This window comes from Lithobates pipiens, unplaced genomic scaffold (assembly GCF_037356315.1).
Source record: "Lithobates pipiens isolate NorthernLeopardFrog02 unplaced genomic scaffold, aLitPip1_a1.2 Scaffold_10, whole genome shotgun sequence".
NCBI classification, from domain to species: Eukaryota; Metazoa; Chordata; class Amphibia; order Anura; family Ranidae; genus Lithobates; species Lithobates pipiens.
In genome coordinates this window covers 200240193-200384371 of record NW_027507686.1, presented here as the reverse complement: position 1 = coordinate 200384371, position 144179 = coordinate 200240193, and the positions used below count along the sequence as shown (strand labels likewise).

At 44.3% G+C, this 144179-nt stretch overlaps 1 long non-coding RNA gene across 1 annotated transcript; it reads right to left on the bottom strand.

Annotated features, from left to right (window-relative positions):
• Positions 1-52860: 52860 nt before the first annotated feature.
• LOC143942328 (uncharacterized) lies at positions 52861-142313 on the bottom strand. Its single transcript, XR_013264757.1, has 3 exons — positions 142221-142313; positions 66906-67261; positions 52861-53258 (listed from the first exon to the last, which is right to left on the bottom strand). It is a non-coding gene; the product is annotated as an uncharacterized LOC143942328 (long non-coding RNA).
• Positions 142314-144179: the final 1866 nt, after the last annotated feature.

Genomic DNA, 144179 nt, shown 5'->3' with positions numbered 1-144179 from the left:
CCAAACTTGTCTTGCATACACACGGTCGGACAAAGTTGTCGGAAAATCCGATTGTTCTTAACGAGGTGACATACAACACGTATGTCGGGACTATAAATGGGCCAGTAGCCAATAGCTGTGGTCTCTTAATTTATTCTGAGCATGCGTGGCATTTTGTCCGTCGGAATTGTCTACACACAATCGGAATTTAACTAATCAGATTTTGTTGTCAGAAAATTTTAGATCCTGCTCTCAAACTTCTGATGGAAAAAGGCTGAGCCCACACACGATCAGATTTTCACATTTTCTGTCGGAAAGTCAGACCGTGTGTACAGGGCATAAGATTAATAAAACGATTAATAGTTAAAATAACAAATTCTTCTAAATTAAGGAAAACCTTGGTTTGTTTTAGATTAAATAAAATAGTCTCTGCAACAGAAAAAAGGCTTCTGGATAAATTAAATTTTGTATGTGGCAAGCCTGTAAATGAATGACCAGTGCACTGGAATTTTAAACCATCAGTTGGCCTTCAGCTGACTCACAGCACTCACCTGTGGAGAACACTCCTTTAGCCTTCTTTACAGTGACCTGATTTTTGAAAACGCAAACCAGACACACAAATACAGGAACATTTTTCGATTTGGAAATCTGCTGGCAATCTTATCTTTCTGGGCCTCATCAGTACATGGCGGATAGTTCTGGACAGCATGTGAAGTGCCATGGAAGTTATTTCACTTTACATTTACTTTGCTCCTTGTGGAGGGTATTTTTGCATACCTAGGGGAGAAAAGGGAGAAATGTTTAAGATCGTTTCCTACTTTTACTAGTACTTCTTAGAAGTAATTGATAGGTTAACGTCCAACTGAAGTTTCAGTTTGAATTAGCTAAATACATTCCAGGTGCCTCAAAACAAAAACGCGTACAGCTTTGGTTTATAGAATGCAGATACAAAGCCTATCTTCTGCCAACAAGCTGAAAAGACAATCCCTACTCTTTAAAGAAGCAGTGATCTCTCTGCAGAGGTTCAGCATTCCTCCCTGGGATTCAGAGCTAAAGATATCCAGTTAGAAGGAAGCATGTGTAGTGGTACCCTCATAGGGGCTGCTGAATGTAGTAGTCCGTCTGTCACCCTGCTCAGCCAGGCACACACTTTTCAAGCATCCAGAGATATGAAAGCAGTCCTTGCACTTGTTTTTTTTAGTATTTTAGTGAGGGGAAATTGCTACTATGATACTCCAGACTGGCTCTGCACCCATCCCAGACTGCTGCATCTCAGTCCTCTCAGGCGTGTAACCTCACCAGCCCTCTTGGCTGCCTCTCTTTAACTCCTGGAGACTTGCCCGGCAGTGTTTTCCCACTGTACTCTCTTGCTCCTCCTGTGCCTCCTGGTCAGGACACCTCTGTGGGTTGTAAGAGAGTCCCGTTCGCACCTGAGCCGGGCCCAAAGTCAACCCCCCCCCCCTCCCAGACAGGGGAGCTCCCTCAAAGGCCCCGACAGTCTAACACTTCATCTCCATCTTCCACATGATCAGCTCCTCCCCAGCTGGGCTGACCCTGGGTATTTAAGGAGGCCTGCCCTCTAACAATACAGATTGGGGATTGGTCAGGGTGCCTCAGAACACCCCAGGCAGCTCCACCTCCCCTCTCCACCTCTCTTTCCACAAAACACCAGAACAATCTGGAATTGTACCTACTCTAAAAAAAATAAAACACTAACACTCCTTGCACACTAGAGGGTGCTACACATGTCTTATGCTGATTGAGAAACTATAGGTCTAACTCTGCAAGGGTCATATTGGTAGTGCTGTACTGCCCATAAGGCCAATGAAGGTTGATGGCTAAGGTTGTACTCATGGAGCCCTTCCACCCTTAGCACATGTTCAGCTTCCAGATTTCATAGCATCAATGGTTTTTATGGTTCAGATGGCCATCAGCATTCTAGCAATCAAAGGCGCTGTGTGGCCCTGCCATCAACATCCAAGCTGTGCTGTGTGGCACGACTACCAGAATCCTGCCAACCGATGATGCTGTGTGGTGGCCTGGCTTCCTAAAAATTCACAGGGGTGGAAAAAAAAGGTCTTCCTCGGGCTGCATCCACCCCCAACATTTATTCACCTTGTATGTCGGACCACGGCTTCCACACAGACAGTCCTTCTCTACAGCATCTGGTAATATGTCACTGTCTAAACTGACCCTAGCATGTGTACAGTGCCTTGAAAAAGTATTCATACCCCTTGAAATTCTCCAAATTTTGTCGTGTTACATACAAAAACGTAAATGTATTTTATTGGAAATTTATATGAAAGACCAATACAAAGTGGCACAAAATTGCGAAGTGTAAAAAAAATGATAAATGGTTTTCAATTTTTTTTTTCACAAATAAATATCTAAAGTGTGGTGTGCATTTGTATTCAAGTCCCCTTTACTCCAATACCCTAACTAAAATCGAATCAAACCAGCTGCCTTCAGAAGTCACCTAATTAGTAAATAGATTCCACCTGTGTGTAATTTAATCTCAGTATAGTTACAGCTGTTCTGTGAAGTCCTCAGAGTTTTTAGAGAACTTTAGTAAACAAACAGCATTAAGAACGGCAAGGAACACACCAGACAGGTCAGAAAAAAAGTTGTGGAGAAGTTTAAAGCATGGTTAGGTTATAAAAAAAATATCACAAACGTTAAACATCTCATGGAGCACTGTTAAATCCCTCATCAAAAAATGGACAGAGTATGGCACAATGGTAAACCCACCAAGACATGGCCGTTCACCTAAACTGACAGGCCTGGCAAGGAGAGAATTAATCAGAAACGGCAGTCAAGAGGCCCATGGTAACTCTAGAGAAGCTGCAGAGATCCACAACTCAGGTAGGAGAATCTGTCCAGAGGACAACTATTGGTCATGCACTCCACAAATCTGGCCTTTATGCAAGAGTGGCAAGAAAAAAGCCATTGTTGAAAGAAAGCCATAAGAAGTCCCATTTGCAGTTTGCCAGAAGCCATGTGGGGGACACACCAAACAACAAGTATAACTTTTTGGCCTAAAAGCAAAACGCTATGTGTGGTGAAAAACTAACACTGCACATCACCCTGAACACACCATCACCACCATGAAATATGGTTGTGGGGATGCCTCTGTTCAGCGGGGAAAGGGAAGCTGGGCAGAGTTGATGGGAAGATGGATGGAGCCAAATAAAGGGCAATCTTAGAAGAAAACCTGTTAGAGTCTGTCAAAAACTTTGAGACTGTGTCATGGTTATGCTTACCTCCCCTCATGTGTTCAGACTAAGAGGTCAGCCACTTCCACCTGGTGGTTTTTATAACCTCTCCTCTAAGCATGGCTCCACCCCAGGCCCTATCAGGGAGCCCTATATTAACCTGTGCACTGCAGGCCATCTGTGCTGATCAACCATTGTGTATTCCTTTGTGTGTTTAGCTTCCTGTTACCTGCCCTGTGCTCTTCTACTGTTTTCCATTACCGACTTTGGCTTGTCCTGACTTTCCCTGTTTGCCTGTGATCCTGACCTTTTGGCGTGTTCCCGACTATTCTCGTCTGCTTGTGGCCTCGACCTTGGCTTTGTCCCTCACCATCCCTATCCTCCTGTTGCCTACTGTGGGTGTGAGCTGGGGGACCCTGGGGGTCGTGACCTGGAGCCCGTTGCAGCCAAGTCCATCCTCACCACTCGAGGCGCTGGTGAAAACCTGCTGGCTCTTAGACTCCGCGCCCCAGGGAATCTTACGCTCTAACCCCAGTGGGATCTGTCTCCCATTTGCAGCAGTCAGCCATAGGGTCCACAACCTTGCGGTGCACTCCTGATCCCTACGGGGTGCATCTGTCACCTCGCCTCAAGGTGACCTTGCAGGGCTTAGTTCGCAGACTTGAGACCCAAGAATCGCATCAGACTCAGATGATGCGATTCCTTCAGGATTTGGCATCGCGTGTTGAACAGGTTCAGGCTTCATTAGGACCCCCAGTTCAACAACCTCAACCGCTATCTGCTGCTGCACCTATCGCATCAGTCGCAGCCACACATTCATTACAACTACCAGCTCCGGTCCGTTTCTCTGGGGACTCCAAGGCTTGCAGGGGGTTCCTTAGCCAGTGCACAATTCATTTTGAACTTCAGCCCCAAAACTTCCTGTCCGATCGGGCGAAAGTTGCATATATTATATCCCTCCTGTCCGGCGAGGCGACAGCTTGGGCTGCCCCTCTGTGGGAACTGAATGATCCAGTGGTTTCTAGCCTGTCTGATTTCTTGAAACTTTTTCGGAATATCTTCGAGGAACCGAGTCGTGTCTCCTCAGCGGCTAGCGCTCTTTTACGTCTTTGTCAAGAGTCCACGTCTGTGGGACAGTATGCTCTTCAGTTCCGTATCCTCACAGCTGAATTGAGCTGGAATAATGAGGCCCTAGTTGCAACCTTTTTACATGGCCTCTCTGATAGAGTGAAGGATGAATTAGCAGGAAGATCCCTTCCTGCTGATCTGGACAGAGTCATCTCCTTGTGTAACCAGATCGATATTCGCTTTCAGGAGAGGGCCCTGGAAAAAAGACGCCAGCACTCCCCGTTCTTTAGGCAACCTGAGCCCCCAGTCCCTTCTCTTCGATCCGAGGAGCACCCCTTGCCTATCGAGGAACCTATACAGTTGGGCTGGACTAAGTTATCTCCCGAAGAACGTGCTAGGCGCAGAACTCTGGAAGCAGAACTAAGTCGGCTGGAGGAACAAGGTGTCATCTCAAAGGTAGAGCACAGTGAGTGGGCATCACCTGTTGTACCAGTGAAGAAAGCGAATGGGGATTTGCGCATTTGTGGCGATTTCCGCATGGCACTGAACTCCCAACTGGAAATAGACCAGTATCCTCTACCCAGAGTAGATGACATTTTTGCCTCTCTTGCAGGGGGTCAAAAGTTCACCAAGCTTGATCTCAAACAAGCATATTTACAGTTTGAGGTCCATCCTTCTTCCCGCAAGTTTCTGACCATCAACACCCACAAGGGACTGTATGAGTACAATCGGATGGTGTTTGGTGTAGCCTCTGCCCCAGCCATTTGGCAACGGAAGATGGATGAGATTTTGGCGGACATTCCTTTCACTCAGTGCCTGTTAGATGACATGCTCATCACGGGACGGACGGAGCAGGAACACAAGCAAAACGTGGAGCTTGTGTTGGAAAGACTCCAAGAGCAGGGTCTGAAAGTGAACTTAGCAAAATGCCAATTCACGGTGCCTAAATTGGAGTTTTGTGGCCACCTTGTGGATGCAGACGGTATACACACCACAGAAGCCAAGGTTGATGCCTTAGTCAAAGCTCCTGCCCCAACCAATGTCCAGCAGCTGCGATCATACCTTGGCTTGCTGAACTATTACCACAAATTTCTGCCAGATCTGGCACATACCTTGTTTCCGTTGAACAAGCTTTTGGAGAAACACTCCAGATGGGACTGGTCGGCTGCATGCCAACGCGCTTTTGAAGTCTCTAAGCGGAAGCTGTTGGCGTCACGCATGCTTGTTCACTATGACCTCCAGAAGCCTCTGACCTTGGCTTGTGATGCCTCACCCTATGGTCTGGGGGCTGTACTGTCTCACATCTTACCTGATGGGTCAGAAAAACCAGTGGCATTTGCCTCCAGGTCTTTGACAAAAGCAGAAAGCAATTACTCTCACATTGACAAAGAGGCTCTTGCGCTGATATGGGCAATTAAGAAGTTTCATCTTTACCTGTATGGTAGGGAATTCACCATACTGACAGACCATAAACCACTCCTTCAGATCTTTAGCCCTGACAAAGGCATCTCTCAGACTACTGCGGCCCACCTCCAACGCTATGCCCTGTTCTTGGGAGCGTACAGTTATAAAATCCAGTATCGCGGTCCTGATGCCAATGCTAATGCGGACGCAATGTCCCGACTGACAGGGAGGTCAATGGACTCCTCTCCACCGGTCAAGAGTTGTTGTTACACCAGCCTGTCCTTGTCTTCTGGGGAGATAGCAGCCCATACAGCCAAGGATACCTTTCTGAAAACAATACTCTCCTGGGTACGGTCTGGTTGGCCTGCAACCGTCACACAGGATTATGAACCTTATTTCCGTAGGCGTATGGAATTAACTGTGGCTGGTAACTGTGTTTTATGGGGAGATCGAGTGATCATTCCACAGACCCTCCGAAAACACATTCTGGACTTGCTACATACTGGTCATCCCGGGGGCACACGTATGAAACAAAAGGCCCGAGGCTATGTGTGGTGGCCAAACTTAGACTCAGATATCACAACATATGTGAATGCTTGTGCTGGATGTGCACAAACTGCAAGAGACCCTCCTCGAGGGTGCGTCCAGCCCTGGACTTGGCCCACGGTTCCTTGGTTTCGACTACACTTGGACTTTGCAGGTCCGATCAGAGGACACACCTTCTTGATCATAGTGGACGCCCATTCAAAGTGGCCTGAGGTAATTCCTGTTACTCAGCCAACAACTAAGGCAACAGTTTCCATACTGTTACATCTCGCTGCTACATTTGGATACCCCAGAGAAATTGTCACAGACAATGGTGCACAATTCACCAGTCAAGAGTTTCAGCATTTGACTGCCCACAACATCAAGCACAAGTTGACCGCACCTTACCACCCAGCTACAAATGGTCAAGCAGAGCGGTTTGTGCAGACTTTTAAATGCTATTTCAAAGCTACAGTGGCTACAAGTAAACAGCAGTCCCTGTCACCCCAGCAGCTGGACTCCTTCCTTTCTGCTTACAGAAACACACCACATGCAACCACCGGGAAGACTCCAGCAGAACTCCTTCTGGGTCGGCAGCCATGGACTGTTTTAGACATGCTCCGCCCACAAACAGTCCAGGAACATGTACTGCAGTCCCAAGACAAGATGGTCAAACACCATGAGATCCCCCGATTCACAGCCCAACAAAAGGTATGGGCCCGATCTTATGGGGCTTCCAACACCCGTTGGCTTCCTGCTGTCATTGCAGAGACTTTGGGACCCAAGATGTATAGGGTCTGCCTGGAAGATGGTTCCATTTGCAGAAGGCATACGGACCAACTGCGTCCTCATTTTCAACTGCATGAATCCCTGATGCCGGCTGAACCACCAGTGTTGCAAGGAACTGCTCCCAGCGGATCAGGATGCATGGGAACTGATGATTGGGGGGACTCTGATCTTTTGAACTCAGCTCCAACAGAGCCCTCCAGCCCTGGTCCGGAGGTTGGTTCACCCACTGAGCTGGGGGATCCCTTCTTGGCACCGCCAGTGCCCATTCCGGTCGACCCTGTTTCCTCCGATCCCGAGTCGATGGGTGCCCGCCCTCAACGACACTGTCGCCCTCCTGACCGGTTTCAGCTTCAAGACCGGTTACGAGACTTTCGACGGGGCCGCCGAAAGTGATCCAATGACATTGTATCGCCGCAACTGTCCCTGGAATCTTGCTCTCACATTTGGATGCAGGAAAAGTCCTGTGCATCTCCTGTGTTTGGAGAACTGTTATTGGACAGTTATTAGTTAATGTTTTGTGCCTTTTCTCGTTTTTTTTGTTTGTTTTGTTTTTTTAGGGATGGATGGAAGGTGTTATACCTGAAGGGTTCCACATGTACTGCCACTTTAAGGCTGGCTCCACCCAGGAGTGATGCCAAGGGTCAAGGGGTATAGTAGCCATCTTGGACACATGTAAGCAGCCTAAAAAGATGTACTGTCCTGAGATGCATGTTGCAGTGTACACTGAGTACTGAAATAAACTTCCATTGTTCCAGACCAGAGTCTTGTGTCTCTCACAACACAGAGGATATAACAGTATGACTACTTTTTCAAGGCACCACATTTTGCTAGGGACTTTAGGTTTTAAAGTTATTAAAAGCAAGGACTTCTGTGAATGTGCTCTATATATGAAAATTAGTAGTACAATATAAATGCCTATAATAAAGCTCAAACTGGAAAACCTTTCAATGCATATTTTTAACAGCCTGCATTTCTCTGTTAGTACTCTAGTAAAGAAATGTTATTTGTAACGCACACTTGGGAAAGACACTCTGTACATGTTTTATTAGAATGTGTTCATTTTAACATTTCCAGACAGTGTTTTCAGCTACGACTGCCCTGCCAAAAGATCCTATACCTGTAAACATTAATAGAAAAAAAGTATTAGTTTTTTTTTTGTTTTTTTGTTGTTTTTTATTTTATTTTAGCTGTCCTAAATAGAAAGGCAAAACCAGACCACCCTGAAAATTGGTAACCCATTTTATTTGAAGGGAACTGAAAAGAAATATTTGCTCAACTAATTAGCAGCAGCTGTTTTCCATTCATAGCTTGTGATTTAGATTATTAGTTTAAATTTGTGAACTTTTATATGGTAGGTTGTATCTACTAGGACAAAGAACAAAAATAAACAAAATCATCATAAGATAAACATGGTAGCCACTGTCACTAGAGTTCAGAGACTCGCATTCAGATCACAAGCTGAATGCTTAAAGTGTTAGTTCACCTTTCCATTTGTTCTGAAAAGATGAACTAACATCCTATACCCTCCCTACCTCTCCAGTTGCCACTCTACTTACCTCAATGGCCAATGAGCTGTCATTGCTCACATAGCTGGTGTAATGGTCTGGAGATTTGAAATCCCGATCTTCTCCCACCTCTTTCTGCAGGGCTTCCAGGATGAATCGGAATTATTTTTTGTGCTGGCACCGACCATCAGAATCACTCTGATCTGTGCCAGAAGCCCTGCAGAAAGAATGGGGAAAGGAATCAAATCCCAGGACCACTACACCAGCTCCATGAGCACTGGCAGCTCATCACCCACGGAGGTAAGTGCAGTGGGGACCGGGGGCTGTGAGGAGTAAGCATTGTTCATTTTGGAAGCAAATTTGTATTTAGTTTAAGTCTTATGCCGCGCACACACGACCAGACTTTCCGGTAGACTAGGTCCGAAGGGATTAGTCCGTCGGAAAATCCGATCACATGTGGGCTAATCCGATCCTTTTTCGGTGAAAAAATACAGCGGACCTAGAAATAGAACATGTTTCAAATCTATCCGACAGACTCAATTCTGCCGGACTAAAAATCTTGAAAACCGTTCGTTTGTGTGCTGGTCCGATGGACCAAATACGATGCAAGGGCAGCTATTGGCTACTGGCTATTGAACTTCCTTTTCTTGTCCCATCTTACCTCATCACGTTCAAAACTAACAGACTTTCGAATGCACTAAGTCCGTTCGTGTGTGGCCAAGTCTGTTCATTTTGAAAGTCCGTCGGAACTCCGCCGAAAGTCCGCCAGGAAGACCGTCGGACCTAGTTTGCCGGAAACTCCGGTCATGTGTTTGCGGCATAAGTCTTTGGACTAAAATGGCATTTTAGTTTTAGTACCATTTTAGTCTTCTGCAATCGTTTTAGTTTGAGTCTTATTTAGTCGACTAAATCTCCAGGGCATTTTATTTAACTAAAATCTACTGTACATTTTAGTAGACTAAAATCATTTTAGTCATCTAAACACTAATTGGTGTTGTTAAATTGCAATGCATAATTTAAGCATTTCTCTACAATTTCCAAACTCATTATATACTACTGGCGTGAAAAATCGAATATATTATTAGTTATGTTACTGAGGTATGAACATGCACTACAGACCAGTGTTAATTCTGACGTCAAATTGCAATTTAGTATTAGTCTTGCTCTTTGGACCAAAATGGCATTTTAGTCTTATGCCCCGTACACACGAGCGGACTTTTCAACATCCAAAGTCCGACGGACTGATTCCGTCAGACTATTCGATCGTGTGTGGGCTGCAACGGACTTTTGATTCACCAAAGTCTGACGGACTTTAGAATATGGAACATGCTTCAAATTTTTCCGACGGAACTCCGCCGGACCCGGTCCCTTCGAAAAATTTGCTCGTGTGTATGCTATTCCGACGGACTAAAACCGACGCTAGGGCAGCTATTGGCTACTGGCTATGAACTTCCTTATTCGAATCCAGTCGTACGTCATCACGTTCGAATCCGTCGGAGTTTAGTGTGATTGTGTGTGGCCAAGTCCGCTCAGCCGAAAAGTCCGTCAGAACTCTGTCGGAACTCCAGCAGAACTCCTTCGGAAGTCTGTCGGACATAAGTCCTCTCGTGTGTACGGGGCTTTAGTCCTATTTTAGTCATTTGACTAAAATGTCATTTTAGTTTTAGGCCTCTTTCCCACGAGGTGGATCCGCTTCCACAGAGTTTGCCTCTGTCCGCCAGCTCAGCGAGAGATCTCTCTGTTGATCTCCGCTGAGTAGGCAGATGACAGGTCCCTCTCTATTCACTGAGCTGGGAGGGGCTTGTTGAGCCCCACTGGTTTCTATGGAGAGATCGGATGAAAACGGACAGCATGTCTGTTTTCATCAGATCTCACCCGATCCGATCCGCCAGTGATCCGTCTGCTTTTGGTGGATCGGACCGGGTCGGATGTCAGCGCACATGTCACCACTGACATCCATCACTCCATAGACTAGCATGGAGCTCCCGTTCAGGTCCGCCGTCAAAACTGACAGGCGGGCCTGAACGGTCCGACAGTGTGAAAGGTGCCTTAGTCCTTTTTTAGTCATCTCAGTTGTTTTAGTTTTTGTCGTATTTTAGTCAACTAAAATGATATTAAGTTAATCGACTAAAATGTTTTAGTCGGTTTTAGTAGACAAAATTAATTCTAGGTGTAAGTTCACCTTTTAATTTTTTTGGTGGCTTCATGTGTAAAATAATCTTTGCTGGTTGTGGAGATTTTTTACACATCTAAAGCAAATCCAAAGACAATTCCCAGTTCAACTCACCAACCAGTCTGCAACCAACCAAATTCCCGGAAGTGCAAGTGCTGTTTATCTGGCCAGGGAGGATTTGTTATTAGGCACTTTTTAATGGTCAGAATGTAAGTATAATTTTAATTGCTAATAAAGCTGTTCATAAGGTTTTACACCATTGGAGCATCTTTTTCATTTCTATACTCTAATGGACTGTGTATTGGGAGCGATGCCCAACTGAGGACCAAGTATAACCACTCAGTTATGGGGGGAAACGGATGAGTTGCTATTATGTTATCGAGTGCTAGGTGCCCTATTGTAAGCACATATGACTACTTTTAATTAGGGGGTCACACTACAGCTGGTAAGCATGTACTCTGTCCATTTAGTGGTGGCTTCATGTGTCAAATAATCTTTGCTGGTTGTGGAGATTTTTTACACATCTAAAGCAAATCCAAAGACAATTCCCAGTTCAACTCACCAACCAGTCTGCAACCAACCAAATTCTCCTGTCTAACAATTTGCGTTAAAACAGGGGTTTAGTTAGCACACATTTGCAAATACATGCATAAGCTACAGAGCTGCAGTCCTAACTCTTGTAAATTTATGAAAGCCTCCATAGGAGAAGTAGAAGTAGATTTTTTACACATCTACAAATACACTATATTACCAAAAGTTTTGGGATACCTGCCTTTACACGCACATGAACTTTAATGGCATCCCAGTCTTAGTCCGTAGGATCCAATATTGAGTTAGCCCACCCTTTGCAGCTATAACAGCTTCAACTCTTCTGGAAAGGCTGTCCACAAGGTTTAGGAGTGTGTCTATGGGAATGTTTGATTATTCTTCCAGAAGCATTTGTGAGGTCAGGCACTGATATAGTCGAGAAGGCCTAACTCGGAGTCTCTGCTCTAATTAATCCCAAAGGTGTTCTATTGGGTTGAGGTCAGGGCAGTCAAGTTCCTCCACTCCAAATTCACTCATCCATGTCTTTATGGACCTTGTGCACCGGTCCAAAGCATTTGGTGGAGGGGAGATTATGGTGTTGGATTGTTTTTCAGGGGTTGGGCTTGGCCTCTTAGTTCCACTGAAGGAAACTTAAGGCATCAGCATGCCAATACATTTTGGACAATTTTATGATCCCAACTTTGTGGTAACAGTTTGGGGATGGCCCCTTCCTGTTTCAATATGCACACAAACAAGGTCCATAAAGACATGGATGAGCCAGTTTGGGGACAGTGGGATGCAGGTACTGACTACACACTGGATGGATTAGCAGTTGTTTTCTGGTGGTTGTTAAGCAGTGAAGAGGATTGTAGGATCCTATGGTGATATACATATACGTGCCCCAGGCAATGCGGTGGCAGTGATGACCATTGTAAGGGGACTTCTTTGGTCTGGTCCTAATCTGGAATAAGAACTCTGGGATAGGCTACAGAATTGCTTTTTGTGGTATAAAGTAGTTTCTCCTAACAAGTCCCATATTCAAGTCTGTATGCCATTTATCTACTATGTATGCCATTTTTCTCCTCCACTGGAGTCCTTTATTTGCTACATCACCAGTATCATGCAATAACAATCTAAATAGAGTATATGGCACTACCACCCTCAAGCAATACTTTTAAAGTGATGCACCATTTCTTTGCAACCAAGATAAGGAGGTGTTGAGGTGAAACACTTCGACCTCTTGGATCATTTGCATGATGGTTATTATAGTATGGCCTATACCATATCTATAACTGTACTTTGATGGTTTTAATAATCCTAAATATCCTCTTTAAATACTTTATAATAAAATATTGTTATATTTTTATAATTTTGTGTGGTCGTCCCTCTCTGGTACCAGTAAAGTCCAATACATTCAAAATGTTTTTGTAGCTAATGATTTAGATGGATGAGGTACCCCAAGAATACATGATAAATAATAGTAAAGCACTCAAATGATCAAATGTATATAGTTAAAGCTCTACTGGTTCATTAGGTGAAAAAAACAATGATGATCAAAGTCCAGATAAAACATAAAAAGATAAAAAAAGGTTCTTTGATCCCACAACCATGATGATAATAGAAATCATCAGAAAAGCCAGATGACACCGTTCACTCTCATTCATCCCTTACCAGATGGAGTGTGACCCCCCCCCCCCCCCCCCTAATAAGAGTGGTCAGCATGTGCTCTTTTTACAAAGCCAGTTCAACTAGTCAGGCAGGTAGAAGAGTTACCTTTAAGAATGGCAGCCAGACAGCTCCAGCAACCCATCGGCGGTAGCAGGCTTACAGACCCATTCCTGAGAAGTACCAAGCCAGTCATAAAATAAGTACTCCAGTAGCATGACACCATCAAAACCAATGTTACTTCAATACATAAAATTGCACTCACATGCTTATAGAAAGAATCATACATATATCTGATATGACAAACGCCAGTAGATCGGACTTCCAGCAGACTATGCGACTGCACACACACGGTGCTATGTATACGTGGCACACATTGACTCCATTGTTGTGTCATGTGATTTACTGATGACTGTCATGTACCCACTGCACCATCTTGCTGAGGTGTTCCATGTGGTGTTGGTGCACACACCACTCCCCTGTAGTCTATTCCCATGTGTTTGGCTGATGTTTGAGGGATGTTTGAGTAGTGTGCTTGTGAGTGTGGCATCACACGTTCTTTGGTTTTTAGACAACATTGTGTTTTTTATTGGTGATGGAGGGTGGTTCCTGTCTTTATACTTTATACTTACCATTAATAATATTATTTTGTGTATAATAAAATTTGTTAAATTTTTATAGATTGAGTTTGGTAATTTATTACCTAATTTCTACCACACCCCGGAGGCTTACATACATGGTCCTTAACCACAGTGCGGACGCCAATTGCCAGAAGGCCGTCCCTGGATGTCCTCCTGTTTACTTCCGCATTGCGCGCACCTGTGAGCGTGCATCGGGGAAGTTCTATGCTGGCCATGTCCCCTGGACACAGCCAGTCACAGATCCCTGTAAACGGTCAATCACAGCAGCCGTTTACAGCGCGATCGGCGTGCCCAATGAGAGATGATCTCATATGTAAACATATGAGATCATCTCTCATCGCTGGCTTTCCCTCCTCAGACAGACAGCGTGTGGAGGGAGAGATGAATGGCTGCAGCGGCTGTGAGTAGGTAAAAAAAAAATATATATATAAATAAAGGTCCCACAATTTCACTGCCACCTGTCCCCACTGCAATCTGTCCCCAGTGCCACCTGTCCCCAGTGCCACCTGTCAGTGCCACCTGTCCCCAGTGGCACCAGGCTGTCAGTGTCATCTGTCCCCAGTGGCACCTGTCAGTGCCATCTGTCCCCAGTGCCACCTGTCCCCAGTGCCAGCTGTCAGTGACATTTGTCCCAGTGTGTCCCCAGTGCCACATATAAGTGCCATCTGTCATCAGTGCTATGTATAAGTGCCATCTGTCATCAGTGTCACGTGTCATCAGTGCCACATATTAGTGCCATCTGTCATCAGTGCCATGTATCGGTGCCATTTGTCATCAGTGCCACCTGTCAGTGTCACGTGCTATCTGTTATCAGTGTCACGTGTCATCAATGCCACATATCATTGCCATCTGTCATCAGTGTCATGTGTCAGTGCCACGTATTAGTGCCATCTGTCATCAGTGCCATGTATTAGTGCCATCTGTCATCAGTGCCACGTATTAGTGCCACGTGTCATCAGTGCCACATATTAGTGCCATCTTTCATCAGTGTCATGTGTCATCAGTGCCACGTATCAGTGCCATGTCAGTGTCACTGTCCTGGTGCTCCAGGGCCTTCAAAAGTGTAATAGGTAGTCAACAAGTTAGATGTGTAATTTATGCTCCTAGAACACGTGATGGCGCTCCCTGCATGTTGGTCCTCTCTGAGTTGCTAGGCTGTGGAAAAGTCCCACACATATGGTATTGTAATACTCAGGAGGAGTAGCAGAATTTATTTTGGGGCGTCATCTGTGGTATACATGCCAAGTGAGAGAAATAACCTAATACAATGACAATTCTGCAAAGAATTGTGGGAAAAAATGACAACATCAAAAACCTCACCATGCCTCTTACTAAATACCTTGGAATGTCTACTTTCAAAAAAGGGGTCATTTGAGGGGTATTTGTACTTTCCTGGCTTGTTCGGGTCGCAAGATATGAGATAGGCCACCATTACATCAGATGCGATCAATTTTGTAGGATTTGAACCACAGCTTGTGGACTCTTGTGGTGGAGATTTTGAAATATAATATTTATAGCAAGGAGCTCCAAGGGAGCCATTGTGAGGACTTTCTAATTAACTTACTATGCCCCGTTTTGGGCATATATATATATATATATATATATATATATATATATATATATATATATATATATATGTGTAACATGTATACTAGAATATTTACTATGCTTGGTATCTCAAACACACTAACATGTTGGTCTGCTGTCTGCATAGTAACTAAGTTACCCTATTGTTCATAGAGATGGCCATTTCAGATATAGTGCCTCTTCCTGTGCCACAAGTCCTTGAAATGCTAATTTATGTTGTATCAAAGAGGGCTGACAGTTGTAAATCAAGAGATAATTAAACAGGTCTTATGTCGGAACTGGCAGGGTCGGGGATCAAAGGAAGTTGCTCACCATATATAGACAGAAAGGCACCGGAAGTTTGATGCTTAACTGGGCTTGAAATTATAACCAATCAGAATTGGAGGCAACTTTGAACCAATGAGGTGACCCTGAGTTCTGATTGGTAGGCATGAGGTTTTCTAACCACGTAAAACCAGTCCCTAGAGATGCTAAATCTCTCTCTCTCTCTTAAGCTCTCATGGACTGGACACGTAAGATTCCTGTGTAATGTATTTTCCTTATCTCTCTTCATCCCGCTGGGCCCCCCTTTTGCAAAAATGGTAACGTAGGGAAAAACTAGATACTGTGTCTGTATTATTATTATGTCTCTTTTCTTTCCTGTAACCCCGTCTACCATAGGACTTTGCCTTAATATAATATTAATCTCGTGAAAGGATGTATATGACCATTATAGCAATATTTGGTAACATCGTTGTTTTTAAGGTTGTATCCTCCACATTATATGGGGTACTAATATATATATAGTATGTTTAAATAAATTAGATTGTTATCCTTTTCGTACAGGTATCAGGTATCAGGTATAACAGGTATCATTTGTTCTTAATTTCATGGTTTGATTCATAGAGATAAAAGGTTTTTAATCACTTATTTTATGTATAGGTAAGTATATAAGTGAGCTAGGCAAATTAGCCTTAACACTCTCTAACTTTCACAAAGACCAAATAATATCCACTAATTTGGGTTATTTTTACCAAAGATATGTAGCAGTATAAATGGTGGCCAAAATTTATGAAGACAAATTAATAATTTGCAAAATTGTATCACAGAAACAAAGAAAAATGTGTTTTTTTTCAAAATTTTCGGTCTTTTTTCATTTATAGCGCAAAAAATTTAAAACCCAGAGGTCATCAAATACCACCAAAAGAAAGCTCTATTTGTGGGAAAAAAAGGACAAAAAATTAATTTGGGTACAGTGTTACATGACTGAGTAATTGTCATTCAAAGTGTGAGAGCACTGAAAGCTGAAAATTGGTCTGGTCACGAGGGGGGTTTAAGTACCCAGTTGTCAAGTGGTTAAGGCAGTTCTGTCTAGCTGTCATTTTTCCATATGCATTACATTTTTGGCCATAGAGCCCCACTTTATTTAAGTGAGTGGGAGGGTAATTAGAGGTCTCTTCTCCTTTGACACCTATTTATTTGTAGCTTTCCCTTTTTGTTTTGATTTGTCAGTTATAAGCCCATAGAGCAGTGATGGCGAACCTTGGCACCCCAGATGTTTTGGAACTACATTTCCCATGATGCTCATGCACACCACAGTGTAGTGGAGCATCATGGGAAATGTAGTTCCAAAACATCTGGAGTGCCAAGGTTCGCCATCACTGCCATAGAGTATTGGTGACTCTTTCTTGGGAATTTGTTTTCATTAAGGAACTTTCTGACAATCTCCCACTTTTGTATGTTAAGTTTGGTGGTAGTGCTTGCGCTCTAAGGAGGTCTCTATGTGGCTGATAGACACATTTGGATATTCACTGGTAGTTATTTTTTTTCCTGTTTTTTTTTCTTGATTTGCCCTTATGGCATATGTTTTGGGGGAAGAAGTAGATGTTGAAATAAAAGCAGCCCTAAGAGGGGACTCAGCCAATTTGTTGTGAAGAGGAAATAAATGTTTTTTTTTTTTTTTTCACAATTAAAATTTTTATTGAATTCAAAAGTTGTAGACATTGATACAGTGTTTATGTAACATGAAAATGAGAAAAAAAAACTGGTACAGTTTGGGGCAATACAGTATAAGTTGCTAATAAGAATTCTATGGAGAGCAGTTATACAAACAATGAGTACAGTAGGAAGAAGGAAGTGGAATGGGGTGGAGAAGAAAAATTAAAAATACAATTAGTGATGATAAAGATATAAAATTAATAAAAACAATGGGGGGGGGGAGAAAGAAGAGAGAAGAGAAATAAGGGCAGGGAGACGTTTGGGTAAGGGTATGTGTTGTTTGAGAACACAAAACCTGTGAGGCCAGAGGGGGAGCAGAGTAAGCTTGAGTAGTAAGACAAATGAGTAGTAAGTTGTGTGGCAGGTATTGGTATATCGTTCAAACTTAGAGAAGGGGGAAACAATATAAAGGGAAAGCGGTGTATACAGGGTAAGTAGTACTAGGAGTATTCATTTATCACAAAAAGCCATTACACATCAAGTAAGAATGCGTTGATATTCAGTTGAGAGGGTGAAAAGTAGCCAAGGTTGCCAGGTTTCATGGAATGTGTTACTACTTTCTCGCTTCATTGCTAAGATTTCTTCCATCTTATATATATAATGTGTTCTTTCGACCCATTCTTTAATGGTCGGGACTTTGGTCGTCTTCCAGTGTAGGGGGATTAAGCTTTTAGCTGCCGTGAGTAAATGTCTGCTTAAGGACTTTTTGTATTTACTAGTCGTGTGTTTAGTAATGTGTAATAGACATGCCGCTGCATCTAGAGTCATTGTAGTGTTGGTGATTTGTCTGATCCAATTAGCGATTTCAGACCAGTAGGTGCGAATTGCGGTACACTCCCACCAGATATGTATAAAGGAGCCTATCGCATTCCCGCAGCGCCAACATGTGTCTGAAGCCGTAGGTGACCATTTCTTGGTGTTTAGGGGAGTATGGTACCACTGCGTGAGGATTTTGTATGAGATTTCTTGATATTTAGTGCTAAGTGAGCATTTATGTGCAAAAATGCAGGCTTTCTCCCATTGTGTGTCTTGTAGGTGAATGTTTAGAACAAGTTCCCATTTTTCTTTGTGTTTATTTCTTTCGTTGTGTGATGGTTGGGACAACCAGCTATATGCAGCAGATGTTGTTTTAGAAGTCTGGGCGCCCCTGTAACAAATGTCCTCAAGTGGCGTCAGTCGTTGGGTAAAGGAGGATTTATATGGGCTGTTGAGCAAGAAGTCTTTTATTTGGATGTAAAACCAAGGATTTATGAAAGAGTCGCTATATTCAGAGTTAAGGATGTTTAATGACTTAAGTTTGTTTTTGTGGAAACAATGTGTGGCTAGTAGCTTCTTGTCATGACCTGGGGTGGAGCCGATTTTATGGTATAGTCCAGGGAGGAAGTCCGGGTTGTTGGTCAGGGGAGTCAGCGGGCCTAGTATGGTTGCCAAGTTGTATTGCTGGGCGATCTTGTGCCAGATGGTTAATGTGTTGGCTACAAAGGGGTTCAACGTATGTCTTGTGGATTTAGAGTGCATTGTCCATGGGTAGAATAGGGCCTGTCTAGTGTTGTCGGCTAATTCGAGTCGTACCCAGTCCTTAACTTCGGTGTGGCAATGCCAGTCAATAAGTCTGGTGATGTGGGTAGCGTAACAGTATTTTTTTAAATCTGGTAAGCCTAGTCCTCCTAGGCAGGGTAAGGGTCCGAAAATTAATTCTAGGTCTTTTATTAGCCCAGAGAAATTTTCTTTGCAACGACTGTAATTTGGAAAAGAAGGAGTTGGGTATCGCAATAGGCAGTGCATTGAAGACGTATAGTAGTTTGGGGAGAATAGTCATTTTTAGGATGGCGGCTCTACCAAACCAAGAGAATGATTTGGGAGTCCAACGGGCGAGGTCCTTGGCTATAGAGTTTAGTAAGGGGACATAATTTGCTGTAAAGAGAGACTCTATTGTGCGGGTAAGTTTGATTCCAAGGTATTTAAGTGTGTTCTGCTCCCATCTAAATTTATAATTCCATTTAAGGCTATCGTAATCTGCTGTTGGTAGATTGAGATTAAGAGCTTCCGATTTTGTGTAGTTAATCTTAAAATTTGAAATAAAGCCAAATGTCTCAAAAATCTGGAAAAGGTTCGGAAGGGAAACATGTGGCTGTGTAATGAAAAATAAGTGGTCATCTGCGTATGCTGCAAGTTTATATTCTCGTCCATGGACAGTAAGACCTTTGATATCTGGGGAAAGGTTGATTGTTCTGATCAGTGGTTCCAGGGTCAAAATAAATAGGATAGGGGATAGTGGGCATCCTTGGCGGGTGCCATTGTTAATCTGGATCGAGTGAGATAAGATGTCATTAATTTTGATTTTAGCCTGTGGGGTCTGGTAAAGGGCTCTGATCCAGTTCAACATGCCTCCACCTAGGCCTATATGAGCGCAGGTAGAGAACATATAGTCCCAAGAGACCCTATCGAAGGCCTTCTCGGCGTCTGTTGATACCAAGAGGCCCCCGATTTTAGAGCTCCCTCCGTAATGGAGCAAGTTTAGGGCTTTGACAATGTTGTCTCTTGCCTCTCTTCCAGGCATGAAACCTGCCTGTTCTGGGCCAATGATTTTTGAAAGTAGTGGCTTTAACCTATTTGCAATGATTTTTTCTAGTAGTTTCACATCAATATTCAAGAGTGATATCGGCCTATAGTTGGCACAATGGGAAGGATCTTTATCTGGCTTTGGAATGACCGCAATATGCGCCATAAGGAAGGAATGGAAGTTATTTTCCTGGTTTGCCAAGTGATTAAAAGCCTTCAGGAGGGGTTTAGAAAGTAATTGTGAATATGTTTTGTAATATTGGGACGTGAACCCGTCTGGCCCTGGGCTTTTACCAGATTTCAGGTCTTGTATTGCGTTTTGTATTTCAGTTATGTTAATTGGGTCATTTAGTTGTTTTGCGTCAGAGGGGGGTAAAGAAGGGATTCCGCTATCTAAAAGGAACTGTCGTATCATCTCCCCTCGTGTGTGTGGTATGTGGGCAGGTCTGTGTTGTGGGGGAATCCTGTATAGTTTAGAATAGAACTCTTGAAAAAGGTCAGCTATTTTCTCAGGCGTGTGTTCTAGAAAGCCCTTGTCGTTTCGTATCGCATGTATATGGTTAGACATCTTTGCATCCCTTAGGGCTCTAGCGAGTTGTTTTCCGCTCTTATCGCTGTGTTCATAAAATATGTTTTTACGAAAGAGCTTTCTGAGTTTGAATTTGTAGCAGTTGTAACAAAGAGTGCCTGCAACAGGCAAGTTCTTCCGCTGCTGAAGCCGTAAGGGATTGCTTATGCTGTGCCTCTAGTTTGGTGATTTTATTGGCTAGTTCCGTTATGGCAGCTGTTCGTTCCTTTTTCCTTTTGGCTCCCCATTTTATAAATTCTCCCCTGATAACGCTTTTGTGAGCTTCCCAATTAGTAAGTGGGTTGGTGTCGGAATCTGTGTTGTTAAGAAAGTATGTGTTAATAGAATCATGAATATCATCACTTATGATCTGATCAGTCAGTAAGGCGGCATTCAGTTTCCAATTGTAGAATTTTTGTTTGTGCGGGGTTAGTTTAAGAGTGATAGCAGTGGGGGCATGGTCCGAGATAGTAATAATACCAATATTCGCCCTTTCTAAGTTAATGAGGTCTCTCTGGGAGACGAAAATTAAATCAATCCTGGAATATTTTTTGTGTGGTGCTGAGTAGAAAGTATAGTCTTTCCCTGTTGGGTGCACAGATCTCCATGAGTCCACCAGGGAAATAGAGCTCAGTAGGACCTTGATTCTTTTAAGAATTTTATAGGCAATGTGAGTATGTCCCGTGGAAGAGTCTTGAAGTGGGGATAAAGGTATATTGAAATCCCCTCCTAAAATAGTGCAACCCTCTGCGAACCATTTCAATTCATTTACAATTACATTGCAAAAGGTAATATGAGCCTTATTCGGAAAATAAACATTCGCTAATGTAACTGGAGAGCCTTCCCAAGTGCCTTTCAGGAAGATATAGCGGCCCTCTGGATCAATTAGTTGGTTGGTCAGTTCAAATGGTGCGTGTTTGTGTAGGAGAATGGAAACACCTTTAGTCTTTGCATGTGGGTTCGTGGCATGAAAAGACTTGGAATATAGATTATCAGTGAGTTTGGGGATATTTTGACCCTTGAAGTGTGTTTCTTGTACAAATACTATGGACGGTTTCGTTTTCTTGATTTCTTTTAGAAATTTGGTTCTCTTCTCGAGAATATTTAGCCCGTTAATGTTGTGTGAGATTAGAGTTGGGGACTTGCCTAGAAAAGAGTAGGCCATAATAGAGGGGGGAGTAAGGAACACACACAAAAAAAAAAAAAAAAAAAAAAAAAAAAGGGGGGGGGGAGATTGGAGGTAAGGGTTAAGATAGGGGTAGTGTGGGGTGTAGGTTAAATAGATAGTAGAGACCAGTTGAGGGTTGTAGTGAAGTGGATTGAGAGTGTCTCTCAGGAGTCAAGATGCTGATCCACGTCAACAGCTGACGTGGTGTCAGTGAAAGGTGTGGCCCGCCAAACACCTGTGGCGACTCTTGGGGGGTGAGTGGGAGGCGGACCGGTGGACGGAATGGGGGAGCTTCACTAACGAAACTACCGGGGTATGGAGTGGATGACCCGCGGGGATTCGGGAAGTGATTATTTGAAAGAAATTGCTAAGTCTCTTGGACCCTCTTTTGGAGACCAGTGTAGTTTTTGCCAAGAAAGTACATATGTTCACTGTGTGGATAGGGTAGAGTTAATCTAACAAGTTTTATGTTCAAAGTCGTCCAACAGCGTGATAGCGATGTGCTGAGCTGTTGGAAGGACGTGAACATTAAGATACAAAAGGCAGTGCATAAAATAAGCAGGTAAACAGTTCCTAGAAACAGTTTTAAAAATAACAAAACCTTTAGGTAAACTGGAAACTTCTGGCAGTGTAGCCCTCAGGGTAATAACGTAACAACATTATGTGAACTGGGCTTATAGAGAGTGTATGACACACTTAGTCGGTCGTCGTTGGCCTCCGAGGCGTGAAGTCTCATGAGATCTATGCGCTTGGGATGTGGAACGTTCTCTTCGTTGTCACGAACGACGACATAGTGCTTAAGTGGCAGAACGCACCTTACCCTCGGAGAATGTGAACGGCTTCACGAACGAGCAAATATAGTTCCGACCGGTTGAGGCAAGGTCGTGCGAAGACGAACTGAGATCCGGGCGGATTATTAGGTACTGTCAAACGTAACAAGATGCACAGCTTATCTTTAAGGAGAGAAGCGTACCTTACAAAGCGAAGCTCATCCAATCGTGATGAGAGAAGTCGGTTGTAGTAGGTATAGCCCAGGGATCTGTCATCGTTAAACGGCAGGTGGAGTCCTGCGTAGCGTAGATTTATTACTCTCCGGGAGTGAAGAAACTGTTCCTTACAAACGTAGTTAGTAGAAAAAATTTGAAAAGAAAAAATGAAAGGGAAAAAGGGTAAAAACGTAAACGACCAAAGGCTTAGGAGTGAGCCATGAACTTGTAAGACAAAATAAGGAAAATGAAACCTTATTTTTCACAGTGAGTGATCTTCATTCGGGGGATAACCGCGGGGTCGTTCATTACATTCTGGAGTTGCTGGCGTAGGGAGGATTGTGGTTGCTTCTGTTCCCATTACCTCTGTGTCTCCCAAGATGGTAGGGGGATTTCGCTGGTGAAGGGCCCGTTGTAGGTGGCAGGTTGTTGACTGAGGGAAGTAGGTTATATTCAGTATACCAATCAGGGAGGTCAATGGGCGCAATCTGTAGGTGTTCACAAAAAGCGAGCAGGTCTTCAGGGACTCTGAGCACATGTTGTTTGCCGTTGAAGGTAGCCTGTAGTGCAAATGGAAACTTCCACCTGTACGTGATCCCTTTCTCCTTAAGCACTTCCAGCAGCGGCCTCAGAGCCCTTCTGTTCCGCAGAGTTATAGGGGAGAGATCTTGGAATAGTTGCACAGTAACGCCGTTGAACGTTATTTGGTCGTTTGCTCTGGCCTTCAATAGTATTTCCTCCTTCAGAGGGAAATTAGGTAGGCAGCATATGATGTCCCTCGGTGGGTTGTTATCAGGCGCTTTGGGTCTCAAAGCTCTGTGCGCTCTGTCAAACTCTATCGGGGAATCATCAGGCCTTTCTATAAGTCTGTTGAAGATGGCAGATAAAGCTGGTTTAATTTGTTCTGGGGCGACAGATTCAGGGACTCCCCTCACTCTGATATTATGTCTCCTTCCTCTGTTATCGAGGTCTTCGATCTGCCTATTCATTTCAACCATCTGTTGGGAGTGAGTTGTTGTAATATCATCCAGTCTCACTAAAGCTCTGTCTCTCCTCTTGCCCGCCCTGTCACTAACCGCCATTTGTTCAGATAACCTGAGCAGTTCAGACTTGATGTCAGTGATGGCTGCTGAAAAATAATTTTTGATATCCGCAGCTATTTCTGTCATGGTTGCATAAGTTAGAGGGGGGTCACAGGTGTCAGTACTTCTGGAGGAGTCCTCCGAAGCTGGAATGGAAATTTCATCATCCTCCCTGTCCTCTCTGTCCTCTCTCCCTGCAGACCTGTGAGCCGGCGCCATCTTGGGACTGCAGCTCCCGTCGTTATATCGGAATTTATTGAGGTTTGCCGGTGATTGTTTGCTTTTCGGCGTGCCCGATGAGCGTAGGGGCCGTATGTGTGCCCCCTTTTTCAAGTGGTTCGGCATAATCGCCCTTTAAAGTGGTCCGTTTTCGGTCCGAATCCCCTGAGTCCTCGGAGCTCCTTTACTCAGCGTCCATCCACGCTGCTCGCCAAGCCACGCCCCCATAAATGTTTTATCTATAGATAGGAAGTGAAAGTAAATCTCCCTTATGGGACACAAAATGGAAAAAAATCTGGCTGGGGTTATAACCCTTGTGTAAAAATATACTGAGCTATGAAAAAAAATAATAAGACCCACTATCAGCCAGCACAGCTGTAGACAAGGAAGCAAACGTGTAAATGTATATATAAATGCAGCACTAATGGGTAAACAAGAAATATGTAATATGACACCAACCATAAACATAAAAATAATAGTAACTCAATAATCCAAAATACATGTATATAACACATAAAACATGAAAAAGTCAATATTTGAGAACGTTGACCATATGTATAACTCAATAGTCCCAAATATGTGAAAAATATATATCTCAACGATAAAGGAGGTGAATCCAACTATAAGTGAAATCTTGAAGGGAGATATAACCCCACTACCATGATAAGAGGAGGCTTACCAGATTTTATTGACCTGAAAAAGTTACCCCAGATGACAACTAGTTAGTTGAAACGTGTCGGGTGGACTCCTCTACACACATGGCTACAGACTTGTTTTTGACGTGCCTATTTATGATCTTCTAAAATGTGAGTTTTCACTTTTAACTTTATATAATAAATACTAAAACGGTATCATGCTGTGCAAGCTTTTCTGTATTGTATGACGCATGCTACGTGGTTCCGAGCCTTTGCCCTCCATATGAAGTTTTGAATGCAACTTTCCATACCCTATATCCCATTGAAGCTTCAAATATTGATGTGGATCCACCATCTTGAGTCCAGGACCAGTTATATCCATTTGGTTTATTAAACCTACAAGCCTATATGACCTGTGTGTGGTGTGTTCCAGGTCAATAAAATCTGGTAAGCCTCCTCTTATCAGGGTGGTGGTGGTTATATCTTCCTTCAAGATTTCACTTATAGATGGATTCACCTCCTTTATCGTTGAGCTATACATTTTTTCACATATTTGGGACTATTGAGCTACACATATGGTCAATGTTCTCAGAGATTGACTTTTTCATACTTTTTCATGATGTATGTGTTATATGCACATATTTTGGACTATTGAGTTATTATTATTTTTATGTTTATGGTTGGTGTCATATTACATATTTCTTGTTTACCCATTAGCACTGCATTTATATATACATTTACGGGGTTATAACCCTCCCTTTCTCTATTCAAAATTAAAAAATAAAAGTTTTGCATATAATTCTACTTTAATGATGTTTTAATAAATACTTAATAAATTCACAGTTTTTTAATGTTCATGGAGTTCACCTTTAAAAATTCTGACAACTACCGCCGTAAGTGTAGCACAGTATAAAATAGGATAAGGTAGTGTCATGGGAAATATTTTACAATGAAACACAAGTTTCATAAGTACTTCTGTTTCTATTGCCAATATGATAAATAAGAATTTTGTAACAAGTGTGCCAGAATTTAGTGGTTTCTTCTTTTTGACTAAGTACATTATGTCTCTTTGTGCACATTTTCACAAACCTTGAAACAGATTTGTAATGGACTTGGTAATACCTAATTAAACAATATAAATCATATTGCTCTTTTTGAATGTTTTCCGTCCTGTGGTTTTGAGATGAAATCCAAGGAAGCAATGGGGAAAACACTATTAAACCCAATAAAGTATTAATTTATTTATTTTTTAATACAACTAGAATTTGTAACTAAATCTAGATAACATCTTTTATATAATCCCCCTAGAATGCTCTCAGCCAATCAGGGCTTTATCGTTTTGCAAAGTACTGCCACTCAACACTGTGATCCTAGGAATGACCTTATGAATGGACTGTCCAATCACAATGAAGAGATGTGAGGAGAGGTGTCAAAGGACATGGGGCAAATTTCTTTCCTGCAACCACTGGCTGCAGGACAGAAATCTTTTGATTGATGAATGGACTGCGCTGGACTGAAAATCACCCGTTGCTGGATCAGATCAGCCATCGCTGGACCTCAGAGAGATGATCATCCATCGCTGGATAGCAAGAGTGGATTAGCACCGCTGGAATCTTTTTTTAATTTTTTTTATTTTTAATAAAGGAATTTTTCAAAAGTATGTTTGTCTTATTTAACCATCACCTTTCTTTGTGAAATGGTAGGGGTACTTTTGTACCCCCTTACCATTTCAAACAGGGGGGGCTGAGATCTGGGGGTCCCCTTGTAAAGATTCAGACCCCCACAACCACCGGCCAGGGTTGTGGGGATGAGGCCCTTGTCCTCATCAACATGGGGACATGGTGCTTTGAGGGGTCACAGACCCCCAAAGCATCCTCCCAATGTTGAGGGCATGTGGCCTGGTACGGTTCAGGAGGGGGAGGCCCGCTCTCTCGTCCCCCCTCTTTTCCTGCGGCCTGCCAGGTTGCGTGCTCGGATAAAGGGTCTGGTATGGATATTTAGGGGGACCCCCATGTCAATTTTTTTTTTTATTTGACGCAAGGTTCCCCTCAATATCCATACCAGACCTGAAGGGCCTGGTAATTGAATTTAGGGGAACCCCACTTTTTTTTTTTAATCAATGAATGAATTGTCGGCTCTGTAATACAGAGAACACTCATTGAGTGTTCTCTGTATTACGGGAGCCGACAATTCAAAGTGATTTTAAATGACTTTTTTTCCTTGCGAAATGACACTTTGTGCAGTGACAGTTCTAAGCACGGGAAACATGCGCCCCTTCACAGGCATACTATAGACCCCCCACCCCCCCCAGGTATGAAATTTAAAGGAATATTACACTTTTATTGTTTCACTTTAATCATTATTAAAATCACTGCTCCTGAAAAAAACTTTTTTTTGCATTGATCCATGTCCCCTGGGGCAGGACCCAGGTCCCCAAACACTTTTTAGGACAGTAACTTGCATATTAGCCTTTAAAATTAGCACTTTATATTTTGAACGTTCAAGTCCGATAGACTTTAATAGGGTTCTAAAGTTCACACAAAGTTTAGGTCTGTTCGCAGGTTCTGGTGCGAGCCGAACAGGGGGGTGTTCGGCTCATCCTTAGTCCCTACCAGGGTGCATGCAACAGTGTGACAATGCTGGAGCACAATTAGAAGACAGATGTCACCCTGTAATGGAAAGTACAGAGACAGGTACTACCCTGTTTCCCCTAAAATAAGACCTAGCGTGATTGTCGGTGATGGCTACAATATAAGCCCTACCCCCCAAACAAGCCCTAGTTAAAGTCCCTGTAGGTCTTATTTTCAGGGTAGGGCTTATTTTTGAGGAAACAGGGTAGGGCTTATTTGGGGGGTAGGGCTTATATTGCAGGCATCACCGACAATCACACTAGGTCTTATTTTTGGGGAAACAGGGTATGAAAGGTTTACTAGGTAGTATTGTTAGTATTAAAGTTCAAATTTAAAACAATTGAAAAGAACCTTTAAAATTACATTCACATGTTAAAGAGACACTGTCATTTTGACCATTCAGGGCAAAGTAATAGTATCTTGTGATAGTACACCCTCTCCCGCGGGGTATACCTCCCAGCTCTGTCAAACCCCTTGCATTGTTGCTGTAATTGAGCAGAGCTGTCAGTTAAGTCCCCATACAATAAAGCTCAGGCATGCCCAGCCATTCATCGGGCTTCAACATGTGGAGGGGCAGTGACATCCTCCACACTGTGACACCAGAGCTTATTCAGGGTGATAGTCTGTAGCATGAACATGAAGGGTGTGGATAGGTTAATATACCTTGCTAGGGGTGCTTTTAGGAAACATTGCCATTTTGCCCTAAATGTGAAAAGTGACAGATCTCTTTAAAATGTATATGAGATTTTGGTGACCTACTTTTATCCTTGAGTAACCCTCATGTATGTCTCTTCACCAGAGTAATTGGTTAATAAGGATATCTGACAATGGACACGTGTTTAATGGAGAATAGACCTTTCTTCTCAATTTGGGAAGAACCACCATTTGTAAAGAACCCAGAACACTCTATGACAACTTTTTAAAACATTTTTTGTAAGGCCGCGTACACACGCGCGGACTGTTCGCCCAACTTTGTCCGTCCAACAGTTTCGGCAAACAGTCCGCTCAAACTTAGCATGGACGGACATGGCCACACACGACGGACGAACAGTTTGCTGAAACCGTGCGCGATGACGTGAACGGCACGTACGACGGGACGAAAAAAATACGACGTCCTATACACTGCATTATAGCTTTCGGTGTGAAAATCCTTTCTGAGCATGCGCGCAACTTTGTTTGACGAACAAGCCTACACACGAGCGGACTGTTCGCTGAAACAAGGTTTCAGCGGACAGTTTTACGGAATTTCCGAAAAACCTTGTCCGTCCAACTGTCCGCTGAAACTGTCCGCTGAAAGCCCACACACGAGCGGACTGTCCGCCCAAACACTGTTCAGCGGACAAAGTTGGGCGAACAGTCCGCCCGTGTGTACGCGGCCTAACATGAAGGAACCCTTCAAATACATTAGTGGTCCCAGGGAACACATGATAATTACTACATCTACAAATCACAGTGCATAGGTGTATTGGTCAGTGGGAAGATTGCTCCGTACGTTGATGGTCATTGGGAAGAATCCCTTGCCTAGCTTACTTATCTGAGAGACAGAAATTGTCCATTGCTCAAGAAACTCCAAACAACCTCTGGAGGAACCCTAGTTGAGAAAATTTGCTTTATGACCAACATTAAAATATACACCTGAAATATACACCTTCATGATGCAGAAACGTCTAGTTAATTAGTGCTGCATATAAATATATATCAGTTCAGCACAACAAAGTATGGTAACTATGACTGTGTCACTTGGAAAGCGCATAAGAAATAATCACATAAACAGAAGTAGACCTGTGGTTGTAGGAAAGACCTGGTATTTAATTCTGATCACCCCCATGAGTTAGGATTTACACATGTTATGTAGATTTCTTTTTCTTGGCTCATTGTTCACAAGAACTCCATTAAGTTTTGGCACTGAATGGAACAATGAGAGAAATTCATTGTAGGATTGTCTTTTGTGGTTTTCAGTTCCAATTCTTTTTGCCAGCAAATATTCTCCTTTTTTTTTGCAGAACATGTTTTAAGCTTCAAAGCCAAATGCAAATCTCAGTGTGTCAACAACACCCTCTTAATGACTAGCTATAGAGATGGCAATTTTTTTGTTAAGGAACATTTGATAGTATGTTCCGATCCCTGTAGAATCAACACAATAATGTTATTATTTGATGTCCGTGTACATAAGATGATTATAAATCAAATCTTCTAAATAAAAAACGGGGACACTCTACTGGCCATGTCCACTTTAACCACGGCCACAAAATCACGCCCCAATTGTTTGCTGATAAGTAACATTTGATAGCATGTTCCAAATCCTGTAGAATGAACCACACTCAAAGTTATCAATATTTAAACAGTATAAACAATTTATAAACATTGAAGGCAGGGGTGTCAAACTCAATTTCACTGCAGACCGCATCAGCATTATGGCTGCCCTCTAAGGGCCAGTTGTATCTGGGGTGAGCTATGTACAGAGTGCAGGGTTCAGGGTTGCACTGTGTTCAGAGTTTAGAGTACAGATTGCAGGGTTTAGGGGTGTGCTGTGTTCAGAGTGCAGGGTTAAGGGTGTGCTATGTACAGAGTGCAGGGTTCAGGAGTACGGTATGTACACAGTGCAGAGCTCAGGGGTGTGCTGTGTATAAAGTGCAAGGTTTAGGGGTGCGCTATGTACAAAGCGCAGAGTTCAGGGATGTGCTTTATACAGGGTGCAGGGTTTAGAGGCTCTCTATGTACATAGCTCAGAGTTTAGGAGTGAGTTATGTACAGAGTGCAGACTTCAGGGGTGTGATGTGAAACCCCAACCCCCCACCCAAAAGCTTCTTTGCATGTCTCTCTCTCCTATCTGTCTCGTCCTGCAGGAAATTCATTCTCCCTCAGATTCTGAAGATATGTCCCCACCATGTCCCACTGTGAGTGCATGCAGGGATCTGGGAGCTGCTGAGAGCCAAACTGTCCCTTGTAAAGACAGAAGGTTTCTGTCTTTACAAGTGACAACAGTGAGTGGGAGATGAGGGTGAGAGCCAGAGGCAGTGGAAAGGAGTTCTGCCATGTTCTGGCTTCAAAACTGTCTGCGGGGGCCACATGACAAGGCTTGGTGGGCCTTGTGCTTAACATACTGTACAGTATATGCCATAAGGGTAATCTGCCTGGGTTTAAAGTTAAGTCGAACAGTGTGTCACAATGTGAGCATGACTAAGATTATGAAATATCTGGGGCACCCAGGTTTAAAAGCCAGAAACATGCGAAACATACTAAATTCCTGCCTTAACCTCCAGTCTTGCATAGTTGTACAGTTCCTCTCCTATACTAAAACTGCTTATTTTTATTTCACTGCATTCTCTGAGCCTCTTACAGTACTCATTAAAAGCTGCAGCATGTCAGATGTCTCATTTTCTGGCTGCAGCATGTCAGAGTCTGCCTCATTTTCTGGCTAAAGGATGTTGAACATCCTCTAGCCTTTTCTCCTCAGAGCAGGACCTGAGCTGTCAAACTAGAGCCCAGTGCTAGAGATTACACAGTGAGAACAGGGATCTCTCTGTTTACTCATGAGACCTCTATTACAGCTGAGCGATGTGCTATTTTTATTAGGAGCTTCTGATACATAGGGGATGACTGTCACACTGAGTTACACGAAGCGAGCTTCTATCTCCCAGTGTACTCTGCAGGACTGAGTTGCCAATTAGGACACAGACGGGCGATAGAGAGGCAGGAAAGGCTCCTACCTGAGCTGTGCTTCTACATGCATGAGATGGGTGCCTCTTCTGCCTCTACTTCAGATGGACTTGGTTGCAACACCATAACAAAAATTAGATACAGAAAAGATAAGTATTGAAGTGAATGAATTATGCTAGCAAATTAAATTGCTTTATATTGATAACAATTGCACAATATCCCTTTTGTGAGATAGTAGACATAGGTAGTGGTCTTCCTGATGTGGTGGTGTAGGAAGGAGAGTTCCTCATTGCCTGTCAGGGATCTCATGCAGCAGGCAGGGGCGGACTGACCATTGGGGCACTCGGGCACTGCCCGAGGGCCCCATGCCACTAAGGGGCCCCATCAGGGTATGTAAAAATCGGTGTTTTTTAAAAAAAATCCCAAGATTATAGCTGCCCCGCCTCAGTGTGTGTGTTTGTTCTGTGTGTGTATACTGTGTGTGTGTGTGTGTGTGTATATATACTGTGTGGCCCCATAATCTATTGCCCAGGGGCCCCATCTTCTCCTATTGCCCGGGGGCCCCATAATCTCCTATTGCCCGGGGGCCCCATGAGTTGTCAATCCGCCCCTGGCAGCAGGTGCTCATTTGTATGTGCATATACAGAGTCATGAGCATAGAAGCCCAAGATGAGCAAGGACTAGAATGTGCACGCATCCACAGATTCTGGCGCCCCGCAGCCCATTTAAACTGAAAGTCTGCCTGGCTTCAGTGCTCTATTGTCTTCAGCTCTGGTTCCTGTGTTCCTTATTCTAGAAAGTCTGCTAACCTTGTTTCTGAGCCAGCTATGTCTGACGGCTCTCTTGGATCCCCCCTGTCTGTTATATCTGCTGCTCGCTTATGTTATCTGACCTCAGTTTGGATTTCTGACTACGTCTCTGCTTCCTGACTTGGTACACCACGGCCCGCACGCTACTGACTTTTGCCTGTATCCGACCTGGATTCTGATCCCGAGCCTGAACCTGTCTGCTTGGCTGCCTCTGAACAAGGCTTGTGACCAGATTCCACACCACCTGGTCCCAGGGCTTTAGAAATAATGTGTGCATTAGGACAGTGCTGAGATCATGGCTGTGGAAGGCATGTTATGCTTTATTCGAACATGTTACTAAACAGATGCAGCGGAGGTTTAAAGGGGCCGTAGGTGTGCTAAAGGGACCAGCACCATATTGCCCTTGGTATCTATCTACGGAAAGTGGAGATCACTAAAGTACCTTGGAAACTCATTTACCCCATTACCAAAAGGCTAGCATTAGTTCTTAACCACATGCCGACCAGCCGCCGCAGTTCTACTGCAGCAGAATGGCTTGGCTGGGCGAAACACGTTATGTAACGTCACTTCGCCCTGTGGCCACTAGGGGGCGCGTGCGCACCCCGCTCCCCCCCGAGCCGATGCGAGTGTCTGGCGGTCTAGATCACTGCCGATCTCCCACGATCGCTCTGGGCACACGGAGAGTCTGGAACTGTGTGTGTAAACACACAGTTTCCAGTTCTCTGAGGGGATAACTGACAGATCGTCTGTGCATGCAGAATATGCACAGACAATCTGTTATCTTCCGTGCACAGTCCCCTTCCTCCTTCAGTTAGAACACGTACTAGGACACACTTAACCCCTTCACTGCCCCCTAGTGTTGACCCCTTTAATGCCAGTGACATTTTTACAGTAATCAGTGCATTTTTAATCGTACTGATCACTGTATTAATGACAATGGTCCCAAAAATGTGTCAAAATTGCCAATGTGTCCGCGCCATTACTAGTAAAAAAAAATTATCAATAAAAATGCCATAAAACTATCCCTATTTTGTAGAAGCTATAACTTTTGCGCAAACCAATAAATATACGTTTATTGCGATTTTTTTTAACCAAAAATATGTAGAAGAATACATATCGGCCTAAACTGAGGAAAAAAAATGTTTTTTTATATATTTTTTGGGGGGATAAGTAATATAGCAAAAAGTAAAAAATAATGCATTTTTTCAAAAATTGCTCTTTTTTTTTTATAGCGCAAAAAATAAAAAATGCAGGAGTAGTCAAATACCCCCAAAAGAAAGCTCTGGTTGTGGGAAAAAAGGACACCAATTTTGTTAGGGAGCCATGTCACATGACCGCACAATTGTCAGTTAAAGCGACGCAGTGCCGAATAGAAAAACGTGCTCTGGTCTTTGGCCAGCCATATGGTCCGGGACTTAAGTGGTTAATGAGGTGAGAGCTCTATGAGCACGGAGTGATTGCACAGAGGTGGAAGTGAACTGTTTAATTCTGTAATTACACACGGTCAGATTTTCCAATGGAAATGTTCGATGTGAGCTTGTTGTCAGAAAGTCTGACCGTGTGTATGCTCCATCAGACATTTGATGTTTGATAGCCGGTTCTCAAATTTTCAGCCAACAAAACTTTCTGGTTGGAAAGTCCGATTGTGTGTACATAAAAGTTCACACATGCTCGGAATCAAGTACGAGCCGGAAGTGCTCGGTCTTGTAAAACTAACGTTCGTAATGGAGATATCACATGACTATTGAACTTTATCGGCTCGTCGTACGCGTTGTAAATCACCACATTGTCACGTTCAGAATTGTTGGCCTACATTTGTGTGACCATGTGTATGCAAGACAAGTTTGAGCCAACAGCCTTCGGACAAAAATCCACAGTTTTGTTGTTGGAAAGTCCGATCGTGTGAATGCTTCTCAAATAGAAGATGGTGGTTGGCATTTGTCACGTTTGAAGACTGAATTTGGTTTTGCTTACTTTCATTAACTCACTCAATATATTATTATTTGCACTATTCATTGGATTTTGATATATGGCATTGTTGGCAGGGGTCAAGTCCTGGGGAAAAAAGTGTGGGAACTCCCACCCAAGATCCACTCCCCCACCAAAAATAAAAAAAATGATACGCTCATATGCATATATATTTCACAGAAAATAGAGTGCAACATTTATTGTAAAGTACCAGTTTATAAAAACAAAATAAGTTAACTTGTCAAACTAATAGAATAATCACGACAAGAATGGAGGGGGACAGTGAGGAAAACCGGAGGGGGACAGCAGAACAGAGGGGGACAGCAGAACGGAAGGGGCACGGAGGAAAAATGGAGGGGGACAGCAGCAGAATGGAGGGGGAGTGGGGGACACAGCAACAAAACGGAGGGGGAGCATGCTCACTGTAACTAACAAAGTGTGTGTAACACACTAACCTGGAAATTTGTCAATGACTCTGACGGGTGGCAAACTTACGGTGGACCTCGTGGCTTGGAGGCTCAGCTCAGGAGAAAAGTTGACCTGGAGAAGTCTGGCAGCTCAGAGTTGGGCTGCACTGCTGGCAATGTGCTACAGCGGCTGCGGGAGTAGTCGGCAGCGGCCCCGGGACTGTCTGGCACTGACTGGGCAATGGGCACAGGCTGGATCCTTACCAGCAGCAAGTGTGGCTCTGTCTGGTGTGGTGCCTGTGGCTGGCTGATCTCTTTCGGAGGCGCTGCTCAGCCTAGCAACCAGTTACTCAGGCATATGCAGGATGTGGCTGCTAACGGGAACTGAGTTCCTGTTGTGTAAAAAGTACAGGAACTCCGTTCCTATGCGTTCCCGCAGGACTTGAGCCCTGATTGTTGGAATGATTACATACTACTGTTATTGCTTTATCTAGGCATATTCATATTTAACTGTTTTGATTACATTTTATTATTGTGAGGCTGCACAACCCCACATTACACTTTATTATCATATTGTATATCATTTTCCGATGTTCAGGTGTAATTGTGTGACATTTAATACACATATAACATTTCAACATATATACTGAGCAGCTAAATCTAATAGTTTTGATAAAATATTTGTGTGGTATCAATAGAAATATCCATCCTACATATGACTTGGCTTATCTTCATACCATATGTTTTATAGGGCTGCTCCATTAGAGGTGCTCCCAAAGATGGATAAAGGCAGACTGGTGTCCTAGGCAAGCAGCAGCTTTGGACCCCCCCCCCCCCCCCCAATCCCTTTAAATTAGCACAGATAAGGATTGCAATAGGCACAAATAATACACCCATTTGCATTGTCTGTACTGACATGACTCCAGCAGGCATCAATTGACCACAAGTCCATCTTCCCTTGCGAAGTGACAGATAGGTGCACATCTTTGACTAACTGTGCTATTTCTTGGCTTACTGCAGGAACATAAAAGCTGTATGTGGGCCCCATGGGCATCCACTGAACCTTAGACTCCTGCCTAGATTGCCTTTTGGATGATCTGGCTCTAGGTGTTCTATTTGTGATACATACTAGCACATTATGCTATTGTCTTGCAGGTTTTTTTTTGGGGGGGGGGGGGGGGGGCGGGGGTTTCAGCAGTTTACCACTGCTTTAATGGCATTGAGGCACAAACATTTCCTTGTGCTCCTCAGTGCCATCTAGTGATCATAATGTGGTATTCCCCCATTTGTACATTGGAATTGCAGAGCATATAGCCTGGGAACATGGACAAACAGCCATGTAAATCTTTTTTAAGTTCACCCCTAAGTGAACACCATGCCAGGCGGCAGCTGGAGAGGAGAGAAGAGTGTGCAGTTGGGCTGCCTGGGTGGAGATGACACATGTGACAGGCTAAACAGCAGGGAAGTAGGAGGAGGAAGGACACAGACCAGGGTAGCACGGCTGTGGCACTGGAGATGTTCCACCTGGGACAGCTGAAAAAAAAATGTCAGGGCTTTCCTCACCCTTGGGAGAGTTGGGATGGTGTCACCCCTCTAGCAGGTGTCAGCTAAGTGCGGACCGCAGCCCGGCACCCCCCTAGCGATGCCACTACACTGTTATACAAGCTGTACACTCACTATTTTACATTGTAGCAAAGTTCCATTCCTTTAGTGTTGTCACATTAAAAGATATAATAAAATCTTTACAAAAATGTAAGGGGAATACTCAGTTTTATGATATTCAGTGTACTTGTTATATGTGTACTATGTGAATGGAATTGAATGGAAAGTGCATAGCACATGCATGGGCCTGGCTCAGAAAATTGATGACAAGGGGCTGTGTGGCTTCATCAATGATATCTCATTACATCAAGGACAGGTGAGTATCAAACTCACAGGGAAGTAAGGGGAAACTTTGAACGACTTGTTCACACTTGCGGCAGGTCTTGCTTGTGCCACCACATCTATTGGAGGCAGCTACTGCTCATTTGAAAATTCCCTTTCCAGGTCCTTCGATTGGGAAGGGGTAGACAGGTAGACAGGGCCAGTCTATTAAATTTCAGATGGTTCATCAGGAACGATCTAAAACTTTCATAGCTTATGGCCAGCTTTAATTTCCAACAGGTCCCACCAAGAATCCTACCCCTAATCAATCTGTTGTCCATGTGCTTATTTTTTATCTTTCTGATCTTAATGCAGTCTGACAGCTGCCGTGTCTGATAACTATTCTCATGAAAGCTACAGGAATTTTTAGCAATGCTGGCAGACTGGAAAAGGCAGCAACCTATCTATTTATCTATTTATGATCCGTGAATACGGTTAATATGGCAGGTTCCTAATATTAGTGAAATAAACTAAAGGGCAGGATAAAAAAACTTCTATGAAATAAAAATCTAATGATGGATATTTTGCATCCCTAAACTATTGTCAAACCTTGCTACTGTTCCTAAAGCTGGAAGCTCCACAAGGCATGCAAAATAATTTGCTGTAAGCATTGTTCTGAAATGAGATCGTATGCAAGCTTGGCATACCAGCAGATGTTCCACTACTAAGGACTTCATATTAGCGCTTTGCTTTTGTGTCCAAAATCTATATTTGTGTTATAATTCTTAATACTTCTGTTTTTTAAATGATAAAAGAATATCTAAATGGTAAAACAATAGACATAGCTCCCAACTGTCCCTGATTTCTAGGGACTGTCCCTGATTTGGAGCAATGTCCCTCTGTCCCTCATTCCTCCTCATTTGTCCCTCATTTTGATCTGATCCATATAGTGTCATAAAGTCATCATAAAGTGGTTTCCAGTGCTAAACCTTTCATCTGATTTCTAAATTGCTGCATTGGTAAATTCCAAAAGCCAATATAAAGGAATATTAGTGGTAAAAAAAAGCATTTTGGGTTTAACAAATCTTGTTCTTTTGTTGGGAGGTATGTTTTAGATTATATTAAACAACCAGAAGTATCCCTTCACCCCAAGAACTATACCACCTGCTGGTTAGAAAAATAAGCACTATAATCCAAAAAAAAATTAATCAGCACCATCTAGTGGTCATTATAGCACTCAATACATCCACTTCAAGGAAATCGAGTTTTATGGTTATATCTGGAAAAACCTAGAATTAAAGTGGTTGTAAACCCATTACAACCACTTTAACCTAGAGGTAAGCCTAGATTAAGGCTTACCTGTAGGTGCAAAAAATATCTCCCAAACCTAAAAGGTTTAGGAGATATTTGCAGGAATAGCGGCACCGATGTCTACGGTGCATGCGCCGTAGACATCAGGCGCAGGCGCACTGAGCGTGCCATTTCTAACGGCAATCATGGCATTAGTAGCAGCACCAGTGTGCATGCGCAGGAGTGACGTCATCGCGGCTCGGGCCAGTCACAGCACCGGAGCCGCAATACTCGGGAAGTCACTCCAGGAGGAGGCGAACGAGGGCCGATGCCGGGGTTTCGATCCCAGGTAAGTAATTCATAATGAGCTAGTATGCTATGCTAACTAGCTCATTATGCCTTTGCCTGGCAGGGTTCATTTTTTATTTATTTTTTTAAGAGGCTTAACTTCCTCTTTAAGGCTGGGTTCACACTGCTGCGGGGGGAGATCTGGATGTGATTCGCACCGCAAATCACATCCGATCTCCGTAGCGATGCGAGTTTAGCCATACAGATAGTATGGCTGAATTCGCAGCGCTCCCGCAGCAAACTCGCACGGGACCCTTTTTTTGGTCCGCAACAGAATCGGATCGCATGGGGGTTCACACCATGCGATCCGATTCCTGTGCGAGTCGGCAGATCGCACTGCGATATGCGGACGGATCTGGGGGTGTCATTAACATAACATTGACACTCCCAGCCGTCCGCATAGGGCAGTGTGAACTGCCGGCGGGAGGTGTGCGATGCGGGAAAACGCCGCGGATTCGCGGCATTCCCGCATCGCAGTGGTGTGAACCCGGCCTAAAACAGATACCTTTGTCTGGTAAAAAATAAAATCGAATTTACAAACAAACAGTTATTTATTGTTTTTTCTTTCTGATTGATGTCATTTTAAAGTGGAACTACAGGTAAAAGAAAATTTGACTCTTGCAGTGGAGCTGCCCCTGCACTGCAAGGCTTAAATGCTACATTCTTATCTAAGGCTGAGTTCACACCTATCCCTGCATCCAATTGGCATAGCAGGAGAATGTGACTAGTTCTCTATGGAGCTGGTTCACATATCTTCGCAGCAGGTCTGGTGCCTTTTGCTGGAAAAACATGTGCCTTTTTTGATCCGTTTCAGGTCCGAATTCAGCCCAAAATTCCGGCTGAAATCGGACCTGAAACAATGAATCGGCACTCACCGGACCCCTGCTGTGCGACGGATGCGGTGATAGTGTGAACTCAGCTTAAGAGGAACATAAAAAGCAGTTATACTTACCTTTATTCCCCGCTTCCCAGCAGCTGGTGAACTCTGATCTCTAACAATCCAGGTTGTGGTCAGATCCTCAGTGTCCTTAAGCCCCATACACACCATCAGTTTTTCTGCTGAGTTTTTTCTTCAGACTTACCAAAACCATGTAATATGAGGTCAAACCTTAGGAATTTCAATTTGTATGTAATCAGGCAGGCCCTTGTACTACATGGTTTTGGTAAAAGGAAGGAAAAACTCAGCAGCAAAACTGATAGTGTGTATGGGGCTTCAGGCTCCATTTTCATTTGTGTAACTTTTTTTTCAAAAGGTTTTTATTTACCAAGTGTACTTATATAGCAGTAAATAGTGCAAACAGGGTACAGTCATAGGTGCATATGTCAGCATAATATTTCTATTTAGAAGTCTTTACTTTCCCAATAACTGAGCACAGTATATTCATCAGTACAAATAGCTCTTTTTTCCATTCTCTGACAGTAACTCTGATTTATAAGAGTTTTATCTTGTAACTATTAAAAGTAAAATAAAACAAACTCAGAGGCAAACTCCTCCATAACCTTTTGTGCTGTGATTCCCCCAGAACCAAGCTCTCCCATTCTTCTCATATATTATGTACAACTCTCCTGTCTTGTGTGAAAAGCCTTTCTTAGATGTCATACTTTATAAAATTTCTTTGCACAGCCTCTGGTTTCATAAATCATTTTATATAGTGTGACATTGGCATTGACCAGGCCTTTCCAAGCGGCTAATGTGAGATGGTGCCTTTTAATCCAGTTGAGGACAATTAGCTTTCTATATTTCTATACTATTTCTATAAAATAGTAGTCATAGGAGCGTTCTCATGTTGTTACTCATGACTTCATCCTCTATAATACCTAAGAGTTCCAATAATGGGCTACATATATTTTGGAGATCAAATGTATCCGCAAGAAACTGGGTCACCTGCGACCATAAGGGCTGTATCCTATTGCAGTCCCACACCATGTGTATAAAGGATCCTTCTGCTGCTAAACAATTATGACATGTGGGGTTGTCCCTTCTTCCCATCCTGTATTGCCAGAGTGGGGTATAGTACATTTGGTGCAAATATCTTAGTTGTATCAGTTTGTCCCTGGCAGAGATAACCGTGGGCATATATGAGGTCAAGACTTCCTCCCATTGTGCCTCCTTAAATTATGGCACGATAGCGGTCCACCTATCTCTAATTTTCTTTTCCTTTGGGTGTTTTTTTTATCCATGAGTGCACTATAGTAGGTAGATATCAGCTTAATGTGATCAGGTGCAGCAAGGAGTGTTTCTAGGTTAGTGTTTTCAAGGGGTACTGGTCCTGTCCCAAACTGAATGTGAGCTGCATGTTTCAGTCTGGTGAACTGGAATGCCCATGAATCTGGGATATTCAGTTCACTTTTCAGTTGTATGAATGATTTTAATTCACCATTGTCATATAATTGGTGTAAGTATGTAAGTCAAAATTTGACCCATCTATATCCATCCTCTAGGTGGAAAAATTATTTTAAACATGGGTTGAACCATAGTGGGGCATTGGCTGACAGATGTAGAGGGTCGTCTGTTATATCTTGTAGATAGATCCCTAGCACACGTTTAGCCAATCTGAGCATTGCTGTACCTACTGCAGTAGGGACCTCCCCTCTAAATAAGAAGTTTAATAATGTCTCGTAGGATGTTATCACAGCCGCCTCAACCACTGTTGCAGCGTTGTTCAGCTGTGGGAACATGCGCTATTGTATATGTATTATTGTACATGTATATTTTTTCGCCTTCCTCTGGATCAACTGCAGGTATAGGATTGGGTATATGGGATTGTATGATATTTTTTTTTTATGGTTGAACTAGATGGACTTGTGTCTTTGTTTAATCTGACTAACTATGTAACTATATATGTACTAGCTGTGATTCCAGGTAGTAGAGGCGGAGGTCAGGCACCGCCAGCCCTCTGCCCACCGGTAATTGCAAGAGGTCCAGAGAGACTCTAGCTGCTTTGTTGCCCCACAAAAAGGAGTTCAGCAGGGATTTAATATATCGGAATGTTCTTTTTGCAATATAGATCAGGGCATTAGAGAGCACATACAGAAATTTAGGCAGGAAGATCATTTTGATTAGATTAGCTCTACCTAGTAACCTAAGTGGAAGATCTTTCCATTTCTGTGCTCTGTCCCTAAAGGTTCTAATTATGGGCCATAGGTTCACATTTGTGAATGAGTCCGCCGGTAATTGGATATTGATTCCCAAGTATTTGAATTGAGACGTTACAGCCAGAGGGCACTGAGTGGGGGGTAATAAGTTTGGTTGTGGGTCCAGAGGAAATAGAGTTGACTTAGACAAGTTTATTCTAAAGCCAGAGAAATCTCAGAATTCTTGAATTAGGGAGAATTCAGCAGTTAAGGACGTTTCTGGATCTCCCAGATACAGGAGCATGTCATCCTCATATAAGGACACTCGTTCCTCCAGACCCCCGACCAACAGCCTTTTGATGGTAACCCGAGTTCTAATTTTGGCTGCAAGTGGCTCTATGGCCAGAAAAAACAGGAGAGGAGAGAGGGGACATCCCTGTCTTGTCCCTCTGCTGATCTTGAAAGTGTTCGATGTTAGCCCGTTCATTTTAATGCTTGCTCGGGGATCTATGTATAATAGTTTAACCCAGGAAACAAATTTGGGTCCAAAGCCCAGATTAACAAGTATGGAGAAGAGATAATCCCATTCAACCAAGTTGAATGCTTTTTTTAGAATCTAGTGATGCTATCACTCTTCTGCTTGCATTAGTATGTGGAATCTGTAAATTAACATATAGTCTTCTGAAGTTCATTTGGGTACAGAGGCCCGGTATAAATCTGGCAGTATACCCTCCTTTTCTGCTTTTGCTTCTGCCGATTTGACCTGTATAATATGTGCTGCAGCATTGTTTGTAACCAGAATAGCTGACCCTCTCGAATACGTGGAGTAGATTTATAACGCTCATAATGTTGACTTTTTTTTTATGCCAGAACTTAAGACCCTTGTAGGTCTGTCTCTTGCAGCAGGATAATATGGGGCTTATACTGTTTTATAAAATCAAACATAAGGGACCTCTTTACCTTCAAGTTCATACCTCGCACATTCCAGGACAGTATGCTTATCTTATCCACCATTTATACAGGGAGAATACCAAGAAACGTTACCTGGGGGAGCAATGGCCGACTAGTTTTTGGTCAACTCATCCGTCCTGTGGGGATCAAAGCAGATAGAAATAACAGCACAAGCTGATAGAGTATGATAACCCTTCCCTTCCCCCCCCCCTGCACACAACCCTGTGTTGTCTGCCCATATCCCATAACTGTAACATTAAACGAACTTGGGGGGTCACAGATCTCTAGTAATGCACTAGTAGCTGCACACTAGTGTGCAGAGTCTCTTGAAGGAGCTAAGTAACGTCCAGTACTAGAGCCAACACTTCCCTAAGGTATCCCCAGAAACAGGGGAATACAGCAAAAAAGGGTCCAGCTCAAAAATCAGAACAGGAAAGAAGGAGAAAAAACAAGAATAGAATAAAATAAAAAAAAGTACCTACCTAAACTGACAAGCCAGGCAAAGAGAGCTTTAATCAGAGAAGCGACCAAGAGGCCCATGGTAAATCTGGAGGAGCTGCAGAGATCCACAGCTCAGGTGGGAGGATCTGTCCACAGAACAATTATTAGTCGTGGACTCCACAAATCTAGGCTTTAGATCCCTTTCACACTAGGGCATTTTTCAGCCGCTAAAGAGCTAAAAATAGCACATGTAAAGTGCCTGAAAAATGCCTCCCCTGCCATCCCAATGTGAAAGCCCGAGTGCTTTCACACTGGGGCGCTGCGATGGCAAGACATTAAATAAAGTCCTGCAAGCAGCATCTTTGGATCATTGTATACACCACTCCTCCACCATCCCTGCCCATTGAAATGAATGCGCTTTGCGGGCGCTTCGGCAGCGGCGCTATATGGGCCTTATTAACCCTTTCTATGGCAGCTAGCGGGGGTTAAAGGCACCCCGCTAGCGGCTGAAAAGCACCACTAAAACGACAGTAAAATGCCGCTAAAACTAGTGGCACTTTTCCGCTAATGCGGCCGAACTGTTAGCGTGAAAGGGCTCTTATGGAGGTGTGGCAAGAAGAAAGCCAATGTTGAAAGAAAGCCATAAGAAGTCCTGTTTGCAGTTTGTGAGAAACCATGTGGGGAACACAGCAAACATGTGGAAGAAGGTGCCCAGGTGGTCAGCTGAGACCAAAATTTAACTTTTTGGCCTAAAAGCAAAATGCTATGCGTGGCGGAAAACTAACACTGCACATCACCCCGAACACACATCCCACCGTGAAAACATGGTGGTGGCAGCATCCTGTTGTGGGGATGCTTTTCTTCAGCAGGGACAGGGAAGCTGGTCAGAGTTGATGGGAAGATGGATGGCGCTAAATACAGGGCAATCTTAGAAGAAAACCTATAATGCCGCGTACACACGACAGGACTTAAGTCCGGCAGACTTTCGACGGAGTTCTGACGGAGTTCTGACAGAGTTCTGACGGACTTTCCGAATGAACGGACTTGGCCACACACAATCACACCAAAGTCCGACGGATTCGAACGTGATGACGTATGACTGGACTAGAATAAGGAAGTTCATAGCCAGTAGCCAATAGCTGCCCTAGCGTCGGTTTTAGTCCATCAGACTAGCACACACACGAGCGGATTTCTGGGTCCGGCAGAGTTCTGTCGGAAAAATTTGAAACATGTTCCATTTCTAAAGTCTGTCAGACTTTTGCAAATCAAAAGTCCGCTGCAGCCCACACACGTTCGAATAGTCTGCCGGAATCATTCCGTCAGACTTTTGATGTTGAAAAGTCTGGTCGTGTGTACGGGGCATTAGAGTCTGCAAAATACTTGACTGGGGCGGAGGTTTAACGACCCTAAACATACAGTCAAAGTTACAATGGAATGGTTTAGATCAAAGCATATTCATGTGTTAGAATGGCCCAGTCAAAGTCCAGACCTAAATTCAACTGAGAATCTGTGACAAGACTTGAAAATTGCTATTCACAGACGCTCTTCATCCAATCTGACAGAGCTTGAGCTATTTTACAAAATAGAATGGGCAAAAAATATTTTTATAACAGATTACCTGTAAAATCCTTTTCTTTGAAGTACATCACAGGACACAGAGCCATAGTAATTACTATGTGGGTTAAAGGCCACCTTCAGGTGATGGACACTGACACACCCTAAGACAGGAAGTCCACTCCTGTGTCCCGTGATGTACTTCAAAGAAAAGGATTTTACAGGTAAGCTGTTATAAAAATCCTATTTTTTATATATTGTTTGTTAGTAAGTGGGCTGGGAAGCTGGCTGCTGCATCCTTAACAACCGATGAGTCATCAACTGTCAGCAGGCCCCCCCCCCAATCCATGCCAGGCCCTTTGGGTCTGGTTTGAATTTTAACAGGGAACCCCATGACAACATTTAAAAAAAAATGGTGTGGAGTCTACCCCAAAGCCCATACCAGACCCTTTTCCGATAATGCCACCCAGCAGCTCAGGAAAGGCAGGGGATGAGCGATGCCCCCCTGAACCATACCAGGCCTCAAAATAAGAGGGTGCTTTGGGGCAGGGGGGCTTTGCCCCCCCCAAGCACCTTGCCCCCTTGTTGATGGGGACAAGGGCCTCTTCCCCACCACCCTGGCCAGTGATTGTGGGGGTCTACGGGTGGGGGCTTATTGGAATCTGGAAGCCTCCTTTAACAAGGGACCCCTAGATCCTAGCCCCCCCATGTCAATGAGTAAGGGTGCATAGTACTCCTACTCATTCACCAAAAAAAAGTGTAATGTAAAAAATGACAGTAGGCAGTTGTTAACACATCCATTATTTAATAAACAAAAAACAATGTCCCGTGATGTAGATCCATCGTCAATCACGATGTCCGCTACCACCGCTGACTCGGAAAAAGAAAAGAAAAGATGTCCTCTCCCACCGTCTGCCAGCTCTGTTGCCTGACAATTCTTAAATAGCTAAGAGGCGGAATCACCCGTTGACATCACTCTGATTTCAGTGGTATACTATTTACATAAATGAGGGTACATACTCTAGGAATTTTGGAATCATCTGTCATACACCTTAGGTAAACACTAGCACCTCTAGTGCCTGCTTTACACGCGTTTGCAGATTACTATCTCAGAAATATGACAGGTGTACTTTAAATATCACCTTTTAGAAAATAACATAAATATTGCATTAAACTTTGGCTGCTACGTGGACATGTGCTTTATTTCATCTTAATGGCTCCAGACTGATCATAACTAATGTCAACGTAAGTTACCTTAAACTATGTTTCCATTTCTAGAACCCTAACCACAAAGAAAATAGAAATCTATTGGTCCCAGACTGGAACTGATATTGTGGTCAGCAAACAGCTCACAGTGTATGTCATTCTATTTACCTTTCTGCACTCGGCAATCTTTCTAAATAGCTTCTACATACTTCTGTGGCCTAATTAGTTATGTGTGTAAACCCAACACTCCAGGCTTAGACTCACCAACAGAAGCCTGTTTTGGGATTTAGGTAATGAACAAGGGAACGAATCAGCTGCTTCTTTATCCATTCATACCAACAGACAACCAATAGTTTTTTTATTGACGGTGGTTTATATTTGCTTAGGTAGTTAATGTCTTGTTTGTTGTCAGTGAACATTTTTAGGTTCATGTCATCATACCGACCTCAAAAAAAATTAGAAAGGTGGAATTAGTAGGAACATCCCAGGGGACTGCAGAGAATATTATAACCTACTAAAGTAGAATTCCAGAATGGCAGTCAGCACTGTAGAGGTGCCTGTATACATCTGCAGTAACTTTCAACTACTCCCATCTACTGTTCTTACCAGGCAAAGCTTTGGTGCTTTCTGGTTGTGCTCCCTGCAACCCATTCATGTTGGCCAACAAGGCTAATAATGATGGGCCAATAGGAACAGTAGATGGAAGTGGGCAAGCTTTAGCTCTACCAAGAAGTGTTGGAGCTTTGTCCAATCAGAGCTGCTTAGCATTCGGGCAGAGACTGGTTACTGATAGTCACTGTAGGCTCCTGCTCTTCATACTTGTGAGCAACTATTTTTTAGTAACGTGAAAGCCTTTTTAATTCAAAACTCCACCAAGACTAATACCTAATTTACTATTTTCCCTGCCAAAACAGAACTCTTGGAGGAAAATAGGCATGTGCTATTCGTTTCATTAGGAATCGAATATTGGGACAACATTTTTGTGATTCGTATGTATCCGAATTTCCAAATCACAATAGTAACATATTTCAACTAATCCGAAATAAATTATAATGAAATTAAATAGTGCAACAAAATAACAAATTATTCAAATTTTTAAAAGTGATTTGAATTTGAAAATGGAAAAATATTGCAATAAATATAGTAAGATATAAAAGTAAAATAAACAAAGACAGGAATCGGCACCTTCTAAGCGTAGCGATAAAGTAATTTTAATAAAATGAATATTAAATGACAGATGCACTCACAAACAAAAGATGATAAAGGGCATGTAGCATAGTGATCATCCACGCTTGTCCTGGAGAGCAGTCTGTTGCCTGGTGTAGGCCGGAGTGTCCAGGTATCACCCGCCATCACTACAGGGGACGATACACAGACACCCCAACCTACACCAGGCAACAGACTGCTCTCCAGGACAAGCGTGGATGATCACTATGCTACATGCCCTTTATCATCTTTTGTTTGTGAGTGCATCTGTCATTTAATATTCATTTTATTAAAATGACTTTATTGCTATGCTTAGAAGGTGCCACTTCCTGTCTTTGTCTATGTTCCAGATCCACTTCTATCTGCAAGCTGGCAGCCTCCTCTGATAGTAGGCCTGTGCAACTCGTTTCGTAACGAATTGAAATTCGTCCGAATTATGCATCCGAATGTCCGAATAAAAAAATAACGAATTACAACGAATACGAAAGAAATATAACAAATGAATTCGAATGAATTCAACGTGATTCGGTAATTCTTTAAAGATCTAATGAAACAAAAGGTCAGCTCAAAGTAAATCTTATAGTCCAATCAGCTAATTAATTTTGTGCCGGAGGATGGATTACTGGCAAAGTGCATTCCTGAGAACTGAGTGAGAAGGGTGTTGTATTGTATTTGAGCAGAGGAGAAGAGATGTTGTCATTGTGTGTGTTAAAAGATTCAATAAACAAACGACTTTCCAAACTACGAATCATTATCACGAATGTCTTTACATACATAAATAGCGAATTTCAACGAATACGAACGAATGAATTCGACACTCTACGAATGATAACGAATTATCCGAAAACGTATTAACGTAACATAACGAATATAACAGAACGAAATGATGTATTTTACGAATGACAACGAACCGAAACTAAGTGAAATTTTCCGTTGCGCACAAGTCTATCTGATAGTAGCATTTTATCTAGCACCCATATAGACTAATTATCATGGACTTTTGTATTGTGCCCATCCATTGATTATTGTTTTATCATATTTATTGTCTCCCCCTTCCTTCTGCAAGATCGCCCCCCCCCCACCCAGAGTGCGCTTAATTTACCTATTTTGTCTGCATAAAAGTAAAATAAGACTATGATTCCTACATAGGCTGCTTTATAAAATAAAATAGAAAACAAAAATAGAATAGATTAGGAAAGAATAGAAAATAAAATAATAGAAAAAAAAAACAGAATAGAATAGAATAGAACAGAGAAAAAAATATTAGAATAGAGTAGCATAGAATAGAAAAAAATATAGCCGTCTTTTAAAATTCAAATTGATTGTAAAATTAGGAATATACTAACCGGATCCAAATATACAAAACAAATCCAGATATATAAAACAAATTCCAAAAAGGGATCATTCTAACATTACGAATATGACGAAACAAAATTATTAACTTAAAGAGGAGGGCCAGCTTTGAAAAAAAAAAAAAATGTAAAAGTCAGCAGCTGCAAACACTGTAGCTGCTGACTTTTAATAAGCAGACTTACCTGTCCAGGGCGCTCGCGTAGTCGGCCCACGAGGCTGACCCGTCCCTTGGCTCTCGGCTCTCGGGTCCCAGTGCCGCCATTCTATCTAAGGGAAACAGGCAGTGGAGCCTTGCGGCCTCACTGCCCGTTTCCTACTGCGCATGTGCGAGTCGCGCATCGCTTTGTGAATGGGGCACGCTGTGTTCTTGGACACACAGTTCCCAGAACACAGCGCGACCCATTACCCAGAAGACGCCGCATGGAGGAGAGAAGACAGAACATCACTGTGGAGGAGGAAGAGGCAGATTAGGATGATATGCCTAGCAACAGGCGTAAGTTTAAAAAAAAAAAAAATTCATTTTTTTTTTCCGATTTTTTGCAAATTTTTTATGTACTTTTGTTTTTCAGGGTGGCCCTCCACTTTAACAAACAAATCTGAAACAAAACAAACATTTCCTTTCCGTTGTGCACATCTCTAGTGGAAAATAAATGCTTTAGTGGTGCTTCCATAATGTATCTAAAAACGACAGAGGCCATTAAAGCATTACATTGTCAGTTCATTTGTCAAATTACCAACAGGAAAATTTCTAAGTGTTAGCCACTTGGTTTACCTGGGTTCTGCCTTTCTATAGCCAAGAAAACACTTGTTGATTTCTTCCACTATGCCAAAAATGCATGTTGCCCTTCGGCAGATCTGGCAACTCCAATCCAATTGTCAAACTGCCAAGATAGTAGATGGCCAGCCTCTTGGCTGTTCTGTGCACGTTGTTACTGCAACGATACTGACACTCGTTAAATTGATAACATTTTTCATTATGAGAAAGAACGCCAGTGACATTTTGTAACTACAGTAATATACTACACTAAGTGCATTTGCCAAACTGCCAGCAAAAGCCCACTCATTCATTCCATTTTGTATATTGCATTTTGTGCTACTTTTCAGCTATTTTTAAAAATTTATTTTTCTTAAGTCTCCATTCAAATCTGAACGTAGCTTTTTCAGGCTGAAAATCGTGCGGTTTTACTGCGATTTTGCTGCGTTCTTACCGTGTTTTGCCGCGATTTTGTGCAGGGCAAAAGATCACCAATGTAAAAAGAAGAAAAACGCCCAAATCTTCCCGATTTGAGTGACAAAAAAGGGTCCAGAACTTGTTTGAGCTTCAGGTGTTTGACTTCAGGCAACATGGAGTGGAGATGTGAACTATCTCCATTGAGAATAATAGATTTTTTCCCCTCCAGCGTTTTGTAGCTTCAGACTTCAAGCTACAAAACGCTCAGGTGTGAATGGGGCCTTAGTGCTTCCTAGTCTTGATGTTCGCACCCAATAAAACCTTGTGCAAGTATCTGTTCTGCACCCTATTAAAATATGTCCAATAAGCGTAATAAAAAAAAACCTGGGTTCAATGCTAACACGGCAAAGCATCAAAATGATGCATGTATCTGAAGGTATTCACAGTGAAGCCTAAATATTTGCTTTAATTACATAATAGCAGGTCAGCAGCAGCAGCAATACAAAGGGGCTGAGTTTTTAAAGGGGTAGAGGCTATTTACATATAGTGGTCTATGTATAAAACATTCGTTGTGTGGATGTGACGAACATCTACACATTTAGAATGAAAATCACTGTATTTTCTCTAATATATGTGGTTCCTACATCATCATTGCCACCTAGTAGGCATAATGGGGGAGATTTACTAAAACTGGTGCACACAGAATCTGGTGCAGCTGTGCAGATTAACCAATCAGTTTCTGATTTCAGCTTGTTCAGTTAGGGCTCATATACACCATACCTCAGGGGTGTCCAAACTTTTTTCAAAGAGGGCCAGATTTGATGAAGTGAACATGCTTGAGGGCCGACCATTTTGTCTGACATTCTTAAAAAATTAAAATTCGGTCTAAGTGTGTTCGTCCGAGCACTAATACACGGCCCAACAAGAATTCTCTTGCCTTTGTGCTGTGTGTGGTGAATAGATGAGCTTGGGTGTGTTATTTGGATATACCGTATTTAATCGGCTTATACCACGCACCTTAACTTGAAAAAGGAAGTCTCAGGAAAAAAAAAAAATCTTACATTTTAAATAAAGACCTGTGAAGCAAAATAAGGGTCCCATCTGCAGCCCCCAGAGTATTGCCATGAATGCAGCCCCCAGAGTATTGCCATGAATGCAGCCCCCAGAATATTGGCATGAATGCAGCCCCCAGAATATTGCCATGAATGCAGCCCCCAGAATATTGCCATGAATGCAGCCCCCAGCGTATTGCCATGAATGCAGCCCCCCACCGTATTGCCATGAATGCAGCCCCCACACATTGCCATGAATGCAGCCCCCACCGTATTGCCATGAATGCAGCCCCCACCGTATTGCCATGAATGCAGCCCCCACACATTGCCATGAATGCAGCCCCCCCTGTATTGCCATGAATGCCGCCCCCACCATATTGCCATGAATGCAGCCCCCACACATTGCCATGAATGCAGCCCCCACACATTGCCATGAATGCAGCCCCCACACATTGCCATGAATGCAGCCCACAACACATTGCCATGAATGCAGCCCACACATTGCCATGAATGCAGCCCCCACATTGCCATGAATGCAGCCCCCACATTGCCATGAATGCAGCCACACATTGCCATGAATGCAGCCCCCGCATTGCCATGAATGCAGCTCCTGCATTGCCATGAATGCAGCCCACACATTGCCATGAATGCAGCCCCCACATTGCCATGAATGCAGCCACACATTGCCATGAATGCAGCCCCCACACATTGCCATGAATGCAGCCCACACATTGCCATGAATGCAGCCCACACATTGCCATGAATGCAGCCCACACATTGCCATGAATGCAGCCCACACATTGCCATGAATGCAGCCCACACATTGCCATGAATGCAGCCCCCACACATTGCCATGGATGCAGCCCCCACATTGCCATGAATGCAGCCCCCACACATTGCCATGAATGCAGCCCACACATTGCCATGAAAGCAGACTCACCATTGCCATCAGTGCAGCCTGATTCATGTCCTCTGCAGCCTTGGAGGAGACTCCTGTTTCTATCGACGTCCTCTTTAATTGAAAGTCCTGCCTCCTGTGATGGACAAAACAGTTGTCCAATGGCAGCGCAGGAGACGGGACTTCCTTTTACACAGGACGCTGTGTAAACAGGAAATACTCCTGTATCCACAGCACTCATCCCGCCACCTCCATGGCAGCCAGCATATCTATCTTTTGTGGCCCCCGGCGATCGGGGATTCGTTGGGGGCCACAAAAGATATATATGTCAACATTACCAGGTGGGCCGTCCGAAACCGGGCCGGACTTTGCACATGCCTACCATACATGCATGAAAACTGATGGGAAAACCAACATCAGTTTTTATGCACGTCAGTTATGTGCTCTATTCTCACTAATGTTAATGTCATGTCAGTTTTTTCCTGTGCAGAAAATATCTGCACGTAATACCAGTGTTGTGGTGTGAACGAGCCACATAGAGAACAATTGTTTTTTTGTTGTGCCTTTGCAGAACACGTGCAGAAAAACTGATGCCTCTGCACCTTAAAGTGGTTGTAAACCTCAGTCATGGAATATGAGCAAAGCACATACAGTATATCTGTAGTGTTTAATTATCTTTCTCCAAAGCTCTAAGTTTAATTTCTCTCTGGTTATTCTTTCCTCTTTTATCAGCATGAGTCACTTCTGAGAAGTTTTCCAGACACATGAGATACATTTGTTTTGTTGGGAGGGGGAGTTCAGAAGACAACTTGTCTATTCAGAACACAGTTCTTCTGCTGTGTGGAGGGGGTGTGTGCCTTTCTTCCAATCAGCTCTCACACACTGTTGCTGCTGTCTCTCTGCCCCCTCCTCTGTGCTCCTGACAGATGAAGAAAGATTTTAACACTTTTCTACCCTTTTGAAGGAGTGTAGGGAAGAGAAGACTGCAGATAAACAAGGAAAACTAGGAGGATTTGTTTAATCTCTGTGTATCAAATGAGGCTGTTCTCTTTACTGGGTATATGTGAAAATAAAACCTAGAAGCTGATTAATTACGATGTCCTGCTGCACCAGAGTCTGTGAACACCAGATTTAGTAAATTCCCCCAATGCGATTTATTTATTACATAAATACCCCAAGCAGGAAAAAAAAACATGTTGCAGCACTGACAATATAGAAATTACATAGTTTCAATGTTAGGCCAACTGGTCTGTAGTTTCCACTTATAGATTCCAGCCCTTTTTTAATTCTGGTACCACGTTTTGTCTGTATTGCTATCAAAGCATTAAAGAGGTTTTAAAGGCTTTAGGTATTTTACCTTCATGCATTCTATTCATGAAGATAGAAAACCTTCTGTTTGCAGTGACACCCCCCCCCCCCCCCCCCATTACTCACCTGAGCTCCCTCTTAATCCAGCGATGTGCTGAGCTTCTCCCAGGTCTCTCATTCCTCATTGGCTGAGATAGCTGGAGCCATTGGCTCCTGCTACTGTTGATTACAGCCAGTGAGCCAATAAGGAGAGAGCAGGGATGGGGAGGAGCCGGGGGTCTGTGTGTCTTATGGATGCATAGATTGGCGCTCAGCAGTGAGCATGCACCAGTGCCCCCAGAGCAAGCAGCTTACTATTGGGGGCACTGGCTCAAGAGGAGGAGCCAGGATTGCTGGTGGGTGATACGTGGGAGATTGGGGCCTCTCTGTGCAAAAAACACTGCACAGAGCAGGTAAGTATGATATTTTTGTTTATTTTTTGTAATGAACTTTTAATGTCAGTTTAAGGTCTGCCACGATCAAACCACACTCCTAATGCCCTGTATCCACGGTCGGACATTCTGGCCACAAAATCCGTCGGATTTTGGCTGAAACTTGTGTTGCGTACACACGATCGGACAAAGTTGTCGGAAAATCCGATCGTTCGGAACAAGGTGACATAATTACGGGACTATAAAGAGGCCAGTAGCCAATAGCTTTCATCTCGTAATTTATTCTGAGCATGCGTGGCACTTTGTCCGGCGGAATTCTCCACACACGATCGAAAAAAGTCTGATCGGATTTTGTTGTCGGGAAATTTTAGAACCAGCTCTCAAACTTTTTCCGTCGGAAATTCCGATGGAAAAAGTCCGATAGAGCCCACACACGATCGGATTTTCTGACAACATAATCCGATCAGACTTTTTCCATTGGAATTTACGACCGTGTGTACAGGGCATAGCAGTTAGATACCTTGGTCACACCCCAATTCACTGGAATGTGTTTAGCTTTTTCAGTGGTGTCCTGCCTAATCCTACAGAATTTTAGGCTTACAAGTTAAAAAAAATGCTGTGTGACCTATATAATCCCCATATGTTTTTTTCTATTTTCCATTGTGTGCGTGTTTTTTTTTTTATATAAATCTATTTTTTGTATATCTTTTTTTCATTTTTGCATGCAGACTACCAAATAAATGAAGTGGGCTCTTCTTGACTTTCTTTAGCTTTAGCTTCTAATAAGAACTGTGAAAAGCTCACAACGTACACTGAAATCATATTAATAGTAATTTTAGTACAGGAGAGGATCCTCTACATCTGTACAAGACTAAAGGCAAAGCTGGAGATCCAATTGTCAGTTTCTTTAACTCTATGTCTAATATGGTACAAGACACATGAAAAAAAATCATAAATGATCCAAAGTTTTCCTCTCACAATCTTTTTTTACTTTTAATCATGAATGATCTCAATAGGAAATCCCTGGTGATTTTACTTCAGTTATAATAAACCGGACTGGAAAAGAAATGAGCAGTTTCAGCTCATTCATAAGCGTGTATTTCAACATTTTTAACATAAAGTGCTTCTCTGTTGGCTCTGGTGACATTACATTGTGTAAGGTAGTGGCACTTTTCATCATTGTTATTTCAATTTTCAGCCATGTTTGATTTTTTTTCACAGTTTTTGGCAGTGGACAGTGCTTCTGCTTGAAATTCCAGATGTCTTTTTATGTTCCCCATAAAAATATGCAGAGTGTATTTTATGGGTGAAGATTTTGTTTGGTGTCAGTTCTTTCACCCGCGCTCCAATCGAGATCCTCAGAACTGTTAGAAAAAAAAAAAAAAAACTTGAGAATCTGTGAAGTTTCCTATTTCTCATGGTAGAACTACCACTATAGAATCATATGTGGTCATTAGGGATGAATGGGTGATTTCACATTAAAAACAGTAACATTTAAATGTAGTCAATATTAACCTTTAAATTTGCCATGTGACAATGCTAGACAAAATTAGCTTAAAGCGGAGGTAAAGCCTGCTTGGTGATTTTTACCTTCAATTAAGCTTATAATAAGGCTTACCTGTAGGTAGAATAAATATCTCCCAAAGGTGGACAGTTTAGAAGATATTCACCCTGGATGCATCCAGTTACATCACCGGCGTATGTGCTCTGAAGGTCCGGCATACCTTGCTGGACCTTCAGAGCTTCATCCTGGAACCGAGGGCTTCCGCACACATGCCAATCACATAGCTGGAGCCCGCAACCCTGGAATAAAGACTGGGGGAAGATGTCAGCCCCTTCAGCGGTGGCAGCATGCCGCTGGAAGGCTTTGTTCCACGGCAAGTATTTCATAATGTGCTAGTACAGGTTTTTTGTTTTAAACAGCCATGGTTTACTACTGCTTTGCTTTAAGAAATTAAAATAATGCCCTTCATATCTACAGTGGATATAAAAAAAAAAGTCTACACACCCCTGTTAAAATGTCAGGTTTCTGTGATGTAAAAAAACAAGACAGATAATCAGAACTTTTTCCACCTTTAATGTGATCTATAAACTGTACAACAACAAACTCAAATCGTTTAGGTGGAGGGAAGTAAAAATAAAAAAATAAAATAATATGGTTGCATAAATGTGCACACCCTTAAACTAATACTTTGTTGAAGCACCTTTTGATTTTATTACAGCACTCAGTCTTTTTGGGTATTATTCTATCAGCATGGCACATCTTGACTTGGCAATATTTGCCCACTCTTCTTTACAAAAACACTCCAAATCTGTCAGATTGTGAGGACATCTCCTGTGCATAGCCCTCTTCAGATCACCCCACAGATTTTCAATGGGATTCAGATCTGGGCTATGGCTGGGCCATTCCAAAATGTTAATCTTCTTCTGGTGAAGCCATTCCTCTGTTGATTTGGATATATGCTTTGGGTCGTTGTCATGCTGAAAGATGAAGTTCCTTTTCACGTTCAGCCTGAAGGTTTTGTGCCAATATTGACTGGTATTTGGAACTGTTCATATTCCCTCTACCTTGACTAATGCCCCTGTTCCAGCTGAAGATGATGTGCGGTGTTGTTTTTGCACCAATCATATCTTTTAAAATTATGGCCAAAAAGTTCAACCGTGGTTTCATCAGACTATAACACATTTTCCCATATGCTTTTGGGAAACTTTAGGTGTGTTTTTGCAAAATTTACCTGGGCTTAGATGTTTTTATTTGTAAGAAAAGGCTTCCCTCTAGGGTTGCCACCTGTCCAGGATTCACCTGTACAGTTCGGGTTTGGAATCAAGTGTCCAGGTTTCAGACTGCCTGAAACCCGGACACTTTATTTAGACACTGAGCTATGGCTTTCCAGCAGGGTTGCTTGCTTAGAATGTGTGTTACACCCTTTCTCACTGCCCAAAGCCAGCACTGACAACCCCCCCCCCCCCCAACACACACACAGGCGGGAGAGGAGAGAGGGCTCGATTTGCACCTCTGAGCTCACAATTCATCCCTATCTGTGACTGAAGTCTCCCCTTTCTCTCTCCCACATCTGAGTGAGTACACTAAGGCAAATCAGGGCTCTCAGAGCAACCCTTACATCAGAGTTCCCATTTACACCAGAGGCCACAGTGTTTTCCCTTACATCAGAGTCCTCAGTGTCCCCCCCCATAAATCATGGTTCCCAGAGCATCACTTATGTTATAGGCCCCCGAGTTCTCCCTTACATCAGTGTCTGCAGAGTCCCCCCTTACAGTGAAAGTGAACTCTACGAGTTCAGATGTAAAAGGGGAACTCTGTGGACTCTGATGTAAAGGGGGGCTCTTGTTATTAACTTCATATGATTAGAAATGTTATTTAATAGAAAAATATATGTATAGTTTATACTATTAAAAAAAAATTGCTGTGCGCCGCTAAAGTGTTCAGGTTTGACTTGAAGAAAAGATGGCAACCCTACTTCCCTCTTGCCAGTCTACCCGATAATCCAGACATATGAAGAATATATGCATCTACTATTTTTTTTGTAGGAGCCTGGAAAGCATTAAACCAGAGGTCAGCACGCATGCAGGACTCCTACAGACTGTCAGTGTACAGGCAGCCAGTTTCACAAAGACAGGAAGACTTAATGAACTACTTGAGCACTCAACATAGCCATTGTAGTTCATGGAGAAATACAAGCAGGCAGCCGGCAATGAACTTTCACAGAGATCTTCTCAAATAGTGACAGCAAGTACAGGGAGAAGATCCCCGGCCTGCTGTCACAGGGATTGTGATGATCGGGAAGCAGCTGCAGGATCGGGAAGGTCCGGAAGGTGAATTTTAAGGCACTGTTGCCTCTGACTGCTAGATTTGCAGAGAGTTATTTCGGCTTTCATTGAGATAAGGTGCTTAGCTTGTCATCATTGTCCTTTGCATAGCCTTATTCCAGCAAAATATATGCTGGAATGTATACATCGTTACAAGGTAACAGGTTCCACTAAATGAAGTCTTGGCTATATCTTTTTGCTTTAAAAAGAGTTACATTACAAAAAAAAAAGATTTGCTGTAATCCTTCACCTGGATTTTAAAGCTGTGCAAACTCTGCACATGTAACTTCATGTAACTACATTTTCAGAAGCTGCACATAAGTAAAACTCCTCTATTATGTATTCATTTGGGATGAAAAACAGCCCTATTGGTAGGGAAATGTACCAACTTTTGCAAAAATGCCAACTGGCTGAAACCCCAGGGTAAGCTTAACCGCAGACCTGCTAAGTGAGCACATTTACACATCTCTGTTCAGCACCACATTGATCTCTTTTAGGCATTTAATGGATCACCCAGTGTTAAAACGGATTCTGATGTCTAGACTTTGGTTCACAGAAAATTATGTTTGAAACACTCTAAGGAAAAAAGGAGAAATTCAAGTATAATATAATTTTTTGACACATTTGAAAGCTTTTGGTTTTTAAAGATAAAAAATTTGGAATAAAAATATAGTAACCTCTGAAGACATGTGAGGTACCCCCAGAGACAGGGTGGGTCAGCATTTTCCAAGTGCTGACCCCATGGCTGAAATATGGGGGATGTTTTACAATTGGGTGCCAGTCATTATATGTATTTGTTAAAGGTTTTATTCCTTGAAGCAACACATGGGAGAGGGGGGTAGGGGATTTAGAACACCCATACTGCTTTCTTTTTTTAGAAGAAACAGCATATCTATTAGCAACAGCAGTCCTAATGATCCTCACCATGCATCTCTAAGTTCATTGTCCTTAAGATCTCCAGTGGTACCTCTGGTACTTCATCTGAGGCATCACATCTCCTCCCTTCCCTCCATCCAGACTCCTGTCCTCTGCTAGGCTACCTAATCCCAGGACCTCCAGGAGCAAGACCACACAGAACAGGCAAGCCTCTTCTGCTCCTAGACATTTGCACCGAGCACATGGAAATTCCTCCTAGGCCCCAGGCCTAAGCACACAGCTGCACATCACATAACTTCCTCAAGCTGCAGCACAGAGTAAGAGAACTCACAAGGTCTATCCCAAAAATGTATGCAGCAGTAGCATTAAATCTCCTACTGGTTGGCCAGAGGTGTCATGTACCTGTATGCAGAGCCTGAGATGATGAGGGTAGCACCGTTCCCACCCAAGCATCCTTGGCATAAGTTAGCATTAACTGGGGAGCACTGGTATCTGACGAACAAAAGTACAGGTGTACAGGTGGTGATGCGCCGTAAAATTACCAACTCCATTTGATGGTGGAATCAGGTCACACACCTGGTCAAGTGACAGCTGAATGGAAGGACACCAGGACATAAGCAGAATCAGGAACAGGCAGAAGTCACTAATTATTGGGAAACGGGGTGAAGATTTACTAGGCAGAAGTGTGGTCGGTAGTCCAGGTTGGGGTAGCGAAGGCAGACAGTGAACATGAACAGACAAGGGTAATCAGAGAGTAGGGTCAAAGAAGAAGCTGGGTCAGTAACAGGATCAAGGATGCATATCAGGAACTGAATCACAGGAACAAGGCTGAAGACCATACAGCAAAGAACTAGTGCAGAGATCAAGTCTAAATAGGTTGCTTGGTGGCAGTGAACGAGCATGCATTTCTGTGGGTGCTCAGGCAGACAATGCATCTAAGCCTGACGGCAGGTACCAAGTTCCTAAAAAGAGGGAACACAAAAATATACCAGTGACATCAGTGACATCTACTGGCAGCAGTGATAAACAACAGTAACACTGAGCATAGTACACACAGGGTGGCACCGCTCTACTGTGAAAACCTCCAAATATGCATGTTGGTTAATGATACCTTCTCTCCAGATGCCAGGTTCAGACAACCTCCCACTCGTCACAAACTCGGAATATGGATATATGGAAAGAACCCACACTCTGGAATCCATCCAAATTCTTTATTCAATAATCACCTAGTACAAAGTAACAGCTAACATGTTTCGGCGAAGAGCCTTGTTCACAGCTTTGCAGATGCTGTGAACAAGGCTCTTCACCGAAACATGTTAGCAGTTACTTTGTAGTTGGTGATTATCCAATAAAGAATTTGGATGGATTTCAGAGAGCGGGTTCTTTCCATCTCAAAATATGCTACAGTGAACGCTTTAACATTAGCAGCGCTAAACAATCACAGCAAACAGCTGTAATAATTGTATCCAGATTTTGATACATGCGTCATAAGTCCATCAACAAAAGTTCATATGGGGTTAAAATCCAGCTGTATCCTGTCACCATACCGCGTGTGAGAACTCTCCTAAGGTAATGAACTTACCAGATAGACCAAGGTAATTAGGCTTGTGTTTAAACAATTTCTGTCGGCAAGCACTGCGTCTCTCCATCTAGGTATTGCTCGTAACAAGCAAAAGAAATGTGCACATAGCGTGATCCAATAAAATGTATTTGTTTATAAAAATACCCCCCTTACAATTGCGCACTTACAAATTTAAAATTCAAAACAGGCATATAGAAACTCAATGTCTCTTGTCACTATCATATGTGAAACTCTCACCGCCCAGCTAATCTCTCATAGAGCGGTGTTCCCGGGTTGAGTAGACAGATGATCGGATGGCATAGGATGCTGTGTGGTCACGCTTGGGTTCTTTCCATTATGTACACTACCAGTGGAGCATACACAGTGCAATATTGGCCCAATGGCCAAAGAGAGAAGAAGCCAGTATAGAAGAATTGAAGGAGACTGAATATAGAATGCCCTATATGGCCCTGAATGGGTGATTATGAGGGAGGCAAGGAGGGAGGGAAAAAGGGAAAATGTAGTTGTGTATTATGTGGAAAGAGATAGGAAGGAGGAAAGAAAGGGATAAAACATGGAGAAAGATCAGAGTAATTTCCCCTGTTCCCCTCTATCACAATTGGATTGTTTTTGTTTTTTTTATGTTCACGTTACAACACAGGAAGTAAGGAGTGGATGGGAGATGATGGTGGGAGGAGTAGAAAGAGGGTGGGGGAGTGAGGATGCAAGAGGAGAGGATTCGTTAGAGAGGCCTGGTAACCATTAGATCTATCTGGGAGAAGACCAGTTGGATTATCTGAATTCAGATGTTCCTCTTCTGTTGTCTCTTTCCATCTCTTTGGTGAATAAATATGATTGCTATGCTATTTGAATAAGGTCCTAGGATATACAACTTTTTTATATGTTTGTTATAGTTTTTTTTTTGTATTGTGTATAAGATTTATATTTTCTGAGTGTCGACTTGTTTTTCAGTGTGTTGTACCCATTTGTAAATATTTTCTAATATAAATAAAAGGAATTCAAACAGAGGAATTGGAGAAGCTGGTGGATTGGTGTCAGGGAGGGTGGACCTGACAGCACAGGAGGAAAACAAACTAGGAGATATTGCCATCGCAATGTGCAAGTGTGCTATGGCACATTAAAGTGGTTGTAAACCCTCCCCCACAACTTTGTCCCATGTAAATCAGCATAAAAAACCCTAATGAGCACTGCTTGTAGATATTTCCTTACTTGCTTAGTATTGTTGTAATCCTTTTTGTTCTTTAGAATGAAGTCACTGAGCATGCCCAGATCTCCCCGATTTACGGCACTGTCTATGTGCATGTCTATCTGTTATCAGGACTTCCTACGGCACAACACTGAACTCCCAGGAGACTTCAGACTCATTCAGAGCTTCCTCCTACACACCATGTGACCATGTGACATGACATACAATGTAAATCAGGCCATTACTGCAGTCTTATCAGCTGAAGCTGATAAGACTGACAAAGGGAAACATTAGATCTCGGCACTATGAAATAAAACAAGTCAGCTATGAACAGGGCAGCAGGGTTGCCATAGAAATGTTGGATTGAGAAGGAGGCTTGGTTAACAGTACAGGAAGTGCTCAAAGTAAGGGTGGAAATGCACTCCACTGTGGACTCAGAAAACAATACTTAAGATGGCGCTGCCTAATCCCTGGAAACAAGTTTTTTAAAGTTTCTTTAAACAGTAAGTAATATGCGATTTGGGCTGGATTACAGTGGCTATAGTCTGATAATTACTTATTATTACTTATTATAATGGACTAAATAAAAAGAAGCATCAGAGTGGGAGAGTTTACTTCCTCTTTAAAGCACATTATAGGAAGGCATTTCCTTCTTACAGTTTTGTGTTAATATAGGATTTTATTTTTGAATCAGCTGAAACATTGGGCATCTCAGTTCTAAGCCTTTTGGATGCAGAGATGGCCTTGATGATGAAGCTGGAAAGAGCTACATTAAGTACAGTCTTAACTAACATTTTGTATGGAACCAAACTTTATTTTCACACTTCATACTGTACAGTTAAAGGATTCTATAGCACATAATCAGGAAAAGAAAGTGCAAAATGAAGAAAAGAACAATTTGTCTGTAAATAGCAAAGCTATTTCAGGCTTGCTAGGAAATTGTTGCTGGCAAAACTTTACCTAATTTCTTTCTCAGAGTTTAAACATGTAAGGACCTAGTAATAAAGAGGTAAATCGATGTATGTTTTTAACTCTTCTCAAGATTTGTATGTTTTTTTTTTCTCCAGATTTATATAGCCAAGCATGTTCTACATATTTCTTGGGATGTTTTTTGCTGTTATTTTTAACTATTTTTGCTCCACATTAGACATAATTCATTATGCTCTTGAGTAAACAAGAAGAAAGTTTTTTTTAACCAGTTAAGGACCAGTCACCACAGTTGTACTGCGGCAGGTTTGCTCTCCTGGGCAAATCGCTGTCATTGTATGTAAGGCTTGCAGCTGCCTAGGGAGCGTGCGCGGCATCCCTGCGGCGATCGGATTAATTACAGAAACGATCAGTCTCCAGGCCCAGGCCAATGATTTCTGGCCTGGACCTGGTGATCGGTTTTGGTGAATGAGAGACTGTCCTCTGCCTGTGTAATGTAAACCTCCCCTCGTGGAGCCCTTTTCGGTTCCAGAGCGAGAGAGGACATTTTACTGTAAGTACACCATTACACCAACACCAGAACACGTAGGTACACTTGTCACCCCCTGATCGCCTCCCCCCTCAGTTAACCCTTCCACTCCCTGTCACAGTGCCACCAAGTGCAGTTTTCATATTTTTCACTTATCACTGTACTGGTGTCACTTGTGACACCAAACAGCTTGAGGACAGTTAGTAGTAGGCCCAGGTAGGTCTAGGTTAGCCTCCATTAACCCCCTAATAAAGGCTTAACCCTCTGATCTCTCCCCAGTTAACTGTTTCACCCCGTCACCAGTGTCACTACTATAGTGTACAAATCTCTTTTCTGATCACTGTATTTAGTGTCACGGGTGACACTAGGTTAGCTAGGTACTGTCACTGTTAGTTTTTTATAGTGTCAGGATTACCTAATAAAGGTTTAACCCCCTGATCACCCCCCAGTACAGGATTTAGTGTCAGTTAGGGTCAGTGTCAATCCCAGGCAGTGTCAGATTAGTGCCACAAGTGCTAACACCCACTCACACACCATACACCTTCACACGTGTTTGAACGGATCAGTATCTTTGATCTGATCATAACGTTCCCAAGAGTTTAGTGTTCCCAAAAATGCAGCATTAGCAGAATCAGCTAGACATGTGCAAAAGGAAAATATTTGTTTAGTTTAGTTTCGTTTTAATTTGTTAATTCATTATTTTCGTTTAGTTATATTCGTTAACTTCCTTAAATTCGTTTTCGGATTTCGTTTAGTTTTCTACCGAATTCGAAAAATCGGCCACATTCGAAAATATTTCAACCAAATTTGAAAATATTTCTACCGGATTCGAAATTATTTCAACATGATTCGACATTATTTCAACCACATTCGAAAATATTTTGTGACCCGACTTTAGGGCCATGTATCTCGGGGTCACTTGGTGCTAGAAACTCCAAATTTGGATATGTTATAGTGCTCGTACTATTGTGTTTGCATACCAAATTTGGAGTTTCTAGCACCAAGTGACCCCGAGATACATGGCCCTAAAGTCGGGTCACATATCTCGGGCTCACTTATAGCTAGAAACCCCAAATTTGGTATGCAAACACAATAGTACGAGCACTATAACATATCCAAATTTGGAGTTTCTAGCACCAAGTGACCCCGAGATACATGGCCCTAAAGTCGGGTCACAAAATATTTTCGAATGTGGTTGAAATAATGTCGAATCATGTTGAAATAATTTCGAATGCATTCGAAATGATTTCAACATGATTCGACATTATTTTAACTGCATTCGAAATGATTTCAACATGATTCAACATTATTTCAACCGCATTCAAAAATATTTTGTGACCCGAATTTAGGGCCATGTATCTCGGGGTCACTTGGTGCTAGACACTTCAAATTTGGATATGTTGTAGTGCTAGTACTATTGTGTTTGCATACCAAATTTGGGGTTTCTAGCTATAAGTGACCCCGAGATATGTGGGCCCAAAATGTTATTAGTTATTAGAGCAGAGAATGACATTTTGCGACCCGATTTTGGGCCCACATATCTCGGGGTCACTTATAGCTAGAAACCCAAAATTTGGTATGCAAACACAATAGTACTAGCACTACAACATATCCAAATTTGAAGTGTCTAGCACCAAGTGACCCCGAGATACATGGCCCTAAAGTCGGGTCACAAAATATTTTTAAATGCGGTTGAAATAATGTTGAATCATGTTGAAATCATTTTGAATGCAGTTAAAATAATGTCGAATCATGTTGAAATCATTTCGAATGCATTCGAAATTATTTCAACATGATTCGACATTATTTCAACCACATTCGAAAATATTTTGTGACCCGACTTTAGGGCCATGTATCTCGGGGTCACTTGGTGCTAGAAACTCCAAATTTGGATATGTTATAGTGCTCGTACTATTGTGTTTGCATACCAAATTTTGGGTTTCTAGCTATAAGTGAGCCCGAGATATGTGACCCGACTTTAGGGCCATGTATCTCGGGGTCACGGTGCTAGAAACTCCAAATTTGGTATGCAAACACAATAGTACGAGCACTATAACATATCCAAATTTGGAGTTTCTAGCACCAAGTGACCCCGAGATACATGGCCCTAAAGTCGGGTCACAAAATTTCGAATGCGGTTGAAATAATTTCGAATCATGTCGAATTCATTCGAATTCATTCGTTATATTTATTTCGTATTCGTTGTAATTTGTTATTTTTTTATTCGGACATTCGGATGCATCTGAATGTCCGAAAGATGCAAAATTCGGCCGAATTTCGATTCGTTACGAAATGAATTGCACAAGCCTAGAATCAGCCTAGACACCTGCTTGCACCTGCGTTTAGCTCCTCCGCCCAGCCCAGCCCACCCAAGCGCAATATCAATAGATCACTGTCACTTACAAAATACAGCACACAAAACTGCAGCATTAGAAGAGTCACGCCTGATCCCTGCGAACGCTAACAGTTCATTTTTTTGGTAGCGATTAAAGCAGTCTCTGAAAACCAGGTGCTCTTTTGCCTGTGAGTCCCACCAGCTGTACCTATGAATTTAGAGGCCAAAATGTCCAAACATAGTACAGTAGTGAAGAGGCCTACACGTTGCTGATCATGACAGATGAGAGCGCAGGCGAAACATCACTGTCAGATTCAGGCTCAGTATACGAACCGGTAGAGAGCAATGGTACTTTGACAGATAGCTCTGATGACGGAGTAGTGGTCCCTGCTAAGGTCAGGCATACCTGACCTTGTTCTTCTGTTGCTGAGGTGTAACAACCGCAGGACTCTCGTATGGAGCAGAGAGCCAGTACTAGTGTCACTCAACCTTATGGTGAACTGGCAAGCACTGGAGGCCTAGTACATCCTGGTCATAGACAAACCAGCACTGCAGTAACACCTGGTGATGTGGTGAGTCCCATAAGTGCAGTTCAATCTGGTGCAGTGGCCAGCACAAGTAGTGCCCCACACCACCAAGAGTAGAGCCCATAGTGTCCTTCCCACTGCGTTTACCAATCCTGATTGGGAGCGCACCACTTCTGCAGCGTCCGCACTTCCCAATTCACTGGCCAACCTGGAATTCAGGTGGAAACAGCGTATTTTATTCCCCTTTACTTTTATTCACTGTTTTTCACAGAAGATCTCTACAGATCTATTGTGGACTGCATGATTGCGCCACACACCACTGGGGATCCCATCGAGGCTCCACACTGTCCATCCGGCTCTGCACATGCTGGCTTCCCTCTTCCTAGTGACATCCAGGAACACATAAAGGTTTTGCCATCGCAGCACTGCCCCACCAAGCCAGTCCACCACCGACTGTTGCTTAAGGTACTGTCACAGTGCGGAGCACGCTTTGCAGTAGTTCCATCTATGCAAGGAGATATCTAGATAATTTTTCATCCAATCACGTCATTATTAAATCGACACATGTTTTTAACTTATTGAATATTTTTATTATTTGACTGTTTGTCCTTTCAAGATTGTCCTGATCAGTGCTTTCATTTTCGGTTGCTCCTGAATGGGCTCTTGCAGGACATTCACAAGGTTCTTAGTGCAAAAGACGTCCCAGTTTCCTGGTTCCAGACTGTTTTTGTCTGTGGACCAAAGTAATTTATACGCTGGTCAATTTATCACCACAAATCCCCAGTTGACCCTTGCCAGGGAATTTGCCTGGAAACCTATTACGGTTCCTGAATTTAAAGGGGTTGCTCATGTTTTTTCACCTTAATGCATCCTATGCATTAAGATGAAAAAAACTTCTGGCAGTGACTGGCTCCCCAGATCCCCGTTTTACTTACCTGAGCCCCTTCACTCACTCAGTGGAGACGTGCTCTCCCTCTCTGCACGGGGTCCCAGCTCTTGATTGGATAGATTGATAGAAATGGTCGGGGTCACCGGGTGATGTCCTCGCCCCTTATGTCACAGTCCCAGCATCCTGGAACTGTGACATCATAAGGGACGGGGATATCACCCGGTGACCCCACCCATTGTGCCTATATAAGTCGCCGCACAATGCGTCCCTGTCATTATGGCCAGAGACAGCATCTCAAGGAAGAAGAGGAAGAAGAAGAGAAGAAGAAAAGAGAAGGCGGCGGCAGCGACGATGACGACAGATCGGGCCACCGATAGTAAAAGAGCTGGAAGAAGGAGCGGAGGCTCGGCAAGAAGAACCGAAGAGGGGGACAAGACCCCCGAAGTTGGAAGAAGACCTCCGGATGGCGACAAAGCAGAAAGTCGGGCTTCTCCGCTAGCAAAAGAGCTAGCAAAAGAGCAGAAGATAGCGGAGGAGTCCGGCAAGAAGACCCCCCCAAGACAGAAGAAGACCCCAGGAGCTGTGTAATAAATTATTTTAAAACCTTGTGTTGTGTTTTATTTACATTTTTTTCACCAGGTGAATGGGTAGGGGTACATTGTACCCCATACTCATTCACATAGCATGGGGGGCCGGTATCTGGGGGATCGCTTATTAAAGGGGGCTCCCGAAATTTGATAAGCCCCCTGCCCACAGACTCCAACAACCAACGGCCAGGGTTGTCGGGAAGAGGCCCTTGTCCTCATCAACATAGAGACAAGGTGCTTTGGGGTGGGGGGCCGCAGGGCCCCCCCTTCCCCAAAGCACCCCCCTCATGTTGAGGGCACGTGGCCTGGTACGACTCGGCGGGGGGCGCTCGCTCGTCCCCACTCCCTTTCCTGACCGGCCGGGTTGCGTGCTCGGATAAGGGTCTTATGTGGACCTTGGGGGGGGTCCATACCAGGTAACGGGGCCAGCGACGTGTCAATCTCGCGGCGGCGACATTGACTTTGCTAGTCCCATCTACCTGGAGCCGCGTTCAAAACTAACAGACTTTTCTCCGTGTGCGGGAAAGTCCGTTCATTTCAAAAGTCTGGCGGACTAGTATTTTTTTTCTATTTTTTTTCATACTTTCAGAGTAGTTCAGTGTCACTATAGTAACACCGTGCTACTCTGTAACAGCAATGTTTTGAACTGTCATTAATGGATTACATTCATAACAGCTGTGATTAATAGTGAACTGTGATTGGCTACAGCTAATCACATGGTACAGGGTGCTGTGATTGGCCCAGGTACCATGTCTGGGCCATTAACATCATCACTGCATAGGAAGCACAACTGTTACGAAGGATGTTCATTCATAAAAGCTTTGTTGACATTGTGATCATGTGATCACATAGTGATCATATGATGCCCAGGCCGCTCTAAGCATCCGGGTACAAGGAACTGCAATCTGCTGTGTCTGGTGGCAGGAGTGGCGTGCTGTGCGCCCCAGGCTGGATCACATACATGTACATGATCCAGCTTGCCTGTGCCGCTCACCTGCAGAAAATGTACTGTGAGCGGGTAGCAACTGGTTAAAAGAATGATTTTTGTGTATTCCTTTTGTTTATTACAGAAAATACATTAAAAGAAAAGTACTGTTGGCGAACACAGCACCCCCAGCAAGTCAAGGTCACCAGAAGTATGCAGTGTCCTTATACTACACAGGCAAGTAAGCCCATGTGCATGTAGCCTAAGGATCTCGAGGCTTAGCAACATTGAAACTCAATAGTTACACTCCAATAGCCTATATCATGCACTGTGTCAAGTCAACAAGTAGTGTTGATTACTTTAACATGCATTATTTGAAGTTCCAAGTCTGGGGTCCATACAGTGGAAAATATACATTGTGTTTGGCTCGCTGCCTTGAATGTGACACAGTTCCTTTCAAAGGAACAGTTCAGTTCCGATTCCATGGCAACCTCAGACACAACAAAACACATGATGTACTTATACTATCTGTTCTGTATTATCAATAGGTCAACATGCAAGCAGACTTTGGCAGCCTAGGCTGTTCAAGTTTGCAAACACATTCTCATATTTCTCTTGAGCAATACATGTTAGGACATAAAAACTCTTGGCCCCGTTAATTTCTCCCAAATAGGTGTATAGATTATTCATAAACAAAGCTGCCCAATGACTTAGCGATGAGATAATACAAATAAGTTTTGCACAGTTCATTAGAACAGGATTCAGATGATTTAAAGTGGTTATAAACCTGAAAAATTCCAAATTAAAATGAACACACTACCTTTTTCAACAAAGTAGCACAAGCCATCTGTCCCTAGTCTGGCTGGGAAAGGAGTAGACAGTCATCTGCAATCCTCTTTGGTTTCCTTCAATGAAAAAATCCGACACAGAAAAAAAAAATGGTGTCGCCACGCCCCCTCTCCTATGACTGACAGTCACGCATGAGCACGAGAGAAGGGGGTGCGTCTCCAACAAACACACCAAAAAATATCCCTCCTCCGAGCTATACCTGCTGCTATTCCAAGCCAAAAGATTTGTGTGGGGTGTAGAGTTGGGAGGGGAGTCTAGTGATGTCATGACACCTCCTCCCGAGCTCCAGGCTGTTGACACGCCCACAGATTGGATATGTTCGGCTGCCTGTAATGGGAAGACAGAATGACATACAAAGGTAGAAACAATGTGATTTACGTGCTTATGGTACAGACTACTAACATATGTCAGTCTTTCCTATTTGTGGCACATGGGGTTTACAACAACTTTAAGCCACAAAGCCTTTGGGATGTTAAATGAAAATCTGGTTTAATGACTTTGGGAGATAATTGCAATGCTTTTAAATGTAGACCTGCAGCCCAAATGCAACCTTATAAATGGGCTTGGGCTAGCGGTCAGATCACTTTGGCATTTGAGAAAAGAGTTGTTGAATCTGAGTGCTGGTGTGAGCTACTATGAGCTTCCCTATACTGTTGACTATACTTTTGCGTGATTCAGGTCACATGACTGCTGTCATTGGCTGTCACAGCTGTTACGTGATCAGAAAGCTCCCGATCGCAAGTATGCATCAGGAGCTTACCGATCCCCGCCGGCTACCATGCTGGGAGCATGATATCAGCACAGTAAGTTGTAAACACAGGGCTGCATATAGGCAAGCACTCGGCAATGCCGCCAATAGGCTGCATATCTGCATATGGTTGGCGCCAAGGGGTTAATCTTTTGTGAAAAAACCCAATAGGTAAAAATACTACTACTGCTTACACCTAATTTTTGGATAGGCCCTATAATTGTACCTTGACCAGTACATGCCTAGGGTATTATGGGGGTGTTAGGCTAGGTTCACAATTGAGCTTATTTGTTTGTTTTTGGAGCATTTGTACAGGCATTTTCAGGCTCCTGCATTTTTATTTTAGGCAATAGAAAACTAGTTAGTTGGAGGAGACATTAAATCACTGGAAGTCTGCATTCACACCATAGCAAAGCATATTTCTGGTGTTTTGAAGAATAAGTTCTAGCAAAACTGCAAAATCAAAAACCCCTCAATGTAAGTCTAATTTTATATTGTGCAACTTTTTTATTTTTTATTTTTAAGATACAGTAGGAAAAGGCTGATATCGTTGTTGTCAGTTTATTTTTTGTTGGCTGTGTCCCTTCACTTTCTGTCCTAACATTCAACAGGAAGCGAGAGAAAATGTCTACAAAGAAATTCTCTTCTTGGTCCATTGTCACCAGAACAGGATTTTGGAAGATTTCTCAATACCATCAATTTTGGATTTTTTATCACTTTCTGATTTAGTGAATAGTTACGGGTATAAAAAGAATCTCCCCTAGGGGCACAGCAACCACTATAGACAAACATTATAGTCCTTTCTTACTCTATCCAAAACGAAAAATGTTTTATATTTTACAATTTTATTTTAAAATATTCAAAATTTTAACAGATTACAACAAATTGCTTATTATAACATATCACAAAGTAATATAAAGTTTTAAATCAGTTATCTCAGGTCTGTACATTTCACAAAGTAAAGGCTTAAAACTAGGGATGAGCCGAACACCCCCCGGTTCGGTTCGCACCAGAACTTTAGAATGGACCCCAAATTCGAACGAACTTTAGAACCCCATTGAAGTCTATGGGACTCGAACGTTCGAAATGAAAAGTGCTAATTTTAACGGCTAATATGCAAGATACTGTCCTAAAAAGGGTTTGGGGACCTGGCTCCTGCCCCAGGGGACATGGGTCAATGCCTAAAATGTTTTAAAAAATGGCCGTTTTGGCGGGAGCACTGATTTTAATGACGATTAAAGTGAAAAAAAAAAGTGAAATATTCCTTTAAATATGGTGCCTGGGGGGTGTCTGTAGTATGCCTGTGAAGTGCCACGTGTTTCCCGTGTTTAGAACAGTCCCTGCACAAAATGACATTAAACGGAAATAACACCATTTAAAACTGCTTGCGGTTTTAATGTTATATCTGGTTCCTGCAATATGGTTGAAAATCATTGAGAAAAATGGCATGGGTAGCCCTCCCTGCCCATTACCAGCCTATTTGGGTCTTGTACGCATATTAAGGGGAACCCCGTACCCATATTAAAAAAAGGAAATGCGTGTGGCCCCCAGGCCCTATATACTCAGAACAGCAGTATACAGGCGGTGCAAACAAGACAGGGACTGTGTAGGTTTGTTGTGTTAAGTTGAATCTGTTTGTCATTTTCAACCGGTACATTTTTAAAGTGTAGCTCCAGTCAAAAAAACTATCTTTAAGCTTTTTGGAAAACATAGGGAAGGGTTATCACCCCTGTATAATTTGTTTTGTCGTCCATCTTTTTTCATCTCACTTGCTGCTGTCTCCTTGCGTTTGCAAGTAGGAGATGTTTGTAAGTTGGATGTTTGAAAGTAGGGGCCTGCCCTATATTATAGCGGTATGTACTGGGTACAGAGCACGCAGACAGCACGCATCTCCTAACACTACTGACTGCAAGCTCTATTATTAACCACTTGTTAGCCCAATGTTTGCATAAAGTGAAAGATGAAGTTATGCTGAGTAAATAGATATCAAACATGTCACTCTTCAAAATTGCACATGCCCGTGGAATGGCGCCAAACGTCGCTACTTAAAAAATCCCCATAGGCGACGCTTTAATTTTTTTTTTACTGGTTACATGTTTTGAGTTGCAGAGGAGGTCTAGGACTAGAATTATTGCTCTCGCTCTAACATTCTCGGCGATACCTCACATGTGTGGCACATGCGAGCACATGGGGACATGGGCACTTTAATTTTTATTTTATTTTTTTATTGTTCATTTTACTTTATTTATTTTAGTTTGACATTTTTTTCCCCAAAAATATATTTTTGATCACTTTTATTCCTATTACAAGAAATGTAAACATCCCTATGGCAATTTATGGCAGGGTATTACAGAGTATTGGCAGGGTATTGGCGGGGTACTACAGAGTAATAGCAGGGTACTGCAGAGTATTGGGGGTACTGCAGAGTAATGGCAGGGTATTACAGAGTATTGGCAGGGTATTGGCGGGGTACTACAGAGTAATAGCAGGGTACTGCAGAGTATTGGGGGTACTGCAGAGTAATGGCGGGTACTGCAGAGTAATGGCGGGTACTGCAGAGTATTGGGGGGTACTGCAGAGTAATGGGGGTTACTGCAGAGTAATGGGGGTATGTACCCATATTAAAAAAAGGAAATGCGGGGGCGTGGCGACCGAGCTCTAAGATGGACGCCTGATTCTGGAGCTCCGTTCGCTTGCCAGAGAGAATACGTCGCATCAGCGCTCACCGGCCGTATTTTACCCGCAAACTCACCCGAACGCTCAGCGGAACGGCTGAGGAATGTCGAGGAGACGAAAAAACACCCCTCAACCGCAGAAGCTGGCTCACTTCTTCTCAGCGAAGTCCCGCGGGCCTCCGCAAGATGGCGGCGGCTCACATCCTCGCCTCAGAGCAGAGCAGGCCGCGCAGAAAGGGACGGAAGGCGGAGAGCTTAATTCCCACCGAGACTCTGCGGGATCCTTCAGTGGCCAGTCGTCAGGTACGCCGAGCCCCACTACAAGGAGCCCAGCCAAATCCAAACCCAGGCTGCTATCTCCTGACAGGCACCCAGCCATGGAGGTAAGCGCCTCACAATGTGACAAGACAGCACAACCATCACAAGACCCTGACCCCATAGCACAATTTCCCACATCTGGCCAACCTATTTCAGATACTGTGCTAAAAGAAATGTTGATATCACTTCGTTCAGCTCTCCATGCAGATATGGTGCAAGGTATTAACCAGTGCCACAGAGAAGTGCAGGCTATAGGGGTCAGAGTGGATAGGGTGGAACGCAAAATGGAGGATTTTTCAGCTACCTATAATGTGATGGTGGATGCACACACAGCACAGGGGGAGGACATAGCATGGTTGAAAGACAAGGTCGCAGACCTCGAAGACCGCAGCAGACGTAACAACATTAAATTAAGGAGAATACCTGAATCTGTCTCTGCACAACAACTCTTACAATTTGCCCAAACGCTGTTTTCCTCTCTGTTGCCTAATTTGACTGCACAGGACTTAATAGTGGACCGGATCCATAGGATCCCCAAACCCTCCTTCCTCCCTGAGGGCACCCCGAGAGACACGCTATTGAGGATCCATTTCTACCATGTTAAAGAGCAAATATTTCAAGCAGCACGCAGCCCCGACAATATGCCTCCCCAATATGCCGATTTGCAAATCCTCCCGGACCTCTCTCGGTATACGCTATAGAGAAGACGCAATTTGGCGACAATAACGAAAGCTTTAAGAAACCATAAAATTCCACACAAATGGAAATATCCAGCCACACTCACCATCACACAAAATGGGGTCACCAAATCCATTAATAAATTGGAAGAAGGCATTAACCTCCTGACCCAATGGGGGATTCTGCAGGAGCCACCACCTACTTTAGCCCCTCCACGGCGCCCCTCGCCTCTCCAGGAGGAATGGCAGCTAGTCTCACACAAGCGCCACAATAAACCACAGGCCGGGAGTAGCTCTTAACTACTCCACATTCTCTACATCTCTTCTCTCTGGCAGACGGAGTTAGTTTTTACTCTCCAATCGCCCTGTTACTAAGTTCAGCAGTCATGACTGCACACGGGTCAGTTGTTAGATCCTTTTTTACTATTCATGCATTATACGTTTTTGTCTTATGTTTTTGTTTCTTTCCTTTTTTCCTCCCTTCTGGACTCATGGACCTCTACGATGCAACCGAGAACTTCCTTGGGAAAAAAACAACATTATTCCGTTCAGCACTGGTGCAGCCGCATCTATTGAGAACGTGCGACAATAGTGAGTACCATGCACTTATGATCCCACAGACTTACTTACCACATCATAAATGACTATTACATGTTTATCTCTTAACGTGCGGGGGCTGAACCACCCCGCCAAACCTTTTTCACTCTGGCGAGAGGCCCACAAAAAAAAAGCGGACATACTACTCGTCCTAGAGACTCATTTCCAACAGCGGAAAACTCCGGCCTGTACCCATAAAGATTACCCACACATATTTTTGGCATGTACTCCAGACTGCAAAAAAGGTGGGGTGATGGTAGCAATCAAGAACACTGTGTCCTTCCTTCTCAAGGAATCATTCATAGATGATAAAGGTAGATTCATAATTCTAACAGGCGACTTTGACTCTCAACCCTTCACCTTGGTAACGCTTTATTCTCCGAACTCCCATCAACTAAGATTTATCAGACGAGTGCTCAAAAAAGCTGAATCTATGCTTTACGGTAGTCTTCCCATTGGAGGGGACTTCAACCTGGTAGCGGATCATCATTTGGACACTACGGCTGTTCACAAACGTAGATCATCACCTCTGCCTAATCTTCTACACACAAGAGACCTTTTCGACGTCTGGAGATGTCACCACGCTAATGAAAGGGACTATACCTTTTTCTCAGCTAGACACTGTACTTATTCAAGGATTGATATGTTCCTAACTGACAAGTGGCTTTTGCAGAGGGTCCGGGCCACTACGATACATGATATCACGTGGTCGGATCATGCTGCAATATCATTGTCTATTGACACACAAAAGGCCGCTCCCTCACCACCCATCTGGCGTTGCAATAACAGGCTTCTTCAAGAACCCAAACTTGCCCCAATAATCTCTCAGCATCTCAGAGAATTTTTCCAAACCAATTCCACCCCCGACATTGATCCCTTTATCCTCTGGAACACACACAAAGCATTCATGAGAGGTATTCTTATACAGTTAGGAGCCAGAGAGAAGAAGAAATACAACTCTTTATTGAAAGACGTGTTATATGAAATACATTCGCTAGACACCCACAACAAAGTCTCCCCCACGCCCGCTATAGCGGCTGCCATCACCGACCTTAGACACAAACTAAGAAACCTCCTTGCACAAAAATTTGACAGACATTTACGCAGACTGCAATTAAATTCTTACGCTCATGCCAATAGAGCAGGAAAATACCTAGCTAATAGAATTAAAGCCGCCCGCACCCACTCCAAAATTGCTCATCTAATACACCCGACATCACACCACAAAATCACTAATCCCCAGGACATAGCGAACCAGTTTGCGGATTATTATGGAGCTCTCTATAATCTACGCAATGACAAAAACACTCCACAACCGACGGAACAAGCCATTCAGACATTCCTGAAAGCCATCAATCTCCCATCTCTCTCGGAGGACCATCTTACTCAATTAAATGCCCCATTCACACTCCAGGAGATAGCTAAGACTATATCCACATTGCCCAATGGCAAATCCCCGTGCCCTGCTGGCTTCGGGAACGAGTACTATAAAATCCTCATGGACCTGCTCTCCCCACACCTTCTTGACGTTTTCGCTAAAGCGGAATCAATCTCCTCCTTCCCCTCTGAGATGCTGAGAGCACACATTGTAACTTTGCCAAAACCGGGTAAAGATCCCACCACTCCCGCTAATTTTAGGCCAATTTCCCTTTTAAATTCTGATATAAAAATCTATGCTAAATTGCTGGCCAGGAGACTGACCAATATCATTCCATGCATTATACCAAAGGACCAGATGGGCTTTGTGAAGAGGCGGCAGACTTCGGACGCCACTAGGCGCGTTATCAATGTTATTCACCATGCTAAAGCCTCCGGAACGCCTTCTCTGCTTCTTTCCATAGATGCAGAGAAGGCGTTCGATAGAGTGCACTGGATGTATAAGAAAGAGGTATTGATCAAGTTTGGCTTCAGGGGACCAATATTCACTGCTATTATGGCACTTTATTCGTGCCCATCAGCACAGGTATACACGGCAGGCCTATTGTCCAAATCGTTTGACATAACAAATGGCACTCGCCAAGGGTGCCCTCTTTCTCCCACTATAGTTAATCTGATTATAGAGCCATTGGCGCAATCTATACGGGCAAATGACCGGATCAATGGTTTCTCTTTTGGCAAATCCAAGCATGTCATAAATCTGTTTGCTGACGACATTATTCTACTATTAACTGATCCTATTCACTCTCTCCCTCAAGCCCATAAGGCCCTGTCTGATTTTGGAGCCATATCCTACTATAAGGTAAATCACACTAAATCACTGATTTTAGATCTGGGAACCCACCCGCAAGTAAAAAAGTCCTTGCAATTCACGCTTCCATATTCTTGGGCCACCAACAACTTTACTTATCTGGGTCTGATGTTAACTAACACTCTCCCCACCTTAGCTGATGCTAACTTCAAACCTCTCTTGGCCAAAATAGACCGCCAACTTACGGAGATAGGAAAAAGGGAGTTGTCATGGCTAGGCAAAATTGCAGCCTATAAAATGTCTATAGTGCCTCAAATATTGTATATGTTCCGCTCATTACCAATTCCTATACCCCTACACTATGTTGACAAGCTGTCCAATGTCATGTGGAAATTCACGTGGGGGGGTAAAAAAGCTAGATGCCCTCGCCACATTCTTACACCTCACAAATCCATAGGAGGAGCTGGATATATGGACTTAAGAGATTATATGTGGGCTACGAGACTTGACCAACTTAAGCACTGGTTCAATCGAGTGGACAGCCCACTGTGGGTAGACATGGAAATTTCTGTGCTCCCTGTAGGTAATCCCACAGATTTCCTATTTAGTGACTCTTGGGACGCTTGGGACTCCAGAAGTTTACCCCCCACTATACAGGTATCACTACAAGCGTGGCGATTCCTTCTCAAACAAGATAACAAAGAAGTAACTGACATAACATATGACTTACCATTAGAAATCCTACATGCCAAACTCCCCTTTCTACAAACTTCACAACTGCAGGCGAAAAATATTCACTATATCCAAGACTTATGCAGGGACAAGGAACCCAAATCGGTAGCACAGGTTATATCAGAATTTAATTTACCACACACCACATGGTTTTCCTGCACCCGTATTTCTCACTATTTAAAGTCACGCCCGATACCCACCATCTGAGTACCCACTAAGGCATGGGCTTTTTTTTCGAATCCATATCATCATACCAAAGGTATATCACTATTTTATAACATCTTCCAGGATAAACACACCTTTCACAAATCACCAGCCCTCAGAAAGTGGGAAGGAGTTTTAGCAACCACCTTTACTGATGAACAATGGTTCTCTGCCTTTAAATCTATCCACAAATTCTCCCACTGTGTGAGTCACTGGGAAATGACCTTGAAAATTATTTATAGGTGGCATTATACCCCTTTTCGAATGTCTATCATGTTCCAATCCTCTTCACCACTTTGCTGGCGGAATTGTGGTCACACTGGAAACTTGATTCACATTATATGGGAATGCCCGTGTTTAAAAAGCTTATGGAACAAAGTTTTCCAAACAATTTCTGATCTCACAGGTATCCTCACCCCTCCAAACCCTAATCTAGCTATACTGCACATTGGTATTGAAACCTTTCCACGTGGGGATAGAGCTATGGTGACACATATTTTACTAGCCACACGAAACCTAATTCTTCGTAATTGGAAGAAATCCATGGCCCTCAACTTCTCTGAAGTTGTCACCATTGTTAATAGAAATTATACGTTTGAAAGATTGATTGCAATTAACTCATTTTGCTGTAAGCAATTCGATAAAGATTGGAAGCTGTGGACCACCAGATTTGGGCCTTGATACGTAATTACATCTTATTTTAGAACCTTGTTATCGCTGACGATACAATCATTTTTGCTTTGATTTTGCTAACTGAACGATAAGTACTTTACTTGTCTGTACTATATATTTTACATATCTACTGGCTGTATGTCCTGAGTCCAGATACCCACCCCAATTTTCCTTTCTGTATTGTATTGTGTTATGTTCTGTTTGTCTTTGAAAAACTTAATAAAAACTCATTGATACAAAAAAAAAAAAAAAAAAAGGAAATGCGTGTGGCCCCCAGGCCCTATATACTCAGAACAGCAGTATACAAGCGGTGCAAACAAGACAGGGACTGTGTAGGTTTGTTGTGTTAAGTTGAATCTGTTTGTTATTTTCAACTGGTACATTTTCAAAGTGTAGCTCCAGTCAAAAAAACTATTTTTAAGCTTTTTGGAAAACATAGGGAAGGGTTATCACCCCTGTATAATTTGTTTTGTCGTCCATCTTTTTTCATCTCACTTGCTGTTGTCTCCTTCCGTTTGCAAGTAGGAGATGTTTGTAAATTGGATGTTTGAAAGTAGGGGCCTGCCCTATATGCTCTGCAGAAATGGCGGAACAAGGTGTTGGTTTTGCCACAACATTGTAAGCCCTCAAAGTGACTCTTGGTGGGCGCTGGAGCGCCCTGCTGTGAACGATTATATCAAGAATTGTAATTACATGCCATTGTTGAACAGTGGTAGAAAAATTGACCTTTGGTGGTTGTGGTGCTGGTGCCACAACACTATAAGTCCTCACCGTTACTCTGGGTGGGCACAGGAAGGGGCCCTCCTGTGAAATATTATATCAAGAATTGTAATTACATGTCCCTGTTAAACAGGGGCAGAAAAATTGGGCCTTAGGCACTGGTGCTGGTGCCACCACACTGCAACCTCTCCCATATACTCTACTTTTATTGCAGGAATTAGCCCTGCTGCAAAGCATTGCATCAAAAATTGTACTTATGTTTCAATAGTTTTTATTAAAGGTTTTCAGTACAATACAAGCAATAGTCTCATTAATGCGGCAACTTAGTACATTAAGCATAATGTAAAATGGACTAACACACCAGTCCGCTCCGTAAACATGTTGGCGGCTTCGAAATAGGTGCCATATCCAGTAACCCCGGATCACATAGGATCCCAGCTGCCGGAGCTGTTGCCTCTTGAGTTATGGAAATACCCAATTATTTTGCTAACACCGCTGAATGAGAGATGTAAAGAATTCAACATAGAACAGTAAAGAACAGAAGAAGGACCCTATAGCAGGGAAAGAGAAAAGAGTAGCGAATGGAAAAAGATAGAAAAAAGAAGGAAAGGGGAAGAACTGAGTGGGGGGGGGGGGGGGAGCCGTAGTCCTGGATCCACAAACTCATGCTACCGTGACAATGTTAAACAGCATGTGTCCCGGAACCATTAGTTAGATAGACAATCCATGGGTCCCAAATTTTATGAAACATTTTCATCCTGTCTTGTGACAATGCGGATAACCGTTCGTTTAGCATTAGCCATGACATTTTATGTTTAAGCTGGGCTATCGGTAGTGCGGCTGATCTCCAGTTACGAGCTATAGTGATCTTCGCTGAAATAAATATAAAGGTAAGGAGCCGCTGCTGAGGCCTGGAAGCCTCTGTCGCCTTGCCCCCCAGGAGGGCCAGCTTAGGTGATTTCCTCAGGTTCAATCCTGTGATAGTATAGACAAAATTAAAGACTCTAATCCAAAACCTTCTGACCTTCGGGCATGACCACCAGATATGGTAGGTGGTCCCCACCTGGCCGCATCCCCTAAAACAATGGGACAGTGCTCCCGGAACAAAAGCGGCCAACCTGGCTGGGACCATGTACCACCGCAACAATACCTTGTAATTGGCCTCTATCACCGATGTGTTGGCGAGAGAGCGATATGCCGTCTCGGAGAGTGTACACCAGTCATCTAAATCAAAGGATTCCTGAATGTCCTGCTCCCACTGAAGCATATAACTCAACTTCTTCCTTGGCCCCCTAAGTAATGCATAGATGGCAGATAAATGGCCTCTTATTTTGTCATATTGCATACTCAACTGTTCCATGGGAGTCAGGGAACCCAGGTCTCCTCTACGGACCATACTCTGCACAAAATGCCTTAATTGGGCACATCGAAACCTCTCCGAACACGGCATATCAAATTTTTCAGTTAGAGCTTGTTCAGAAAGTATACCCCTACGGTCACATAGGTCTGCAATGCGCAATAGCCCTTTATTTGTCCAGCAACTGAACAGTTGAGGAGAGAGGCCCGGGGTGAACTCATTGTTATTTAGTAGTGGCGCCAGCGGGTTGTGGGGCGATCTGAATTTGTATAATTTGGACAGCCTGTCCCATATAGCCAGAGCCAGTGACAGGGTAGGACACAATATCAACGGTCTATCCTTCATTGGAAGCCATAGTAACTGTGAAACCTGTGAGGGGCGACAGGAATAAGATTCCATGTCCATCCAGATAGCATGTGCGTGGCTAGAGTGGTATCTAGTAAGATGGGCCAGCTGAGCCGCATGATAGTATTTCTGCAAGTCCGGCAGGCCCAGACCCCCCTGCTTCCTTAGGGTGTACATTGTACTCCTGTTCACCCTGGGCCTCTTGTGTCCCCAAATAAACCTAAGAATATCATTTTGCAACAGTTGTAGATCCCTCCGCAGAATAGCCACTGGTAGTGTACGGAACAGATACAGTATTCTAGGTAACACATTCATTTTAATAGAGTGTAATCTGCCGAACCACGATGGAGGGTGTATCTGCCATTTAGCTAGGTCCATTGCCAGTGTCTTGTAGAGTGGGGGGTAATTCTGCCTGTATAACTGCTGGATAGTCGAGGTCAGATTAACACCAAGATAAGGCAGGGCCTCCGACTCCCACTTAAACTGGTATGTGCTCTCTATAGCTTTCTGTGTGGCCTCTGACAGGGAAAGATTGAGCGCTTTAGATTTGGACTGATTAACTCTTAACCCTGAGATTTCGGAGAAGGGTTGAAGAATCGCATATAGGTTTGGGAGAGAAGTAATTGGTGACGTCAGCGTGAGCATGAGATCGTCAGCAAACAGTAGGCATTTATGATCTCTATTTCCGCACCTAATCCCCTGAACATCCTGACATTCCCTAATCCTAATGGCCAGTGGCTCTATTGCAAGAACAAACAGGAGCGGGGACAGTGGACAGCCCTGTCTCGTGCCCCGTCTAATCGGTAGAGGCTCAGAGGAATATCCCCGCAGCATCAACGATGCCGATGGTGTGTCATAAAGCGCACCAAGGAGAGTCAGAAAGCGCTCACCAAAACCATACCTACTGAGGACCGCAAATAAATATTCCCAAGAAAGGGAATCGAACGCTTTCTGAATATCCAACGATAGCAGCATTCCCCGTCTAGTGCCTCCACCATCCCAGTCCGACTGTACTGCTGATATAAGATTAATTAGCCTGCGGGTCTGATCCGATGCCTGCCTAAGCGGGACAAAACCGGCCTGGTCAGGGTGAATATAGTTTGGCAGAAAAGTGTTAAGTCTAAATGCTAAGACTTTCGTTAAAATCTTTAGGTCAGTGTTGATCAGGGAGATCGGTCGATAGTTCGCACAGTCCCCGTGATCCTTGCCCGGTTTAGGAATGACACTAAGATAAGCCACATTTTCATGTAAGGGTATCTTGCTTCCCCTCCGGAGCTCATTAAAATAAGAGCACAGGTGAGGAATCAGAACATCCTGAAATTTCCTATAATATTGGCCTGGAAATCCATCTGGTCCCGGTGCCTTCGAGGGGTGGAGTGACTTAATCGCCATTTTAATCTCTAATTCCGTGAATTCCGCCTCCATTAGATCCGCGTGAGCTCGTGTCAATTGAGGCAGCGGAACATCACGGAAAAAGAGATCAGCTTTACGAGAATCGTACGCAGTCTGTGAGCCATAAAGCTTGGAATAGAACTTATAAAATTCCTGTAAAATAAGTTCAGGGTTTTGCGTAGAGCGACCCGTAGAAAGCCTCAGTTTTGGTAACGTAGGTGTATGTGGTCGGGGAACCAGTTTCCTGGCCAGCATAGTATTCGGTTTGTCACCCATTGTATAGTACCTATGCTTAGTCCAGCCAATATGTTTTTCAGCCTGAGTCGTCAGAGCTAAGTTCAGTTCCAGTCTAACATCGTCAATCGTATGTCTAATGTCGCAGTGCGGGTGAGCATGTTGTTCCCGGAGTAGCTGGTCCAATTTGGTTTCTAATTGCCGAATCGCATGGTCACGTGCTCGTTTTTGTCTAGAGCCTAATTGTATCATAATGCCCCTAATCGTGGCCTTGTGAGCTGCCCAATTAATCGCGGGTGATGTGTCTGAGGATTTATTACCCGCAAAAAACTGCTGTAATGCTTTGTCTATCTCAGCGCACAAAACGGGGTCTTTTAACAGACTAGCATTCAGACGCCACGGGGCCGGGGAAGCTTTGGACCATAACCCAGTCAATGACATCCTGATCGGAGAATGATCTGACCAGGGGGTGGACAGTATCGATACCGACGTTAGATATGGGAGTAGGGGCGTGCGGACCAGGATATGGTCTATCCTGGAATATGTATGATGTACCTGCGAATAATGCGTATAATCTCTAGTCGTGGGATTGGACTCCCTCCAAGCGTCAATTAAATCGTAGAGATGTAAGAGCCTAGCCACCCTATTGCTCCCAGTCGGTGGTCTCTTGAGAGTGGGTCTGTCAGGGTTGGATTTATCCATAATTCTGTCCAGCGGGACATTACTATCTCCCCCCAAAATCACCTGCCCCTGGACTTTGGGCATCAATGTCCTCAACATTTTGCTAAAAAATTCCACCTGTCCTGAGTTTGGAGCATAATAAGATATAAAGGATACCAGTTGGTCATGTATACGTCCCACGGCCATGATGTATCTGCCGCCTTTATCCTTAATTATGGTTATGGGCGTAAAAGGGGTACGTCTAGAAAAAGCCACAGCCACCCCCTCCTTTTTATCGGGTCCATTTGCCAGGTAAAACTGCGGGTATTTAACACTAAGGTAACGCGGAGCTGACGTCTTAGAAAAATGCGTTTCTTGCAGTAGTAGAATATCTATTTTCTGTTTGTGATAAAATTGGAAGGCTTTAGTCCTTTTAGTAGGGGAATTAAAGCCATGGACATTATGTGTGATCACTGAAAAGTCGGACGAATACGACTTAGCCATCGTAGTAGGGCAGAGCACTCTTACCTTGTTGCACCAGAAGATCGGGCATAGCCTTCAATACATGGGAATCACCTTCCGCAGGCTTCCAATACCAGCGCACGTAGGTTAGATTCAGGACTACAGCTCGGGGAAGATAGAAGGTAGAAAGAGAGAGGAAAAAGAGAAAAATGAGAAAAAACAGAGAATTAGTGAACATACAGGACAAGGGCCGTAGGCCCAGAAACTTATGCCAGTAAACTCGTGTAAACTGTAGAACAATGTGGGAAATAATCCCTGACGGATAGAGTGTCCTTTCCGGTAGTGGCAAGGGTACCTCTTCTCCAGAGAGAGAAGGTAGTCTTGCAAAGGAGCAGCATGGATTCCCGATCCGGCCCAAAGGGCCCTAGCTCCATAGCATGCCAGCGGCGTGGATTTAGGTTTCGCATGCTGTCGGACAATGAGTTACACTAGCTTCGCGAGTCATCCCACCTCGAGGGCAGCGGCCCCAGGGCAAGCAGGCACCTAATGGTTCCCTCCCGCCCCAGCACCCCTCCCCCGGGGGAGGCCCACGGGCCTCACCATAGGACAGACCCCATCTCCCCATGTTATATAGAAACAAAGTGTAAACCTCAAACTATGAGGACGCTGTAGAACATGTCCAAAAATATAGAGTAATTATAAAAATAAAACCAATAAAGATAAAGCACATTAACTTTAAGTCAGTCATGGAAGAACCGTTTCGGGTGGAGTAAATCCAAAAAATAGGAAACTGCACTATGGTTGTGCTAACAGGGTGACTACGCAGTCACGTAGGTACAGACGGACTCAGGAGCGTCCCTCAAGCAAAAAAAAAAATAGTAGTATCCCTTCAGCCGCAAGCGGTCAGTCCAGAATTTCAAGGAGGGCATAAAAGTGTATTCTCGGGATTCCTGGTCTTCCGGGGGGCTCCTCTAGGTGGGTTCCGCTTACGCTCCGTCCAAAGTGGGGAGAGTGAGCGGTGTGCTTGAGTCGGAGGAGAGGAGGCAGATGAGTCCCTTGAGATGATGCCCAAACTAAGTAGCAATTCTTCTCCCTCCGGCAACGTGGAAAATGAATAGGATTTCCCATTATAGGTGAAAGACAGTCTAAAGGGGAAGGCCCACCGATATCTAATCTGTTGGTTGATGAGATGTTGCAGCAGGGGTTTCAAATTTCTGCGCTTTTGTACCGTTGAAGGGGCAAGGTCGGTAAACAGCTGAATGGGTGAAAGACAGTCTAAAGGGGAAGGCCCACCGATATCTAATCTGTTGGTTGATGAGATGTTGCAGCAGGGGTTTCAAATTTCTGCGCTTTTGTACCGTTGAAGGGGCAAGGTCGGTAAACAGCTGAATGGACGACCCCCATAGAGTCAAGTCCTGTCGGCTGCGGGCAGCAAACATCAACTTCTCCTTGATTTGGTAGTAGTGTGGTTTAACAATAACATCACGAGGCAGGCCATCAGGTCTAGGGGCAGTAAGGGCCCTATGAATGCGGTCAATTTCCATGTGATGCGGTGCTATGTCTGGGACTAAGTCCTTCATTAACTCCTGCATTGCCCCTTCCAAATCGGTATGCGTTTCAGGCAGGCCGCGGATACGCACATTGTATCTACGAGAGCGATTTTCCAAGTCCTCTATTTTAGCGAGGGCATCCTCCAGCCTATCCTGGAGGTCTGTGAGCATATGGGTATTCTGATTAACCCTTTTAACAGTTCCTTCAACTTTAGCTTCAACAATGTCAAATCTCTCACCAATACTGTGGATGTCCTTCTTTAGATCCGTGGTAATCAGAGTGCAGGCCTTAGAAAGCTCCTGTTGTAGCATTGTGGAGAACCGAGCTAGTAACACTGTGTCCCCGGAATAGTAAGCTGGCTGGGGTGTTATAGAAGCAGAGCTAAGTTGGCTAGACATGGCCTCTGCCAGCTCAGCCATATTCTTATCCATAGAGGATTCAGGGGAGCCCACCAGTTCCTGTGCATCTTCATCTATGGCTGGGGAAGGGGGATGCGAGCGGGACTCACCCTGCTGTTCTTCCTCCATGTCCCCGGAAGATTGCGAGGAGAACGGATCCCTGGGGATCTTCAGAGGTGTTCTGCTGGCTCCATCCCTCAGGAAGGCTGCAGCTCCGGCCGGGCCTCGCGTGTCTCGGCGTCCCGGCGCCATCTTGGATTGCGGCCTGCGCTCCGGAGAGGACCCGGACCCCCCGGTGAATATAAGGGCTTTACGCTGTCCTTTTTTCGGCTGGCCCCGAGCCCGCCTGTTCATCACCCTCTCCGGAACTTCCCTCCGCCGTTTTCGTCACTGCTGTCCCGCTGGCTGCGCTGATTTTAGCTAAATTTGGGCCAGATCGTGCGGAGCTCTCTCAGAGCACGTCTGCGTCCGAGATCCCGCGCATGCGCACTAAAAATTGTACTTAAACGCCCCTGTTAAACAGGGGCATAAAAATTGGGCCTTAGGCACTGGTGCTGGTGCCACCACACTGCAACCTCTTCCATATACTCTAGTTTTATTGCAGGAATTAGCCCTGCTGCAAAGCATTGCATCAAAAATTGTAATTAAACGCCCCTGTTTAACAGGGGCAGAAAAATTGGGCCTTAGGCACTGGTGCTGGTGCCACCAAACTGCAACCTCTCCCATATACTCTTGTTTGATTGCAGGAATTAGCCCTGCTGCAAAGCATTGCATCAAAAATTGTACTTAAACGCCCCTGTTAAACAGGGGAAGAAAAATTGGGCTGATGGCATCAACCAGAACCAGAAATGTTCTTCCAACATATCAGCGGAGGAGGAAGAGGATAGACAATCAACATAACAGGACAGTCACTCAGCATCAGCATAGGCAGTCTTGAAGGGATGTGATATTTCAAAAAAAATTATTCTGTTACATCAGCTTCAGGTGCTTGGTAGCTGTGGGTGATCCAAGACTGATTCATCTTGATGAAGGTCAGTCGATCAACTGATTTGGTGGACAGGCGCACCCTGTGATCGGTAACAAAGCCACCAGCAGCACTGAAGGTGCGTTCCGAAAGAACGCTGGATGCAGGACAGGCCAGTAGCTCAATTGCATACTGTGCAAGCTTTGGCCAGTGATCCATCCTCAAGACCCAGTAAGCCAGAGGATTTTCGGTGGGAAAGGTGTCCAAGTCTGACCTTGCCCCTAGGTATTCCTGCACCATGTAAATCAGATGTTGGCGATGGGTGCTGGAACCGATCATACCTTGGGGCTGCGGACTAAAAAATTGTCTGAAAGCATTAGTCAGACGGCCACCTTCTCCACCGCTCCTTCTGACCGATGCCTCAGCAACCCGTTGTCCAGGACCAGGAGTTTGTAACCTCCCAGTCTCTGGGAACGCGTTGCACAGACCTTTCTGCAAGGCCTCCCGGAGATGTCTCATTCTCTGCTCCCTCTGCGATGGCAAGATAAGGTCGGCAACCTTACCCTTGTACCGTGGATCAAGGAGAGTGGCCAGCCAGTAATGGTCCCTCTCCTTGATCCGAAGAATACGAGGATCCTTCCGCAGGCTTTGCAGGATCAGGGAGGCCATGCAGCGTAGGTTAGCTGAGGCATTCGGTCCGGAGTCCTCTGGGTCACTAAGGACAACATGATCCGCAGCTACCTCCTCCCAGCCACGTACAAGTCCACGTGTTTCTTGGGACTGTAAATCATCCCTACAAGACTGCTGCTGCTGCTGATGCTGAGTGCCAGCCTCCACCTCCATGCTGACACAATCATCCTCCTCCTCCTCTTCCTCCTCCTCATCCTCTTCCTGTGTGATGAGTGGCACAGCAGGAACACTGTCTGGATAAAGGGGGCCTTGAGAGGCAAGGAAGTCCTCCTCTTCCTGCCTCTGTTCTGCCTCAAGTGCCCTGTCCATTATTCCACGCAGCGTATGCTCCAAGAGGTGGACAAGAGGTACAGTGTCACTGATGCATGCACTGTCACTGCTCACCATCCTTGTGGCCTCCTCAAACGGTGACATGACAGTGCATGCATCCCTAATCATGCCCCACTGGCGTGGTGAGAAAAAACCGAGCTCCCCTGACCCTGTCCTGGTGCCATAGTCGCACAGGTACTCATTGATGGCCCTCTGCTGCGTGTGCAGCCGCTGCAGCATGGCCAACGTTGAGTTACATCTGGTGGGCATGTCACATATAAGGCGGTTCTTGGGCAGGTTCAACTCCTTTTGGAGCTCAGCCAGCTGAGCACAGGCATTAAATGATCGGCGGAAATGCACACAGACTTTCCTGGCCTGCTTCAGGACATCCTGTAAGCCGGGGTACCTGCCCAAGAACCGCTGCACCACCAGGTTAAGGATGTGAGCTACACAGGGCACATGGGTCAGTTGTCCTTGTCGGAGGGCGGAGAGGAGGTTGGTGCCATTGTCACAAACCACCATTCCTGGCTTAAGCTGGCGTGGCGTCAACCACCTCTCGGCCTGCCCCTGCAGAGCTGACAAAACATCCACCTCAGTGTGGCTCCTGTCCCGCAAACAAACCAGCGCAAGCACGGCATGGCATCGTTTTGCCTGCGTACTTGCGTAGCCCCTGGAACGCCTACGAAGCACCGCTGGTTCTGAGGACAGAGCACTGGAAGAGGCCATGGAGGAAGAAGAAGAGGAGGGGGTGGAGGAGAGAGGTGTGTCACAACCAATAGTAGCATTTTGGAGGCGTGGTGGCGGAACAACCTCCAACACTACTGCACCTTGTCCTGCATCCTTCCCAGCTGCCAGAAGAGTGACCCAATGGGCCATGAAAGACAGGTAACGTCCCTGTCCATGCCTGCTGGACCATGAGTCAGCGGTAATATGCACCTTACCGCTGACCGCCCTGTCCAGCGAGGCAAGGACATTGCCTTCCACATGCGGGTAGAGAGCCGGAATCGCCTTCCGTGAGAAAAAGTGGCGTTTGGGGACCTGCCACTGAGAAACCGCACATTGTACAAACTCACGGAAGGGGGCCGAGTCTACCAACTGAAAAGGCAGCAGTTGAAGTGCTAGCAATTTAGCCAAGCTAGCATTCAACCGCTGGGCATGTGGATGGCTGGGAGTGAACTTCTTTCGCCGGTCCAGCAGCTGGGGCAGGGACATTTGCCTGCTATAATCGGACATGGGTGTACCGCTAGCAGAGTTCCCGGAAGCACTTGGCTGTGACACACCTAATTCTACACCTTCATTCCTCTCAGAGCAGGTTTCAGAGAGGACTGAAGGTCTAGTGGGGTTGGAGATGCCAGCTGATGAGGAGCAAGGAGAGGTCCGCTTTGTTCTTTGGTGTGGGTCTTTGAGGTACGCTTGCCAACGAGCTGCATGGCAGGTCAACATATGTCTGGTCAAGCATGTGGTGCCCAAGCGGCTGATGTTTTGGCCACGCGAGATACGCTTGAGACATATGTTGCAAATAGCAGCGGTGCGATCTGATGCACTCGTCTCAAAAAAGGCCCACACTAAAGAACTTTTAGAATAACGCGCAGAGGCAGCGCCCTGCACAGGCGGAGCTCTGCGGTGTGATTCAGTCGGTGTGCTGCCCCTAAGCTGGCCCCCGGAGGGCATCCTGCCTCGTTGGACATGTGCCTCCTCCTCCTCCTCCTCTCTCCTTCCAGGCACCCACGTGGAGTCAGTGCCCTCATCATCCCCTCCCTCTTCATCGCTGTAGCAAACCTGGCAGTATGCTGCAGCTTGTGGAACATGACTGCCAGATTGCTGTCCTTCTTGAGTATCCCCTCTCTCTGCGCTCACGCTACTGCCTTCCTCTAGCTGAGTGTCATCATCAGAGCCCACAAAACACTGGGCATCCTCCTGGAGCATGTACCCAACACTGTGCTCAAAGAGTTCAGGAGACCCCTCAGGAGGATGTGGTGGGTCTAGGGAAGGAGTCACTGATGATGACATTGAGAGGAGGGAAGACGATGCGTTGGCAGCTGCTTTGCTAGTACCCTGAGACTGGGTGAGAGAGGATGAGGAGGATGAAGAGGGCTTGGTCATCCACTCTACCAAGTCGTTGGCATGTTGCGGTTCAACATGTCCAGCTGCCGAAAAGAAGGACAAGCGTGTCCCATGGCCACGTGCTGATGACAATGCACCGCGTCCACGACCAGCACTGTTGTCTCTAGACACAGAGCCTGCTTGCCCTCTTTTATCGGCTCGCGCCTGTCTGCCTCTCCTTGCTGGCCTTCCAGACATGGTAATGGCCTGAAGGGAGTTGGGTAAAAAAGCAGTTGGGTAGTGTATATTGTGCTAGAGGCACACAACACCCACTAACTCCTGCAGATGCCTTTATTATAGAACGCCAGAGATAAAAAGGGGTATATACAGATGTATACTGTGCTGTGCTGGAGGCACACACAACTTCCAATAACTCCTGCAGATGGCAAGTGGGCTCAAATAGAGAAGAGCTATGTAGGTGGATATAGCGGTATGTACTTGGTACAGAGCACGCAGACAGCACGCACTAGCTCCTAACACTACTGACTGCAAGCTCTATTATAAAAGATAGATCACTAGCTATATAGGTGAGGTGTATATAGCGGTGTATACTGCGGTCAGGGCACGCAGACAATAACCACTACACAACAGCAAGATCGAAAATCGGCCGAAAACGATCAGTGTGTACTGTGTTGAAGGTACACAGAACACCCACTGCTTCAGACGCCAACACACTACACAAGGCCGCCGCGCTGGCGGCCTTATATAGTGTGGGGCGTGCACTACACAGCCTGAGCTATGATTGGCCACAGGCATCCTGCCTGTGGCCAATCATGGCTCTCCTCGCTGCTGGCGCTGCGATTGGCCAAGCATGCGGGGTCACAGTGCATGCTTGGCCAATCATGAGCCAGCAATGCACTGCGCCATCGCAGTGCATTGTGGGCCGTGAGCGCCACACGAATTCGGCGCGAACGGACCAAAATGTTCGGACTTCGCCCAACGGACGAACAGCCGATGTTCGAGTCGAACACGAAGCTCATCCCTACTTAAAACTTATAAATTTATTTAAACCTGGTGGATCTGTGGCTTTCAATGGAAAAGATGCACCTCATTTAAATTTGATGTAAAGCTTTATCAAATCCTTTCAGGATTGTTGATCTCCTGGGTCCAATGCAGCACTCGTTGAGCCCTCCTACTGACCTCTGCCATTTGCAGGATACAGTGGTGACATGCAGTTCAACAGGGGGAACCATCAAGAGTTGCAATAGACCCATTCCTGGAAGTGTCAATTTCCTAGCAGACTTCAGGGGACAATTCCACAGCAGTGGAAGAGAGTTTGGTGTCATGGAGGGATGGAGAGGTAAACATTTACACACCCCAATGTTGTCAAATATGACTAAACTAGTAGGGTGGAGTCTATGCTCAACTTACCATGCCAGTTTGTGATCTGCAGAATCTTTTAACCCAGGATATTTATATTTTTACAAGGAAAAGGAAAAACCAGCAAGGTTGATTTCAATGCCATCTTCTTCTGCTTTCCTTGTATGGATCCCTAATGGGGTGTGTGGATCCAAGCTTTGCTAGTGTAGCACTGACCCCCGAAGGAGCTGCTAATATTTGATTGGGCCTCCACTCTGCTATTACACCCCCAATAACTTGGCTCAATCCACTTGACACAGCTGTGGTGCAGTGTTGGTGTGAAGCTAACAACAGAGGATGACCCCTCAATGTACAATACAACAACAGTGTACCTATATCTCTACCTGGACATCCGTTGTTCCACCTGTAGGAAAAGGAACAACACTGCACACCATGTAGAGCAACAGCAAACAGGATAAGGAGCCAGAGGGGATGTCAGCAAGCCAGTCTTTACGCAGGAGATGGTTTCTCGTGATGGGACCAAGGCGAAGGCAGAGATGAAGTGAGTTGGACAGCTTTAAGTAGGCAGGTCAGACGAGCAAGATCAGGAACAGCTGGGTAACTGTGGAGAGAGATGAGAGCTGGCAATAAGCCGACAGCTGAGCAGCCAGCCCAGAGAAGGAAGGACTAAGCCAGTCCTGACAAGTTATCTCCAAATCACTTAGTGGCAGCTCTCAGTGGAGGGTAGGCTTGAGGCCTGCTTAAACTCGGTCTAATAGTGTGATACCTCCGCTGTGGGACTACACTGTGATATGAGACTAAGCGTGTAAAAGTGCATGAAGATGCGGCAGCCCTCTCATCCAACCAGGCCTGGAAAAGTAGGAAACCTCTGCTCCAGTTGTCTCAGTCCTTCTTCACGCCAACCAACGTCGTCACACTGCTCCGCTCTGCAAGATGACCGGTACCCTCAGATGGTTCCGTCAGGTGTCTCCTTCCTGATCCGGTCACACTGTCTCTCCAGCACACAGGTGTAAAGCACAATTGGAAAATGGCCACGCGTGTCCTTTTATATCCTACCCAGCATGCAATTCAGTACTGGGTGTTCATGTGTAGGTCACTCAGCATTCTGGGTAGTTAGGTCCTTGTAAAATGTAAATAAACAGTCACTTCCTGTAATATTTCTCCATGTTCTTGAAAAAGAAAATAAATTAAGTCCATTCCACGTTTAGGCCACTAGATGCTGCCAAATACCAGTTAATAACACTGTCCATAGATTAACATTGCATTACACTAGCAGGCAAAAATACGAGCGCTACACTAGGCTATAACATGGAGTCTATCTATCTGGACACATCTTTTATACTTCATGTAGGAAAGTGCACTTTGGGTGTCTCTGTTATCCTTCATTCCAGGAAACAAGAGGAGTGTTTTGACACTTACATGGATTTATTATCCAGTTTTATTCATTAGACACTAGCGCAGCAATCTTTTGTTGTTTTAGATGTTTTTACACAAATGTTCTGTTGTGTGATTTCCAACTGCTTCTTTTTTTAATTCATGATTATTTTTCATCTGCGTAGTTACTACATTTTCTTTTTTAAACGTTTCATTTTCTCTTTACAGGTATGTGCTTTATTTTAGAACTGGTAGTTTAGTTGCTTTAAACATTTTGGGGGCTTCTGTATGCAAAGTGTGGTATTTTGGGGGCTCCTGTTGCAAAACAACAACTCATCCATCACCTACTATTAATTATGCAACCCACATTAAAAATAAAAGGGGATTCAAGTTGGTTGCTGTAGCCAACACAACATCTTTTTGTTAGCACACTTCTCATCATTTTGCTGGTCAAAGACCAGACCACTTTTTGCGATTCGGCACTGCGTCGCTTTAACTGACAATTGCGCGGTCGTGCGACGTGGCTCCCAAACAAAATTTACGTTCTTTTTTTCCCACAAATAGAGCTTTCTTTTGGTGGTATTTGATCACCCCTGCGGTTTTTATTTTTTGCGCTATAAACAAAAATAGAGCGACAATTTTGAAAAAAACGCATTATTTTTTACTTTTTGTTATAATAAATATCCCCCAAAAATATATAAAAAAACATTTTTTTCCCTCAGTTTAGGCCGATACGTATTCTTCTACATATTTTTGGTAAAAAAAATCGCAATAATCGATTATTGATTGGTTTGCGCAAAAGTTATAGCGTTTACAAAATAGGGATAGTTTTATAGCATTTTTATTAATAATTTTTTATTATTATTTTTTTTACTAGTAATGGCGGCGATCAGCGATTTTTATTGTGACTGCGACATTGTGGGGGACCCATCGGACATTTTTGACACATTTTTGGAACCATTGTCATTTATACAGTAATCACTGCTATATAAATGCAGTGATTCCTGTGTAAATGACACTGGCAGTGAAGGGGTTAACCAGTGGGTGGCAGTGTAGGGGTTAAGTGTTCCTAGGGATGTGTTACTAACTGTGGGGGGGTTGGGCTTTCATTTAGTGAACACTGATCTCTGCTCCAATCACATGGAGCAGAGATCAGCGTCACTAGTTGCTAGGCAGAATGGAGAAATGCTGTTTACTCGGCATTTCCTCCATTCGGCCACTCCGTGAGACGGGTCCCGCGACCGGACTCACGGGGGTCCCGACCAGCGCGGGAGCGCGCCGCCGGCGGCGCGCTCCCAATGGCAGGGCAGCATTGAATATTGGACGTACCTGTACGCCAATATGCCTGCCCGTGCCATTCTGTCGACGTACATCGTCGTGCGCTGGTCGGGAAGTGGTTAATATTACTTGGACCCTGGGCAAACATTTTCTTGGGGCCCCCCTCCCCCTCCATGCAACTTCACTCTTCACCTGCTCCGAGACATACAATAAATACCAGCTACTCAATCAGTTTACTGAATCAGATAAGGCAGTGATTGTGATTGTAAACAATCAGGGGAAAAAACAGCGCTGAACAACAGACATAGACAAAATCCTCAGGTACAAAGCAAAGACTCTTTATTATGTTGAAAGTGAAGGTAATCACCACGGCATGCAGCAGTCTATGAATGGTCATACAGAGACTAAGATAAGGAGCTGGCAGTACCTGGAGGCTGGAGCCCCATGGATGTCACAGGGGCTCAGGGGAAACCAATGCAGAGCCATGGAGCTGGGAGTACAGGAGTGCCACTGGCAGGGGCCCCAGCCAGAACCTTAGGGCCAGGGGTCCGATGAAGGGGGAACTGCAACTATAGCCATGGGAACTGTAGGGGCCGGTGTCCAATGGCCGCTCGGACTGCGTCTGGTGCCCGGAAGTGATGTCACAGCCTGGTGGAAGCCAGCCAAGCGTATCCAAAGACCAAGAGCAAACCCTGCTGCTGAGGCCGATCAGAAGCTGATGGTGCCATAGAAGCAGGAAGGATCACACATTGTGGACTGGAGACACTGTATATTTCAGGGACAAGCCCCTTCCACAGGGCTAACCTGAAGAAGGGACGTGTCCCCGAAACATGTAATGTCTCCAGTCGGTGATGTGGGATTCTCCCTGCTTCTATGGCACCAGCAGCTTCTGATCAGCCCAAGGAGCAGGGTTTGCCCATAGTCTTTGGATTCTCTTGGCAGGCTTCCGCCAGGCTGTGATGTCACTTCTGGCCGATTGGACACTGGCCCCTACAGTCCCTGTGGCTACAGTTGCGGTCCCCCCTTCACCCGACCCCTGGCCCTACGGTTCTGGTTGGGCCCCCTACCAGTGGCGCTCCTGTACTCCATGCTCCATGGCTCTGCATTGGTTTCCGCTGAGCCCCTGTGACATCCATGTGGCTCCAGCCTTCAGGTGCTGCCAGCTCCTTATCTAAATCTCTGTATGACTGCTGCCTGCCTTGGTGATTACCTTCACTTTCAACATAACAAAGAGTCTTTACTTTGTACCTGAGGATTTTGTCTATGTCTGTTGTTCAGCGCTGTTCTTTCCCCTGTTTACTTTCATCTCACTGGTCTATGAGGTTTGAACAGCAGCGACCACAGCTCTATTCATTCTTTTGGTGATTTACTTGGAGTTTTGTCTATGTGCTTGGACATTTGTTTTTTAGTTGCCAAAGGTTACAGTGTATTATTACCACTCAGTGACTGGCTGTTAGAGGTTGCAACACACATTATGGCTCACTGATTATTAGCTAGAGGTTACAGCACATGACTTCTGCTTGTTGATTGGTTGCTAGATATTACTGTACATCAGTACTGCTCACTGATTGATTGCTAGAGGTTACTGGACATTCTTACCACTCATCAATTGGTTGCTAAAGGTTACTGCACATTATTACTGCTCACTGATTGGTTGCTAGAGGTTACTGCATATCCTTACCGCTCAATGATTGGTTGCATGAGGTTAGTGCACATCCATACTGCTCACTGATTGGCTGGCAAAGTTTATAGCACATTATCTCCTAACTGTCTGCACACCATGGACTGGGGAGGTGAGAGGACCCATCAATAGACAGAAAACTCCTAGGGATCCTAGGACTCCTGGGAGCAGTGGCAATGCTGGGGGATTGATGGGATCAGTGGCAGTGGTGGGGGGATGAGATTAGTTAGTGAGCAGTACACTGTGGCAAATTTTGAATCATGTAGAGCAAAGCTGTAAACCTGTGGCAAGTACAGTATATACTGTAGTGGGGAATTCAAAACTGACCGCCAATGTAATGGGGAATTTACACTGACCAACAAATTGAAGAGAAATTTGCACTGACCTACATGTAACAGGGAATTTTACACCACCCTACAATATAAAGAGGGATTTCTACACTGACACCAATGTAATAGGAGCATTTACACCACCCACCAGTGTAAGGAGGAACATACAATGACCTCCAATGACCACGAATGTTAAGGGGGATTTACACTGACCACCAATATAAAGGGGGCTTTACACTGACCACCAGTGTAAGGGCAATTCTGCACTTACCACCAATGTGAAGGAAAATGTACAGTGATCACCAATGTAATGAAGAATTTACACTGGCAACCAATGTAATGGGGGATTTTACATCAACAACCAATAAAGGAAGATTTCTACACTAGCCACCAATGTAAGGGGAGATTTACACTCACCACCAATTTAAAGGGGGCTTCTACATGTACCACCAATGTAAGGGAGGATTTGAAACTGACCACACATGCAAGTCTGGATTTTTTTTACCGATTACCAATATAAAGAGGAGCTTCTACACTGACCAATAATGTAATGAGGCTTTACACTGATCACTAATGTAATGGGGATTTACACTGACCACTGATTAATAGGAATATTCACAGTAACCACCAATGTAAAGAGGGATTTAAACAAAGGGAACACTTCACACTGGCCACTAGTGTGAATGAAAGGATTGTACACCAAGCCCCAATATAATGAGATGATTTACACAGGTCACCAATGTAACTGAGACATTTAGCCTGCGTTCACAGTTGTGTGTATCGGAAATGCATACAAAATCGCTTTCCTGACACCACAGAAACGTCCCTTTAGCAAATACACAACAGTGCCATTAATTGTTAATGACACCCTCATGCATCAAAATTCATGGTGCTGTGGCACCATGTTATTTTGAAAAAGTGTTCCACCTCCAATTTGCTTACTTTTGAAGAACAGGCTGATGTTAGTCTTAATGACCACAGTCGTAGGCAAGACTTTCCAGCATACCTCTTTACCACCCCAGTGCGCAGCATTTAGCAGAAGTGATGATAAATTTGACCACAGGGGCATGATATACATATGAATGTCGCCTCTATTTACATATCAATGTCATTGTTCCACAGATATTTACATATCAGTGGCACCTCTATTTACATATTAATGTAGGTTATATATATATGTAAACACAGGGTCTGCAGGTGAGTCAGCTGTATACGGCAATAGTACACAGCTGAGCAAAATTAGTAACAGAACTTCACACTGAGATATCGGGACACGGCGCGGGACTAAAACGTCAAGGGACAGGGGAATTTTTGGCAAATAGGGGATAATTGGCAAATATGAAGCAGCTGCTTTGTGCCCTTTGTGCCTTAAAAACGGTCCTGCTTATCATCCATGAGCCCATCTACTGCACCTCTGAATTAATGCACTGTTTGATTGTCAGCCAGAGTTCCAAAGGTCTTTTAAGGATGGTTGTGTGAACAGGAAATTGGACTAAAATATCTCCATGATTTATTTCTTGGTAAACCAAATACTCTTTCATTATATAAGTGGAAACAAAATAAATAATTAAAATCAAGTTATATTCCAGGGCCTCGTGAAATGAAGTCTCTCGAAACATACCCCATCACACTTAAGCAAAAAGACAAATATTGTAGAAAAACTTAAACATTTGCTGAGACTGTGGTTGTGGAACTTTTCCATTTGCCTTCTTGTGTTGGGATATCTTTCAGCCTTATCCCAGACACTACAGTCAATGCCAAAAACAGATGAAAGTCTCCTAACTGCTAGACTTTTTGGAGAAGAACACACAAATTGATTAAAATAAGAAGTGTTAGCCATACAATGGTAGCTCAAAGCAAAGGGCTTGCCCCAGATCTACAACACAATGCTGCCTGCTTTCCTTTTTTTCCTTATCCACACTATAAAACGTTTGAGTAATCTGCCTGAGGTGCCTTGTCCTCCAACACATCAATCTGCTTTGACTTAACCTTAGCTTCCAAGAAATGTGAGCTTTGCTTAACAGGACTGTTTTGCATTAATCTATTTTACAACCTTTTGGCTACTACGGTAACAAGGAAAATGATCTTTGATTCATTGGGATTGATTTGCTAAGGGAGTAAAAGCAGTTTATTTAGCAAAATGTATGCTCTCTTGACTTAGCAAATAAAGTGAAGCTGAGTTCCCTTTGAATAACCATTCATGCAAGATAAATTAAAGCTTAACTCTAGACAGAGAGCACACATTAATGCAGCTCTGTATTCATAAAACATCATTAAATCTTTTTTTGTTTTAATGCAAACAGTGTAAGTGCTTGAATTTGATCTGGTATTAGCCTTTTTTAGTCTCTGAGCAGCAGGGCTGGCGTGAGAGAGATAGAAGCAGCACAATTCAGTTTATGCACTGACATTAAGTGTGCTGAGGTGGAGACCGCAGAGGTGAGCTAATTTCTGTGCTGTTTCTTTTTTTTACTGTGCAGTCACTGGCTGAGGTGGGTCCAGGACAACCTGGGTTCACAAGAAGTGGGTTGAATGATGCTAGCCATCAGACTGAGGAAATCTAGCAGCCAAACAAAATAGATGGAAATTCCTGGGTTAAAGGTGAATATTGCAGCAAAGCTGTCTTTATTACCTTATGTAGGGATGGTCCCAATGTTGGAGTTGAACATAAGTTTGACACCAATATCAGGTGTTCGCCCGTCTGGCGAATACCGAACATTATGGGGCGTTCGTGGCAAATTCAATCCCCGCGGAATGCCCCATAATGCACTGCGAGATTGTAGTGCATTAATGTCTGATGATTGGCCAAAGCGTGCATCTGACCTGTATGCTTTGGCCAATCACACCACGTTCTGCTGTGAGAGACAATGGCACAGTGTAGTCAGTGTAGTGTAGACTATATATACAGTGCAGGCAGTGTATGTATGCATGTATGCATGCATATATATATATATATATATATATATATATATATATATATATATATATATATATATATATACACACACACACACACACGTATACATTGTAGTCAGGGTGCAGTATATAATACAGTATATCTATAACAGAATTAAGGCCACTTTCCCTCAACATATGGAGAGAGTGCTTTGTCCCCTACCCAACACATCGGGTTCAACACCACACTCAATAATCTCCTCCTTTTGCCCAGCTACCACAGATGAAGTTGATAAACTCATCTCCATGGCCCACCTCACTACCTGTCCCCTCTCAATTACTGCGACCACTTTCCCACTCTATCCGATTCCCCAACTCCCTAACCCACATCTTCAACCTCTCCCTCTCTTCCGGCACCTTTCCTTCCCTGCTCAAACATGCACTGGTTATCCCTATACTCAAAAAACCCTCACTAGACCCCACCTGTTTGAATAACTTAAGACCCATCTCCCTGCTCCCGTTTGCCTCCAAGCTCATCGAACGCCTTGTCCATGACCGAATGAGTCACTACCTCACGGACAATAACCTTCTCAACCCCCTACAGTCTGGCTTCCACCCACAACATTCTACTAAAACTGCCCTACTAAAACTCACCAATGACCTACTAACTGCTAAAACCAATGGGCACTACTCCATACTCATACTTTTAGTCCTCTCTGCTGCCTTTGATACAGTTGACCACCTTCTCCTACACTCCCTTGGCCTCCGTGATTCTGCTTTATCCTGGTTCTCCTCTGACCTATCACAGCACACTTTCAGTGTCACTTACAACTCCATCTCCTCCACTCTCCTTCCTCTTTATGTTGGGGTACCCCAAGGCTCCGTCCTTGGGCCTCTCCTATTCTCACTCTATACCTCTTTCCTGGGTCAGTTGATAACCTCCCATGGCTTCCAATACCACCTCTATGCCGAAGACACTCAGATCTATCTCTCCACTCCTCAACTCACCCCCTCGATCTCCTCATGTACCTCAAACTTACGGAATGACATATCGATATGGATGTCACACCACTTCCTCAAACTCAATCTTTCTAAAACTGAGCTTGTTATATTTCCTCCTTCGTGGTCCCCCCCCTGTGACTTCACAATTAATATCAACATCACAGCCATTGGTCCCTCCACACATCCCAGGGTCCTGGGTGTAATGCTAGACTCTGACCACTCCTTCAGCCCCCAAATCCAATCACTGGCTAAATCCTGCCACCTTAACCTTCACAACATCTCCAGAATTTGACCCTTCCTGACTAATGACAGCACAAAGAAACTTATTCACTCCTTGATTAGTGATGGCCGAACGGTTCGCCCGGCGGTCGTTTCGCGGCGAATTTCCGACTTTCGCCGTCCGCGGGTTCGAACGCCTTTTTCCGTCGTTCGCCCCGGCGGACTTACGTGTTTAATGTATACAAGAACTTTAACCTTTCGTGACACGTTTATCATGTGTTACAGGACAACCAATTGAGACATGACAGCTCATGGACACTTGGACATTCCCCCTAACCTATAAATACACCCGATCCGGTGGCCATTTTACATTCTTTCTTCTGTCACTGTAGGGAAAGGATCCTGTGTGGAGTAGGGACAGAGAAAACGCTAGCTATTTGGTACACAAAAGTTCTTTTCAGGACTGGTATAGGTGTTAGGTCAGCAGCCTGAGTTTCTTTTGTCAGTTTAGATAAAGGGACAGAGCGCTGTATGCTGCTATTTTAGGGACAGCTCAGCCAGATTAGTCTTTCTTCATCATCATCATCATCATCATCATTAGCTGTTACTATCAGGTCCACAAAAGAGCTGTTCCAGCTAATCGTTCCAGCCTACTCTTTTTTGCCAATTTGTATAGGGACAGGCAGGAAGCAGTGTGTCAGGCAGTGAGGATAATTTTAAAGACTTGCTGTTACTATTAGTTCCACAAAGGTTCTTTTCAGGACTGGTATCAGTGGTACGGTAATAGGCTTGTACACGTATAATATTCTTTCTTCCAAATATAGAAAGAATATTATACTTGACTGCTGCCCTTCTGCTGCAGTCTGCTAATCATTCACAACTCACTTGTTCCACAAAGCTCTTTATCAGGACTGGTAACTTGGTCTGTCTAGGGTGCTACGGTACATAGGCTTGGGTGCGGTACAGTCTGCTGTTCTGTAAGGACCGCTATCGGTCCACAATACATAGGGTTGCCGTGCACTACTGCTGACCGCTGCCCTATACTGCAGCAGTCCTTCATTGGTATAGGGACTGACGTACAGTCTGCTAATCACTAACACACAACCTGCTTGGTCCACAAAAGTTCTTATAAGGACTGGTAACTTGGTATAGGGTGCTACGGTACATAGGCCTGAGTGCGTTACAGTCTGCTGTTCTGTAAGGACCGCTATCGGTCCACAATACATAGGGTTGCCGTGCACTACTGCTGACCGCTGCCCTATACTGCAGCAGTCCTTCAGCGGTATAGGGACTGACGCACAGTCTGCTAAACACTAACACACAACCTGCTTGGTCCACAAAAGTTTTTATAAGGACTGGTAACTTGGTATAGGGTGCTACGGTACATAGGCCTGAGTGCAGTACAGTCTGCTGTTCTGTAAGGACCGCTATCGGTCCACAATACATAGGGTTGCCGTGCACTACTGCTGACCGCTGCCCTATACTGCAGCAGTCCTTCATTGGTATAGGGACTGACGTACAGTCTGCTAATCACTAACACACAACCTGCTTGGTCCACAAAAGTTCTTATAAGGACTGGTAACTTGGTATAGGGTGCTACGGTACATAGGCCTGAGTGCGTTACAGTCTGCTGTTCTGTAAGGACCGCTATCGGTCCACAATACATAGGGTTGACGTGCACCACTGCTGACCGCTGCCCTATACTGCAGCAGTCCTTCAGCGGTATAGGGACTGACGTACAGTCTGCTAAACACTAATACACAACCTGCTTGGTCCACAAAAGTTCTTATAAGGACTGGTAACTTGGTATAGGGTGCTACGGTACATAGGCTTGAGTGCGGTACAGTCTGCTGTTCTGTAAGGACCGCTATCGGTCCACAATAGATAGGGTTGACGTGCACCACTGCTGACCGCTGCCCTATACTGCAGCAGTCCTTCAGCGGTATAGGGACTGACGCACAGTCTGCTAAACACTAACACACAACCTGCTTGGTCCACAAAAGTTTTTATAAGGACTGGTAACTTGGTATAGGGTGCTACGGTACATAGGCCTGAGTGCGTTACAGTCTGCTGTTCTGTAAGGACCGCTATCGGTCCACAATACATAGGGTTGCCGTGCACTACTGCTGACCGCTGCCCTATACTGCAGCAGTCCTTCATTGGTATAGGGACTGACGTACAGTCTGCTAATCACTAACACACAACCTGCTTGGTCCACAAAAGTTCTTATAAGGACTGGTAACTTGGTATAGGGTGCTACGGTACATAGGCCTGAGTGCGTTACAGTCTGCTGTTCTGTAAGGACCGCTATCGGTCCACAATACATAGGGTTGCCGTGCACTACTGCTGACCGCTGCCCTATACTGCAGCAGTCCTTCAGCGGTATAGGGACTGACGCACAGTCTGCTAAACACTAACACACAACCTGCTTGGTCCACAAAAGTTCTTATAAGGACTGGTAACTTGGTATAGGGTGCTACGGTACATAGGCCTGAGTGCAGTACAGTCTGCTGTTCTGTAAGGACCGCTATCGGTCCACAATACATAGGGTTGCCGTGCACTACTGCTGACCGCTGCCCTATACTGCAGCAGTCCTTCATTGGTATAGGGACTGACGTACAGTCTGCTAATCACTAACACACAACCTGCTTGTTCCACAAAAGTTCTTATAAGGACTGGTAACTTGGTATAGGGTGCTACGGTACATAGGCTTGAGTGCGGTACAGTCTGCTGTTCTGTAAGGACCGCTATCGGTCCACAATAGATAGGGTTGACGTGCACCACTGCTGACCGCTGCCCTATACTGCAGCAGTCCTTCAGCGGTATAGGGACTGACGTACAGTCTGCTAAACACTAATACACAACCTGCTTGGTCCACAAAAGTTCTTATAAGGACTGGTAACTTGGTATAGGGTGCTACGGTACATAGGCTTGAGTGCGGTACAGTCTGCTGTTCTGTAAGGACCGCTATCGGTCCACAATAGATAGGGTTGACGTGCACCACTGCTGACCGCTGCCCTATACTGCAGCAGTCCTTCAGCGGTATAGGGACTGACGTACAGTCTGCTAAACACTAATACACAACCTGCTTGGTCCACAAAAGTTCTTATAAGGACTGGTAACTTGGTATAGGGTGCTACGGTACATAGGCTTGAGTGCGGTACAGTCTGCTGTTCTGTAAGGACCGCTATAGGTCCACAATAGATAGGGTTGACGTGCACCACTGCTGACCGCTCACCTATACTGCAGCAGTCCTTCAGCGGTATAGGGACTAAGAGTTTTGTCACAGGGTCATTTAAAAAATGACATGCAGAGGAAGAGGCAGGCCCTTCCGCAGGGGTGGTAGGGGTAGGGCAGGAGCAACAGGCTTGAGCCAAAGTGGGAAGTTGCAGAAGGTGCGTTCAATTACTTTAAAGGATGCACCAGACTTGGTTGAGTGGCTCGCTCAGCCTTACTCTTCTGCACCCTCCTCATCCTCTCGATCTGCACCCTCTTCTTCACTCTCTGCTATGTGCACCCCCAAAGACACTACCACCAACAACACGACCACCACCACCACCACCACATACCTTCCGCTTGAGTCACTGGAATTATTTTCCGATCCATATCAAGAGGACATTTCTGATGCGCAGCCACTCTTGGTATTGGATCAGGAAGAGGAGGTAGCAACAAGCGCTACTCAGCAGTCTGACGCCAGTACCCAGATCAGCCCAAGGAGGAGGTTGGTCCCCGGTGTTGCTGCCTACTCTACTTATAGCGGTGGGGAAGGTGACGTTGATGATGACGTGTCTAGTGATGTCACGTGGGTGCCCACAAGAGAGGAAGAGGAGGGGAGTTCAGAGGGAGATATGGACCAGCAGATAGGGAGGAGAAGCAGCAATGACTTACATTGCACAGCAGGGACAAAGCAGACTGCAAATGTATCAGGAGCGAGTCATCGACCATGTACGGTCACATCTGGCGCTCCCAGGACACCGGCACATGGCTCCGCAGTGTGGGCTTTTTTTAACGTGTCCGCTGCTGACAATAGCGTTGCCATCTGCAATCTTTGCAGTCAACGCGTTAGTCGCGGTAAGCCCAATACTCACCTAGGGACGACCGCCTTAAGAAGGCACATGAGCAGCCATCACCGAGCCCAGTGGGAGCAACGGAACACACAAAGCCACACTGCAGGCTCTCACCGTCCAGCCTCGTCTTCTACTTCTCCTTCTCCTCTCTCCTCACAATTGTCCTCCACTCCACCTTCCATCACGCCAAGCTCACATTTTTCTGCAAAAAGGCAGGCTTCCGTGGGCCTAATGTTTGAGCGTAAAAAAATGATGACGCCGGATAACCCTCTTGCCCAACGGTTGGCGGCTGGCTTGTCAGAACTCATAGCCCGCCAACTACTGCCATATAAACTGGTGGACTCGGAGGCCTTTCGCAAATTTGTGGCCATTGGAACACCACAATGGAAGGTCCCAGGAAGGAAGTATTTCTCAGAGAAGGGCATCCCAGAGCTATATGGCCATGTTCAGCGGCAAGTGAATGTATCTCTGGCACACAGTGTCGGTGCCAAGATACATCTGACCACAGACACGTGGTCTAGCAAACACGGGCAGGGAAGGTATATCAGTTTTACTGCCCACTGGGTGAACCTTCTGACGGCCGTCAAGCATGTAACCCGTGGCACCCGTGTAGATTTGGTTTTACCGCCACGGATTGCATGCAGGCCTGACTCTTCTTCTCCTCCTCCTACTCCATCCTCCTCCCTCTCCTCCTCAGCTGCCTCCTCCTTTTCCGCTGCTAGCGTCTCTTCCACTGCACCGCCCAAGCTCCCCAGAACCTATTCCACATGCCAGGTGAGACGTTGCCATGCCGTGCTGCGTCTGTTGTGCCTGGAAGCAAAGAGCCACACTGGCCCGGCACTCCTTTCAGCTTTGCGTTCACAGGCAGATGAGTGGCTAACACCGCTCAATTTGACAGTTGGTAAAGTGGTGTGTGACAACGGTGCCAATCTGCTTAGCGCATTGAAACAGGGCAAAATCACGCACGTGCCGTGCATGGCACACGTCTTAAACTTGGTCGTGCAGCGATTCCTTGTCAAATACCCTGGGGTCCAGGACATCTTGCGGCAGGCAAGGAAAATCTCGGCCCATTTCAGAAGATCTTACACGGCCATGGCTCGCCTTGCTGACATTCAGCGGCGACACCATCTGCCGGTCAGACGTCTTATTTGCGATTGCCCGACGCGATGGAACTCAACCTTCTATATGCTTGATAGGCTGCTCCAGCAGAAACGTGCAGTTAACGTCTACCTGTATGAACTCTGCGAAAGAAACGGTTCTGGGGAGCTGGGTTTTTTTTCACCGCGCCAGTGGCTGCTCATGCGCGACACATGCAGACTTCTGCGGCCATTTGAGGAGATCACCAAACTGGTCAGTCGCAGCCATGGCGCCATCAGTGACATGGTACCTTATGCCTTCTTTCTGGAGCGTGCATTGCGTCGTGTCATTGATCAGGCTGTGGAGGAGCAGGAGCGGGAAGATGAGGAAGTCGCAATGCTGGATGAATTCCCAGGGGGGGCTACTCTATCTGAGACAAGTCAACAACAGGAGTCTGATGAGGAGTCAGAGGAGGATGGTGCCGGGGCGGATGAGCAGGAGCAAGAAGAGCATGCTTTAAACCTTTCTGGGATCCCTGTTGTGCGAGGATGGGGAGAGGAGAATGAAGAGGACGACATTATCCTGGATGATGAGCAGGAGCCAGGCCACCACACCGCTTCCACTTTAGTGCAAATGGGGGCCTTCATGCTCCAGTGTTTTAATAGGGACCCCCGTATAAAAAGCATGAGGGTCAAGGACCAGTACTGGGTGGCAACGTACTTAGACCCCCGGTACAAACACAAAATGGCGGAAATGTTACCGCCGTCGCAGAGGGCTGTCAGAATGCAGCACTTCCAGGCCTTGCTTCGAGAAATGCTGCATTCTGCTTTTGCGTGCGCTGGCAGAGGAGCAATTCCCACTCCCAGAGAAGGATTTGCGGGTACCAATCCAACAGCGCCTGCAAGAAGAGGCCGGTTTGAAGATGTGTTGGTGACTTCGGATATGAGGTCATTCTTTCAGCCGACCCATCGACAGGTGTCATCCGGATCCAGCATCAGGGAACGCCTAGACCGTCAGGTGTCCGACTACATTGGGTTAACGGCCGATGTGGACGCTCTGAGGAGTGATGAACCCCTAGACTACTGGGTGGGCAGGCTTGACCTCTGGCCAGAGCTTGCCCAATTTGCAATCGAACTGTTGGCTTGCCCCTCATCCAGTGTCCTGTCCGAAAGGACGTTCAGCGCAGCAGGGGGGATTGTGACCGATAAGCGTACTCGCCTAGCTCACCACAGTGTTAACTACCTCACATTTCTAAAAATGAATGAGGCATGGATCTCGGAGGAATTCAACACATGTGATCAGTAGACCATGTATATGTCTATAAACAATTTTTGGAATCAAGCACACAGACCTTCTTAATTCATTTGGCTCACTTCCCTGACCCAAAAAAGCACACCGTACTATATGCCCCTACCCTCCTCTTTGAAGAGGTTGAGCGGTGTCATATTTCTACTGGGGCTGCTTATTATGAGGGGTTCCCACCATCCCTGTGCTGTGCTGACTTCCTCCTGGGTGTTCTTATTATGAGGGGCTCCCACCATCCCTGTGCTGTGCTGACTTCCTCCTGGGGGTTCTTATTATGAGGGGATCACACCATCCCTGTGCTGTGCTGACTTCCTCCTGGGGCTGCTTACGGTGCTGCTGTCAGCGCTGTATGTCACGGAGCTGCTGTCAGCGCTGTATGTCACGGAGCTGCTGTCAGCGCTGTATGTCACGGAGCTGCTGTCAGCGCTGTATGTCACGGAGCTGCTGTCAGCGCTGTATGTCACGGAGCTGCTGTCAGCGCTGTATGTCACGGAGCTGCTGTCAGCGCTGTATGTCACGGAGCTGCTGTCAGCGCTGTATGTCACGGAGCTGCTGTCAGCGCTGTATGTCACGGAGCTGCTGTCAGCGCTGTATGTCACGGAGCTGCTGTCAGCGCTGTATGTCACGGTGCTGCTGTCAGCGCTGTATGTCACGGAGCTGCTGTCAGCGCTGTATGTCACGGAGCTGCTGTCAGTGCTGTATGTCACGGAGCTGCTGTCAGCGCTGTATGTCACGGAGCTGCTGTCAGCGCTGTATGTCACGGAGCTGCTGTCAGCGCTGTATGTCACGGTGCTGCTGTCAGCGCTGTATGTCACGGAGCTGCTGTCAGCGCTGTATGTCACGGAGCTGCTGTCAGCGCTGTATGTCACGGAGCTGCTGTCAGCGCTGTATGTCACGGAGCTGCTGTCAGCGCTGTATGTCACGGAGCTGCTGTCAGCGCTGTATGTCACGGAGCTGCTGTCAGCGCTGTATGTCACGGAGCTGCTGTCAGCGCTGTATGTCACGGAGCTGCTGTCAGCGCTGTATGTCACGGAGCTGCTGTCAGCGCTGTATGTCACGGAGCTGCTGTCAGCGCTGTATGTCACGGAGCTGCTGTCAGCGCTGTATGTCACGGAGCTGCTGTCAGCGCTGTATGTCACGGTGCTGCTGTCAGCGCTGTATGTCACGGAGCTGCTGTCAGCGCTGTATGTCACGGAGCTGCTGTCAGTGCTGTATGTCACGGAGCTGCTGTCAGCGCTGTATGTCACGGAGCTGCTGTCAGCGCTGTATGTCACGGAGCTGCTGTCAGCGCTGTATGTCACGGTGCTGCTGTCAGCGCTGTATGTCACGGAGCTGCTGTCAGCGCTGTATGTCACGGAGCTGCTGTCAGCGCTGTATGTCACGGAGCTGCTGTCAGCGCTGTATGTCACGGAGCTGCTGTCAGCGCTGTATGTCACGGAGCTGCTGTCAGCGCTGTATGTCACGGTGCTGATGTCAGTGCTCTGTATTACGGTGCTGCTGTCAGTGCTCTGTATCTCCTGCACCCTCTTGTTTGCCTACCCTGGTCCCTGACCTTCCCTCTCCTCCATTGCCTTCATTAGCTCCATAGTCCTGAATTGTCAGAACAATTTCCCAAATAAAAAAAAAATGCTTGTAGTTATCGATCCCAAATTCACCTCATACATGTATTATGCTATTGTCCAGGTGGTGGGACTACGTGCTACCCCCTAATAATTACCCCGTGGCCGCAAATTCGACCTAAAGGTTTGCGAAATTCGCCTCCCATTGAAGTCAATGGAGCCCGCGGCGAACGGTCGTTTTCGCGAACGTTTGTGTCCGTTCGCGTTTCGCGTTCGCGAAACGTCCCGTCGGAAGTTCGTCCATCACTATCCTTGATTATTTCCCGCCTTGACTACTGCAACTCTCTCCTTAATGGCCTACCCTTAAGCAGGCTATCCCCCTTTCAGTCTATTATGAATTCTGCTGCTAGACTAATACACCTCACTAACTATCCATGACTACTGCTCCTCTCTGCCAATCCCTTCACTGGCTTCCCCTACCCCACCGTGTAAAATTCCAAATGCTAGCCATAACATACAAGGCCATTCACAACATCGCCCCCATCTACATCACCAACCTCATCTGCAGATATTGCCCAAATCGTCCCCTCTGCTCCTCCCAGGACCTCCTGCTCTCTAGCTCCCTCGTTGTCTCCTCCCATGCTCATCTTCAGGACTTCTCCAGAGCCTCTTCCATCCTCTGGAACTCCCTGCTCTGGTATTTCTGATCAGCCCCTGCCTTGTCCACCTTTAGGAGATCCCTGAAAACTCATTTTAACAACTGTTCCAGAGCCACCCCCATCAAATCATTCTCTGCAGCTATTACCTTTTGTACCACCACCCCCTCCCTTTAGAATGTAAGCTCTATGAGCAGGGCCATCCTGTACCTTTTGTATTGAACTGTGCTGTAATTGTGTTGCCGCCCTATACATTGTAAAGCGCTGCGTAAACTGTTGGCACTATAAAAATCAAGAACAATAATAATATTTCCTTTTTTATATCAGAAAAGGTTTTATTGAGAATACACAAAATACAAAGATAATCCAGTGTGTTGATATAGAGCAATAAACAATATACAGTTAATTGAACCAGAATGAAAAGATTTTTTTGTTGCACCTTACCATAAAATACCTTGAAAAGCCAGTTATATACATTACATCAGTTAAAGTAGAAATAGTAATAATAAACTAATGTAAACTTAAGGTCCAGAAAAAGAAGGATAAAACAGAAGACCACTTAAATGTTGAGTAGCATGAGGTACCCAGACGGATATTGTAGAAGTTTCATCATAATGAATTCTCAAGAATACAACCCTTGGGTATCAAGCCAAGGGGGCCAGAGCTTTTCAAATTTACCCGACTGACCTGTTGGCAGAGAAGGGTGTTCCCCATATGAGTCACCCAGGCTTTAACAGTTGGTGGGGTTGTAGATTTCCAGTCTAAAAGAATTACTTTTCTAGCCTGGAATAGGGCTCGAGAAAAAGTTACTCTAGTTATCTCCTCTGGAATTGTTTCTTCAAGGACACCTAGCAGACAGAAAATTGGGTCTAGAGGAACAGCCATTTGAAAAACTTGAGAGAGGACCCCACTTCAGTATCGACAAAGCTTTGGGCAGCACCAGAGGAGATGAATGAGGTCCTCAGGCACCCATCTACATTTACCACACAAGGGATCCGGAAACCTATCCATTTTGTGAAGGTTTACGGGAGTGTAGTGCACTCTAAGCATGAAGTTCTGTTGGGACACCTTCTGGGATACATTCAGGGAACATGTAGTGACAGATTAAAAAGCTTCTTCCCATTGATCTCCTGTCAGTGAACCCACGTTCTCCACTGAGACTTCACCTGTGTGGGATAGGCCTTCAGAAAATCTGTTAAGAGCATATGATAACATTATGGAATAAAGCCTTTAGTTTCAGTAACTGATTGAAGCAAGTGAAAAATAGGGGTGGGTGATTGCACCCACTCTACTGCATCACCATGGGCTCTGACAGCTTGACACAACTGTAGGTAGTAATAAAATATGGTGGAGGGTAAAGTGAACCTGCGTTGTAAATCTGGAAAGGATAACAGCCTTCCATCTTGAAAGATATGTGATAAATTAGATATTCACAGAGTATGCCATCTAGGCCCTTGTGAGAGTTTGGCTAGTTCAGTATACATTTTGTTGCACCAAATTGGGCTGTACACGGTAAACCCTGTGACTTGCTGTAATTACTTGGATTTATTCCACACTTTTTGAAGTAGTGTATAAGTAGGCATCTGCTTATTAGGTTTCTGGAACAGTTGAGCTTTCAGGCCCTCTGGAATGGAATCTGCATTGGTGCCTAGGAGCATAAGGTGGGCAGAAGGTCCATCGGGGTGGGGGGACATAGAGCCAATTAAATGTTGCAGTTGAGCAGCCACATAGTAGAGCCAAGGGTTGGGGAGTGCCAAGCCACCATCCTCCTTAGGATACTGCAATTGTTCCAGTTTGACCCTAAGGGAGTGTGTATTCCATAGCAATAGCCTGAAAAGTGAGTTAAGCGATTAGAATATCTTTAACGGGATGACCACTGGGGAATTGTAAAGGACATATAGAAGTTGAGGCAAAAGTATAATTTTAATTAGGTTGGCTTCCCCTGCCTTTGACAACTTAAGTTTATTACAAATAGTATTCTTATCCCTGAAGCGGGACAGCAAGGGGTAGACATTTAGGTGACAATAGTTGAGGAGTAGGGATCGGCCAAACACCCCCCGCAGCAGCAACAGAACTCCCGAACAGGGGAAATGTTCTAACCTGAACGGTGAGCCCACTGAAGTCTATGGGAGTCCCCCACCCTCACAGCCACTGGCCACAGTTGTAGGGATGAGGCCCTTGTCCCCATCAACATGGGGACAAGGTTCTATGGGATAGGGGGGCAGAGCCCCCCTGCACAAAGCACCCACCCCCTCTACCTGTATTAGCCACCATGGGCATGTGGTCTGGTATAGTTCAGGTGGGGCACTCACTCGTCCCCCCTTTCCTGACCTGCCAGGCTGCAAGCTTGGATAAGGGTCTGGTATGGATTTAAAGGGGGACCCCACGCTGTTTTTAAAAAAAATGGCCTGTTTTGGCAAAGTTTTGCCCAATCAGGGCACAGAATGTACTGCATACTGCAGAGTGCATTCTGTTTGGCAAACGGCCAAACAGGCAAATGTTTGGCCCAAACTCATGCTCAGGCTGAACTGTTCGTCCATCCCTATTGAGGAGTATGGGGAAGACCTGAATACCCAAGTATCTACGGGAATGGTACAGGGAAGTGCAGCTGACTGCCCCGGGTGCATCATCCAGCAACATCAGCATGGATTTGTCCCAATTGATAGTGACACCAGAGTACTGGCCAAAATCCGATATGATGGACATGACCCTGGATAGGGAAGTGGATGTATCTCCCAGAAAAAGTAGCATGTCATTAGTGTATAAGATGATTTTCTCATGCAGCTCGCCATAGCTGAACCCGGTGATATGCAGACAATTATGTACCAAGGCAGCCAACGGTTTAATTGCAATAGCATCAAAGCTTGGTAGCATATCTGCATCTGTTCGCTTGACTCCAGAACATCTATTGCTGACAATACACTGCAAGTAATCTTCAAAGAGAGCAATGGGTGCCAGGATGATTGATGACGGTGGGTGACAAAGATCAAAGGATTAACAGGCACCCAGAGATGATACATGGACAATGCTGCCCCTAGAGGCCAATACAGCAGGACGGACAGTCTGTTGAGGAGTACTGCCCCATAGATATTGATTCATCAAAGGTCTAGATGGGATGGCACTGGGGTTGGGTTTGGATGGTGTTTGGATGGTATAAAAGATTGAACGAGTGAGAGTACTATCTCTTTACCATCTGAGACTAGCCTGATGATACAAAGCCTTGCGGATTGCCTTGTGATAAGTATCTTTGATATCCTTGTATTATGTTCTGGTTATATCATTTGTAAGTTTGTAATATCTTTCTTTAGTATGTTTTATGTTAGGGCTTTCCTATGTTCTTGAGAAATAAATAAGACTTTGTTTTATTAAGCTGTGTGCTTGATTTCATAGCTAACCTTGTATCATTGTAATATTAACAGTAAATTGTGATCAGAGTTTTAATAGACAAGCTAACTAGGGGAATAGACAAGTTAATACATAGGTGCAATAGATATAGGGAATAACCACCTGAATAATAGTTATTTGCATCGATTACTTCACTATCATAGATTTTCCTTAATATCCCATTTCAGCTATATAGCTTTGGCATTTTCTTATTTTTTTCATACTTATTTTTTGTTAGTAGGACCCTGTAGGTGCCTGTGAATTTGTTATTCCTTGTGCTTTGTATGGACTAATAAAATAACATGTTACACTGCTGTCCTTCTCCTGGAGACATCCAATATATATGTAACCTATGGTCTTGTATTTTGATGTTATACTATCTGGTTGTCTATAACACTATGACAGTATTATTTAATGTCTGCTGCCATCCTGACATATATACGTATTGCAGAGATCCTTTGAAACTGACAATGGATGCCATCCTCCTGAGGAACATTTCATTACCAGTAGTTCAAATGCATCAAGACGCTGGCTTTCTGTGCATCTATGGCCAACATTTATACCGTTGTGATCAATTCACATTATATTTAGCTCAAGCTTTTTTTATATTTCTCTTAATTTTGCATGTGAAATCATGTCCCCTTTGACTTTTGGGACCATTTTAATGTCTCATAAAAATGTTGTATTTTGTATCGCAAAATCCCAACTTTTCCCCTTTCTTTTCCCCTTTGTGGGCTTCCATTTCACTATTATGGGTTGTTGATAACAATCTACATAAGGGTATAGGAACATACTTTTCTAATAGTGCCTGTACTGTTCTACACCCTCTCAAATTGTGATCTGCTACAAAGTTATAATGCTGCCATCTAAACACTGAAGAAAAGGAGACTGAGAATATGCTTCCCTTGCCTGTAACAAATTCATGACATCATCTCTGCTTAGGCAAAATAACTTCAATGGGGCATGAAGAATCCTTTTTAATGATAAAAGATGGAACCTTTTATGGGAAAAAATGACATTAGGTAAAAAGGAATGAAGTTAGGAATTCATTCATGCAAACTTTTAAATTTACTGAGGCCTACATAAAACAGAGACAAATGTGGCCAAATAGTACAAGGAGGTTATGTCAAGAAAACACATTTTTAACAAATAATGCTACTCTTGGGGGTTGGTTTACTAAAGGCAAATAGACTGTGCACTTTGCAAGTGCAGTTGCACTCTGCAAGGGAATTTTCTCTTTAGCTTAGTAAGTTAGGGAAGGCTCTTTTGACTTCCATCACCCAATCCAATGTGCAAGTAATAATGCAGTTTTTTTTATTTCCTTGCATGTGATTGGGTATTTTATGCAAAGTGAAGGTTCAGCTCATTGACTAGATTCTGGAGCAAATTCCCTTGCAGAGTGCAACTGCACTTGCAAAATGTACAGTCTATTTGCCTTTAGTAAATCAACTCCACAAATGGTTTATTTACTAGAGGAGTATAGAATGGTCATGTTGTAAAGTGATTGTTTATTGAGCTCAGTAAATAAGGTAAAACTGTGTTAAAGCGGGACTGCACTGTGGAAAAAAATATTAAAAGCCAGCAGCTACAAATACTGCAGCTGCTGACTTTTAATAAATGGACACTCACCTGTCCCGGGGTCCAGCGATGCCGGCAGCCGAGGCCGATCGATCGCTCGGCTCTGGGCTGCTGCCGCCACCATTCTAGGTGAGGGAATCAGGAAGTGAAGCGCTGCGGCTTCACTTCCTGGTTCCCTACAGCGCATGCGCAAGTCGTGCAGCACAATATGAATTGTCCGCGCTGTCTCTGGCACCCGTGTGTGTCCCAGCAGACAGCGCGCAGGGACAGGAAGAGGCATAGACTCCCGTGGGAGTCTATGCCCGGAAGTGGGTGTAAATACCTGTCTTTGACAGGTATCTGCACCCCCTCCCCCCTTAAAGGTGCCAATTGTGACACCGGAGGGGGGGGAGGGTTCCGATCAGCGGAAGTTCCACTTTAGGGTGGAACCCTGCTTTAAGTTTCAGACCCAATTATGTGCATTATATTAAAGCAGCCATCAGTAGTAAGGTTTGCTTATTCAAGGCTCCCCCTCCCCTCCCTTATTTACTGCATAACAGTATATGCGGGGGGAGGAAGGGGAATAGTTAAATAATATACTCACCTTTCAGCTTATAGGTTTGATTTTACATTAAAGTAATCTGGACTCTGGCTCACTGTTGGAACATCGCACTTAAAAAAAAGGGGGAGAAAAGAGAAAAAAAAAATTTTCTTTTTTTTTCTGGACTAGAGACCACCCACTACCCTGAGTGTAGTTCCAAGAATTCCTTTGATTTCTCTCTTACATAATCAGCACCATGGGATTTAAAATTTCCTCATTCAACGTTTGGGGGCTGAACAGCCCACAGAAGAGGAGCATGTTATGGAAGGAAGCGTGACTTTTGCAGTGTGACCTTTTATGCCTTCAAGAGACACACTTCTCGTCTCAAAAACCCCCAAAATTTCACCACCATCGCTTCCCAACAGTGTTTTGCTCTAATGCTCCCAAGAATAAAAAAGGAGTTGCTATCATTATCAAGGATATTGTATCTTTCAAGCATATCCACACAGAAATAGACAAACTGGGTAGATATATCATATTGGTATGTGAAGTAAACAACGTGATCTATACCATAGTAAACGTATATTTACCAAATGTAAAACAATTATCCTTTTTGAATAAGGTTTGGAAACTGGTACAGGAAGTGCGAAAGGGCCATACCATACTTTGTGGTGACTTTAATGCCATACCCAACTTATCCTTGGACATCTCGCCTGAGACACAGGCACAATGAGGAAAATGCTTATTCTACCAAAAATCTTATACTATTTTAGAGCTCTTCCAATCTTTATACCAGTCTTCCTTACTAAAACATAAAAAAGCCGGTGGCACGGGGCTCCCCATACTACAAGACTACTTCACAGCTCGTATATTAGACCAAATTACGTTTTGGTTTCATTCCCACTCATTGAAACATTGGGTAACTATAGAGGAAAATTGGGTATCACCTAACTCCTTACGATCCACACTTCTAACCAATTCCTTCTCGAATACTCATTTTAGATCCACCCATCCTACTATACAGCTAGTGAGGGATACATGGAAAAATTTTTGCAATTCCACGAAACACACCGCAGACCTAACTGAGATCTCTACTCCCTTGTCGTTCGGTACAAATCCATATAAAAGATCTCAAGACAGCCACCTGGGAGAAAAAAGGAATCACTCTAGTCACAGACCTTGTAAACCAAGGGAAGATTATTCCCTTTAGCATACTAAGCCAGAAGTACTCACTTCCTACATCAGATCACTACACATACCTGAGGATTGCAACATTTTTAAGAGCTCACCCACTAATACCCACTAAGATACCACATAGAGCCTGGGCTTTTTGGAATGACGCGAAACACAACACAAAGGGGATCTCCTTATTTTATACCCTGCTTCAACAGCAAAAATTATTCACTAGAATTCCATCACTTCAAAAATTGTAATCAGATCTTGCTACACCCTTCTCAGAGGAGCAGTGGAAAAATGCGATTAAGTATAATCAATACTATAGAAGGTCCACAACATACTGGGAAATGGTTCAAAAACGACTCCTTAGATGGTACTACACTCCCTTTATTACAGCAAAATTTTCTAGAAATAAGTCCAATATGTGTTGGCGAGGGTGTGATAAAGTGGGCACATTACTACATATGTTCTGGGAGTGTCCTAACCTTAGGAGCTTCTGGGGAGCAGTATTCTGTTTACTATCCAAAATTATGGGCTTTATCAAGTCAGGCAACGTCGAACTGGCCATACTAAGTATTCATGTAGATCAATACCCACCAACCCTTAGGCCAATTGTAATACAGATACTGATGGCAGCTAGGCTGATAATCACTAGGAAGTGGAAGTCAAACATTTCACCGAATATTAGTGAAGTTATTAAAAAAGTATAGCGAGGCCTTTAAATATGAGCAGATAATGGCCAGTATAGAAGGAAATCTACCTTGTTTTTATAAGCAATGGGACCCCTGGATTTTCCTTAGACAGATTAAATTAACAAATAAATATCCACAAGTCTATATATGTTCTATAGTCCTTCCGATAATCAGCCAGAGTCTCTGAGTCCATACTTACATCTCTCTCTCTCTTACATCTCCCTGCTACTATATCGCAGTTCATTGTTATGTTGAAAATACAAAAATAACTATGCGTTTCAGTTTAAGGTGTAATCCACAGAACTAAATGAGTCTGAAGCTTTGTTTAAGGCACTTACACAATCGTTCTATTTGTATTTGAATACCTTGCATGGTATATCACTGTGGACTGTATGCTGTACAACTTTAATTAAAAAAAATTTTTTTTAAATAAAATAATATACTCACCTTCCAGACCTCCGTAGTGTAGGGGGCGATGTCATCCTTCTGACAACAAGACCCATGGAAATGATGAGTATTCCAAATCTCATGAGAAGATGCTGCAGTTCAGGGTTGATTTCTTGTGAGGTTTAGGCTACTCAACATTCTTCAAGATCTGTCCAGAAGCAGGATGGCTGCACCCTCGCCTAGGCACTGCACTAGAAATTCTGGGAAAGATAAGTATGTATACAACTATGCGACCCCCAAAATAACCAATGACTAAAATAAAATAAATAAAATAACTAAAATAATTACCAATGTCAGGAAATTAAAGCAGTAGGTTTGCCCATGTTTCAGAAGTTTGTTGCAGTAAATGAATCCCAGAATTGAGGGAAATTTCTGTAGTCAAGCTCCTACATTGCCATTCTTAAAGTGTTACTAAACCCACAACAGTAAAATCAGTCTGTATATGCAGCATAGCATGCATGTTATATTCACTGTGGAACTTAAGGGGTTAATCCACTGCATTGTAAAAAAAAAACAGTTTTATCCTGTACGCACAAGTCCTTCCCTTCTTGCATTGTTGTGTCTTTTATGCCGGAGAGAACATTTACTTGTTCTCAGAGCTAGCCAGGTCACATGATATTGGTATCACACATGTGGGCGTGTATACAGGCTGCAGTGGAAATTTCTTCCTACCTGAACTGTGTAGTTTATCACTGAGCGTGGTATACAGATAAGCCAAAAAGGTATATAGTGGCATATTGGCAATATTTTAATGTAAAAAGAAGATTTATAAGCTGTGGGCACTGAGGGGGGTAAACTATTTTCATATTACTGGGTTTAGTAACACTTTGCTATTCTTTCAAAAGAAAACACAGTGTGGGCAGAAAGAGCTAAAAGTCATATAACTAACATTTTAGATGGAGTGGAGAGAGAGTAGAACAGCTGTCAGGTTTGTAATGCTGCCTGTGCCCTCATTAGGGAGAGTCACCTCTCTATGTGTCCTGTTTACTGTTATCCCTGGGAGTAAAGGTGAAAAACAAATGCCCAAATTTTGAGTTGTCAGGACAGGAAAAGAAGCAAATCTTCCAATGGGGTCAATAGTTCTGGTGCCCCCTGTAATAGCCACAATTTTCCTCATTTTGGAGGAATTTCCTCTCACTCCCCAGTGGGACACAGCAAAAAAAAAAAAAGTTTTTGACTTGTGTAAAACACACTGGATGAATTGAATCTGGCTTTCGACAAAATTAGCTTAAGAATTCTTTGTTCCAAATGTACTCTTTTTATATTTTGGCTTTGTGTTGAAAGAAAGCTAATTTGGATTTTTATAGGATGGCAATAGCTGATGTTTTGATGAGGCTGCCTACCTGCTTACCCTGTCTCAGAGAAGGATGTGTGTTTTAGTTTACAAGCCAGAGTCATTTTGGACCTATAAATGATCAAGGCTGGCAGTGTGTATATTCATGCATCTTTTAGGCCTCATATATGCATATCCTGGATGGAGAAACATATCTAGCACGTGTGGATTCCAAGTCTTGAATAATCTGGCTATTGAACAGCTTCCTAGTGGTGGAGTTGGGGGCTCGTGTGCTGCCAGGGTGGAAAAACAAGAAGGCCTACAGTGTCAAATACTGCCAGACACAGAAGAAAGCAATATTTTAGCAAGATACGAGTGAAGCGCTGGAGTGTATTGCGTCGTTAAGCACTCTTTTAAAGTGGTAGTAAACTGCAAAAGAAAACCTCCAAAAAAATGGTCCCCGGCAGCATAAAAGCATAATGTGCTAGCATGCATTGCATACCAGCACATTATGAAAGATTTACCTTAGAAGGAAGTCCTCCTCTTTGGCTGATTAAATTGGCAAGCCGTGATGACGTCATGCACGTGTGAGCCACGACCTACAGCACTGCTCTCTCAATGGAGCGCAGTGTGCATGCAATGACGCCACCAGCTGCTACTATTGTAAATGTCTCCTAACCGGTGAAACGTTTAGGAGATATTTGTTGTGTTTTATCGTTGTGTCACTTTTTACTAAAGCTATTGGTCTGTAGCTAGAGCACAGAGTTGTATCTTTATCCTCTTTAGGTATTACCGTGATGTGTGCTTGTAAAGATTCCCGTTTCATCTCTTCTTCCTTTCCCAATGCATTCATGTATGTTTCTAATTTTGGTACTAAATGCTCTTTACATTTTTTATAATATAATATTGTATATCCATCGGGGCCTGGGCTTTTCCCTTTCGCTGTACTTTTTATCACTAGGCTAATTTTCCCTTGTGTTATTGGCTCCTCTAAGGCCGCGTACACACGCGGGGACTGTTCGCCCAACTTTGTCCGTCAAACAGTTTCGGCAAACAGTCCGCTCAAAATTAGCATGGACGGACATGGCCACACACGACGGACGAACAGTTTGCTGAAACCGTGCGCGATGACGTGAACGGCACGTACGACGGGACGAAAAATACGACGTCCTATACACTGCATTATAACTTTCGGCGTGTAAATCCTTTCTGAGCATGCGCGGAACTTAGTTTGACGAACAAGCCCACACACGAGCGGACTGTCCGCCCAAACACTGTTCAGCGGACAAAGTTGGGCGAACAGTCCGCGCGTGTGTACGCGGCCTAAGGCTGATAGTTTTTTTTATTGATACTTTTGGTCATTTTGCTTCTCTCAGATATTCTTTATTTTTTTATTCTTTGTTTTCTCTTTAGCTCTTCTTCTTGTGTCCCCTTTTGCCTTATGGAGTAAAGAGCGCTATAGTAACTATGGCAATTTCTGATGTTTTATATACTGTTTCTCCTTTCTAATTTTTCCTATATCATTTTTAGAGTTTTTACTTTTTAATATTCTTGCTAGGTATTTACCTGGTTTGTTCCCCCATTTATATCTATCTTTGGCCACTCTGTTAAATGCTTATCTTGACTCTTGTTTCATAAGGTCTTTCAGATTTTCTCTTTTTAATACCAAGACATGATGGATCTCCATATCTAGTTTCTGTTTATGCATCTGTTCTAACTCATATATCTCTTTCACTAACCTTTCGATGTTATCTATTCTTTTTTTTTTTCTTGGCTCCCATGGATATTAAGATTCCTCTAATATATGCCTTATGTGCCTCCCATTTCATAGCCTCTAGTACATCCGGGGTTCCATTTAACTGAAAGTATTGGTTAATTTCTTCTCTTATTTTTCATCTTACCTCTTTATCTTGAATTAGATCCTTGTTTAATCCCCAGGGACTCCTCTTCTCTTGAGCCCCTGCATGCCTTAATATCATTGTAACTGATATAGTCCTTATTCCTATTGATGATTTTGTTACTGTTTCTAATGCCGCGTACACACGTAGCCGACTATCCGGCGGACTTAGTCCGCCGGACTTCCCGACCGTGCCTGCCGGACTTTCCGAACGGGCTACTTGCCCACACACGGCACTTTTTCAGCGGACTAATACAGCGTACTAAGTCTGCCGTACTTTTGAAAGGAACGGACTCGCCCACACACGCGGAGGAAAGTCCGCTCATTTTGAGCACGTCTCCAGGTAGGCGGGGCCCGCAAAGGAGACGTCGCTTGCCCCGCCACCTGGTATGGACTTAAAGGGGAACCCCGACACCGAAAAAATCGGCATGGGGGTCCCCCCCAGGTCCACATCAGACCCTTGTCCGAGCACGCTACCCGGCCGGCCAGGAAAGGGGGGGGACGAGCGAGCGCCCACCCCCTCCTGAGCCGTACCAGGCCGTGTGCCCTCAACATGGGGGGGTGCCTTGGGGAAGAAGAACAGAAGACGGCGACGACAGCGGCAACAGAAGACCTGTAAAAGAGCTATAAGAAGGCGTGGTGGCCCGGCAGAAGAACCGAAGAGGGGGACAAGACCCCCGAAGTCGGAAGAAGAGGGCTCCTCCGCTAGTAAAAGAGCTAGAAGAAGATAGCGGAGGAGTCCGGCGAGAAGACCCCCGAAGACGGAAGACCCCCGGAGCTGTGCAATAAACTATTTTAACCCTTGTGTGTTGTGTTTTTTTGTACTTTATTATACAGGTGAATGGGTAGGGGTACATTGTACCCCATACTCATTCACATAGGGTGGGGGGCAGTGGCGGCTGGTGAAGTTTTAGGATGGGGGGGGCAAGACCCCGCCCATCCACGGTTGCCCCCTCCCACTTCTCATAAGCCACACCCCTTATAGAATCCATATCATATACCAGGCTGCACATTATATACACCGGGCTCTGCACATCACATAACAGGCTGGACATTATACACCGGGCTCTGCACATCACATAACAGGCTGGACATTATACACTGGGCTCTGCACATCACATAACAGGCTGGACATTATACACCGGGCTCTGCACATCACATAACAGGCTGGACATTATACACCGGGCTCTGCACATCACATAACAGGCTGGACATTATACACCGGGCTCTGCACATCACATAACAGGCTGGACATTATACACCGGGCTCTGCACATCACATAACAGGCTGGACATTATACACCGGGCTCTGCACATCACATAACAGGCTGGACATTATACACCGGGCTCTGCACATCACATAACAGGCTGGACATTATACACCAGGCTCTGCACATCACATAACAGGCTGGACATTATACACCAGGCTCTGCACATCATATAACAGGCTGCACAACATATACACATAAACAATAAATGTCATGTATGGGTTTAAAATGACAAATGCCATGTTCAGTCGTCTATAAATGAAGATGCCCTCTCTGCGTCCATCACCCCCTCCAGTACACTGATCTCCTGGGGTACACCTTCCATTAAATAACCCAATTCTCAAAGCAATCTGCATATAATTAGCAGTAGATATCTACTATAAAAAGTCTACAGATAAAAGCAATGGATTTCTCCATCTGCAACAAAAATCCTCTGCTTATGAATGAACCCTCCACACATCAGGCTCCGCGCAATGATTGGAATGAATTAAAACCAGATGTCAGCATGACACCAATCATCATGAATAAATCTATTATGCCATCTAGTATGAGATTGATCTTCAGGCTATGTCTGCTGTCACCTGCCCTCACTATACACCTCCATGTATTGTATGCCCAGTATATATGTCCCCATGTATGCCCAGGACCCGCACACACACCCGAAGCCCACTTACCTGACTGTGTGCTCCTCTCCGGTGTTCTCCGCTCCTCTCCTGCACACCGCTCTACTCCTCTTACTTCCTGTTTCCTCTCTCAGGTGCAATGGGAGAGAGAAGACAGGAAGTGACATCTGAGTCAACTCAGATGTCAAACTACCCGGTGTGGTAAAATTTCCTGCGACTCATAAAAATTCCTCACCCGTCACTTCCGGTGCGGCTCCGTCACTGTACAGCTGACGGCGGGACTTTACTGCGCATGCGCCAAGTCCGTGATATTAACGGCGCATGCGCAAGCCCTTTATTTCAGCGGTGGTTAAAAAATATACATGGAGACTTGCGGGTGGGCGGGCGGAGCTGAACAGATGCTAAGTGCCCGTTCACACAGGGGCGACGCGACTTGCAGCGCGACTCACAGACGCGACCTGCACACGACTTCAGCGGCGACTTGCAAAATGACTTCTGTATAGAAGTCAATGCAAGTCGCCTGAAGTCGCCCCGAAAATACTACAGGAACCTTTTTCTAAGTCGGAGCGACTTGAGTCGCTCCTATTAGAACGGTTCCATAGTACAGAACGGAGCGCGACTTGTCAGGCGGCTAAGTCGCCTGACAAGTCGCGGTAGTGTGAACGGGCACTTAGGACGTCAGCAGCAGCCCCGCCCACCCCACTAACATGCCCCTGAATCGTGTCTTTTGCTTGTATTCTTTTGCTGATAGGTGCCCCTCATTCTATTAGACGATGCATAGTGAGTGGTGTAGTTCCAGGGACCACGCCACTGATATTTAAACGTAGGTTTGCTAAAGATTTATTTGATATGTCTAAAGATTGAGGAATTTTTATAAGTCGCAGGAAATTTTACCACACCTGGAGATCATGTGACAAGCCCCCTACAGGTCACAGGGTGGGGCATGACGAGTGCTTATTCTGAGGAACAGTGCGCACTGTCTAATAAAGCGTCACTATATGTCTGTGGAACTATGAGCCCCAGTGTGCACTGCCTACAAAAATGAGTATGTTTGTGGAACTACAACGCTCTCTATGCACTGTGTAATAAAGTGTTATAAATGTCTTTGGAACTACAAGTCCCAGTATGCAGTGCCTAATAAAGTATTATAAATGGAACATACTGAAAGGATTGTCCATAGACTTTAACAGGGAGTTGGATTTCCCATAGAGAATAACAGAAAAAAATGGAATGCCCATAAAGAATAATGGAAACAAAATATTTAAATTAATGACAATCTTTAGACATATCAAATAAATCTTTAGCAAACCTACGTTTAAATATCAGTGGCGTGGTCCCTGGAACTACAACACTCACTATGCATCGTCTAATAGAATGAGGGGCACCTATCAGCAAAAGAATACAAGCAAAAGACACGATTCAGGGGCATGTTAGTGGGGTGGGCGGGGCTGCTGCTGACGTCCTAAGCATCTGTTCAGCTCCGCCCGCCCACCCGCAAGTCTCGGTGTATATTTTTTAACCACCGCTGAAATAAAGGGCTTGCGCATGCTCCGTTAATATCACGGACTTGCCGCATGCGCAGTAAAGGCCCACCGTCAGCTGTACAGTGACGGAGCCGCACCGGAAGTGACGGGATGAGGAATTTTTATGAGTCGCAGGAAATTTTACCACACCGGCCGTAGTAACACATACTACAGCGCCGGGCGGAAACTACTCAGCGCTTCAGAAAGCGCCCTGAGGCGGGCTAAACGCCCGCAAATGAAGCGCCACGTCTGCAATCTCATGATTGCATTGACGTGGTGGTTCCCATAGTGCACTGTGTCCGGCGCTCGAGCACAGTGCACTTCATTAAAGAACTTTTTTTTTTTAAAGGGGCAGTTTTAAAACTTTTTTTTATTTTTTTACATTTATTTTTTTTTATTTTTTGTGACCACACAGAAGGGGGGGGGGGGGCGGCGCCCGGGCGCCCCCTATGGACGGGCCGCCACTGGTGGGGGGCCAGTATCCGGTGGCCCCATTATTAAAGGGGGCTCCCGGATTCCGATAAGCCCCCCGCCCGCAGACCCCGACAACCAATGGCCAGGGTTGTCAGGAAGAGGCCCTTATCCTCATCAACATGGGGACAAGGTGCTTTGGGGTGGGGGGGCCGCACGGCCCCCCTTCCCCAAGGCACCCCCCCATGTTGAAGGCACGCGGCCTGGTACGGCTCAGGAGGGGGGGCGCTCGCTCGTCCCCACCCCCTTTCCTGGCCGGCCGGGTAGCATGCTCGGACAAGGGTCTGATGTGGACCTAGGGGGGACCCCCATGCCGATTTTTTGGGCGTTGGGGTTCCCCTTTAAGTCCATACCAGGTGGCGGGGCCAGTGACGCATCCTTCGCGGGCCCCGCTTACCTGGAGACGTGCTCAAAATGAGCGGACTTTTCTCCGGGCGGGAAAAGTCCGTTCATTTCAAAAGTACGGCGGACTGGCATACGCATGGCCGGATTGTCTACCGAAATGCAAGTCCGGCGGGAATATTGGAGTGCAAAACTACTTTCTAAGTCCGCCGTACTTTCGGGTCAAAAAAGTCCGCCGGAGGCTACACGTGGGGGGATTGTCCGGCGGACTTGAGTTTGCCGGACTTTTCCACCCGATTGTTTGATCGTGTGTACGCGGCATAACAATCCATGCTCTACCTTAATGTAATCTATTCTAGAGTACGTTCCATACATCTGGGAGTAGAAATATTAATCTTTCATCCTGGGGTGTTGGGCTCTTCATACATCTACTAGTTGACAGAGTTTATTTTTTAGCATCCTTTATTACAATCCCCTGTGTTCTTGATGTACTAACTACCTGAGAGTCCATACTAAGATTCAAGTCTCCTGCCAGAATTACTTTTCCCTTCTTATATTCCATCAATTTTCCCAAGATTTCTGTCAAGCCATTTGGGATTTTATTAGGACAGTATATATTTGCCAGCGTGCACTACATTCTCTGCAAAATTTCTTTTAGAAATATATAGCGTCCTTCCGTGTCCACCTGCCTTTCTTCTAACTGAAATTTTGCTAGTCCTATTGAGACTCCTTTTGTGCGTTTAATTAGGGAATCTTCATAATACCATACTGGGTATTTTTTTGGAGTAAAATTTTATATGTGTGTCCTTAGATATGTCTCCTTTAGGAAGATTATATTTGCAGAATATTTTTTACATTCCCCAGCAATTTATGTCTTTTTTTCGGGCTATTGAGTCCTCTTACATTATACATCACAAGATTTAATGTTGTCATATTTTCTTTTCCCTTCCTCTCCTCTTTTCCCCCTTCCTCTGCCCCCGCCAAAACACGGGCCCAGAGGAGAAGGGGCTTCTACAGGTTCAGTGTCCAGATTCTGCATCATCCTAAGGGGACCAGTACTGCAGGGCTTAGGGAGAGTTCCCTCTGTCAGCGCCTCCCATTCCCTCCCCACTCCCCCTTCATCTTCCTCCCCCCTCCACACTATAGCCCCGCCACCGGTGATCATTTTTGTTGTATTTTAGACTTCCTCCTGGTCAGAAAGCAGAACCATATATTTCCTATCTGGGGCTTCCCTGCCCCTTCTGTTCTAGGGTGGAGCTCTATCTGGCCCTCCTACTAGACTCATTCCTTCAGTTATTGGTGGTGTAGGCCTGAGCCCCACCAGGTGTCTGGGTTCTCCCTCCTTTATATCTTTGTATCTTATATAGCCTGGTGCTATCTTAATAGAAGAGGAGGAGCTGGACGGGGCAGAGGAGGGAGGACACTCCTGGTGATTGGGTGCAGGAATGTGAGGTGACTGAGCTGCCTAACTGCAAGGTATCCCACCATTGGAGTTCGTCCCCTCAGGTGCATTTGGAATTCTGCTGTTGGAGACAGTAACAGGATGTGATCAGGACCCTGTTGCCAATGGCTGTTGCCCAAGGACACTTCCAGGAAGCCAAGAGAACAAGCTGCTGTTGGGAGCTTTGACTTGGAAAAAGGAGTGTGAGGCATTCGGTGAACACCTTGTGTTATGACCCTGCCAGATGGGGAACCTGTCCCTACACTAGCCACTCGCATATATAGACTCAGCCCTTACCCAAGATGGCTGCCAAGGTCATGTGGAGCACCAGCGTCCAATCAAACAGATGTCTCCCTAGTGACTGCAAGAAGTCATAGAGGAACCAACTTCCTCAAAACTTCCTTCCCATTCTGCATTCCTGCCTGTCGAATGTCACCTACAGTGGGGAATACAGATTGCATCTCCCTACAAAGTTTTTGGAGGGATGAGCCTATTTGCATAAATATATTTGTATTTTCAACAACCTTAATTTTATTGGTCTTATTGATTATATTCTTTTATTATTATGAAGTTCTCTGAGCCAAGATTTATATTTTGATTTGGTGATCCATCTTTGCATTAGCTCCTTTGTTGGGGAATTTTGTCTGACATCTTTCTGGCAGTTTTATCCATTCTTTATTTTGGTCAGGTAACATTTCTCTTTTTCTTTTTTTTTTTTAGCTTTTTCAAATATATTTTGGGACTGGATGTGTATACACGCTGACACCTATGGAGGTGTAATTTTTACTTGCTTTTGGATCATACAGTATTTTTGACTGTTTATTTAGAGATATCTCTATCAGATGATTTCTGATGAGGCTCATCTGACTGTAGGCACTTTTTCCCCAGTTATATCTGTCTGGGTAAGCTTACAACTGGGATCAAATGCATACTTAAAATGTTTGGCTATAATAAAATTTCCCCTTTAGGTATAGTTTTTTTTTTTTTTTTTTTATGCAAATTCCCATATGATTTTTTTTGTGCCCATTTTGTGATCCCCTGGCTTTATGCTGTGAGGTGATTGAGGACATGTGAACAAATCTCATTATTTGGTTGATATTTGTTGTTGACGTACCAGTTTTTATGTAAGTTGATGATGTATCACAAATTTTCACACAAATTGTACTTATATGTGTGTGATGATATTATAAAATTGTACTTTGTATTTCAGATTGACCACCATTCTTCCCTGATGACAAATTTGTTGAAATCGAAATGCATTGGGGTTTACAAATAAAACTGTGGGAGAGCCTGTGTATCAATAATTAAGGGCGGTCTCTATATATTGGGCAATATTGATCTATTTGTCAGCCAAATTGTTTTTATTGAAGTTTTTATTATTTGATGTGTAATAAAGTATTTTTTTTTTTTTTTACATAATTTGTGGTTTAGTAGATGCCTGTAAAATTCCTGTCCGATTTCTTTAGTTTTTCTAATACCATTAAGGATGTGGTACATTGGCACTTATCAGACTAAACTTAGACTTAGACTAAAACCCCCATACACACTATAAGATTTTCTGCAGATTTTTGTCTTCAGATTTACCAAAACCATATAATATACAAACTGAAACTCTTAAGTTTGACCTCATATTATATAGTTTTGGTAAATCTGAAGACAAAAGTCTGCAGAAAATCGAATAGTGTGTATGGGGCTTTAGAGTAAGTATTCTACTTAAATCATAAGAGCTGTGAATTGACAACAGGTACTCTGCATGGGTTAGCACAAACCAAGATTGTTCAGGGGAGTCCCCTGGTTGCATAGAAATCTGTCATAACTTTTGATTGATACAGGGGTACCTTGTGGCAATGCCTGACATGTAGAGGGAGACCTCTTGTATAGCCCGACTCCAGGGCCACTGATGATGTGAAAGTGGCCTCAAGAGCACATGATGCAAGAGTGCCTGTAAGATCTTCCGCCAATCGCAGAGGTGTGTAGTAGGTGCATCACCAGAGTTGAGCTGGATAGCCAGAGCAGCAGTTGACAGAAGGAACAGCAGACCCCAGGCTGGTTAGACAGCAGCTGGTAGCATATGCAGTAAGACTGGCAGCACACGACAGGTAGAGGATGAGCATAACCAGGCATTATGCAGAACAGGACAGACAGATAACTGGATGCAGGGTCAGACAAACCAGGTCAGCAATGCATGGCCAAATACAGATATAAATGGCAGGCAGAGAATGGTCAGAGGTTGGCAACACAAGATCAGGCAGATGAGTAAGGGGTAAGCAGAGTCTAGAAGCAAGCCAAGGTCACGGCAAGTATAGTTCAAGGGTGATCAGGGGAAGCAGGATCAATCACAGGAGTCGAACACAAGAATAAGAACAGGATCACAGTTAATAGCTGCAGAGCAGACAGTAACCTACTAGTGCAGCTGCCGCATTTATATAGGCCAGTGATGGCGAACCTTGGCACTCCAGATGTTTTGGAACTACATTTCCCATGATGCTCCACTACACTGCAGTGTGCATGAGCATCATGGGAAATGTAGTTCCAAAACATCTGGGGTGCCAAGGTTCGCCATCACTGATATAGGCCATTTGGCCCCAGTGTCAGTAGCAAATACATGTACGCCTGCACATATGCACGCCTACACATAAGCACACGACTATGTACCGCAAGATGGGCACCAGCAGGACCGTGCCTGTGCATTTGCATGTGCCTCGGAACTTCAACTGCACTTTGGCCAGTGTGTCCCTGACAGAACCATTAGGTGGGGTCTGGTTGCCCAGTTTGATCCCAATGGAATAATTTACTAAAGACAAATCAATTGAGTGCGCATGCGCGAGGGTTCCAAGATGGCCGCGTAAGCCGGGAGCTCCGCGCCACGCCGCCTCTCCAGCACTGCTAGCGGGCCACCCAGCCAAGCTACCGTCTTCACAAGCTGTGCACCGGACCCCACACTCCTTGGGGATCACCCGGAGACCGAATCGTCGTTCCGGAACGAGCATAGGCCTCACGGAGGCCGAATCCCATTTCCGCGGGGTGTACCAAGATGGCCGCCGGACTGTAAGCACTCGTGCGCTCGTGCTGAGAAGCTCTCACCGCACCGAAGGGCTCAGAAACTGCATCCAAAGGTACTCTTCGTTCCCTTCCACCATAAGCGCCCCTTGTATGCTTAAAACGGGGGCCAGGAGGAACTTACACAGGGAGTTTAACTCCACCACCTCATCAAGGAGTCACAAGATGGCCACCACGGCGGCCACCGCCACTCAGCCCCCACCACAACATCTAGAGCTGACTCCAGACCACAGATCAGTCATAGCTTCGGCTATCCTCCACTTCACATCAGGACCTCACAGCATGGGGACCCCCTCACCCACTTCTACAGAATCGCTACTCAATCAAGCTTTTGGAGACCAGGCCCTCTCCCCGGCGGCCCCCCCTGCTTTGCCCACCCCCGGCCCTCAGGGCCCAGTTACTCATATGACTCAGTCATCCATGGAAGAACTATTCCTCAAGTTCTCAACACTCCTAGATAGGGGTCTAGCGGCTAACGCTGCAGCCATCACGGGCGAAATCAGGGCTGATTTGCAAAACATAGGATCCAGGATGGATGCTATGGAAGACAAAATTGAGCAAACAGTAGCCATCTCCCATCAAAACACCGGGCTCATTCAAACTCTGCAAGATCAATTAGATACAGCATTCTCACGCATTGACGACCTGGAAAATAGGTCCAGGAGACTGAACTTTAGAATTAGAGGCCTACCAGAATCCATTACAGACGTTTCCACGGCAACACAAGATTTGATCCGAGCTCTGGTCCCCAATATCCCAGCAGCCCGCCTGAAACTAGACAGAGTCCACAGAGCTATGGGACCCCCCAGGAAGGATGGGTCTCCCAGGGACGTAATTGCTAAACCTCTATACTACGCTGTTAAGGAGGAGGTGATGAAACAAGCCAGAACCCTACCGCAGATCTCATGCCAAGGGCACCCTGTGCAAACATTTGCGGACATTTCCCCAGCTACCATTCAAAAGAGAAGAGCCCTGAAGCCGCTCCTGACAGCCATGGCCCAAAAGGACATCAAATATAAATGGGCCTTCCCATTTGCGGTTCGATTTTCACTCAAGGACCGGTCATATTCCTTCTCCACATTCGACGCCGGTGAAAAATTACTTCTGAAATTGAACATCATAGCCCAAGAAATGGAAATGGAGACTGCTGCTCCAACCTCCACTTCCAACAAACGCCCTCCACCTACTGGATCCCCCAATCCACTCTGGAGCAAAACCAAATCCCGAAGATCTTCCAATCACGGTCCCCCCTGATCCATCCAAGACTTTCCAAGCTGCTTCTCAGAAAGGATTCCAATCCTAGAAGAAAATTTTCCTTGAACCATGAGGTCTGAAAGGTCCACCAGCCCCCCCTTAATGGGGGCACTGACGTCACTTTTGTGCCCCACAAACCCTTTTTTTTTTTTTTTGTACGCTATTGGGGTGCACCGGACTATAGTAATTGAGGCTTAATGCCTTTTGGGTGGCTCTTTACGTGTTATTTTGTATACACCTGTTGGCAAGCGCATGGTTATTTTGTCACTTGGTTTTTTCCAGCGGGTTAAGAAGTGCTGGGGCGCGGCGTGAGCCACATGCGCCTCATCCTACCTTCTCGACCATCTCGGTGGTCGGCGAGGTCGGAAGACCAACCCTAGGGTTGGCATTATTTCTTTTTTCTACATATCTCATACTTGACTGTGAGATGTTCGTGGTTCTCATACCTCCCCTCCTGCTTTTCTGTCCACCAGGGGGGGATGTCTCCTCTTCCTTTTCTTCTTGCTTCTTCTATACTACTATTTCTCTTCCCCCACCCTTTCCAGAGCGTCACTCTCTTGTATTTTTTTCTCAGACCTGAAGGAATTTGGCAACATCACAATGGTTCTCACATTCCACCAACGTACTCAATTGGTCCGGCTACGACTCCCGTTTTGGCACCTTGGGAGGGTGAGTGATGTGTTGATGGGTAGCTCCCCCCACTGCGAGGTTCATGGCTGATCACACACAACATATCTGGAGGGTAGCTTCCCACAATGTTTAAGGTTTAAACTCTCCCCTTAAACGCAAGAAAATTCTTTAACTCATATAAATCGTCCAAGCTAGACGTCCTTTTGATTCAGGAAACCCACTTTCCCAGCACGTATAACCCCTCTTTCTTACACTCCCACTACAACAAATTCTACCTAGCAAATGCAGCTAACAAGACCAAGGGGGTAGCAATAGTGTTTGCTAAATCCTGCAATTTCCAATTAATATCCGAAACTAAAGATCCTGATGGCAGATATCTGCTAGTGAAGGGCACTTTAGATGGCCACCTTTACTCATTTATTTCCTACTACTCCCCTAACAAGGGTCAAACAGCCTTCTTCAGAAGACCCATCCTTCACCTCACCCCCCTTCTAGAGGGAACAGTTATACTCGGGGGAGACTCCAATGTGGCCTTTGATCAAGGGTTAGACAAAACTAGGCCCCCAGGTTCCCAACTTACCCGCCCCTCGAATGAGAGCCTTAAACTAGCGAAATTAATACACGACCAGGGACTGGCAGATGTCTGGAGAGAACTAAACCCCACCAAACGAGACTATATTCACTTCTCACACCCCCACAATTCTTATGCCAGAATTGACCACCTCTTGGTGAAATCTTCAGTTATCCCTGTCATAATTCAATCGAAAATTATTGACTCCTGCCTGTCGGATCACTCATTAGTTGTCATGACCATCCGTTCGTAATACAATAGATCGGGCCAGAAGCAATGGAGGCTGAACGAGTCCATACTATCAGATCCTGTCCGAGTCTCTGTGCTATCTGGCTCCCTAAAGGAATACTTTCAATTTAACGACGGAAATGATGTATCGGCGGAAACACTTTGGGCGGCTCATAAAGCCTTTATTAGGGGAGAACTTATCAGATTATCATCAGCCATTAAAAAGGAGAGAGAGGCAGCAATCTAAAACTCGAGAACTAGAGAACGACTACGTGTCCCTAAAAACCAGGCATAAACTAGACCCGTCACTTAATTTACTCCCTCAATTGGACAGGACCAGACTCGAACTGAACTTAGCTCTGACAGCTAAAGCCGAAAAACAAATGAGGTGGTCGCAAAATAGATTCTATACACAAGGTGATAAGATGGACTCTATGCTGGCCAATAAATTATCTCCCAGACTCAAAACACAGGCTCTTCCAAAGATTATAATCCCTGGACAAGGTCCCTCAGCTAACCCTACAAAGATACTGGGAGAATTCGCAGAATTTTACAATAAACTTTACTCTCCATCCCCAGCCCCTGCTGATCACTCTATAGACGCTTTCCTAAATGACCTTCCTATCCCACAACTATCCTCGAACCATAGAGACAGCCTAGAAGCCCCTTTTACAACGGCAGAAGTTTTAGCAGCAATTAAAACCTTAAAACCGGGCTCAGCCCCCGGCCCGGACGGCCTGTCCAATCCTTATTACAAAAAGTTCGCCGAAACTTTAGCACCTTACCTTTCTAAATTCTTCAACTATGCCTCGAAGGGAAACCCACTTGATCCCCAACTAAACGCAGCACTTATAACTGTCATCCCAAAACCTGATAAAAACCCAGAAGAGGTCGGAAATTACCGCCCAATCTCTTTAATTAACTGTGACATTAAAATACTAACCAAAATCCTCGCCTCCCGGTTGGCAGAATTCATTAATGCGTATGTACACAAGGATCAGGTGGGTTTCATTCCTGGTAGACAAGGCCCAGATCAGATAAGAAGAACCATAGATATTATGTCCATACTTCAAACAAACTGGGCGGGAGGGCCCCAACAATCGGGTATGCTTCTCTCGCTTGACCTACAGAAGGCCTTTGACTCGGTCTCCTGGCCTTATATTTTTGCTATCCTCTGCAAATGGGGCTTTGGGCAACGCTTTACTGGCCTAATACAGGCCCTATACTCAACCCCTACAGCGAGAATCCGCATCCAGGGCTTCTACTCCAAACCCATTGCCATAAGACAAGGAACTAGGCAAGGATGCCCATTGTCCCCGTTAATTTGTGCGATGGCAATCGAGACCCTCGCTATAGCTATTAGACAAAACCAAGACATAAAAGGGGTGGTATGCGGATCTCGTGTTCACAAGTGTGCCCTATTTGCGGACGATATCATGCTCTACATCACTTCTCCCATAACTTCCTTGCCCAATTTAAACAACTTGCTAGAAGCCTTCTCCAAGATGTCGGGTCTTCAAGTGAACTACAGTAAATCCCAGGCTCTCAATGTCTCTCTAACTCCCTCCACTGTCGAACTCTTAAAGCAGAACTTCAATTTCCAATGGAGCGAATCCTCCATCAGATACCTAGGTATAAACCTCACAGCTAAGGTAGAGACTTTATACAGTCATAATTATCCCCCGATGTACCGTAAACTGGAAGCAGATTTACAGACTTGGTCCCATCTTCCCATATCATGGTTAGGCAGGATACACGCTATCAAAATGACTCTATTACCCAGATTACTTTATTTGTTTAGATCTCTGCCAATCCCCATTCGTAGGGATCACCTCTCAACCTTCCAAAACAAAATCCTAAAATTCATTTGGGGTAAGAAAGGCTATAGACTAACCCGTAATACCCTCTTCGCTCATAGGAAGAGGGGTGGTTTAGGCCTCCCACTTCTTCTCCGTTATTACCAAGCAGCTAGGCTAACACAGTTATCCGTAATTTACTCAAAATATGAGAAGCCGGACTGGATCCATATTGAGAATCAGGCTGCCCCCACTTTTACCCTAGACTTTTTACTATGGACCCCTCAGAAAAATAGACCCGCTATCTTGTCCCCAACTCTCTCCCATTCATTTAAACTATGGGATTCCCTGCGCTACTCTACCTCCTTGGTCTCAGCAATTAAACCTTTAACTCATATTTTCAATAATCCTCGCTTCCCTCCAGGATACAATGTACTCGCCTTCAAATGGTGGATCGATAAGGGTCTTTACAGGATAGGACACTTTTTCACAGCCACAGGACCTATTACCTTGCAATTTTGTATCAAGAAACTAAGCCTTCCTAAGACCGAAATTTTTCGGTTCCATCAGATTCAACATTTTCTACACTCCCTTTGCAAAGGGGAATTAAACCCCCCGCTTTTTACAGAATACGAACTTTGGTGCGGTCAAGCCATGGACCAGAAGGGGGGGATCTCCTTAGTCTACACGTCTCTCACCACCCCCAAAACAAAGGGGCCCTATATGGTCGCCTGGGAAACTGACTTCTCTTTCCAATGGTCATTGGATAAATGGCACTCAATAGGGGCTAGATCCTTTCGAGGTCTACTCAATACAAACCTTATGGAAGCAGGGACAAAAGTACTAACCAGATGGTACTACACGCCAGTCAGAGTTGCACACATGTTCCCAACAGCCAGTCCGCTATGTTTCCGGGGCTGCATGCTTACGGGGACGATGTCACACATTTGGTGGGAATGCCCAAGAATCCGCCCCTTCTGGGAGAAAGTTTTTAACCTGATTGAAAGATTGATTGGTGCCAAAGTTCCCAGATCTCCCACGGTGGCTCTCCTTAATGATCCAATTCCCCATCTCTCTAAACCCTCCAGCAGGTTGACCCAATTTGTACTGCTGGGAGCCAAAATCTCCATAGCCAGGAATTGGAAGAAACCAGGGGTTTCTTTCACAATAGTTAAGAAAAAGATTTCCTGGATCATGTCTCAGGAGAGGCTCGCTAGTATGTTGGAGGACACATCTGATAGGTTCGTAGCCACCTGGGAGCCCTGGACCCGAATAATGGGCCTGACCAACTTCCCATATGTATGAACTTCTCTTATTAAACCTGACACAAGTAGTGATGCTCTCTCCACCCCTACCCCCCTCTATCTCCCTCCTCTTTCTTTGTCTTTATCTTTCCCTTTTCTTTTCTCTTGTTCGCATATGTTCTCTTGGTTTCCATACTATGGTCTAAGGCTAGTCTGGAAAGTTATAAAAGTTTGTATAAATGTCTTCTAGGCAATGTTTGTTGGTTGACACAAAGAGTCCGAGGCAATTTGCTCTGCTTTGCTTCTCCCAACAGAGGACCCTCAGATCGGCCTAGGGGCTGACCGGCTGGTAAAACAGGAGTTCTCTGGTATTTGATTGACAACTTCTTTTCACCTATTTCCTCTTATGTTCATAATTTGTGGGCACCTATTGCCCCCGACACAGTGTGATCCCAATTGGGGTGTCGGGGGTACTGGGTGGCATCCCGTCCATATTTCTTATGTCACCCCTAACTGTCATATCACTCCATTCCAGACACAGTGAGCTCCTTTCACTATCATCTTCAGCTGTTTTTAATAATACAGATGCCTTACAATTTGCAATGTGTCTTCTCCGGCTTATGCTGTTTGCCTGTACTTATTGACATGTTTTCCAAGTTCTTCATATATATGTGTGACGACATGTGGTCGCAATCTTTTGTATGGATTCTATTTTTCCTTCGAAACAAATAAAAAATTTTGAAAGTAAAGACAAATCAATTGTTCATTTTGCAAGGGAAATCACATTTGCAAGGAAATTTTACCCAGGGCTTAGTGAATGAGGTTAATGAGGTGCATCATCCAATCATGTGCAAGCAAAAATGCAATTTTTTTAAGTTTCACCCCAATCATTAAGCTCTAGGGAAAGTTTCTTGTAAATTGCAACCCAAGTGTGTTGAAGCATTGTAGTGACATGAGGTGGTACTCTGTTATGGTGCATGTTGGCTCCATGTACATCTAGAAGAGAAAAGGCAAGAAGTGTCATACCAGATGACAAGTGCTGGGAAGTTCTGCACTACCCTCGTAGTTCATATTGGGTGGACCCCTGCAGCAAGAATCCTTGGGAGATTTCCTAAAAAACTGGTCAGGGACAAGTGTGAATAGTTATCTGTGAAGGAGTCTTGCATATGTTGCACCATAAAGTCTGTTGGAACCCCTTGGTAAATGCAGTAAAACAGAGAGACTCTAGAAAATATATTTTATTGTGTGAGACTGTGATCAACTGCCAGTTCAGGCAGGTGAGATCTCATGCCAATTACAGTGAGTTGGGAACAATATTTATTCTTTATACTGTATGTGATACTAAACCCTTCTAAAACTGTGTATACAGTATATGTACAGAAGGAACATAATAGAGAGTGTATTGTCCATTGGATTAATAAAGCAGACTTTGTGTTTAGAGATTGACATTTTTTCCAACTTGGGACTACAAAATTCAGGTGGTTGCAGTTCAATTTTGCGAGATACAAGTGTTTAGAGAAGAGAGGACAAGAGCACACATTAATTGGGCTGAAATTGTTGCACCTTACCTAAACTTCAGTAAAATTATCTATAGCTTTTTCTGTGTGTTGGATTTGTGTGGCACTTCTGGGAAAGGAAACACACAATGGCATCAGCGCTGCAATCTTCCCTACATGTTTTGTCACAGGTCTGGGAACCTGTGACGAAACATGTAGCATGGAGCAATGTGCTGACATCATCACATGTTTATGTTCCCGGAAGTGCGGTTTTGTTTGCTGTATGTCGGCTGAAGAGGATTTCTCGAATTTCTATTTTTATGCAAATCTAATTTTTATTTTTGTGCAATCTTATACTTTTAATAAATCTACTTAAAGGTTTTACACCATGTGGGGCATTTTTTCCATGTTTTTGGGGATGAGCCTATGGGGATGATGCAGAGGCAACCATTATTGCACAAACATTTGCCTCTAAAGACGTCCTATAGGAATGCTGTGGGAAGACCCTGGCCAGGTTGTTATGCCACACAAACTCTGCTGACCTTCTTTAATTTGAAGGTCTTGTGAACCTAGTAAGGTTGCATTCTTTCCTCATTAAGGTGGTAGTGTCACAGTCTGGATTTCACAATGGTGATGGATGTTCACTGTATACACTGAACTTTTTGATTATATAAGAAGTGGACTCAATTTCTCTCACTAATATATATTTACACTTGAAGTTTATTTGGATTGTTTAGTCTTTGTACACATTGCTTATGATTTGTATATCACAATTATCCTTTTTAATTGCTATATCAAAAATATTTTGTAGTGCAACTCTTTAATGTTAATTTGAGTCCCGCTGTGCCAATATCTCACAGTAGAGTCACTGCTTTTGTCACTTTAGGATATTTATTGGGTCAATTTTAATTTATTTCCTCAAAGTGAAATTTCTTTTTAATTTTAAATTATCTTATAAAATGTACAATATACAAAAATATTCTTGTGTATATTTTAACTGTCATAGATGGACTGACATTGAGATTATTGCAAATTATTAACATGAAAATACATCCCACTGAAGAAGTGGCATACCCATGAAATGCGTAGATTACTCGTGCTTGTGATCTTAGGGGGATGATTCTGATTTCTTTCATAGATATACCTGTTATTCCTTCTGGTTTTAATGTCCTTGTGGAGCAATTTTTTTTTAACATGGATTGTAATAAAAATATCTGTTGATTTTATCTATGTTATCTGACATTTATTTTATAATTTCATGAGGTGCATATTTGTATGTCCCTTATAACCTATTTTTCTTATGTGAATTGTCTCTGATAGGATGATGCCCTCGTGAACTTGCTCATGCTTACCTTTGAGAATTCACCCAATTCCCTCTGTTTCATAGTACCACACTCTTCATACTAACAGTGAATCTTTAACGCCTAGCTGCAGTTCCCTTAAGGTTCCCCATGCAAAGGAAAAGTATGGATTACACAGATTTGGCTTTTGCGTCATAACTTAATCCTTCATAAATGACTTGTTCTGTCTGGTTTATTGTCTGTAATTCGAGTACCTCTGAAAAAGGTATACGGTTCATTTTATTCATTACCTCCATACTCTAAACATTAATGTCTATAAAAATGTTTTTACTTTTCTCATCGACAGTTGACTGACACAGTCTACTAGTGTCAAAGACGAATAAAAAGAGACTGCAGTCGTCACTCAGTACCAAGTTAGATATTTTTAGATCTTAAGCAAAATAACCCTTTTTACCCTCATCTTTGCAGTTTTCCTAATGACATTTGATTTGAGTATGCTGGTCATTATATCCTCCAGCTATAGAATTAAAAAACAGATCTAATGAAATTTTTATATTTTTATTTTGCAATGTTATTTATTTGACATTTTTTACCCCTTGCAGGGGACAAACAGCATATTTTAACTTTTTCTCCAGCCTGGTGTTCAGCTTTGAAGTGTATGTAAAGGCAATTCTTTAGTTTTAGAGTAGGAAAGTTTAGAACTTCTGTAATCTTTTTGTTTCTATAGTGGAATCAGAAGATTTGAGAACTGCACCAAAATGTATTCAAAAATAAGATTTTATTCCAAAACGCATCCAACTCATTTCGGGGCATTACGATTTTCCTGCATCATCATGACTTAAGAGGATGGCTGGTAAAAACTTGAACTGTGAATAAAATTTGGAATTTTATTATAGATTTTCAGCCCCCTTCAGCAGCTATTGTATTTATTGCATGTTACACCAGCTGCTAAAGGGGACAGAGATTGTATAATATATAATTTCCCAGATTGTATTCACAATTTGAGTTTGAGCTGAGTTTAATTGAGTTTTACTGTAGTCACAGTTCACCAATCATTCTCTTATGCATTGATAAAGAGAGAAAACTATGACCCCTCAAATACACAGAATAGTTAGTGTATCACACGTTTGGAAAAACAACCAAATTTTTGTTGTGGCACTCAGAAACAGCCCACATATCACCCAGATGTCCTATTGGTAATCTGATAAAACCAATTACATGTACCAGGTAGGGATTGAGCCGAACACCCCCCCCCCCAGTTCAGAGTTCAGTTCACAGCAGAACATGCAACAGACAAAAAATGTGTTCAAACATGAGAACACCGCTAAAGTGTATGGGACACAAATGTGAAAAATCAAAAGTGCTAATTTTAAAGGCTTATATGCAAGTTATTGCCATAAAAAGTGTTCAGGGACTTGGGTCCTGCCCCAGGGGACATGTATCAATGCAAAAAAAGTTGTAAAAATGGCAATTTTTTTCAGGACCAGTGAATAATAATGCTTTAAGTCAAACAATAAAAATGAAATATTCCTTTAAATATCGTGCCTGGGGGTGTCCTTAGTATGCCTGTAAAGTAGCGCATTTTTCCAGTGTTTAGAACAATACCACAGCAAAATGAAATTTCTAAAGTAAAAATGTAATTTAAAACTACATGCACCTGTAATGTATTGTCGGGTGCCAGCAATATAGATGAAAATCATTGAAAAAACAGCATGGTCCCCCCCCCCCCCCCAGTTAATTACCAGGCCCTTTGGTTCTGGTATGGATATTAAGGGGAACCCGTACCCAAATGTTTAAAAAAATGGCGTGGGGGTCATATATACTCTGAACAACAGTATATATACTATAAGGCCTGCACTATATACTCTGCAGAGAATTGGGCCTTAGGTGTTAGTGGTACCAGAACACTGTAAGCCCTCACAGTTACTCTTGGTGGGCGCAGGAACCAGCCCTGCTGTGAAATATTAGATCAAAAATTTTAATTACATGCCCTGGTAAAACAGGGGCAGAAAAATTGGACCTTGGGTGATGGTGGTGGTGCCCCAAACCAAAAATATTGTTGGAAGCTAGCATCATCAAGATTGAGGAGGAACAGGATAGTCAGCATAGGCAGTTTTCAAGGGATCCTACATCCATAGCAAATTCAATCAGTTACATTAGCATCAGGTGGTTGATAGCTGTTGATCCAAGACTAATTCAGATAATTTGTTTAAAGTCGCCACTCAGCCAACCACCCTCTCCATCACTCTTCCTCTAACTGAACGAAGCCTCAGCAAAACGTTGTACAGCACCAGGAAATTGTAACCTCCCGGGGTCTGGAAATGTGTAGCACAAACCTTTCTTCAAGGCCTCCCGAAGATATTTCATCCTCTGCTCCCTTTGCAAAGCCAGGATGAGTTCTGAAACCTTACCTTTGTAACATGGATCAAGAAGGGTTGCCAGCCAGTAATGATCCCTCTATTTGATACCACGAATCCTAGGGTCCTTTGCAGAATCAGGGAGGCCATGCAGCGTAAGTTTGCAGAGGCATTTGATTCTGAGCCCTCTGGGCCACTAAGGATCACATGATCTGTAATTACCTCCTCCCAGCCACGTACAACTCCTTGGGTTTCTGGGGACTGAAAACCATCCCTTGAAGACTGCTGCTGAGATGTCATCTTCTACATCCATGCTGACACAATCCTCCTCCTCCTCTTCTTCCTGTGTGTTTGGTGGGCCCACAGGAATGCTGTCTGGATAAAGAGGGCCTTGAGTGGTAAGGAAGTACTCCTCTTCCTCCCGCTGTTCTGCCTCAAGTGCCTTGTCCATGATTCCACGAAGCGTGTGCTCCAACAAGACTAGAGGGACAGTGTCACTGATGCATGCATTGTCACTGCTCACCATCCTTGTGGCCTCCTCAAATGGTGACAGGACAGTGTATGCATCCTTGATCAGTAGCCCCTGACGTGGAGAAAAGAAGCCAAGCTCCCTGACCCTGCCCTGGTGCCATACTCGCACAGGTACTCATTGATGGCCCTCTGCTGTGTGTGCAGCCACTGCAGCATTGCCAACGTTGAGTTCTAACTGGTGGGAATGTCACAAACGAGGCGGTTGGTGGGCAGGCTGCATTCCCTTTGAATGTTAGCCAGCCGAGCACTGGCATTGTATGGCTGGCGGAAATGATCACAGACTTTTCTGGCATGCCTCAGGTGATCCTGTAATCCTGGGTACCTGCTCAAGAACCACTGCACCACCAAATTCAGGACATGTGCCAGACATGGAACATGGGTCAAGTGTCCCTGTTGGAGGGCGGAGAGAAGATTGGTGCCATTGTTGCATACAACCATTCCTGGATGAATCTGGCATGGGGTCAACCACCTTTCAGCCTGCCCCTGCAGAGCTCAAAGGTGGCCAAGTGTGGCTCCTCTCCCCTAGGCAGACCAACTCAAGCACCGGATGGCATCTTTTAGCCTGAATGCTTACATAGCCCCTTGAGCGCTTACTGAGCACGGCTGATTTGAGCACAAATCTGAAGAAGAGGCCATAGAGGAAGAAGAAGAGGAGGGGTGGAGTAGAGAGCTCTGGCAGAATCACCACTAGCATTTTGGAGGCATGGTGGCAGAACAAGATCCAACAACACTGAACCCTATCCTGCATCCTTCCCGGCTGCCAGCAGAGTTACGCAGTGTGCCATGAAGGAAAGGTAACGTCCCTGCCCATGCCTGCTGGACCAGCAGTAATATGCACCTTACTGCTGACCGCCCTGTCCACCGAGGCCAAAACATTGCCTTCCACATGCCGGTAGAGAGCCAGAATGGACTTCCATGAAAAGAAATTGTGAAAAGAAATGGCCTTCCATGAAAAGAAAAAGCGTTTGAGCCTGCCACTGAGATACAGCACATTCCACAAATTCACGAAAGGGGGCAGAGCCTACCAGCTGAAAAAGCAGCAGTTGCAGTGCTAGCAATTTAGACACTGAGCATATGGAAAGCTGGGACCAAATTTCTTTTTACGGTTCAGCAACTGGGGTAGAGAAATTTGACTGCTAAAATCAGATGGTGGTGTACTTCTAGCAGATTGGCTGCATGCACTTGGGACACCTATTGCTATACCTTCATTCCTCTCAGTGCAGGTTTTTGAGAGGTCTGGAGATATAGTAGGGTTGGAGATCCAGGATGAGGAGCAAGGAGAAGTCCACCTTTTTCTTTGATGTGCGTCTTTCAAATGCTGCTGCCAACAGACTGAATGGCAGGTCTTCATATATCTGGTTAAGCATGTGGTGCCCAAGCGCCTGCTGTTCTGGCCACGATTGATCCGCTTCAGACATAGGTTGCAAACAGCAATGGTGCAATCTGCTGCATACGTGTTGAAAAAGGCCCACACCAAGGAACTTTTCAAATTCAGCAGCACCCTGCACCTGCAGAGCTCTGTGGTGCATTAGCTTTACTGCCCTTAAGTTGCCCCCTAGAAGACATCCTGCTTCGTTGGAGTTGTGCCTCCTCCTCTCTTCTCTCGGGCACCCAAGTACAGTCAGTGATCTCATCATCCCCTCCCTCCTCGTCACTGGAGCAAACTTGGCAGTATGCTGCAGCTGGGGGAACATGAATGCTAGTTTACTGTCCTTCTTGGGAGTGACTGTGGACAAGGAGCCAGGGGAATAGGCTGCTTTAGCAGCTGCATTCGAAGGCAAACTACTCTGAGCCTGGGTGACAGAGGATGAGGAGCACGGCTTTGTTATCCACTCCACCAACTCTTCTGCATGTTCTGGCTCAATAACACGGCCAGCAGCAGAAAAAAAGGACAAGCGTGCCCCACAGCCACCTGCAGAGGATGCACCATATCCATGACCAGCACTGTTGATTGTAGACACAGAGGCTGCTTGCCCTATTTTAGTGACCTGTGAGCGTCTGCCTCTCCTTGGTGGCCTTCCGGACATGATGTATATTTTGTTTTACAACACCATGCTATACTGTATTAGATACTGTATACATTGCCTGCACTGTATTAGCAACTGTACTACAGCTGCACTGTATTGTGTACTGTGTCCTGGAGAGATTTCCCTTCATTTGCTGTTGTGTTTTCAGGACAGGAAGTGAATGGGAATCCCCTATTGGGACTTGTCGGCAAAAAATAACCTGATAAGGGTTTTAACCCTTCCCTATTCTATGTACAACTTTACATACTTCGTAACTTCTATGGTAAGAGGTGAAATAATGATATATAATTAATGTTGCATAAGTAGTTCTCTTTCCCATATTGAACAACTGTAAATATATTATACATATTATGTCAGATCATCTTTTTATCTGCTCATCAGATTCAGCTTTGAGTGGATTGGTTCCATTATCAGTCTGCAATAATTACCATAAATTATTATCTGAATTGCCAAACTGTATTTACCATAATGGTAGCATTGGACAAGTGCCTAGAACAGCGAGAATAGAGGGGTCAGCACCAAGTCTTAAAATTTACAAATTGTGGTAACATTTTCCTTATTTTACTTCACGTTTCTGGTCATTGGATGTTTGTGGCCAAAGTCAGCAAGCTTCTATTCCTTTCTTGATTTAGAAAATGAATACTCTGGGCTGTCCTTTTTTGTGTCCTTGGTTCATTACAGACCTGGATGAAGTATGTGTATAACAAGTATCAGCAAACTGTATTTATTTACATTATGCTTGTCTTCCCTAAAAAGATGACTTCGGGCTTGAAAATGTGAAATATTGTTAAAGGGAACAAATTTCTTAATCTGATCTTCTTTAGCTATAGTTAAGTTATGTCCTCCCTAAGGCCCCTTTCACACTGGGGCGTTTTTTCAGGCGCTACAGTGCTAAAAATAGCACCTGAAAAAATCCGGCCCCTTTCACTCCAGTGTGAAATCCGGAGGGCTTTCACACTGGAGTGGTGCGCTAGCAGGACGGTGAAAAAAGTCCTGCTAGCCGCATCTTTGGAGCAGTGAAGGAGCGGTGTATTCCCTGTGGAAAAGCACTGCTGCAGTGGCGGTTTGTGGGCGGTTTTAACCCCTTTTCGGCTAAAAATAGCGCCGCTTTACCCCTGACGCCACTCCTGCCCCAGTGTGAAAGGGGCCTTAGAGAAATGTGCCTGGGATAAACAGGAAGGAGCGCCCGGTGTCCAGGGAATTGCAACTTCTAAAGTGTGGTTCATGGACGTTGATTAAAAAGTACCAATGTACATCAAGCCAAAATGTTTTGGGAGAATAGACCCTCTCCTTCTTCCGGGCTGTTGCTGTATATTATTAGATGGGGACAATTCCCATGAATGGTTATGTTGTATGAAGATTTCAGGCTTTAGTTGCAAGTGGAGCAAACAGCGTGCCTATGAAACTAAAGTCAGCATTCTGCCATTGTGGTTTCTGAAATCTTGATCCAACATAACCATTCATGGGAATTGCTCCTATCAAATGGTACGCAGCAACAGCCCTGATGACTTTTTAATAAATGTTCATGAGCCATACTTTAGCAGTTGTAATTCTCTAGACACTGGGTGCTCCTTCCTTTTTATCTAAGTGTCAGAGCTGGCTTAGCCCTTCCTTCTCTGGGCTGGCTGCTCAGCTGTTGGCTAATTGCCAGCTCTCATCTCTCTCCACAGTTATCCAACTGTTCCTGATCCTGCTCGTCTGACCTGCCTACTTAAAGCTGTGCAGCTCACTTCATCTCTGCCTTCGGCTTGGTCACATCACAAGAAACCATCTCCTGCGGTTTTGTTTAAAGACTGGCTTGCTGACATCCCTTCTGGCTCCTTATCCTGCTTGCTGTTCCTCCACTTGGATCTCTGACTTCTGGCCTGGCTGATTACCCGATCTGGTTATTGAACTCTGGACTAGCTGACTACTCGATCTGGTTACTGGACTCTGGTTATGCTTTGAATACGCTTACTCTACCTTTTTATTTTTTATTAATAAACAAGTGTGATTTAATTGTACTTCTGTCTCGGTCTGATTCATGGTTTCTGACACTAAGTCTACATTCTGAAACAACCGTAAGGTCACACAGAAAAGGCAACAGCTCAATCCCCAAGAGGGTCCATCGCCACCATGCATCATTGAGCACTATCCACTGGAAGGCATTCCTTCCCTTTTTCCCACACGTATACCCACTCAAAACCAGTGATCAATCCAGCCAGTCTAACGCAGTCTCCAACACAAGCTAAGAGAAATGCGAGCTTCCTGAATAGAAGAGGTCAAAATTATACTTCCAAATCTAGGAGAGTGCTCATACCAGCATACTACAGTTTTTGGTAGAATGCGTAGAAATTTTACTAAGCCTTTCCAAACCTGGATTTCTTGATTTCTAGTGCAAGAAGGTTATGAAAGAGAAGGACAAGTATCTGGACTGACAGTTCAGTTCGAACTGATTTATCATGTCGGCGTTATCAGTTTCACTTCCTGCCAAGCAAATGTAGCCTTTGCTGTTGCTCTAATTGGCTGTGAAATGCAAAAACCAACCCTTCTCTTAATTGCCATACAAAAAGGGGTTGATTTACTAAAACTGGAGAGTGCAAAATCTGGTTCCAGGTTTTTTGGGGAAACCTAATTGGACAAGCTAAAGTTAGATTGTGGCTACCACGCATAGATGCACCAAACTGGAATGAGCTTTAGTAAATGAACCCCAAAGTGTTATAGTTGTGTGTACCCGGATATACAGTGAGAACTTTAGGGAGCATGTCTGTTTCTCAGGAGCTTGAGTGTGCAGTTCAGGGACAGTCCTGTGAGAGAAACAGTAACAGCTTGCATTAAAAATGTATTGAGGGTGAGGACTAAGATGTACTGTGACTGGTGGTGAAGACTCAGAACAGTAATGGAGCACTGAAGTGTTCATCTTTGTGGGTTCCCACAAATTTGTGGACATATGCAATGCTTTCAAATCAGGGTTCTACCCGATGATGCAACCCATCTTGACTGGTCATGAGAAACCCGCCAAATGTCATCATCTGGGCTGGATTTCCATTTACACTGAATTTCAGTCTACAATGGGCATGAAAGGGGTCTACATTGAGCATTCAAGGTGCCTATTTTTTATGTCAAATTTAGACCCCGCCACTGAGTTCACCTCTTTCACAAAGAAAATGTGCTTGTTACTTGTACAGGAAAAAGCCACCGACCAGTCTACAATTCCCAATGCTGAATCTGGTCCCAGTAATAGCAATAGGAAACTTCAAAAAACTTTCTAAAATGTTTTAAAAATTCACACATTAAACCAGGCTAATTGATTGGTTCTTCTCTACTTTCTTTTGGTTAGTGCACTTTATTCTAAATGTAAGTCTGTACATACCTTATCAACAAGCCTTAGAATAAGTCAAACATAGATTTTAATTTTCATACCTCTAATGTTAGCCATCGAAAAGTGTGAATTGCTTCGGTCAGCGTACAGTCTACATTGTGCTAAAGATGACTTACAACTGTCCACTGTTCAGTGTAAACCGCCTCAGGCATTATGAAGCAGAGACTTGTTTATCTTGGAATTGCAAATGAGCTCATTCCAAGCAGGACATACGTTTTACCTGGGAAGGAGCCAGAAACAAGCACAGCACTCATTACTCAATTACTTCAACTGTGCAGTATAAGTGAAAATCCAGCTGCTTTAATGAATTCAACACCAGCATTTTTTCAAAGAAGGAACTGGGTTACATTTCTTCTACTTCCTTTTGAATACACTAAATATCAGTAATATTTTTTTTCGTTATAACAGAAATTAACCCCTTTAACCTCATATTAATTGCAAGACTAAAAAAAAAAATTCATTTGTAATATTACATTTGTTGTTAAAAATGTTTAATGTGTTATCTATTACTCTAGAATGTATTTAAAGTGTATCTAAAGCCAAAATGTATGTATTTTTCTAGTTTAGTACAGAGTGGGGGGAAGTATAGAGGTTTGAAATTCCGCTTGCTGATACACATAGAGTTCTCTAATCAATAGCTAACTTAGGCTTTGGTGATGGCAAAGCCTTTTTTCTGACTCAGGGGGCTCTGGACTTCTGCAGAGAGACCACTGCTTTCACAAGGATCATTCTCTTCAACATACCGAGAGAACACAGGCTTTTATATTAAGGTTCTAGCTGCTTTCTAAAGAAAACAACCTGTATAACTTTGCACATCAATTACTTGGGTTATATTCAGCTGATCTAAACTAAAAGATCAGTTTGGCTTTAATGATACTTTCAATTTATTCTAGAGCATATTTTCTTAGTAAATAGTTGTTGTATCCTATATACATTTCAAATGATATTTCATATAAAAAATGGCTTGATAGTGGTTATCCAGAGAGTAGAGACAACATCTTCCCAAAGTTATCAATGCTTTTATTCATACAGGAGTTGAAAGAGCAATTCCTCCCACAGAACAATACTTTTTTTAGTTAATTGATCTATTGAGTCATAGAAAAAAATGTCAAATGTCACAGGCCATTGGCTGCCCAATGCTAAAAACTAGGCCACAGGCACTTTTCTGGCCCGTAAGATCAATTAATGATTTGTGTGATGTTCCTTGCTACATAATTTGAGAACCAATAGTTACATATAATTTTATTTTATTTCCAGAAAGCACAAAATCTGTGTCACTTGCAAATGTTATTTCCTTTTAAATTATGAGTGATCTAGCTCTGACCACACCCCCCCCCCCCACCCCCACACACACACACACACAGACACACACTACACGCCACACAAGGTCCCTTCCCCTTCATGTAGTGGCCATTGGGCTGTTGCAGAGGCAGGCCAGTGTTCAAACAATAAACTAAACAGGTTCAACGGCATCTGAAAGTACATTTTTCAGTTGCCAGAATTACAAAGGCCACATGTTTCCTTTTATTGATTGTATTTATATGCCACTGTTGTCATAGAGCCATGGGGAGAGACTGCTCTAAAGATAAATTTCCCCAAAAGCCCTTTTACTTGTCCCCTTGAAGATCCACCTAAAGAATTGAGCTTGCCATTGATGTTGGCTTTTAAATAAAAAAATTGGCATGAGATTCCCCTCCAAGATCATCAGAGCACAAGTCGCATGCCACAAGTTGGATCAGTTAAGATGATGATCTGACTTAGATGCGACTTACATTCAAATCAATGGGCTAACATTGTGCTCAAGTCGGACCAAAGTAGTGCAGGAACCTTTTTCAAAGTCGGACCTACACAAGTCGGACCATTTAAGACTGCTCTCATTGATTTATACAGGTCATGTGACATGTGCTCCCAAAGTCAGAGCGTATGTCGCACCAGTGTGAAACAAGCCTTTTGCCTGTAATACAGTGGATCCTATAATTTTCTTGCTCTCAGAAGCTAAC